Source organism: Leucoraja erinacea, chromosome 17 (assembly GCF_028641065.1).
Source record: "Leucoraja erinacea ecotype New England chromosome 17, Leri_hhj_1, whole genome shotgun sequence".
NCBI classification, from domain to species: Eukaryota; Metazoa; Chordata; class Chondrichthyes; order Rajiformes; family Rajidae; genus Leucoraja; species Leucoraja erinaceus.
In genome coordinates, this window is record NC_073393.1 from 1742524 (window position 1) to 1857969 (window position 115446).

At 41.6% G+C, this 115446-nt stretch overlaps 2 protein-coding genes across 2 annotated transcripts; one reads left to right on the forward strand and one right to left on the reverse strand.

Annotated features, from left to right (window-relative positions):
• The first annotated feature begins 461 nt into the window (after nucleotides 1-461).
• On the forward strand, nucleotides 462-78953 carry tdrd12 (tudor domain containing 12). The gene is made up of 41 exons (XM_055649080.1): nucleotides 462-605; nucleotides 2698-2753; nucleotides 4752-4916; nucleotides 8609-8745; nucleotides 10866-10985; nucleotides 12889-12944; nucleotides 16310-16395; nucleotides 20359-20557; nucleotides 22293-22627; nucleotides 24517-24626; nucleotides 25292-25376; nucleotides 25570-25683; nucleotides 29470-29652; nucleotides 31405-31561; nucleotides 32412-32539; nucleotides 33331-33522; nucleotides 34623-34751; nucleotides 36039-36150; nucleotides 38756-38895; nucleotides 41308-41510; nucleotides 42649-42751; nucleotides 44041-44255; nucleotides 45076-45286; nucleotides 46394-46486; nucleotides 48884-49056; nucleotides 50497-50622; nucleotides 50746-50865; nucleotides 51837-51978; nucleotides 55955-56090; nucleotides 56835-57044; nucleotides 60050-60233; nucleotides 62304-62362; nucleotides 62478-62670; nucleotides 65250-65325; nucleotides 68623-68720; nucleotides 70574-70698; nucleotides 71595-71649; nucleotides 71755-71868; nucleotides 71947-72100; nucleotides 75193-75265; nucleotides 76721-78953. The coding sequence occupies exons 2-41, from the start codon at nucleotides 2730-2732 to the stop codon at nucleotides 76816-76818; spliced, it is 5433 nt and encodes a 1810-aa protein (XP_055505055.1). The 5' UTR covers nucleotides 462-605; nucleotides 2698-2729; the 3' UTR covers nucleotides 76819-78953.
• A 192-nt stretch (nucleotides 78954-79145) lies between these two features.
• On the reverse strand, nucleotides 79146-110545 carry slc7a9 (solute carrier family 7 member 9). Its single transcript, XM_055648354.1, has 13 exons — nucleotides 110388-110545; nucleotides 108976-109138; nucleotides 104333-104480; nucleotides 100880-101122; nucleotides 98280-98405; nucleotides 95655-95754; nucleotides 93601-93645; nucleotides 91990-92113; nucleotides 87673-87776; nucleotides 84733-84829; nucleotides 83681-83830; nucleotides 82629-82803; nucleotides 79146-81019 (listed from the first exon to the last, which is right to left on the reverse strand). Exons 2-13 carry the CDS (start codon nucleotides 109096-109098, stop codon nucleotides 80958-80960), a joined length of 1497 nt encoding a protein of 498 aa, XP_055504329.1. The 5' UTR covers nucleotides 109099-109138; nucleotides 110388-110545; the 3' UTR covers nucleotides 79146-80957.
• Nucleotides 110546-115446: the final 4901 nt, after the last annotated feature.

The following is a 115446-nucleotide window of genomic DNA, read 5'->3' on the forward strand; positions in this document are numbered from 1 at the left end:
GACTGAAACCAAGGGTTGGAAGTAGTTATCATTACGGATGAATCACAACAAACCTGCCACTGTCTTAGCGCTTCACCCCACTGACACTGCGCGAGGCCTGGAGCCCGGGACGGACACACACGGACACGGACACGGACACTCACTGCGACACCCGGGACGGACACGGACGCGGAGGACACTCACTGCCCGACACACGGACACGGACACGGACACACGGACACTCACTGCGCGAGGCCTGGAGCCCGACACGGACACGGACACTCACTGCGCGAGGCCTGGAGCCCGACACGGACACGGACACTCACTGCGCGAGGGGAGGGCGGGACGGACACGGACACACGGACACTCACTGCGCGAGGCCTGGAGCCCGACACGGACACGGACACTCACTGCGCGAGGGGAGGGCGGGAGAGGACGAGGGAGAGGGAGCCTCGCAGCGGCGCATGCGCCGGGAGCGCGTGCAGCGGGGCGGTTACCGCCTGAACCAACAACCGGTCTGTACCGGTCACTCAGCGCTGCCCGTCCCGGCGTGTCCCGGTCTGTACCGGTCTGTACCGGCGTGTACTGGTCTATACCGACCGGCCACCGACTGCGCCGGTTGTCAGGTGGGTGTCGGATGAAGGTTACACAAAAAAGCTGGAGAAACTCAGCGGGTGCAGCAGCATCTATGGAGCGAAGGAAATAGGCGACGTTTCGGGCCGAAACCCTTCTTCAGGGTGTCGGATGAAGACGCGACGTTGCCGGTGAACGGGACAACGAGATGAACCGTAGTGTCCATGCTGTCTGGGGCGGAGGAGCTGCCGTCGTGTAAAGGCGGGGCCGGTGTACAGGGGGTGCGGTGTACAGAGGAGCCCGGTGTACAGGGGGGCCCGGTGTACAGACAGCCCGGTGTACAGGGGGTCCGGTGTACAGGGGTCCCGGTGTACAGAAGAGCCCGGTGTACAGGGGAGCCCGGTGTACAGGGGGTCCGGTGTCCAGACGGCCCGGTGTACAGACGGCCCGGTGTACAGGGGGTCCGGTGTACAGACAGCCCGGTGTACAGAGGGGCCCGGTGTACAGGGGGGCCCGGTGTACAGGGGGTCCGGTGTACAGACAGCCCGGTGTACAGAGGGGCCCGGTGTACAGGGGGGCCCGGTGTACAGACAGCCCGGTGTACAGGGGGTCCGGTGTACAGGGGAGCCCGGTGTACAGGGGGTCCGGTGTACAGGGGTCCCGGTGTACAGAAGAGCCCGGTGTACAGGGGAGCCCGGTGTACATGGGGGGGGGGGGGGGGGGGGGGGGGGGGGGGGGGGCGGTGTATGTTTCTCCACTGTGACAGTTGGATCTTAACTAATACTGCAAGCACACACAATACAATGATGATGGCAGCCCACTGATCTTCTAAGACTAAAAGTTGCTCTTCCAGTTAAAGTCATTGTGCCACATTATTTACAAAAAAAACATGCTGGAAATGCTCAACACGCATCATCTGTGCAGGTAGAACCAGGTGAAGGTTTCAGTTCAATGACCCTTCAGATTTCCACCACCTGGAGCTTTGATTTTCATATACCACACTACTTTTCTTATTTGTTTAGTATACAGTAGGTAAATGTATTTACATGCGTGCAATTACAATACACAATGCAATTACAGATTAAATTGCAACACCATTCTTATCACATTTTAATTAGGATCAACAAGAAACAAATAAACGAACTGAAAGATTATATTGCAGCGAGGAGTCAGCATTCTGAAGTGTAGATCACTATCATCTATTGTTGTTGAAAGGAGACTTCCAAGCAAATAAATCCATTTGCAAGACATTAATCATTTAAGTGCTCTTGTCGATGTTCCCCTTTATAATAAGGATCTATGCTCCTCCACTCACTGTGCGAAATGACTGAACAACTAGAACCTTCTGAGGCACATTTTTCAATTCAATATCCTATTTACTTAAATTTTGCATAATATCATAAAGAAACATGATTGTGAAGTTATTCCCCAAACTATTATACAATTTTTAGAAGTGCCACTTTCTGAATCTTTGTTGAAAATGCTGGTGCAAATGCAGGGTTTCTTCGCTCAGTCTGAAGAAGAGTCCTAACCTGAAACATCGCCAGTATTTTCCCTCCACAGATGTTGCGTAACCCACCGAGTTCCTCCAGCAATTTTTACTCTAGATTCCATCATCTTTTTGTCTTCATGGTTTATTTCTGTTTTCACCTGAGACATGCACATTCCTATATCACAATGGAAACTAAACACAAGGAAGCATTGTAAGTCTACAGAGAATGGCAATAATTTAGCTTGAACAACGCACTGCTGAGATTTTTGAGTGAAGCAATGAACTCAAATTTTAATTTGGCTTCTAAATTCTAAATTATGGGTCTCTTCTGATGAGGTGCAGAACTGCTGCAAGGCAGAATATGGCAGGAATAAGATCTGGTCAGTGCTTAGCAGATTCAAATCCCATTTCAAAAAATACCTTGTCAGCTAATTGGAAGTGTTCTATAGATCATAAATTGAATCCCCTTAGTCCGGTTTGTTTTGGCATTTAATATAAAGAAAAATAACTGCCTCGTGTCTCTTGCATCGCGGCCTGTTTCTTCACTGACAACTGCACTATCAGAGAGCTATTTCACTTACCCTGTTTAATTGTTTTTCTAACATTTTTAAGAGAGAAAATGTAATAAACTGATTTTTGTTTTCTCAAAACAGGATTACTGAGAATTTGTACTGTTAAACAGAAGATGATACAAATTGTCATTATAAAGGTAACCAGAAAAATTGTGTATATTTTATTAATTCCTTCTTTTTATGAAAATTTAGATTTAATTTTGGTTCAATGGATCAGACTGAAATTAATTTTAGAATTGAATTTTCAACCTGCCATAGATGCTGGAACAGATTAATCATTCAACCCATGTATACATATTGGTGTGCCAAAATTGCAACCTACGATTGTCTTTTGATAACTGAATAGTTTTTACGAGTTAAGTAATAAATACAGAATATAAATATATGGGAATCATTGTTATGATGTTGATATATTTCAGGCACGTGCCGTGAGTAATTAGTCAGGGTATTCAGTCAGTATCTTTGGTCAGTCAGGCTTAAAAAAAAATCTTGAAAACTGTGCATGCGCAGATTGTTCTCTCGACTTTTATAAAGTAATTTGTTTTCTAAAGTATTTAAAAACATATAGCTCAAAGAAATGTACTTACCACATTCTATTTGTTGAAATACAACAGCATATCCACTCTTTCCTGTTGTACCAAGCTGTTTTAAATGTTCTAATTATTTTTGTTCCTTTGCACTGTTGAAGTTCTTTAAGTTCCGGTGTTTGTCTGCCATTTTTTATTATTTTGGTCTCTTCCTCATAAGATTGCTTAGAGAAACTCTTAAGATAGTCACTATCCATCTTTGAAAAACCCGCCAAGTGCGCTGCGCAGCACATGCACGCAGTCCACAGTGTAAAGGCAGAATTTCAGCTGCCTTTTTCGACCGTTGCCACTGATGACTTGAAACAGTGTCGACGGCACGTGAGTAGCACATACTTCCGTGTGCTAAATGTACTGTGGATGAAAGGCACGAGAGAATTATGCCTACCTAAGAGATCGCATAATTCTCTCGTGCCTTTCATCGATCTCTTAGGTAAGCATAATTCTCCCATGCCTTTACTATTTATATTTAATAATTACCATTTTATAATTTTATTCAGGGTAGGCAGTGCCTCCCTTGCCTACCCTGACAGCACGTGCCTGATATATTTCTATTATTTCTAATAACTAATGCACTGCCTTAGCTAATTTATTTGTCAAACAAGCACCCCAGGCACAAAACCTTGCCATTGAGGTGCTTATTTTGAGTAATTGTACTTGCTTAACCACAAACCTCAATCTTAAATGCGGTGGGCAAATTCATTTAATGTTTGGAAATTATTTGTGTATCAATATCATAATTCCCTATTTATATTCCTGATGGTACACATCTCTGATAATAAAGTTGATGCAAGGATGTAACTGGAATAATTAGGCTCAGCGATAATTATTCCTTTATGATGTTTGAATGTAGGGAAAATTGTTGTTAATGCAGTTGTAACCATTGTTTTAACCATTTGCTGTAGACTAATGACGTGAGATTTCCATCCCCTTTATTTCTCCAGTGTTTTCTGTTTAACAATAATAATTCTAAAATAATTGTAAACATTTCATCCCTGTCTATGGACACCTCCTCTCCCCCCCTCTCTCTACTCGAATAAAAACAGAGAGAAGTGGTAGGAGCTATTAAACAACATTTTCTTATTTCTCTTTGAATCCTCACAGTTTTGAATAAGCTTTCACGATGTAGAACCTCATCAAATGCATACTGGAATAGTAGATATTCTATGAAAAATAATCAGCCCAATATAGGCAGAATTTCACCAACTCCTCAATTGCTGAAAACATTTTAAAAGTATATTCATCTTTACTCCCTAAATTCACTTTTTTATAATTCTACAATCTCATAAAATAGGTATATGGAGTGACAGCACTCAACATCGATTGTGATCTCTGCTCAACAAAAGCAAATAATTTTGCTAAATTGAACTGTTCAAATGAAGAAGTATATACGTTGGTCCTAAATTACTTAATCTACTGGTGAGAGAAGAGTGTACGATTGTGATGTACACCCAAAGGCAGTTTGTTTTGATTAACTCAATTTCTTTTGTTTGAAGTTGATAACTTCCACCACACACTTGATGTTAAAATACAAACTTTGTGTGTGCTTAGGTGGAGGATTCTGGCTGTTTCTGGGGGAGAATACCACATGGCTTCAGTGATCTGGCTGAAAATGAAAATCAGTATGAAAGATTAGAAGTAAAGATGAACCAGCTGTACCATAGGAGCCATGAGGAATTAGAAGAAATTAAACTTCCTGTTCTAGAACAAGGCCAGGTAATAATTAATTACATGAAAACTTCAGGAAATGAAATCCACATTATTCCCGCTTTCATTCCTACTTCCCGATGGTGTGGGGCCCAGGTGTCTGTGGGCCTGGCTGTTATGCCATTCCTCGAGGTAGTACTCTTCTGCAGCAGACCAGAGGGCCGCACCTGAAATGCTCAGGCCTTTTGACAGTCTGGACCTTTGATCTGCTGGAGGCTTCTGATTGGAAAGATTTAAATGCTTACATTTTTTAGAAGATTTCTCAGACTCTATAAGGCAGCTGATTTGTAAAGAGTACACCTTGACTTTTCAAATTCTTGTATTCTAACCAGCGAAAGTTAGAACCTGTTGCATTGCTTCTTAGTCTGGTGATATAACATATGAAATACTTTAATGTTTAATTGTGTTTATAATTAAATAAAATTCTGGTCTCGTTTTAATTCCAACAATTTAAATATGTAGCTATTTGAGTCATAGTCATCCCTGCTGACCACTTTTTGTATCTGAGCTTGTTCCATTTGCCTTACATTTGGCCCGTATTCCTCTTAACGCTTTCCTTTCCATCCACCTGTCTGAAAGATCACTATTGCACCCACCTCTACAGCTTGCCTGTTACCACTACCCCCTGTGTGAAAAAAATTCCACTCGGGTTTCTTTTAAATCTTTCCCCAGTCAAGTTAAACATAAGCCCCCTAGTTCTGGACTTGCAGTGGCTTGCAAAAGTATTCATACCCCTTGAACTTTTCCACATTTTGTCACGTTACAACCACAAACGTAAATGTATTTTATTGGGATTTTATGTGATAGACCAACACAAAGTGGCGCATAATTGTGAAGTGGAAGGAAAATAATACATAGTTTTCAATTTTTTTTTACAAATAAAAAACTGAAAAGTGTGGCGTGCAAAAGTATTCAGCCCCCTTTACTCTGATACCCCTAAATAAAATCCAGCGCAACCAATTGCCTTCAGAAGTCACCTAATTAGTAAATAGAGTCCACTTGCGTGTAATCTAATCTCAGTATAAATACAGCTGTTCTGTGAAGGCCTCAGAGGTTTGTTAGAGAACATTAGTGAACAAACAGCACCATGAAGCCCAAGGAACACACCAGACAGGTCAGGGATAAAGTTGTGGAGAAGTTTAAAGCAGGGTTAGGTTATAAAAAAATATCCCAAGCTTTGAACATCTCACGGAGCACTGTTCAATCCATCTTCCGAAAATGGAAAGAGTATGGCACAACTGCAAACCTACCAAGACATGGCCGTCCACCTAAACTGACATAGAACCATAGAAATTAGGTGCAGGAGTAGGCCATTCGGCCCTTCGAGCCTGCACCGCCATTTAATATGATCATGGCTGATCATCCAACTCAGTATCCCGTACCTGCCTTCTCTCCATACCCTCTGATCCCCTTGGCCACAAGGGCCACATCAAACTCCCTCTTAAATATAGCGCCGGGCAAGGAGAGCATTGATCAGAGAAGCAGCCAAGAGGCCCATGGTAACTCTGGAGGAGCTGCAGAGATCCACAGATCAGGTGGGAGAATCTGTCCCCAGGACAACTATTAGTCGTGCACTCCACAAATCGGGCCTTTATGGAAGAGTGGCAAGAAGAAAGCCATTGTTGGAAAAAAAAAGCCATAAGAAGTCCCATTTGCAGTTTGCTACAAGCCATGTGGGGGACACAGCAAACATGTGGAGGAAGGTGCTCTGGTCAGATGAGACCAAAATTTAAGTTTTTGGCCTAAATGCAAAACGCTATTTGTGGTGGACAACTAACACTGCACATCACCCTGAACACACCATCCCCACTGTGAAACATGGTGGTGGCAGCATCATGCTGTGGGGATGCTTTTCTTCAGCAGGGACAGGGAAGCTGGTCAGAGTTGATGGGAAGATGGATGGAGCCAAATACAGGGCAATCTTGGAAGAAAACCTGTTAGAGTCTGCAAAAGACTTGAGGCTGGGGCGGAGGTTCACCTTCTAGCAGGACAACGACCCTAAACATACAGCTACAATGGAATGGTTTAGATCAAAGCATATTCATGTGTTAGAATGGCCCAGTCAAAGTCCAGACCTAAATCCAATTGAAAATCTCTGGCAAGACTTGAAAATTGGTGTTCACAGACGCTCTACATCCAATCTGACTGAGCTTGATCTATTTTGCAAAGAAGAATGGGCAAAAAATTCAGTCTCTAGATGTGCAAAGCTGGTAGAGACATACCCCAAAAGACTTGCAGCTGCAATTGCAGCTAAAGGTGGTTCTACAAAGTATTGACTCGGGGGGGGCTGAATACTGTTGCACGCCACACTTTCCAGTTTTTTATTTGTATAAAAATTTGAAAACCATGTATCATTTTCCTTCCACTTCACAATTATGCACCACTTTGTGTTGGTCTATCACATTAAAATCCCAATAAAATACATTTACGTTTGTGGTTGTAACGTGACAAAATATGGAAAAGTTCAAGGGGTATGAAAACTTTTGCAAGCCACTGTATCTCCCCTAAGGAAAAGACTGACCATTGATCTTACCAATGATTTTGCATACCTCTCTTCAGCCTTCAGGCTTCTCTGTTCCAGGAGAAAATGTCCCTGTCTATGCAGCATCTGCTTATCACAGAAGTCCCCGAGTCCTGATAATATCCTGTAAATCAATTTGTTATACGATAATTTTCCCGAACAGTCTGTGACCCATCGCGCTGTGGCCAAAGCACTATGTTTAAAGCCCATAGCCCTGTGGCGGTAGCGCTATATTTAGATCCCATAGCGCTGCAGCCAACAGCTCTTTGCTTAAATTCCCACGCGTTAAGCTGACAGCGCTCTGTTTAAACCTTTGGGTGCCAAACCTGCAGCGCTGTGTGTATTACTTTTACATGCCAAGTCTGTAGCACTGTATGTATTGATTTATGTGCAAATCTGTAGCGCTGTGTATAGCTCTATGCGGCAGTCTGCAGCTGAATGTCCTTTGTTCCCGAGGGCTTTCTGGGATGCGTTGGTTATAGTTTGAATTTGGGAGCAGCGCTATTGGCCAGGACTTACCGGCGGTTATTTTAAAACCTGATTTCTTACCTGTATAAAGGCAGGCGTCAGTAAGCCAGAAGTTAGTTTTTATGTATGAGAGGGGTTCACCGACGGGCAGAATCCTGATCAGCGCCGCGGATGGAGGCAGAGCGAGAGACGTGTGCCGTTGTAAAACGAACTCCGCGCATACTAAGACAAGTATTATTTTTGCTCTCTCTCTTGCCAATAAATCTGATGTGTTCATGTACAAGAGGGGTTCACCAATGGCCTGAGTCACGATCAGCGCTGAGGACGGAGGCAGAGACAGAGAGAGGGGTGTGCTGTTGTAAAACGACCCTGCGCATACTGAGACAAGTAGTGTTTTTTGTCCTCTCTTGCCAATAAATCTGATTTGTAACTAAACGGACAAATTAGCCTTTTTCTGTTCTACTAGTCAGATCCATGAACCTGTTCCCTTGTAACATTATTCTACACCTTTTCCGGCTTAATGACATCCTTCATTTCCAGAATTTCTACCAATACTCCAAATGTGGTCTCACCAACTTCTTGTACAACTGTAGCATGGAGTCCCAACTCCTGCACTCAATCCCCCTACTGATGAAGGGATTGGTAGGATCTAAACAATGTAATGGTCTTCATATCTCATGCGATTGGTTAATGATTGTGTGTTTTGTTGCAGATCTGTGCTATTTATTGCCATGAACTCCGTTGCTGGTGCAGGGCAGTTCTGGAATCTCTTGTACCAAGTGGAAGCAGTTACCTTGCAGAATGTTTCCTAGTTGACCATGCAAAGCACATTTTGGTGAAGGCAAAAGAGTAAGGATTTAACTCTGCCTCCATCACGGAGTTACCAACAGTTCTACTTTAGAAGTATAAATTAAAAATAGTCTCTGCCGTTGTCAATTAGCATTGTGTTTCCTTGAGATCACAGTTGAAAATGTGGAATTGAGGGAAGGGAGTAGTGGAGGGGTGATCTCTAAAGATTACAGGATGCCCTTGAAGCTTTAGTAACATATAATATAGTTACAAGTTTGCAAATAAGGTAAACATAAATAAAATAAACTATACCTGCACATTGGAGGTAAGACAGTTAGCTTTCCATGGCAATCCCTGGAACCTCCTAAGAGAACCCTTTGATATCACCAACACTTATGAGGAAGCACATGTTCTACAGAGTGAGCAAGTGGGGCTTTCATTTTTTTTCTGTAAAGGCTTACATATACTCTCTGCATGTGCTATTGTATGTTCACTTGTGACATATTGCTGGGTGGAACATTTAGGCTATCAGTTTACCATAAAGGACTGCAGCATTAGGCAACAGCTTAATTTTTACATTCCATTTAAATCAATTTTAGATGTCAAAATAGTGGAGAAACAACTGCAGCAGATATAAATGTATTCTATTTGATGGGAAGTATGCAAAAATTATAATTGATGGTATATGTCTATAAAGACATATTAGTAGTATATGTCTCTCTACTAATATATTGTAGAGAGACATATTAAACTATTTTTATTGCTGGATGACCATGGTAGATGTTTGTAAAATGGGTAATGGTTGGCATCATGTGATATAAAAACTTTTCAGCACAGAGTATAATTATTATGAATGAACTCTACCTGCAAGCAATCAAAGCTTTCAGATATGAATTAAGTAAACACTTGAGGGAGACACAACAGAGACTGCAGATGCTGGAGTTCAGGGCACAAAACAAGCTGCTAGAGGGACTCCGTGGGTCAGGCAGCATCTGCAAGAAAATGGATGATTGAGACCCTTTGGTCAAAAAAGGTAAAGGGGAGGTAGGTAGTATAAAGAGGTGAGGGGTTGACCAAAGGCTGGCAAGTGATAGAGGTGGATCCAGGTGAGGAAGGGTTGTTTGATAGATAGGGGAGAGAAGCATGGAGATGGTGACAGAACTGGGATGTGTTAGATTTCTTGTTTTCAAGAGAGAGTTAGATTTAGCTCTTAGGGCTAAGGGAATCAGGGATATGGGGAAAAAGCCGGAACAGGGTACTGATTTTAGATGATGATCATATTGAATGGCGGTGCTGGCTCGAAGGGACGAATGGCCTACTCTTGCACCTATTTTCTATGTGATAAAAGGCTGCAAATGATGGAATATGATAAGGAAGGTGAGGTGGGCAGATGGGGAATGGGGTGAGGGGAGCGTGTGGTTGATGGGTACGTGGAATGGGTAACAAGAAACTTGGTGAAAGGGTGTTTGCGGCAAAGAAACACAGACAAGGCAGGAGACCTGTGTGAAAAGGGGGCAGAGAGGGATCAAGGGGAAACGCTTGCCTAAAATTAAGAGAATTTCATGTAAATGGTGTTTGGTTTGCTTGTAGACTACTGAGAAACCTGAGGAAAATAATTTGTAGAGTTACGCTGAAAGAATGGTGGAATGCAATTGATTAGTCTACAAGCAATCAGCATGCACCTGTGGCCACTATCTGTGTTTGTAGAAATTGGATCTTTTAATTTTTGCTTAATTAGATCAAAATACGCTCTAGGAAATATATTTGGATGTTTTGGACTAAACGAAAGAGATACGTTCTGAATATTGATTATCCTAAAACCCAGTTTCCAGCAAATCTGCATCAGTGGGGTCATACTTTTCTTTTAGCTATGTCTTTATTTGAGACTCTCCTACAAGTGAAAACACCTCAACACTGTCAGAACAACAGCCTTTCAAATGTCCATATTATTATAACCAGTTAGTTCTGAACTTTGAGAAGAAGTAAAGATTAAGATCGTCCACAATTCTATGCTTTTCCTTAGATGTAGTAAATAAATGCATACATTTATGATAATTATTTTCTTTGATAAGCAAATCCTCTTTAAAAACACCATTGGTCTTGCTTTAAATGATCGTGTATGTGTTGTGTTTTTGTTTCCCATCGTTACGATTACCATGAGGTTCAATGTTTCTCTTTAGTGTTCGAAGGGCAGTTGATACTTTTTGGAAGTTACCATATCGAGCAAAAAAGTTCAATTTATTTGGCATACAGCCAATGACATTGAATTTTAATGTTTGCGAGGAGAAAGCAATTATTGGGTAAGTGTGAATGTTCCAAAATGTTCATTGCACTTTTGTCTGAAACTTTGATAATGTCGGCAAATCTGATTTCATGTGTACATGTCTGGCAGGAATAAGGAAATCAGTTAATTAATCCCTTTCACCCTTTTTGTAAAGACAGTTGCTCATCACTATTTGAAGATGATCATAGCCCATATATATGTTTTTTAGAGATGCAGCATGTGCTGGCCCACCAAAGCCATCTGACTATCGATCACCCACTCACACTAGTTCTATGTTATTTCACTTTCTCATTTGTTTTTTCAGTGTAAATCGAATTTCACTGTACCTCTACCAATAAACTGACCTTGAAACCTTGTTCTCCACACACTAGGGCAATTTTACAAACGCCCAATTAATCTACAAACCTGTACGGCTTTGGGATGTGGGATGAAGCCTGAGCACCTGGTTTTAGGGACCACAGTGATATAGCTGGTAGAACTGCTGCCTCACAGCGCCTCAGTTTGTTCTTGATATTGGGTGCTGTCTGTGTGGAGTTTGCACGTTCTCCTTGTGACCGCGTGGAGAAACAACGGAGAAAATAAAAGGAAAAATGCAGCCATGCTGAAGATTAAGTATAATAGAAAATAGGTGCAGATTTGGTCCTTCGAGCCTGCACCGCCATTCATTGTGATCATGGCTGATCATCCACAATCAGTAACCCGTGCCTGCCTTCTTCCCATATCCCTTGATTCCGCTAGCCCCTAGTGCTCTATCTAACTCTCTTTTAAATTAATCCAGTGAATTGGCCTCTACTGCCTTCTGTGACAGAGAATTCCACAAATTCACAACTCTGGGTGAAAATGATAATTATAATGAAAATAATCAAAATTATTCTGAAGCAAGATAAATCAAATCAGTATTGGTAAAGAAGAAACATCTGTTGAGCTGGGCATTCGGTGATGTCCCCCAGATATGCTCATTAACTCCAACATCTACAGTTTCCTAGTGATGTGAGGATGGTCAGAAAGTAATGTGTCAGATAGAAATTGAGTGTTAACAACATCAGCAGCTAGATGTGTGTGAGAGTAGAGGAGAAGGAAGTGTGGATGTAGTCAAGAATTATTGAAAGTTAAAAGTGCAATTCTGAAGGAAGATAGAGTCTGAGAGTGATACATTGTGGAAACAGACCCTTTGGCCCAACTTACCCACACCGGCCAACATGTCCCAGCTACACTAGTCACACTTGCCAGCATTTGGTCCACGTCCCTCCAAGCCTGTCCTATCCATGGTTCCTGCCTCAACTACCTGCCCTATCAGCTTGTTCCATACATCCACCACCCTTTGTGTGAAAAAGGTGTATGATTTAAAATCTTTGACATCAGCCAAATGGGGTGGAACCCTTTAATGCCAAAGCAAGCTACTACCATGTGGGAAATCTTGGAACTTATGTATGCAACAATGTGTGAGCGAGCATTGTGTATTATGGAACCAGTGTCTTCTATGTGTGATATGTGATGGGACTTAGTCTTGCATGTGAAGAGAGCATAACAATAAGAAAACTGAAGGAAGCGGGAGTAATGTTTTTTGCAGGATTTAGCCCATGAATTGAATTATTTGTGTTTACAAGATTATCAAATAATTAGCACTTGTCAGGGACTTGTATGGTAATGATTTACCATGTCACTTCAAGACAGAGTTCCTATTGCTGACTATATGTCAAATTAGAATAATTTTATTTTGCGTTATTTGAATTTTTTCAATTATCTTTACTTTTATACTAAAACGTTTTTATAATCCATTTCACATGTTCCTTCTGAAATCTATCATTCTCTGTATACAAAAAGCTATGTAGGCAACTTGATTAAATTGGCTATTTTCTCTCAAAACCTTTTATACTCTGCCCTCTATTTTATAAATTCTTTTTTTCCTAACTTTGCAGTCCAGCAAAAAGATGGGATAGCGCTGCAATACAGTATTTCCAAAAATTGTCTCAAGGTATGTGTTTTTTGTTTGTTTATTAATATGCAAGTTTGGTATTCTGATAAACGCAAGGAATCATGGGATTTGTCAAATGTCATTCAGGCGAAAAAAGCTAATGCAGCGCTGTATAAACTGTATGAAGTGTTAACTATTCTACCAAGGAATTAATCTAGAATTCTCTAGAAACAAAATAGTTTCCTTTCTTGTCCTGCTGTTCACACACTGCGTACACAGTCCCAGTTCTAGTTCAGTTCATTCATCTGCAATTATGAGATATTCAAAAAGTTAAAGAACTTATTATTTTCATTTAATCCTTAATGTGTTTGCTACTGGAATAAGAAAATATTACTTGTGTTTGAAACATTTTCTTATCTTTATTCATAATTTATGTGTAAAAATATATTTAATCTGGGGCGGGCAGCGATTGTATCAGTGTGATGTGGGCTGGTGCTTTACCTACAGGCGGTGTGAGTGTTCCGTTAAGGCAGGGGTCGGCAACCTACGACCCACGGGACGGATCCGCCCCGTAACCCGAAATCATCCGGCCCGCAGGCGTATTTCTTTAGTGACTAGAATGTTGTTCTTGCCTTCAGTGGGACCTTGCCCAGAGTTCTCCCAGTGCTCGGGCAAGGCAGCTGTCCGGGACGGTTTTGACTTGGATGGTTTTACATTGTGAAGTTCACTGTGCCTGAGTTATTGATCAGAGTGAACACCCGCTCCTGTGGACACGTTTCACTGTGGAGTCTATCACAGACAGATTCCACCGCCTGTTGGCCAATAATTGGATCGATCTCCAGTACCAGTGGCCGCGGATCTATCAGCGTGTGTTCTTTCCGAACTGAACTCACTGTGGAATTAATCCATTAACTGAGCCACTCTGCTGCCGGATCCTAAGTTGTCCCTGCCTTCTCTCTGGAATCCTCCTCGTCCCCGTCAGAGGCCGAGTTCCCAGAGTCCTGGTTAAACGCTGCCGGTCACGGTTAAGTCAGCGAAACCGGCTCCATCAGAGACTGCGGGCAGGATTAACGAAGGAAAGGACCATTACCGCCTTTCTTCATTCCACCATAAGCGAGTTCGGTATTCCGAAAAATGCAAGGAATCATGGGATTTGTCAAAGGTTACTTGCAATAAACACCCCCAGCAACTGTGCCACCGCATGCACACAGACCCGCACCCATCCGCCAAACCGCCACTGGACTGTTCTCCCCCCAGCGCCCCATCCCCGTCCGAGAGCGGCCGGAGATGCCCGGCGACCCTGGACCAACGGGACACCAGCCCGCCGCAGCGGCGGCTCAGGCCCACAACCAGCACAGAGAAGAAGCGCCAACTCCAGCCTAACTCTGCCCGTCTCGCTGGGCCAACCGACAGCCCTGGACTGACGGGACACCAGCCCGGAGCAGTGGAGCTAGCGCTTCTGCTCCGCGCCGGCTACAAGCCTGGGTCGCCACCGCAACGGGCCGGCACCCCGCCAGTCCAGGGCCTCCGGTCAACCTGGCGGAACAGGTGGAGCCGAGCCGGCTGCCAGCCCGGGCCGGTGCCCCGCCTGCCCAGGGCCACCCTGGACATCCCCAGCCGCCCCCGGACAGGGACGGCCCAGCAGCAACTCAACAGCGCCTACAGCGCCGGAGACCCAGGCCCGATCCTGACCACAGACGAAACGCAGGTCAGCACCCATGCAGCAGCACAGACACAGAGAATGTTTATCGCGAGTGACCCTTGACCTGGGTCAATAACCAAACTCGCTTATTGTAACGGGTGGCTGTTTGTGAGGTGTGTGAAAGAGAGAGAGTGGAGGAGTGTGGGGCAAGATTTAATTTCCAACAGCATGTAAATGATGGACCCACAAGGGTTGACCCTGCAAGGGCAGTAGCAAGAGCGAGAGTCTGTTTCTACAGTTTGTTTCTTTTCAGCTGAGTTAAAAAAAGAAATCACAAACTTCCTGAATGATCACCGCACTTCCTGCCAATGTTCTACATACTGCCATTGATAAAATTACATTACTATACCTCAAAGAGTGAACAAATCCAAATATATCACAGAAAACTGTAAAGGTTTGTTTGCCGAAGTTCTTACCAGGCACACCAATAACTGCAATGAGTGTATAACTGTTATACCAGTGTCTCAAACTAACTGCTATGTTTAATAGACATAATATTGCTTAAAGCAAAGTTATGTCTACTGAAATAGCAGTTAGATTGAGATGCTGGTATAACAGTTATACGCTCCGAAGCATAAAGCGATAAAACACCGAAGCAAAAAGCAATAAAACCAACAAAATCATCGTAGTTTAGTACAAATGAACCATAAATACACCTAGTTAATAGTTTTGAAAACAGTATTTTCTTACCTCGAAGGAGCAAAACTGGAAAATACGGATGAAAGGCAGGTCTGTATACAGGCAGCAGCTCAGCTGTTTATCGCGAATGGTCTATGACCTGGGTATGCGCAGTTGAAATACCGAACTTGCTTATTCAAAACTATTAAAACAAGAGATCCTTAACAGAGAGCACACATTCTAATTGAGTACTTAACCTAATGTTGGTGATCCAGGCAAACAAACTTTGATTTAAACAGAACCGTACAGGAACACGTTTCCCTGCATATTCATATGGCTATCTAATAGCTTCTTAAATGCCACTATCTTATGTGCTTCCACCACCGAGCAGTGCGATCCAGACACCCACCAATCTCTATTTTTTAAAAATTGCCCCGAATATTTCCTTTAAACTTTTTCTCACCGACCATATAGCTATGCTCTCTAGGTCTGACTATCTATGTCTCTCCGAATGTTAAATACTTCCATCAGGCATCCCCTCAATTTCCAGCCTCCAGAGAAAATAATCCAAGAATATCCAACCTCTACTTATAGCTCATATCCTCAGATCTAGGCAGCATTCTAGTAATGTGAAGGAACTGCAGATGCTGGTTTACACTGAAGATTAATGGTTTATACTGAAGTTATATGGTTATACTGAAGATAGACACAAAATGCTGGAGTAACTGGACAGGTCAGGTAGCATCTCTGGAGAAAAGGAATAGGTGACGTTTCAGGTCGAAACCCTTCTGCTGCCTGACCCGCTGAGTTACTCCAGCATTTTGTGTCTATCTTCAGCATTCTAGTAAACCTCTTCCGCACCCACTGCAAAACCTCCATATCCCTGCTGTAAGGGGGTGATCAGAACTGCGGACAATACTTCTATTTGTAATATTTGCAAGCCTATTTGTAATATTTGCAAGCCTATTTGTAATCCTAAATTTTATTTTTATAAATTAACTTGACTTCACTGCTTTAGTCCATCATACAATATGCAGAATTTTGAAACTGTGACTGTTGTGGGAGTTTTATGATATGATTTCCTTTATTGTGTCTGTAACAACAGAATCTCAGACTGCTGAAGCAAAATTAAAAGATTTTGCTGGGGATACCATTGCAGTTCAACTATATCTCACTCTGAAAGATGAAAAGGTAACTGTAAATTAGTACAACTGGATACAGATTATACAAGTGAATATGGATTAAAACTATTACCTTTACTTAAACATTTCTACTTATTTTGGACAAGCTTTCATTGTTGGTATCCCATTTTAATAACATTTTGCACTGTTCTATAAATGCTGACATTCTATCATTCTTAAGGCAATGGTCCCAGCTGTTTATATCAGACCACTGGTACACAAACTACCTGCATTGTTTTGTAGGCTCTGGAAGGTAGTTGATATTTAAGCAATTGATCTGAAAAATAAAAACAGAAAATGCTTGGATTTGCTGAATAAGTGAAGTAGTATTTGTGCAGAGGAACAGTTAATATTTTAGGTTTCAACCTGTAAACAGAACTTAATCTGAAAGTGCAGATATAGAGAAGTATCAAATAGCATTTGTAACAAGTGCAAGTTGCATTCAATGATAAATTATCCCTGTTGATTATCTCAATCTCAATAGGATTTTCATTGCCAAATTCTCTATTCTTAGAGATCTTTGAGATTGAAATTGAGCAAGATTTCAAAAATGTTGAAGATATTACTCAGTAACTGGGTCTCACTTCCTGACTGACCAAAGCTTTTCCAGGATGTATGATTCTTTTGGAATAGTTTTCTTTTGTCTGTGCAGTTCTAGCAGCTCTCAATAAAACAGGGTGGCGCCAACGCAGTGACTGCCTCGCCAGCAGCTGTTAGTCCTTTCACCCTTTTTGTTATTTTTAGTGCGTCTAAATGTATGTTTTAATGTTTCTTAGTATGTCTTATGTGGGGGGGAACGCGGAAACCGTTTTTCAGTTGCTTTACCTGGATGGAGATGCGTTCTTTCAGGATTGCTTTCCTACCGGATGGAGGTGCGTCACAGCACTGAATTTCATTTCGGAGTCGGCATCCTTGTCGCGCCATTGGAGGTCTGTCGCTGACTCGGTAGAGCTGTGGTCTAAGTGGCGGGGATTCGGAAAGGCCTGGGATCTTTTGCCGAGGCGCTGAGCTGTTTTTTTAACATTGGAAGCTGCTGCTCGGTAGGAAGCCGACGTCGGCGCTGAGTTTTTCCTCCGATCATCCTGGCATCCTGGCGAGAGGGCCTGTACATCGGGTCATCCGTAGCGGCGACTGTGGAGGGTTCAAAGGCCCCGACCACGGGTGAACAAAGAGGAACATGACTGAACTTTATTGCCTTCCATCACAGTGTGAAGCGTTGATTCCCCTGTGGTGGATGTTTATATTAAACACTATTGTGTACTGTGTTCTCTTTATTCATATGGCTGTATGGTAACTCAAATTTCACTTTATCAATTGGTGCATGTGACAATAAATGTGAACTTGAGCTTGAACTAAAACGAACACTATGCAAGATAAAACAACCTGCTTGATTAGAACACTAGCCGCCATTTTGAACATCAATAGACAATAGGTGCAGGAGTAGGCAATTTGGCCCTTCGAGCCAGCACCGCCATTCAATGTGATCATGGCTGATCATCCCCAATCAGTACCCCGTTCCTGCCTTCTCTCCATATCCCCTGACTCCGCTATTTTTAAGAGCCCTATCTAGCTCTCTTTTGAAAGCATCCAGAGTACCTGCCTCCACTGCCCTCTGAGGCAGAGAATTCCACAGACTCACAACTCTCTGTGAGAACAAGTGTTTCCTCGTCTCCGTTCTAAATGGCTTACTCCTTATTCTTAAACTGTGGCCCCTGGTTCTGGACTCCCCCAACATCGGGAACATGTTTCCTGCCTCTAGCATGTCCAAACCCTTAACAATCTTATATGTTATCTCTTTTCATCCTTCTAAATTCCAGAGTGTACAAGCTCAGCCGCTCCATTCTCTCAGCATATGACAGTCCCGCCATCCCAGGAATTACCCTTGTAAACCTACGCTGCTCTCCCTCAATCGCAAGAATGTCCTTCCTCAAATTAGGGGACCAAAACTGCATACAATACTCCAGGTGTGGTCTCACTAAAGTCCTGTACAACTGCAGAAGGACCTCTTTGCTCCTATACTCGACTCCTTGCTATAAAGGCCAACATGCCATTCACTTTCTTCACTGCCTGCTGTACCTGCATGCTTACTTTCATAGACTGATGAACAAGGACCCCCAGATCCCGTTGTACTTCCCCTTTTCCCAACTTAACGCCATTTAGACCTGCCTTCCTGTTTTTGCTACCAAAGTGGATAACCTCACATTTATCCACATTAAACTTCATCTGCCATGCATCTGCCCACTCCCCCAACCTGCCCAAGTCACCCTGCATTCTCATAGCATCCTCCTCACAGTTCACACTGCCACCCAGCTTTGTGTCATCTGCAAATTTGCTAATGTTACTTTGAATCCATTCATCTAAATCATTGATGTATATTGTAAATAGCTGCGGTCCCAGCACCGAGCATTGCGGTACCCCACTAGTCACTGCCTGCCATTCTGAAAGGGACCCGTTAATCCCTGCTCTTTGTTTCCTGTCTGCCAACCTATTTTCTATCCATGTCAGCATTCTACCCCCAATACCATGTGCCCTAATTTTGCCCACTAATCTCCTATGTGGAACCTTATCAAATGCTTTCTGAAAGTCCAGCTATACTACATCCACTGTCTCTCCCTTGTCCATTTTCCTAGTTACATCCTCAAAAAATTCCAGAAGATTAGTCAAGCATGATTTCCCCTTCGTAAATCCATGCTGACTCGGACCGATCCTGTTACTGCTATCCAAATGTGCGGATATTTCATCTTTTATAATTGACTCCAGCATCTTCCCCACCACCGATGTCAGGCTAACTGGTCTATAATTCCCTGTTTTCTCTCTCCCGCCTTTCTTAAAAAGTGGAATAACATTAGCTACCCACCAATCCACAGGAACTGATCCTCAGTCTATAGAGCATTGGAAAATGATCACCAATGCATCCACAATTTCTAGAGCCACTTCCTTACGTACCCTGGGATGCAGACTATCAGGCCCTGGGGATTTATCAGCCTTCAGTCCCATCAGTCTATCCAACACTATTTCCTGCCTAATGTGGATTTCCTTCAGTTCCTCCGTCACCCCAGATCCGCTGGCCACTACTATATCAGGAAGATTGTTTGTGTCCTCCTTAGTGAAGACAGATCCAAAGTACCTGTTCAACTCATCTGCCAATTCCTTGTTCCCCATAATAAATTCACATTTGGTCTTAACTAATGTTTTCCTCTTCACATACCTAAAGAAGTGTTTACTATTCCCCTTAATATTCTTGGCTGGCTTACTTTCGTACCTCATCTTTTCTCCCCGTTTTGTCTTTTTGGTTATCTTCTGTTGCTCTTTAAACATTACCCAATCCTCTTGCTACCCGCTCATCCTTGCTACGTTGTACTTCTCTTTTATTTTTATACTGTCCCTGACGTCCCTTGTCAGCCACAGTCGCCCCTTACTCCCCTTGGAATCTTTCTTCCTCTTTCCAATGTATTGATCCTGCACCTTCTGTATTATTCCAAGAAATACCTGCCATTGTTGTTCCACAGTCATCCCTGCTAGGGTATCATTTCAGTCAACTTTGGCCAGCTCCTCCCTCATGGCCCCATAGTCCCCTTTATTCAACTGTAACACTGACACCTCCGATCTACCCTGCTCCCTCTCTAATTGTAGATTAAACGTGACCATATTATGGTCACTACCTCCTAATGCCTCCCCATAAACCTCAACCATTGATTTCTTTGTGTCTGATGTGAACATATAATTACATTATTCACCTAAGTCACTCTGATAGAGCTTCTTAAATTTACACCATTATAAAAGTACGAGAGAAACAGTTGCAAAGTCTGAGCATTTGTAAATTACCAGGCAATGGAAACTATTTTGGAAATATCATTGTTAACATTTTTTTTTTGCTGGGTGAAATCATGGAGCTTACTGTATAAAAGAACTGGGTGTGCCAAAATTCTTGAACACTAGCTTTTTTTGACAACATAAAATTTCCTTTCTGTAGGTGTGTTTGAATGATGATTTAGTGGCAAAAATGTTTGCGCATTACATTTCACCAAAGAAGCAAAATCTATCAGAAAGCCAGACATCGTCAGAATTGTGCAGGAAGAAAGAAACACCAGTGAAAAACAATGTTGATTATAAAACGTTAGCCCTTTGGTCTGAAATTCTGGAAGGGTCTACAATAGAGGAACAAAGTCAAGGTAGGAACTGCCGTTTGATGACTTAATCATGTTTTTCGTGATTTCTGGAATGGGAACATACATTTTTTAATAGTTTTAAAATTGAAATTTAAGGTATTTCTAGGATATCGCATTTTCTTCATCAGTCACTTGGTACCTGGACCTCAAGTGTAATTGTTTCTGTATGACCTGCTTGGTAACTGGTATGATACGGGGCCAGTATGAGGCATTAATTTATGGATTGTATGTTCTTGTTTTAATACTTTATGTGGTAATCTCTCTTATTTTACTTTTAATAATAATAACACATTTTATTTGTATAGCGCTTTTCAAGGACTCAAAGTTGTTTTACATGTTGAGTCAAGAACAAAACAAAATAGAGCAGTAAGACAGAGATGCAAAGGGGAGGGGGACATGGGACTAAGGATATGCAGAGGTGAAGAGATGAGTCTTGAGGCGGGACTGGAAGATGGTGAGGGACTCAGAAGTTCGGATCAATTGTGGGAGGGAGTTCCAGAGCCTGGGAGCTGCCCTGGAGAAGGCTCTGTCTCCAAAAGTGCAGAGGTTGGATTTCAGAATGGAGAGACCGGCTGAAATGGACCTGAGGGACCGTGAGGGTTGGTAGGGGGAGAGGAGGTCAGTGAGATAAGGGGGGGCCAAGTGGTTGAGGGCTTTGTAGGTGAGGACCAGGATTTTGTAGATGATCCGGTGGGAAATGGGAAGCCAGTGAAGTTCTTTGTGGACTGGGGTGATGTGGTGCCAGGATTTGATGTGGGTAATGAGTCGGGCGGCTGCATTCTGGACCAGTTGGTGTCGGTTGATGTTGCTGGAATTAATGCCAAAGAGAAGAGAGTTACAGTAGTCCAGTCGGGAGGAGATGAAGGCATGGATGAGTCTTTCAGCAGCGGGGGAGAGGGTCTGATTTTGGCAATGTTGCGGAGGTGAAAAAATGATGTTTTGACAACATGGCGGATGTGAGGCTCAAGGGAGAGGGTTGAATTAAAGATCACGCCAAGGTTGCGGGCCTGAGGAGATGGGGAGACAGTGGTGCCGTCAATAGTAAGAGTGGGGTTGTTAATTTTGGTAAGTGTTGATTTGGAGCCAATGAGGAGAAATTCTGTTTTGTTACTGTTTAATTTAAGGAAGTTGAGTTGCATCCAAGATTTGATGGCTGACAGGCAGGAGTTGATATGGGAGAGAGGGGGGTGGTGGGGGGACTTGGTGCTGAGATAGATCTGGGTGTCATCAGCATAGCAATGGAAGTCCAGTTTGAAGTGACGGAGTATATGACCAAGGGGGAGGATGTAGATGATGAAGAGGAGGGGACCGAGAACAGCCTTGGGGAACGCCTTGAGTGACAGTGGCTGTAGCAGGGGTGTGGATATGGAGAGAGATGAAGTGGGATCGGTTGGAAAGGTAGGAACGGAGCCAGCTGAGTTCAGAACCTTCAATGTCAAGGTCTTTAAGTCTGGTAAGCAGGATGTTATGGTTCACGGTATCGAAGGCTGCACTCGGGTCGTTTCGGGTTGAGACTTTTGTCCATATAGGGCAATTATTTTCCATCATCTGAACTAGGTTGAGTGACAGCATTGATATATATACTGTATGTCAACAGAGAATCTGTAGTAATGGAGTTATAGTCAAATGCTCTCAAATGGATGTGAACTCTCGAACAAACGCTCATGACAAGATTTACCATCACCAAATAATTCTATATTCACAGTAACCCTTATTTGTTTCCTAAATTTTTCTACAGGTTTTTCAGGCCAGGAATCAGATGTTCAATGTCAACAAGGCCAAGAAAGAAGTATATCTTGTGAACACATGAGTAAACAAACCAGTAAGACACCCTCATTGTCGCATCACCCAACATCAGCAGAGCCTCTCCAAGCAATCTTCCTATCAGAAATGCATTCAGATGAGAAGATGAGGTATGTGATATACCGTATGAATAAGTTCCTAGGTCCTAGGAGCAGATTTAGGCCATTTGACCCATTGTGTCTACTCCGCCATTCAGTCATGGCTGATCTTTCCCTCTCAACCCTGTTCTCCTGCTTTCTCCCTGTAACCTTTGACACCCTCACTAATCAAGTCAATCTGCTTTAAAAATATCCAAAGATTTGGCCTGAATTCTACAGACACATCACTCTTTGGAAATTCCTCTCCTTTCTAAAGATACATCCTCTTATTCTGAGGCTGTGGCCTCTGGTCCTAGACTCACCTACTAGTGAAGACATCCTTCTTCCATGTCCACTCTTATCAGGCCTTTCATTATTTGGTAAGTTTTAATGAGTCTCCCCAATTCAATTCAGCTTTCCTTTCTTGAAAATAAACATTATACAAGTCTGAAGAAGGGTCGCAACCCGAAACGTCGCCCATTCCTTCTCTCCCGAGATGCTGCCTGTCCCGCGAGTTACTCCAGCATTTTGTGTCTACCTTCGATTTTAACCAGCATCTGTAGCTTTTTCATACACATTATACGTTAAATTTATTCAAGTTAAATGCTGCAAGAAGTATTCAGTATACATTTCCTGTGCCACTTTCTCTTGTATTTAGAGTCAGTCATACAGCATGGAAACAGGCCCCATGCGGACCAAGATTCCCCATCTACGATTGTCCCGCCTACCCAGGTTTGGCCCTTATCCTCCAAACCTTTCTTATCCATGTACCTGTTCAAACGTCCCAAGATTTCTTCTTAGTAAATTTCCTTCAATATCCACCTGCCTAACTGCTAACAAGTCCATCTTGAATTTGTCTCTTTCCCTTACGAACAGTGTCTTTCATTTGTAGTAATCATAGTATGAATTTTGATGGACCTGCTGCCAAATATTCTAATTATCTAATTTTTACCATCACTGAACAGAAAAAATATTTTTTTTAAATTTAGAATTGACCTCTGTAATGACATGCATAAAGATGGGATGGCATCCACGACAATGCAGCCAAGTAATGAAATACCAGTTTCTACAAGTTAAGTATTCATTATTGTAAAATTGTTGAGAATCTTGAGCATAAATTGAGTTCATTGTAAGAACACACTTTTGTTTGCGTTTTACTTTGTCATTGTCTGGAACTGTAGTTTTCCCTTCAGCCACTTCCTACTGTACACGAGTTTGGTGTCATTTATGTACAGAATTATATGATTTATTGCATAGCATGCAAAACAAAGTTTTTCACTGCATCGATGCACGTGACAATAAAAAACCTAAACCTTAAAATGGTCCATGAGATTTATCTGCTGAATAACTGAATGGTGTCAGTTTAGTAAAAGGGGAAGTACAACGAGACCTGGGTGCCCTAGTACATCAGTTACTGAAAGTAAGCATGCAGGCAGTGAATAAAGTTAATGGCCTGTTGGCCATCATAATGAGAGGATTTGAGTGTAGGAGGAGCAAAGAGGTCCTTCTGCAGTTGTGCAGGGCCCTGGTGAGACCACACCTGGAGTATTGACTGCAGTTTTGGTCTCCTAATTTGAGGAAGGACATTGCTATTGAGGGAGTGCAGCGTCGGTACATTAAGTTAATTCCCAGGATGGTGGGACTGTCATATGATGAAAGAATGGAATGACTGGGCTTATATGCACTGGAAGTTGGAAGGATGAGAGGGTATCTTAGAGAAATATTACATTATTAATGGATTGGACGCGCTAGATGCAGGAAACATGTTCCTGATGTTGGCGGAGTCCAGAACCAGGGGCCACGGTTTAAGAATAACGGGCCATATAGAACTGAGATGAAGAAAAACCTTTTCACCCAGAGAGTTGTCAATTTGTGGAATTCTCTGCCTCAGAATTCAAAGAAATATGAATAGAGTTCTTTGGGCTAGCGGATTCAGGGGATATGGGGAGAAGGCAAGAATGGGGTATTGTTTGTGGATGATCAGCCATGATCACATTGAATGGCGGTGCTGGTTCGAAGGGTCAAATGGCCTACTCGCGCACCTATTTTGTATGTATCTATTTATCTGTGTGTATCTCCCAGCAATTTTCTCTCTTGCCTCTAGTGGAAAATCTCACCAGACCCTGGAGGCTTATCCTCCTTAATGCTCTTCACGTTCCCATCACCACCTCCTACTTGATCTCAAAATGCCGGTATAATAGTTCACACCACATTAATCTCACCATTCTCCATGTCCATCTTGGTGAATACCGATGCAAACTACTTATTTAGTACCTGACCTACATTCTCTGACCAAGCATAAATTCCCTCTTTTATCCATGAGTGGTCCTACCATCTCATGTTCATAAGTTATAGGAGCAGAATTAGGCCATTTGGCCCATCAAGTCTACACTCCACCATTCAATCATGGCCGATCTATCTTTCCCTCTCAACCCCAATACCCTGTCTTCTCCCCATAACCCCTGATCAAAATTGCATAGAAATTTAATGGGAGGATATTGTAAATTCTCATTTTTTCTACATTTAATTGTAATTTAAAAAATCAAATATGAGGGAGCAAAAGTAAAAATATTGACATACATTGTTGGAGCGAAGGAAATAGGTGACGTTTCGGGTTGAGACCCTTCTTCAGACTTCTTCAGTCTGAAGAAGGGTCTCGACCCGAAACGTCGCCTATGTGCTTTGCTCCATAGATGCTGCCTCACCCGCTGAGTTTCTCCAGCATTTTTGTCTACCTTCGATTTTCCAGCACCTTCAGTTCTTTCTTAGACATACATTGTTAATTTTTTTTCCTCTTCAAAATCTCTGGCTAATTTCAATGCATTGCATATTATTTATATGTTGTTCCCATTATCAGCATGTATGTAATTGCTTTACACAGACTCTTACAGTTTCTAAACCCAGATCCATTCAACACAAAAAGAGTACTTCATCCACAACAGGTAACTTTCTAGAATAACAAATTATCTGTATTCACTTAAGTAATTTTATTTAATTAAATTGATGGAGATTGTTTGGCAAACAGATTTCATGTGATATACCCACATGTTTTCTGTGTTGAAGATGTTATTGAATATTTTACTTCAGAGTTATGTCTGAGTAAAACCCTGCTCTTATTCGATGTTCTGTTTTCAGCCATCTTTGAAAATAGCCTTTGACCGATGGAGTAGCGTCCTGGTGCATGCAGTTAACAAACTGACTCCATGTAGCAGCATGGAATTTGCACCAATTTCTCTGGATTTAAAAAAGGTAATCTTCTTTTGCAGTCCTAAATACATTTTTTTTAAATAGCTTCCTGTAACTGATATGTATTGTATAGATCTTCGCCAGCTTATGTACGCTCAAGTTGTACATAGCCTGTACATGTTTTTTAGTCTTTGGAAGAATGGTGCGATGGATTTGCCAGCAGCTGCAGGGGAAACTCAGTCTCTAGCCACAATTTCAGAGTTGCAAACTGTTCGGGTTACGAACTGCTCTCGGGAGAGGAACCCTCATGTGACTCTGAAGGGTGGTGAATCTCTGTCTCTGCCACAGTAGTTGAGGCATTCATTGTAAAAGTATTAACCCAGAAGGGGATCAGGGCCACACACATACACCAGCTAATGATCAGCCATGATCATATTGAATGGCCCCATCGTGGCCTACTCCAATTTCATGTCTCTACATTATTGCTTTGGAAGAATGGTACGATTTTTGCCGCTGCACATCAAGCCACATTTCAGAGTTGCAAACTGTTCGTCAACTGCTCTCGGGATGATGTGACTCTGAAGGGGTAGTGTAAAATATACACACTTAATTTTTTTTGAACGATGTAATTCTTTGGCAATCAGGATGTTGGGTGTAAAAATAATTTATAATTCAACAATAGGTTTAGACTACTTTCAAATTATCGGAAATTGGAGCTGCTTTGTCAACATGGCCAAATTTCAGAATTTTTTGTTGCTCATTGACTGCCCACAGACTACAGGCAATGTTGGATTGTTTATCATGCCAGACCACTTCAAATACCGTTTCTACTAATATGCGCTACATAACATTGTTCAATCCTGCTTCCACCTTGTCGACTGATGCTGAAATGTTTTTTGTATCTGTGGGGTATCTTTTTCACACAAAAGGTGGTGGAAGTATGGAACAAGCTGCCAGAGGAGGTAGTTGAGGCTGGGACATTTAAGAAACAGTTAGATAGTCACATGGATAAGACAGGTTTGTAGGGAAACGGGTCAAACGCGGCCATCTGGACACGTTGACTAGTGTGGGCAAGTTGGGCCGAAGTGACTGTTTCCACGCGCTGTATCACTCTGACTCTCTATTTGTCCAAATGTCTTTGATAATTGAGAACAAATGTACTCATTCATCACTCTACTTGGTTTCTAAGCAGCCACATCCATGATTTTAAAATAGGCCTCCTGTTCATTCTCCTTATGCGCTGCTCAACTTTTGACAGAAGAGTCTTCAGTATACTTAAGATTCTCCCCCCAAGCTCATCTGCCTCTCCATCATTGTCCCCAACTTTAGTTCTAAAAGTGCAACTTTAGTTCATTTTTTTAACTTTCCCAAATCTCATGTGAAATTATTATCATTAAACATCAGCATAAATTTCTCATGGATTAATTATATCATGATTCAAGGAGATATATTTGTTTTTGAATATACAATTTTCACCTGCAATTTACGCCAATTGTCAAAAATAATTAGAATATACCTTTGGCAAACAAATTTCATTAAAGTCATAGAGTGATACAGTGTGGAAACAGGCCCTTCGGCCCAACTCACCCACACCGGCCAACAATGTCCCAGCTACTCTCGTCCCACTTGCCTGCGCTTGGTCCATATCCCTCCAAATCTGTCCTATCCATGTACCTGTCTAACTGTTTCTTAAACGATGGGATAGTCCCAGCCTCAACTACGTCCTCTGGTAGCTTGTTCCATACACCTAACACCCATTGTGTGAAAAAGTAACCCCCTTGGATTCCTAATAAATCTTTTCCCCTTCACCTTGAACCTATGTCCTCTGGTTCTCAATTCCCCTACCCTTAGCAAAAGACTCTGTGCATCTACCCGATCTATTCCTCTCATGAATTTGTACATAAGATCTCCCCTCATTCTCCTGTGCTCCATGGAATAGAGACCCAGCCTACTCAACATCTCCCTATAGCTCACACCCTCTAGTCCTGGCAACATCCTCGTAAATCTTTTCTGAACCTTTTCAAGCTTGACAATATCTTTCCTATAACATGGTGCTCAGAAATGAACACAATATCCTAAATGCGGTCTCACCACGTCTTATACAACTGCAACATGACTTTCCAACTTCTATACGCAATACTCTGACTGATGAAGGCGAAAATGTCAAAAGCCCTTTTGACCACCTTATGTATCTGCGATTCGACCTTCAAGGAACCATGCAACTGTACTCCTAGATCCCTCTGCTCTACAACACTACCCAAGAAGCCTGCCATTTACTGTGTTGGTCCTGCCCTTGTTCGACGTCCCAAAACGCAACACCTCGCACTTCTCTGTATTAAATTCCATCAACCATTCCTCCGCCCACCTGGCCAATCGATCTAGATCCTGCTGCAATCAATAGACAATAGGTGCAGGAGGCCATTGGGCACTTAGAGCCAGCACCGCCATTCAATGTGATCATGGATGATCATCCCCAATCAGTACCCTGTTCCTGCCTTCTCCCCATATCCCCTGACTCTGCTATTTTAAAGAGCTCTATCTAGCTCCCTCTTGAAAGCATCCAGAGAACCCGCCTCCACCGCCCTCTGAGGCAGAGAAATCCACACTCACCACTCTCTGTGAGAAAAAATGTTTCCTCATCTCCGTTCTAAATGGCTTACTCCTTATTCTTAAATGTGGCCCCTAGTTCTGGACTTACCCAACATCAGGAACATGTTTCCTGCCTCCAGCGTGTCCAAACAATTAACAACCTTATATGTTTCAATGAGATTCCCTAAAAATTCCAGAAGATTAGTCAAGCATGATTTCCCCATCGTAAATCCTTGCTGACTCGGACCGATCCTGTTACTGCTATCCAAATATGCGTCTATTTCATCTTTTATAATTGACTCCAGCATCTTCCCCACCACCAATGTCAGGCTAACTGGTCTATAATTCCCTGTTTTCTCTCTCCCGCCTTTCTTAAAAAGTAGGATAACATTAGCTACCCTCTAATCCAAAGGAACTGATCCTGAGTCTATAGGATATTGGAAAATTATCACCAATGCATCCACGATTTATAGAGCCACTTCCTTAAGTACCCTGGGATGCAGACCACCAGGCCCTGGGGATTTATCAGCCTTCAGTCCCATCAGTCTATCCAACACCATTTCCTGCCTAATGTGGATTTCCTTCAGTTCCTCCGTCACCCCAGATCCTCTGGCCACTACTATATCAGGAAGATTGTTTGTGTCCTCCTTAGTGAAGACAGATCCAAAGTACCTGTTCAACTCATCTGCCATTTCCTTGTTCCCCATAATAAATTCACCTTTTTTCCGTTTTCAATGTTCCAACTTTGGTCTTAACTAATTTTTTCCTCTTCACATACCTAAATAAGCTTTTATTATCCTGCTTATAATTGTTACCAATCATCTTCACTATCTGCAAAACCACTAACTTTTGCATCATCAGCAAACTTGCTAGTCTTGCCCTGTATGTTCTCATCCAAATCATTGATGTAGATGACCAACAGTTACGGGCCCAGCACTGAACCCTGAGGCACACCACTAGTCACGGGCCTCCAGTCCGAGAAGCAACCTTCCACCATCACCCTCTGCTTCCTTCCATGGAGCCAATTTGCTATCCATTCAGCTATCTCTCCTTGGATCCCATGCGGTCTAACCTTCCAGAGCAGCCTACCATGCGGAACCTTGTCGAATTATCAAAAGCATTTTATTATTATTACATTGTAAAGCAGAATGCAACTTTTTAAATAACAGTTGTAATCTTTTTTTAGTTAGTGTTAATATGTTTCCCTTTAAATACTGAATGTTGTTCCTTTACATGTTACTTGATGCGTTTTATCTGAAGGAACTGTGTAAGAAAAATATTAGTCCCGATGTTGTGCAATCGTACTGCTGGCCAGCCATCAGCCGCGGTTGTGATTTAGTTGCAGTATCACGTCAAGGAGATGATCCTCTTTTATACATCCCTCCATTGTTGACATTTCTGCAGTTTCCATCCGTGTACAGTTTCCAACCCAAGCGGAATTTGGTAAGGAGCTCTGTAGATCTTGTTTCTGTTCTTATTTTGATGGGAAGCACAAACTTTAACATGTAAATCGCAACCAAAAATATTGATTAATTCTTACAGTGCACTACAAAATGTAATATAAACTATGAACATCTTATAATTATAGCATCTGTTATTTAGCAGGATTAATACAGATTGCTGTCCTTGCTTCTACCCTCCTACATATTTCTATGCAGATCTAAAAAATGATTCATTTTCAGAACTAAATACTGAAAATTCGTGTAATACTCAGTAGGTCAAGCAGCATTTGTGATGAGTGTAGCAGAACTAACATTTCAAGTTATTCAGTCCATCAGAAGTAGAAATTGTTGAAGATAGTAAAGTTACCAGATGTTGGGTGTGATTTGAATGCTGGGAATGTGAGTTTTTTGCAACTCCATTTTAAATAACTCTAATCTTGTTTCCCCTTATTTTACAAGATTGGTCAAAGGTTGCCAGTTATTTAAATATCCCCACAGTTACAGTTCCTAGAATGTGTCATTAAAAAAAATGAGTTTCATTCTTCTGAAATACTTGTTCTGGACCAGACAGATGACCATAGAAACATAGGAAATAGGTGCAGGAGGAGGCCATTCGGCCCTTCGAGCCAGCACCGCCATTCATTGTGATAATGGCTGATTGTCCCCACTCAATAACCCATGCCTGCCATCTCCCCATATCCCTTGATTCCAATAGCCCCTAGAGTTCTATCTACCTCTCTCTTAAATCCATCCAGTGATTTGGCCTCCACTGCCCTCTGTGGCAGGGAATTCCACTAATTCACAACTCTGGGTGAAAAAGTTTTTTCTCACCTCAGTCTTAAATCGCCTTCTAAGACTGTGACCCCTGGTTCTGGACTTGTCCAACATTGGGAACGTTTTTCCTGCATCTAGCTTGTCCAGTCCTTTTATAAATTTTATATGTTTCTATAAGAATCCCCCTCATCCTTCTAAACTCCAGTTAATACAAGCCTAGTCATCTTCTCAACTTTATACAAAGACCTTCATTTTGCATCCAGTAAATATCTTTTGATTATTTTTTACAAAATAAAATAAGGTGATAATATGAACAAATATTAACAAATGTTTCAATTACTCCATCTAATGCTTGTTTCATCCCCAAGGCTAGTGAGTGATCATTAACCAATTTACACCCAGTTTATGATTTTATAAACTCGCACCTTGCACATCATGGTTACATACCTGGGGTCATCTCTATTCATTTTGCTCCAGGTCCTCCCTGGAGTGTGACATGTTGCTGTATCTGTGGTAAGACCAGGCTTACCTCTACAGATTTTGGCATCCCTTTCCCCTCAACACTTTGACCTTATCATAACTATTATATCCACGTCTCAGTGTTGTCGGTGAATAATCAGTCATTATTGCAGGTGTTTACTGGAACGCTCACCAGTAAACTACTCTGGACATTTGAAAGTGCAGGCAAGCAAAAGATCGCCACAGACATTTAGAGGAAAGGTAAGTTAACCTGTACATCGGACTTGTTTTGGAGGTGTCCAGAGAATTCTTGGTATCTGTGGGGAGTTTGTTAATGCAATGGTTTTGTTGTGAACCTCACTATTAATTTTATGATTCCTCCCCAAGACAGTAGGCAAATAAATTAGACTTAATAGCTAGAGTAAAACAACAATCTAGTGTTTTCCGAATTAAAAAAAAAATTAAATGTATGCATATAATATGAACTGATCAACTTGTATTTGTTTCATTTGAATAATAGCCATCAGCAATAATTGTGTGCCCTGGACAAAAGAAGGCCCATTTTGTATGCCAAGTATTAAGCGACTTGACAAAGTTTTCACAACGGTTTAATCTATCTCTGGTATTGGTTGGACAAGATCCAGAAGAAAGTAAGAAAATAAAGCTTGTCAAAGGATGTAAGTATTTAATTTGTAAGTGCTGGTAGACCTGTTTCTTCTTGCTTAGAAAAGAATAGCATATGGAATTTAATGTCCTCTGTCCAGGAGGAGGCCATTCGGCCCTTCGAGCGAGCACCGCCATTCATTGTGACCATGGCTGATTGTCCCCAATCAATAACCCGTGCCTGCCTTCTCCCCATATCCCTTGATTCCACTAGCCCCCAGAGCCCTATATAACTCTCTCTTAAATCCATCCAGTGATTTGGCCTCCACTGCCCTCTGTGGCAGGAAATTCCACAAATTCACAACTCTCTGGGTGAAAAAGTTTTTTCTCACCTCAGTCTTAAATGGCCTCCCCTTTATTCTGAGACTGTGGCCCCTGGTTCTGGACTCACCCAACATTGGGAACATATTTCCTGCATCTAGCTTGTCCAGTCCTTTTATAATTTTATATGTTTCTATAAGATGCCCCCTCATCCTTCTGAACTCCAGTGAATACATGCCTAGTCTTTTCAATCTTTCCTCATATGACAGTCCTGCCATCCCAGGGATCAATCTTGTGAACCTTGATGCCCTTCCTCAGTTTATCCTGATAATTCATGTTTATTGTTAACATAATATTGTATTTTCTTGAATTTACAGTATTTTCCCCAACTGTTTAAACATTGATTTTTTGTAGTATTTTCAAAAAAACGTTTTTTGTATAGAGTTTAGTTTAAAAATGGAAAAAGCTGTTTAAATGACAAGATTACATTTACATTCATTGTTGATACTATGTTTTAGTGAATATAATTTTCCAGCAGCATTTCCTTGTGAATACAATAGTTAATGTCTAATTTACAACTGAAATATATAAATTAAATTGCAGGTGATGTAGTTGTTACCACTCCACACAGTCTTGTACGGGTCCTCAAAACACACTGCCTGTTTTTCATCAGACTTGGTCATTTAGTATTGGACACAGTTGATGTGCTATTCGATAAAGCAATGGATGAAGTGAGTAGAGTCACAATTTTAACAAGGATCCATGTGTTGAAATGATTGATAGAACAATACCTTGGGCTTTTTGTAAACAAAAGGCTTGTATCTGGAATCTAAAACCGTCCTTTGGCATACAAACGATAAATAGGTCATAAAAGGAGAGTTATGATTATATGAGAACCGCAACGATTATCATTGCAAGGAAGCGGAGGGAACGCCTGAAATACATATGATTTATTTGTTTCTGTACTGATCAAGGAAGAGGGTGCTATGAAAATCTCAGTGACGGGGAGATAGTAAAGAGCATAGATGAGGTGAAAATCCTTTCTTATTATTTCGGATGTGGGTATTGCTGCCAACACCAATATTTTTACGTTTCAGCTTTGTATATGGATTTGTAAACATTACACATTGCAGCCATAGTGCGATAGTGGTGGAGAATGTATGCTTAGGGAAATAGAAGGGTGCTAATCAAGCCAGCTGTTCTCGTTTGCGTCAAACTGCTTGCATTGTTGGGGATGGACTCATTATACAAGTGGGTTGATCCTTGCAGATGGTGAAAAGATTCAGTTGGGGTCTTGTGTTAGAGATGATTTTTTTTTTTAATGAAAGTCTCAAAGTTCTGTTCCTGTGCTCCTGTTCCAGTAAGGAAGCTACATATTGTCAATGGTAATAATCTATGAAGCTCAAACTGAAATACATTTTGAAATGTAATAATTGCTAATAATTAATACTGCTTCAGGCCGAAACAAAAATAAGCACCATTTCATAATAGAATAATTGTACTGATTAACTTTGAATCATAGGTGACTACTATCTTGCAATGCTTCAGGGAGGCTACTAATGTCCCAGAAAGACTGTCAACTCCACAACAGCTCATAGCTGTTGGAAAGCAGTGGAGAAAAGAAATGGACATTTTGGTTAAGGAAAGTCACGGTGATCCTTATGTTGTTATAGCAGCCATGGAAGAAGCTGCACTTTATGGAAACGTACATCAGGTTCGTACCAGAGAAACATATTCAGAATGGTTTGCCTCACTGTTGACAAATTATTTTTTTTCAAAATTTTGGTCTCTGATATCGTAAGTTCTATATTATTCTGTTTTGTACTCCAACATGTTAAGGAGCAAACAAGAAAATAAAGTGTGCTTTTATTGAAACTTTAGAAAATATAAAAAATGCGACATAATATCTCAGCAGGGCCAGAATTAATATTGTTGTTGGGGTTTTGGTTGTGCTAGGGTAGAGTTGGTCGTGCTAGGGTGGAGTTGTTCGTGCTAGGGTGGGTTTGGTCGTGCTAGGGTGGAGTTGGTCGTGCTAGGGTGGAGTTGGTCGTGCTAGGGTGGAGCTGGTCGTGCTAGCTGGTCGTGCTAGGGTGGAGCTGGTCGTGCTAGGGTGGAGCTGGTCGTGGTCGTGCTAGGGTGCGTTGGAGCTGGTCGTGCTAGGGTGGAGTTGGTCGTGCTAGGGTGGGTTTGGTCGTGCTAGGGTGGGTTTGGTCGTGCTAGGGTGGAGTTGGTCCTCTTGCGTTTTTTTCTATGAGTTTTTGTTATATTATTTATTATGATTACATATCCTGTTGTGCTGCAGCAAGTAAGAATTTCATTGCTCTATCTGGGACACATGACAATAAAACACTCTTGATAAGGTGGAAGATCAGTTCATGAATATGTTCCGGAACGTATTCCCTCTCTCCATCTCCCTCTTTTTCTCTCCCTCTCATGGGAGATGTTTTGAACTATCTTTAATTGGACTTTGTCTTTCACTAAATGTTATCTTTCACTAATCTGTGCACTGTGGACGGTTTGATTGTAACCTTACAATCTTCTTCGACCGGATAGAATGCAAACAAAAGCATTTCACTGTACCTTGGTACAAGTGACAATAATAAACTAAACTAAACTCTCTTTTGCTCTTTTTCTTTCCCTTCCCCCTCTTGAGAATTAGGAGTGTTGTGGAAGTGGATGTGCCCAGTACTGCTTGCAGTTCATGAATTTCATCAAAAGATGTTTTTATTTGTAAGGTTTTCTGTAGCAATTGAAAATAATATATTTGGGAATTTTATTTGCAATAAATGTTTCTTGATCATGTTTCTACATTAGATAGTGCAGCTTTGTCTAGACCATGAGAAAACATCGCAGTTATTGACCATATTGGACTTCACCTCTGAGGTTGTACAGAAGACTGTAATTCTTGCTAATTGTGCTGAGGAAGTGGATCATCTGTGTAAAGTAAGTAATCATGGTTACAATACATTTTGAGACGTTCACAAGAATAAAACAATCAATTTATATGCAATTGCCACATCAAAAATAATGTGCATCTTCGCCTGGCACGGACTGATAGTTGTTTAATAATTCAAAATTGCACACATTCTTTTGTTGCATCCAAAAACTTGCATCAGAACTTTCTTTTCTGCTTTCCCTGTGCTCAGCAGTAGAGGAATTTTCAATACAGCTGTAAATTCTGTCAGCTATGTTCCCGCACCAACACCAACCAGGTGTCCCAATTCTAGCCTCATCCCAATTCACAAACTCACTTTATGTCAACCAGTGCTCTTTGTTCCATTTCTTCTATTTCACGCTTTCTCTTGACTGTTAATACTCTACTGCAGTATATAGTGATTAACTTACTTTCTTTCGAATGGCAAAGTGCTCTTTTCCCAACCCATCAATCTTAATGTTTGGCGTCAATGAAGAGAGCAGGGGGTGGTGGGGGGAGGCCTTGCTGTTCACTGTGAAGATTGTGCCATGGTTTGACACCCCAAGTTGCAACACCTCACACTTACCTGCATTGAACTTTAACCATTCCTCAGCCACCTTGCCCAGCTTCCCAAGATCCTATTGTAATTTTTGATAGCCAACTTTGTTACCTATGATACCACCCACTTAATGCCTTGCTGAAATTTATTTATAATTTTTCTGAACTTGAGGTTCTAGATCTTGAGAACTAAAACAGATTCTTGACCTGAAAGGTCACCCATTCTCTCCAGAGATGCTGCCTGTCCTGCTGAATTACTCAACCATTTTGTGTCTATTTTCTCTCTGCAATAAGGCTGATTTGTACCTCGTCACTTTATATCTTTTTCATGCATTTGTTTAACCATCACCTATCCCATATAAGGAGGAACCAGATGGAATGAGCATAAACTATTTGGATCAAATTGTCTTTTACTGTAACATGTTCATTACAATTCAAGTTTATTTCTTTTCCATTCAATTGCATTCTATTTTGGTCTTTTTTGATCATCTTTGACTGACTGCAAAATGTGGATTTTTGCATTTTTCAATATAATCATACCATTTTAATGAATCTTGAGACATGTATCTTGCTGAAATACATTTGATACAAAATAAATTATTTCATTTGTAGGCGTTTGAAATTTGTGCAGGTTAAATACTGAATTACTTTATCGGAAATATTTACACCTGAGTGAATTTCTGGGCCACTCCATAACTCAGATACCCCTGGGCTTAAAAATAGTGTTTACTTGAATTCCTTTTGGTCATAAATTCTAGGCTTTGGACAGCAATTCAAATTTCTGCATCAAAGCCCATGAAGGAAGAAGCTGGAGCCAAATAATGGAACAGTGGAATAATAAATTCAGCCCTGGCACACATGTAATATTAGGTATGTATTTTAATGTTTTCAAAATGTGCCGAGAATATATTCAATTTAAGTATGTTCATTAATGAAAATCGTTTTTACAAGTTGAAAGAAAAACAATGTTTTTTATAAAAAATATTTAAAAAAAAAGAATGGATGGCCCAGATTGGTCATTGCTATGTCCTGCAAGTTTAAAAAGATAATCCATTTACGAAAACAAATAAAATGTTGAATTATTACGTTGTTGCAATATTCCATCCAGTTAACCTTTACATTTAAATGATCATTACTTTTTTTGTTCGATACTTGATACCATGGAAGTGTATTGTACACAGTCACAACATGGAAATGGTTTGGTTTGTTGTTATTTTCATGTGCACAGAGATTAAGTGGAAACACCTTTGCATACTACCGAAGCAAATCAAACTTTGAGAGCATCAGGTGATGCAAAAGTGAAAGTAAACAGCATGCAGAATATAGTGTCTGGCACAGCAAGTGCAGATTGTATTAAGTGCAATGGATGCAATGAAATAAATTGGAAGATTAGGAATTTATCCTTGGCATATGAGCAGTCCATTCACGAGTCTGATAACAGTGGGGATGAAGCTGTTCTTGAATCTGGTACATACTTTCAAACCATTGTAATTTTCTGCCCAATGGGAGAGGAGAGAAGAAAATGATTGTGGTGTGAGTGGTCCTTGATAATGTTGGCTGCCTTCTTCAGGAAGTGCAAAGTGAAGGGGGAAAGGGGAAAGCGACAGGGAGGCTGGTTTGTGTATTGGGCTGGGCTGCATTCACATTTCTGCAATTTCATGTCTTACAAAGATGATAGGTTACGATAAAATGCTTTTGATGCTGTGTATGTGTTAGAGTCACTGGAGACATGATAAATATCCATAAGGGGTTGTCCCACTTACGTGTCCTTGGCACGCAAATTATGCGACCATGTGGTTGCGTTGAGCCGCGACGGACCATCGAAGGTCGCGCTTAATTTCATGTGTACACACAGCCGTCTGGATCGCATGACGTCATTTGAAGATGGACACAAAGCTGGAGTAACTCAGTGGGACCGGCAGCATCTCTGGAGAGACGGAATGGGTGACGTTTCGTGTCGAGATTCTTCTTCAGTCTGAAAAGAAGGGTCTTGACCTGAAACGTCACCCATTGCTTCTCTCCAGAGATGCTGCCGGTCCCGCTGAGTTACTCCTGCATTTTGTGTCCATCTTCAATTTTCTTGGCCCCGCTCTGGGAGTAGGAGTGGGGGTGGATCCGGATCTGCAACGGCCGTGAACCCCAGGCCGAGCTCGGCGATCGTTTGCCTGCTTCTGCTGCCGTTGGAGATAGAAACATAGAAATTAGGTGCAGGAGTAGGCCATTCGGCCCTTCGAGCCTGCACCGCCATTCAATATGATCATGGCTGATCATCCAACTCAGTATCCCGTACCTGCCTTCTCTCCATACCCCCTGATCCCCTTAGCCACAAGGGCCACAACTAACTCCCTCTTAAATATAGCCAATGAACTGGCCTCAACTACCCTCTGTGGCAGAGAGTTCCAGAGATGAGGCATTGCGTCGCGCCAGGGTCTTGGGCCTGTCCCACTTTGGCCGTCAGTTCTGCGAAGATTTGGCCATTGGCGAGCGAAGATTTTGTTCGCTACAAAAAGTTCGGAGCCCCGCGCGATGTCACGCACAACTACATGCCCCTCCGCGCTTCTCAGTGGGACCGTCCCCGCGCTGCCCTACGATGCCTGTGTGCCTCAACGCGACCACGAGGTCGCGTAATTTGCATGCCAAGGACAACGTAAGTGGGACAGGCCCTTTAGCCTCCTGAACAAGTAATGCAGTTGGTACAGGAAAGAACTGCACATGCTGGTTTAAATCGAAGGTAGACACAAAGTGCTGGAGTAACTCAGCGGGACAGGCATCATCTCTGGAGAGAAGGAATGGGTGACATTTCGGGTCAAGACCCTTCAGATTTATCAGTCTGAAGAAGGGTCTCGACCCGAAACATCACCCATTCCTTCTCTCCAGAGATGCTGCCTGTCCCGTTGATTTACTCCAGCATTTTTTGTATCTTAATGCAGTTGGTATGTTTTCTTTGAAGTACTGTCAATGTGGTTTTACAAGGAATAAATGTCGGTGATATATATGCTTAAGAACTTGAAGCTTAAGCACCATTGATGTAGATTGAGGCATATAGTCCACCACACTTCCTGAGGTGGATGAGTAGGTCCTCATTTTGCTGACATTGAGGGGGCAGTTGATGTCCTGACATTGTGCTAATAAGCTCCCTATCCCTTTCCTGTATTTCATCTTGTCATTTTTCAACTACTTCAGTGGTGTCATCGAAGGGCAACAATGTTGAAATTATTGCAGAGGATGTTTGTCACCTATCTTTTGTCATGAAATTGAGGATCCAGTTACATAGAAGGTTTCTGAGTCCAAGTTCCAGGAATGTGAGATATGTTTGGTTTGTCATTGTTGTTTTGCCACAATATTAATTGTCCAAACATTTTGCAGGTCATATTTGTTGTATTCAAAAGAAAACCTTTTCATAATAATACCCCATACATTTTCCAGTACATTCATAAATCTTGAATATTGTTTTAAACACTTATTTTCTTAACAGTCACAACAGATGAGTGCCTCCAAGCGCTGGGAATTACAGATGCCACCAATGTAATCCATTATAGTTTTCCTTCATCTCAGGAAATATTTGGAGCTCGCCTGTGTTGCATGGTTGACAATTTTAAGAACCTGATTATAGAGGTATTGTTAATTTTAAGGAAAATGCAATTACATTTGCAATTTTACAGGACAAGATAATTTGTTCACTACTACTACTGTTATAATTTTTGTTGCTAGCTCTAGAATATGTGTTGACGTTGTAAAGAGCTACACGTTACCACATGTATTTACAATATTCAGTCCCAACGTTTTAGTGTGCTGTATTACTAGAATGATTAAATTCCACCTTATTTCCTATTCAATTCATGTTAATCGTAATTTGGTATTTTGCTGGCTTGCACATTTGTGTCAAATGGCCGTTTTAATTGGATCTCCAGATTGCTAACCATTTTAACTCCTCTTCCAATCTCATACTGACCTTTCTGTCCTGGACCTCCTCCATTGCCAAAGTAAGGCCACATGCAAACTGGAGAAACAACACTTCATATTCCGCTTGGATAGCTTACAACCTAACGGTATGAACATTAAATTACCGTATTTCCCGGCAATGAAGACGCACCCCCATTTTGAGTTGCTAAATTTTGAAAAAAGGCTGGCAGGACAGGATCAAGGGTTTGATTTAGTCCACGAGTCAGCAACCTTTTTTGCATAGGGGCCAGGACCCATGTTTGTGAGCGGATGGCGGGCCACATCTATCACCATAGTTAATAACTGGAGGTAATAATACTAACTAAATTTGTAATTTGTAATAATACATACTAATAATACATAAATTAGTAATATTACATACTAATAATACTTAGTTTTCACATGTTTTTCAATTAGTTTTCTGCAGTTTCCAGATCGCCTGCGTGCCCTGGGACTGGCTGCAGTTCCCAGATCCCTTGTGTCCCCGGGACTAGCTAATTCCCAGGTCGCCTGCAAGCACCGGGACTGGCTGTAGTTCTGCTGTCCAGTCCCGGCGGCCACTCGCAGCCACCCGAGCTACTGAATGAGTTGCTGGAATGATCCCCGACATCCTCCTTCTCAACGCTCCTGCCCTCCCCGCAACTTTACCCCTGGCGGCCCAGCCATGCTGATCCGGGCCAGACTCCCCACTTGCTGTGAAAGGAACTCTTCCCCCCCCCCCCCCCCCCCCAGCATAGCTGTCTTTTTACAGCCGCTGTGCTGAGGGATAACCAAGTCTGTTTTTCTTGGCTAACAATCCAACCTTCGGCCTCCAAGACGCAGGTAAATTTTTGGGCCTTATTTTAGGGTAAAAAATAGTGTCTTCATTGCCGGGAAATACGGTATCCAATTTTGTATAACTAACCTCCAAACATCCCTTCCATTTTTGCTTCCTTTCTTCCTCGTGTCCCTCCTGGATGCTAACCCATATCTCCCCTTTCCCTCCCCCATCCCCTTCCACCAAAATTCAATCCCCGGCTTCATAATGTGTACCACTTTTATCCTTATCTCCTCTTCCCACACATTTTATCTTTTTATCTCTTGCCTTTGTTCAACCATCTGCCAATCAAACCCACCCTCACCTGTATCCACCTGTTATTTGCCAGATTTGTCCTCACTCCACTTCTCTTCCAGCTTTCTTCCCCTCCCCCCACCAGTCGGTCTGCAGAAGAGTTCCAACCCGAAACGTCACCTATCCATGTAAAAGTTCACTTAAGAAGATAGACAAGGTACAAATTCTTAAGACCATACAAAGCTTTAATTTAACGTCTGACGGATGTGGACCTAGAGACCCAGAGGCAACAGTTTTACATCTGAATCTCCAGCAGCACACACAAAGAAATAGCAGAAAACCCGAGTTTATATACGTACAGATATAAAACCAATTGCATGATGTAATGTACAAAAACCATCAGCCACCTCCATATATGGAGTTGTTTTTCACTCTGCCAAAAGCCAGTCATCCCATTGGCATCCTCTGGCCCCTTCTTATCTGATTAACCTCTTCAACTTACATTAAAAAAACCTTGTAAGAGAGCTGTGAACTATTCAACTCAAGTTAAAAAAAAACCCTTGTCACGATGGGAGTTGTCCAAATCCTATCATGCATTACAATTGGCTTTTTACAACAGGAAAGCTTAAATATGACAACAATCAATTAATAACTAACTCTTTCATCCATGTTGTCCAGAGATGCTTCCTGACCTGCTGAGTTACTCCAGCATTGTCTTTTTTTTGTAAACCAGCAGCTGCAGTTGGATCTTTGTCCTCAGCGAAATGAGGAATTTACTGAAATTAGCTTGAAAGGTTCACAGGAGGTTAAAATGGATGCAATCATGGTTATTTTGGTAGCTAATTTTGGTTTTATTATTTTGAGGAAGTAATTTGAGGGATTGATGTGAATTTGATAAATTTAATTTCAAATTTCAAATATTGTCTTGTGCATTTTGTTTGTTTGGTGTTGCCTTGCAGCTAAAGATATGTTTAGAACCTTTATCAAATTAGATTCTTCCTATTATGATATAAAAATATTCTTTTTAATACTAGGAATCAACTCTTCGAACTCAGTCAATTATTATAATGAGTGACAAAAATGCGCCTCAAATAGTCTCCTTTCTTCAGTACCTAGAAAGAACAGAAGCCAAAATCCCTACTGAATTGTATAAGTTTATTTCTAACTTGAATGACAAAGATGACAATTGCTATGACAAATCTATATGTAAATACCTTAAAGCGTATGGAATCTGCAGGTAAGAAATTTATTTAACAATGATTTGCTTTGTCAATTTAAGGCAAGTTGAGAGAAATATCTTGGTAACTACAATGATGAGGCTTTACCATCATTTGCTGGAGAGAAATACCACAAGATGTCCATTATATTCTGGAAAAGATGAATTCATGATTGGTTAACATTAGATGCTTTTGCTCTGGGTCACATGAAACACCAAAAATATTTTGATTTATTTATAACATCCATTAGAGAAACTGTTCACTTGATCAGGGATGTTTCATATAATTAACTTGGGTTTGATACCTGACAGTGGAATATCAAATTTCAAGTTACGCATAGGTGTAATCCACTCATATTTGAATTGAGACGTTTACAACAGGTCAAAGCATTAATGCTCTTCTTGCGTATGGCATGCACAGCCTAAAGTTGTAGGACAACTTGTTCTATTTGATCTTATTTGATTGTGCACGCCAGGTTGATTGCATTCGTTGAAAGAGGGCGGACCACGTGAAGGTTGCAGTCTCCCACCCCAGCATTAATGATGATGTGTGTTGTATGTGCAAACGACAATTATATGACCTTGAAAATGATTCAAATAGATTAGCTAGTGTTGTACATGCAATTATTTCTAAAATCCAGAGTGTATAGGAACAAATATAAATGATATTTTTGATGTTTAGTACATTTTCCAATGTTCGGTACTATGGTCCATTGTTAAAAGTGCTATATTTTCATTCAGGATGGAAAATGAATGAACGTGCCTTGATTTAAAATAAATGGGGTCATAAAAAGCTTGAAGACTTTTTGTGAGTGCATTCTCCATATCAGCATGGTATTCTTAAACTACATGTTGATACTTGTGTAGTTGCACTTTTAGGCTCCATAAACTACACCTATTGGAAACAACTTGATTTTGGTATCACAAAGGAGATTAACTCTAAATTTGGGAGATTTACAATAAGCAATTCAAAGTGTTTGTATTAAAGTAACTGCAAAGACCTTTAATTTTCTTTAAATAATTTCCCGGCATACATGCTTGAGCTGTGTAAACGATATACATCGCTGAGATTGTTAGTTCTTTGATACTTTCATATTTTATAATCCGTATCAGATGGACAAGATTCTGTGAAAGTTTTACTCTAATGTGTCCATTTCAGAGATATTAAAACTTGTGCAAGTCGTCATAAAATTCACCCAAATATGGACAAACCACGGCGCCTTTCAAATAAAAAGTGTTTGCCGTCTCGAGGATACGTTGAGGTAAGCTTGCTAACGATTTATTTTTGTGCCTTAGTTTGCGAACAGGATTTCAACAGCATTCCCTCATTCAGCTTTCTCTTTTAGAAATTAATAGATAGAAATTAATAGTCACTCAATAGATGCTGCCTCACCTGCTGAGTTTCTCCAGCATAATGTTACGGGTGATAACTAACTTGCACAGTAGCTTCAGTTAATCCCGTTGAAAGCTAATATTTTATAATTTACATGCATGCAACCTAACTCTGATGTTGAATTAATGTGGGTTTTTTTAATGTGAAGATGACATTTTCATGTATCAACAGAGTTTTGAATTTTAAAAGTTCATGATTTTGGTTTTATCCCATAATTGTTTTCTGGCAAATTTGCTAATATTTTCTTAAATTACAATAATGTCTGCAACTGAAAAGTACTTTGTAGACTATACCATTTTTGAGTGGGCTGAGCTGCCAAACCTCCCCTTTTTACTGCAATTTTTGTCTTTCATCCTTTTGGTCCCCGAGAAGCAATTGTTATTTGTTAGCAGGTAAATGTTCTCATAGATTATATTGGTACCTAATAGTTGTAAATAAATCTCACATTACTGGCTTCTCTTTGGAGGTCATCATTAATGCAAAAGATCTGTTTGTTGCTATGCTGTAATATTTGATGGACATTGTAATAAGGATGAGTTTATAATTATACTAGACCAACTGGGACCCGTTGGATCCCTTCACACGGGAGGCCTGGTACCCCAATGCAATATTCCACCAATCAACCATAGCCCCCAGGGGAGGCCTGGTCCCCCAACGCAATATTCCACCACTCACCTGTTTCCCCAATGCAGCCCATTCCCCCAACACAATATTCCACCACTCACCCGTTCCCCCAATGCAACCCGTTCCCCCAACACAATATTCCACCACTGCGCAGGGGCTGCTCATTTCACCTTATTCAAATTACAGTGTATTGTGACTTTAAAACATTGAATCTCCCTCCATGCTGCCAGGAACATTCTTGATACTTGCTGGAAGGACTGAATGTTCCTCGATTGCAACTTGGGCAAGCAAGGACTTTAGCTGCTTAACTTGTTTTAAACTTGAATTTCTAATGTTAAAAATTATGAATAACTTGGGAAATATAACATCAATCTAAATGAAACTAGACACAGTGACCACCACGGGACATCGTGTGTCATTTTGGCGTTCCAGGATCACATGAATATGCATTGATGGATGGATGTTTTAGTAATATATAGATAGAGTATATGGTAATAAAATAATATACTCATATTAGAATTGAATCTTCTCTAGATAATTCCGACTTGGGTCAGTGATGCTTCTATTTATTATGGCCGAATAATCCATCACCGAAATAAATGGGAAAATCCTCCAGTCTCATTGGAAGATGATTATCTGACCCTTCTAAAAGATATGGCTGAATACTACATGGACGAGAATCACCAGAAACCGGTAGAGCAATTGAAACTATTTGCTCTGTATGCACTTCAAGAAAAAATGTATTGCAGGTAAGGTGGGATTTTTCAAGAACGATATTTCAGGGATGTGTTGCACTTCTAGGATCTATTTGGGTGAAAAAATAGACCCTAACCCTAACCCTAACCCAAGTGGGACCTCGTTCCCCCAACGCAATATTCTGGTCTGGAGCCGCAGGAGGGGGAGGGAGGAGCGTGGCTCCGGGCCCAGTCTGTGTCTGTGTCCAGCGTGCTTTTATCGAAGACAGTGAGTTTTTTTTAATGTAAATGAGATCCCATTGTGATGTCATAGCTGTAACTGCCACAGCACTTGAAGTTATTGGTCTCAAAGTGGGGTTTTGTAAAGTTAAAAATGTGAACAACTTGTAAAATATAACATCAATCTGAACAAAAGTTTGATACAACACACCACAGGACAATGGTGAGCAAGGTGGTGCAAAAATTGTAGCGCTATCGTGTACCGTTTTGGCATAATTCAGATCACAGGCTATGAATCACAGAGAGACAGACTAACAAACAACATGAGAGTTTTATATATGTATCAAAGGAAGGGGGACCCGTTGGGATCCGTCCCCTCAATGCACGGGGGAGGGGGGAAAGAGGCCCTGGGGGGGGTGATGAAAGATAGGCCGCGGGGGGGGGGGGGGGGGGAGGGAGCCCGAGGGGAAAGGGAGGGGAGGGGGGGGGAAAGAGGGGGGGGAGGAGAGGGTGGTGGAGGAGGGGGGAAAGGAGGAGAGGAGAAAGGGAGCGGGAAGTGGAGGAAGGGAGCGGGCAGCGGTGCGCGCATCAACCAAAATCTGATTGAAGTTTTCTGAACATTTACTTTCTATTGATTTATGTATTGTGTTATAAGGGTGCAATTAATGGCATTACCACCCCAAGATCAAAGTACAATTCTCAGTAATGCAGAAGTGAAATATATCGACAGTGGTCAAACTGGACGTGTGATGCAAAAACAGCTGCTTGAACTCCCAGCTAAGTTCCAGCTTCTACCGGCACAGATTGTTGAATTTATCGTCTCTAAGGTGAAACCTATTGACCATGAAAAGGATTGGAATCCACAGGTAAAGTAAATGGTTTTAAGTTTGGGGAACTGCATATTAAGCCCTCAGATTTCACTAGATGTTTAGACACCTTGTTTTCACTAGATGTTCAAACTGAGTAATCATGAAATCCTGCTCGGAATGTGAATGTACCTCTTGATGTTTCGTACAGTGGAATGGTGCAACATGGTTTAATAACGACAGGTAGACACAAAATGTTGGAGTAACTCAGCGGGTGATGTTGCATTTCTGGAGAGACGGAATGGGTGACGTTTCAGGTCGAGACCCTTCTTCAGACAGGTCTCTCTGAACTTGAAATCATTCATCCCACTAAAATCTCTAAAAATATATTTTATTTGCTGAGTAATGGGAAAAGGCATTAATCCCACAGATCTGTAGGAGTCATTACCTGTACATGGATTGTCTTGTTTTGCTGCTTCAAGCAAGCTGTAAGGGAACATTACCACATATGAAAAGGCAAAAAATATTTTTTTTTCATAATGTTAATAGTGATACTGGATTTATGACACAATCATTGTTTATGAATTGAAGAATCATTTACAATAAGAATTGTAATACATTTGCAGAAAACTGTTGGCAGAATACATTTGCAAATTGATTTTTCTACTGATCTGTCACCAAAAGGCATTTCACTCTGAAGGTAGCAGAGATTGAAAGGATGAAACTTCCCATTTCCAACATCAAGCTGTTTTGCATTTCTCATGATATCCATGTTGCATCTATCATTATGTAACTATGTACGTCATGAGAACAAGGAACATGATTGCACCCCATTGTATGTGGCAGTAAACTCATCTGAACTTGATAGTTAAATTACCTGGTATCAATGCAAAAATATATTACATCTTCCAGCACATTTTGACTTTTAGCACTGTTATCCATTGTTTAGAATCAATTAAAATTTAACAACCCTCCCCCACCCTTTTTTCCGAATACAGAAAACCATGCAGTTATTTTTGGTAAATATGAAATTAAGGAATTAACTTGTTCAAGGATTAACACTGAATATTTGAGTTACGTCTCTTATAAGTAAACAGTTTGTTGCACATTTGAAGTCTACAGGGGCAGAGATTAGTTTTCACATAGATTTTTGTTTGATTTAAACAGGTATCCAGATTTATTAAGCAAAAAATCAGCAATAAATCACTTGAAGCTAAAATTGTCCTTGCTCTTGGTAATACTCTATGGCTACACCCTGTAGTAAGTATGATAAATTAATTGTGTTGTTCCAGATATGTTAATGATGTGGATGCTAAGCAGCCAGAATTTTCTTTTCGACAAACTTAATTAAAAATTATATAGATTTGTACAAAATTGTTAGATCTGTCAACTGACTAAATCAATATTGTAGCAATCTATAATGCAATTCTAAGTGAAATGAAGTCAAATGAGGATTTCTTCTTCCAACATTCTACAAATTCTAATGTCCCTGTAGATTGGAAGGTAGTAAGGTCACCCTACTAATTAAGAAAGGGAGCAACCACCAGCCAGTTAGAACAAACAGAACTGGGGGTAATATTCTGACATCGACTGAGAAATGATTTTCGTAGAGTGGAAATAAACTGATGGTTGACAAGTTGGGAATAGCAGGTTTTACTTCAGAAATTGGTGCTTCGACCTCAACTATTCTCAATGTATATCAGTGATTTAACTGAGGGGTCAAATGTTGCTGATGTTACCAAACAAGTTGGAACTGTGAGTATGGAGGAAGATGGATAAAGATTTCAAAAAGCTATAAACAGGGAATAGCCAGAACTTGGCAAATGGGAAATATAATGTGAAAAAACACAAAGGCATCTATTTAAGAATAATATTTGTTAAATCATGAGTGATTTGGTGGTATTGTTGTTCAAAAGAAATGAAGTATTTTTTAACAAGACACTGCAGGCCAATATGTATGTGTATCAAACAGTTATGATGACAAATGGTAAGTTAGCCTTTATTATTTCAGTCATTTCATGGTTCACCTTGCGTTATCCATTCTAGTGAAGACATGTCACCACTTCCCTATACATTCATTATATCCACTGGTGAGGTATAATGGCTTGATCAATTTGCCAATCCAAAAATTGCAACTTTTATTCACCTGAGTGAACATGGGAGTTGGCATACAGGAAAATCACTATTTGAAGCACAAGCAGATTCATCGTTTTCACTGGATCAAACTACTGAAACTTACTCGCCAATGCATTATGAGCATTCACCAGTTAGGTTGCAGCATGAACGATATAGGCTTGTCACCGTGTTTGTATGAATATCAAGGCAATACATTTAAAATCTCCTACTTGATATTTTTATTTAAAAGCAATGCTAGTAATGAGTATGTTTAAGAAGGAACTGCAGATGCTGGAAAATTGAAGGTAGACAAAAGTGCTGGAGAAACTCAGCGGGTGCGGCAGCATCTATAGAGCGAAGAAAATAGGCAACGTTTCGGGCCGAAACCCTTCTTCAGACTGATGTAAGATGGGGGGGCGGGAAGAAGAAATGAAGAGGAGGAGCCAGAGGGCTGAGGGGGAGCTGAGAAGGGGAGGAGACAATGAGGGCTACCAGAAATTGGAGAAGTAATGTTCATACCGCTGGGGTATAAACTGCCCAAGCGAAGTATGAGGTGCTGCTCCTCCAATTTCCGGTGGTGCTCACTCTGGCCATGGAGGAGGCCCAGGACAGAAAGGTCGGATTTGGAATGGGAGGGGGAGTTGAAGTGCTGAGCCAGAGGGAGACCAGGTTGGTTAATGCGGACCGAGCGGAGGTGTTCGGCGAAACGACCGCCAAGCCTACGCTTGGTCTCATCGATGTAGAGCAGCTGACATCTAGAGCAGCGGATGCAATAGATGAGATTGGAGGAGGTGCAGGTGAACCTCTGTCGCACCTGGAATGACTGCTTGGGTCCTTGAATGTAGTCGAGGGGGGAGGTAAAGCGACAAGTATTTCTTGCGGCTCCAAGGGAAAGTGCCCGAGGAGGGGGTGGGAAGGGAAGAATTGACCAGGGAGTTATGGAGGGAGCGGTCTTTGCGGAAAACAGACGGGGGGAGATGGGAAGATGTGGCGAGTGGTGGGGTCACGTTGGAGGTGGCGAAAATGACGGAGGACTAGTTGTTGTATGTGACAGCTAGTAGGGTGGAAGGTGAGGACTAGGGGGACTCTGCCCTTGTTACGAGTGGGGGGGGATGGGGAGAGAGAGCAGTGTAACGGGGCACTGAAGAAACCCTGGTGAGAGCCTCATCTATAGTAGGGGAGGGGAACCCCCGTTCTCTGAAGAATGAGGACATTTCAGATGTCTACCTAGTAATGAGTATATTTTGACTACTCCTGCTTCTTAAAAATCACAATGATAAATACTTACTTCATACGCATTATCTTTGTGGAAAACTTAGGAGACGAGTGTTTGACAAATGCATGAATGTTTTATTTGTACAGATTTGTTAAATGTGATCAGTGTAACAGGTAAACGTTACTTTATGCTTTATCATGGAAAAGATGATTGAATTGAATTGCATTGAATTTCCTTTATTGTCATATTTTAACTTGGTATCAAAATGAAACAGTACACCGGAAGATGTCTTGGCATGAATTTTGTTGATTCTGTTTCTTATTTAGGTACACCTGTCTAAATTACCTGATTTGAAAACCACAATATTAGACTATAACATACGCTCAGAAATCATGAATTCCGGATTTGGAGCTGACAATGTGAGGCATATTGAAAGGGTGCAGGCTCTCTGCAGGGAAGCTGGCTTTGATGTACCAGACGAGGATTCTTCCCAAGAGGAGTAAGTGATTTGGGATTTATCAACTAAATAATTGCAATTATCAACTTTGAAACTAATTCCAATCCTTCAGTTTGTCACCGTTATTCGATCTTCATTGAACTTCTTCCAACGTTTGCAGTTTCAAATGCAATTATGTGCTGGATTGAATCTGATACCCTGGGACATCGGATGGCTCACATTCAGCAAAATATGTTTAGATTTACCAAAATTTAAGCTAATAAGCATTTTATCTATCATTTTGTTATAGAATGTGTACAGTGAACAGTCCATTTCTGGCCTTATTCTCTGTTGTTTACTTGATTTTTATTAATTTGGTGGGCTTGGTCTGATAAGAAGGTAAGGGCTGGGAAGGGGCAGAGGATACCTTGGATGGGCCAGTGGTTGGGATCATGGACTGAGATGCAATGTGAAGAAATTATGGTTGCCTGGAATACTAAAGGATTGGATCAGATTATCTCCCCAGAAGAGCGAACATAGAATATGAGCAATAAATATATATACGTACACACAGTCGTCATAGTGCAAAGGAGTGTCCGGGGTGGGGGGGGGGGGGGCGGGGGTGGGGGGGGGGGGGGGGGTGGAACTGGCAATCACCGAGGTACAGAGTTCTCATTGGAAAAAGCTTATCCACGTCAACTCTGTTTATCCCTCTCATAATTTTAAAGACCTCTATCAAGTCTCCCCTTAACCTTCTGCGCTCCAAAGAATAAAGGCCTAACTTGTTTAACCTTTCTCAGTAACTTAGTTGCTGAAACCCAGGCAACATTCTAGTAAATCTCCTCTGTACTCTCTCTATTTTGTTGACATCTTTCCTATAATTTGGCGACCAAAATTGTACACCATACTCCAGAATTGGCCTCACCGATGCCTTGTACAATTTTAACATCACATCCCAACTTTTATACTCAATGCTCTGATTTATAAAGGCCAGCACACCAAAAGCTTTCTTTACCACCCTATCTACATGAGATTCCAGATGGAAGATGAGGCATTCTTCCCCAAGCTCACGCCGGTCTCATTGGGTACAGCGCAGTACCGGAGGCAACAGACCAATGGGTCACTGTGGGTGTGAGTTGGAGAATTAATATGGGAGACATCAGGCAGCACAGGGTCGCTTCTGCAGACTCAACATGAGTATTCTGCAAAACAAATGGTTTCAACAATCTAGAGAGAACCACATTGTGAATTCAGAATGCTGTACACTAGATTGGAAGAAGTGCACATGTATTACTGCTTCACCTAAGATAGACTCACTGGCTCCCTGGACAGTGGGACGTATTATCTCTCTGTTCCAAACCAAAGAGTATTTTCAGCACTTTTTTTATTTTACATTTCCAGCTTAGCCAAATATCAAAGAAATATAAAAAAAATTTAAAAGGGCATTAGCAGTCATATTATTTAAATCCAAACTGTATGGAAATGTTCTCATTTACTTTCTAGGTTATCTTATGGTAAAGATTTAGAATGTGCCATTCTTGAGAATGATGGAAATTATCATTCAGTTATTATCTCTGAATTTTATACTCCAGAGTGCTTCTATTTGCAGGCCATAGCAAATCAGGAAAAGTGAGTAAACCATATTGTGTTTTTGCACATTCATAAAGAATTCCTAGAATTGTGATATCTGTATTTAGGAATACTCTTTCTGAAATTGAACTAATGACTAGAGTTACTTTTCTCCGTTATCAGACTGCGTGCTTTGGAGGATGAAATTAACCAACAAGCTACAGAAAAGCAAGATCATATTCAAAGTAGTTACGTGCCAATTGTTGGTGACATTTGCTTGGCATTCTGTACAACAAAGAAAAGGTAACAAGCAGACAATTTTATAAACCTTCCTGTAGCTTTTTTTGCAATGCCAGATTGATGAATGGATCTAAGGTTCATTCTCATTCCTCAACCCTCACAGTACAAGTAGTGTATACCCCTCACAGTACACAAGTAGTGTATACCCCCCACAGTACACATGTAGTGTATACCCCCCACAGTACACATGTAGTGTATACCCCCCACAGTACACATGTAGTGTATACCCTCACAGTACAAGTAGTGTATACCCCTCACAGTACATGTAATGTATACCCCCCACAGTACACATGTAGTGTATACCCCTCACAGTACACATGTAGTGTATACCCCTCACAGTACACATGTAGTGTATACCCCTCACAGTACACATGTAGTGTATACCCCTCACAGTACACATGTAATGTATACCCCCCACAGTACACATGTAGTGTATACCCCCCACAGTACACATGTAGTGTATACCCCCCACAGTGTAGTATATTCCCCCCACAGTACACATGTAGTGTATACCCCCCACAGTACACATGTAGTGTATACCCTCACAGTACCCATGTAGTATATTCCCCCCACAGTACACATGTAGTGTATACCCCTCACAGTACACATGTAGTGTATACCCCCCACAGTACACATGTAGTGTATACCCCCCACAGTACACATGTAGTGTATACCCCTCACAGTACACATGTAGTGTATACCCCTCACAGTACACATGTAGTGTATACCCCTCACAGTACACATGTAGTGTATACCCCCCACAGTACACATGTAGTGTATACCCCTCACAGTACACATGTAGTGTATACCCCCCACAGTACACATACTTGCCTCCGCTGTCTAAAATCTAGAATATTTTGTGAAAGAACTACATTGAATGTAAATACAGAAAGTGAATACTTATAATAATTGTAAATTAGCAGTGCCTTGTACTGTGTTTAGAAAACTAACAATCAAGACTTCTTTAATTCAAGGTGGCGTCGAGTGAAAATCATGTCTGCTGACTATTTTAACAACAACTGCCATGTATTATTTGTGGATTTTGGGTCATACAGCTGGATTTCTATGAACAAAATTCAACCTTTAATGAAAGCTGCCCTTGCACTTCCTTTTCAGGTCAGTTCGACTGTTAATTACGGTACTTTGTTATGAAAATTATGTAACATTATGGGGGACCCCTACCACCCCAGCAACAGACTGTTCCAGCTGCTACCGTCAGGCAAACGCCTCCGCTGTCATGCTGTGAAAACAGAGAGGATGAGACGGAGTTTCTTCCCACAGGCCATCAGGACTGTAAACGACAGGCCATCAGTACAAACAACCAAATTATTCATTATTTTAAAATTAATCACATTTAAAATTAGTGAAAACAATAATTTTTATTATGTCCACCTGTAAGCATCAAATCATTACAAATAGTTTGAATGTAATCAAATTATCTGGCACAACTTCCACATGTTAATCTTTGTGGATTCATTTATCATAGGGTAGAGAAGTTGTTGTGGGAAGCAAGGGAGGAAATTACTGGTACACGGCTATTCCTTGAAATTCCATTTCAAGCAGGGTGCAAAACCACCAAATACAAGTGCAGTTTCTTACCACTTCAAGCAGGGTGCAAGGCCACCAAATTCAATGCAGTTTCATACCATTTCAAGCAGGGTGCAAGGCCGCTAATGACAGCGAGTCGTGACATCTCCCTCCTCCATCTTGCAGACTGAGCCACACCCGCACTTCTGGGTTTTATAGTCCCCCCCTACCAGAAGGCCGTGGCCTTCATGGCGTGATTGACAGGAGAGAGAATCTCAACATTTTTTAAACACTAATAACTCTTTTATTTTTCATCGATGGGAAAAATCCTCGGCACCTGATGAGCGGAGGGGGACTCCGAGTTAGATGGCCAAAAAATCACAGCCATCTTAGCGTTTTTTCTAAAATCAATATAAAGCGCAAACAGGAAGTGGTCAAGATTAGACTTTTAATTATATAGAAGGCAAGGCAACTTTAATTAGGCAAGGCAACTTTAATTAGGCAACACAGCTTTAGCATCTCCAAACCAAAGACAACACAGCTTTAGCATTTCCAAACCAAAGGCAACACAGCTTCAGCATTTCCAAACTATATTTTCAAACCACATTAAGGGAACTGACAGATCAGTAAAACCACTCACAGTTTAGTACACATGTGTTCAGTGTTATTCACAGCTCAGACTGAGAGACGTGACCCACTCGCTCCCCCATCTTGCAGAGACTGACTGAGGCACTCAACGCTTCTGGGTTTTATAGTCCCTCTGGAAGGGGCGTGGCCTTCAGGAGAGAGAATCTGAACATTTTTAAAACACTAATAACTTATTATTCATCGATGGGAAAAATCCTCTTGCCCTGTGCAGCGGAGAGGGACTCTGTGTAAGATGGCCAAAAATCACAGCCGCAAGTGACAGCGTTTTTTCTAAAATCAATATACAGAACGACAGGAAGTGGTCAAGATCAGACTTTTAGTAATATAGATATATAAACATGTTTAAAGATAAGAGAAGTAAGGAAGATCACTAAGGAAGACACAAACAATCTCCCAGATATACTAGGGGACAGAGGACCTAGGGTGACGGAGGAACTGAAGGAAATTCATATATCGGGAAATGGTGTTGGGTAGACTGATGGGACTGAAGGCTCATAAATCCCCAGGGCCTGATGGTCTGCTTCCTAGGGTACTCAAGGTGGCTCTAGAAATTGTGGACGCATTGGTGATCATTTTCTAATGTTCTAGATCAGTTCCTGTGGATTGGAGGTTGCTAATGTTATCCCACTTTTTAAGAAAGAAGTTAGAGAGGAAAGCCAGAGAGAGAAGACCAGTTAGCCTGACATCAGTGGTGGGGAAGATGCTGGAGTCAATTATTAAAGATATAATAGCGGCACATTTGGATAGCAGTAACAGGATCGGTCCAAGTCAGCATGGATGTACGAAGGGGAAATCATGCTTGACTAAGCTTCTGGAATTTTTTGAGAATGTAACAAGTAAAATGAACAAGGTAGAGCAGGTGGATGTAGTGTACCTGGACTTTCAGAAAGCATTTGTTAAGGTCCCACACAGTGGGCAAAATTAGAGCACGTGGTATTGGGGTTAGGGTATTGACATGGATAAAAAATTGGTTGGCAGACAGGAAACAGAGTAGGGATTAACAGGTTCCTTTCAAAATGTCAGGCAGTGTCTAGGCTCAGTGCTGGGACCACAGTTATTTACAATATACATCAATGATTCAGATGTAAGAATTAAATGTAACATCAACAAATTTGCAGATGACACAAAGCTGGGTGGGAGTATGAACTGTGAAGAGGATGCTACGAGGATGCAGGGTGACTTGGACAGGTTGAGTGAGTGGGCATATGCATGGCAGATGCAGTATAATGTAGAGGTTCTACCATCAGTCTGAAGAAGGGTTTCGGCCCGAAACGTCGCCTATTTCCTTCGTTCCATAGATGCTGCTGCACCCGCTGAGTTTCTCCAGTATTTTTGTGTACCTTCGATCTTCCAGCATCTGCAGTTTCCTTCTTGAATAAACAACATAATGTAGAGGGTATCCACTTTGATGGCAAGAACAGGAAGGCAGATTATTATCTGAATGGTGTCGGGTTAGGAAAATGGGAAGTACAACGAGACATGGGCGTCCTTGTACATCATTCACTGAAAGTAAACATGCAGGGTACAGTAGGCAATGAAGAAAGCTAATGGCATGTTGGCCTTCATAACGAGAGGAGTTGAGTATAGGAGCAAAGATGTCCATCCGCAGTTGTACAGGGCCCTGGTGAGACCACACGTGGAGTATTGTGTGCAGTTTTGGTACCCTATTTTGAGGAAGAGCATTCTTGCTGTTGAGGGAGTGCAGCATAGGTTCACGAGGTTAATTCTCGCGATGGCGGGACTGTCATATGATGAAAGAATGGAACGACTGAGCTTGTATGCACTGGAATTTAGAAGTATGAGAGGGGATCTTATAGAAACATATAAAATTATTAATGGATTGGACACGCTGGATGCAGGAAACAAGTTCCCGATGTTGGTCCAGAACCAGGGGCCACAGTTTAAGAATAATGGGTAGGCCATTTAGAACTGAGATGAGGAAAAACATTTTCACCCAGAGAATTGTGAATTTGTGGAATTCTCTGTCTCAGAAGGCAGTGGAGGCCGGTTCACTGGATGCATTCAAAAGAGTTAGATGGAGCTCTTAGGGCTAGAGGAATCAAGGGATATGGGGAGAAGGCAGGAACGGGGTACTGCTTGTGGATGATCAGCCATGATCACATTAAATGGCGGTGCTGGCTCGTAGACCTATTGTCTATGTATGTATCTATGTAAACATAACAAAAGGTATGCTTTTGTTATGGAAGGAATGCTTTGCCCTTTTTTATGGATGGAATGCTTTGCAATTTTTTGATGTAAATTTTACAAAAATCCAACTTGTACAAGCACATTTAAAACCAGTTAACTATACCGTATGTTTATGCATTAAGAAATGATGTGATTAAACTGGGGAAAGATCAAAAGATACTTGCAAAGATGTTGCCTGGACTGGAAAATTACAGCTATGAGGAAAGATAGGATGAACTAGGGTTGTTTTCTTCGGCATGAGGGGAGACTTGATAAAATGTATGACACTTGTGAGGTCAAGATAAAGTGGATAGGCACGACATAGAGGGGAGAACACCAAAGAGCAGAGATTTAAGGTAACCTTGCAGAATTAGAGGAGAGAAAGGGAAAAACCTTTCCACACAAACAATAAGAGCTTTCCACTCAATGCTTGAAAAGGTGGCTGAAACAGAATGTCTTGTCACATTTAAAAAGGGCTTGGATGTGTACTTGGAAGAGTGATGAGCTGCAGGGAGATTCATTTATGGCTGGATTAGATTGGGTAAATTTTCAGAACAGTAAAAGACACGTCATGCCAATTGTTGCCAGGGGTTCCCTCGATCATTTGTTACCATTCTTTTCATTGTTTTAGCTTGAGTGAAGTACTGATTCATTCATTTAACTATTTCCTTTAGATCTCTCAAATGATTGTTAATTATTATGTACTTCATTATCATGGCATTTATTGCAGGCTATCTGCTGTTCGCTATTTGGTGTAGAACGTGTGGGGAAAAACTGGAATCCAGAGATTAAAGAGTTGATATGGACTACTTTTCAAACCAAGGAACTCCAAGCTAAAGTTATAGAACAAAGTAGAAATGAATCAAGTGAGTTGTATTAGAATGATAGTTCTGTTATTATTCAGAATTATAATAGGCCAGACATTATTATTGTTGAAACCATGACTTGAGTTCACTGCTAAATTTGGTATTTGAAGATAGGAGGGTTATTTATTTTGAGTGATTTATTTTCTGAAAATTAACCTGAAATTTTCTGAAATTTAATACACTATATCCTGGATTTGAGTGTTTTAAATGGCTTTTCATGACCAAAATGTTAAGTCTGGATTAGGAAACATTCTATTCAATGATTTCTCTTTTTCTGGAAGAAAATTACAGATAACAATATGACTCAAAATTCCAAGTAACCATTGTCATTTTTTGAATAGTAAACTTTATGCATGCTAAATATTGTACAGAATTTGAAAGTTTAGTTTTTGTTCCACTCAGTGCTGAATCAATTCTTAGAATTAACTGATATTTATGAATTGGCTATGTATGAGATTGACGAACTGAGTGACTCAGCAGTCAGGCAGCATCCCTGGAGATGCTATCTGACCTACTTTGTCACTCCAGCACTTTGTGGCTTTTTTAATACACAAAGCTTGGTGTGTATGAAATTCCTTGGCTACCTTTTGGCATTGTTGCAGATTAAATGAGAACATTTCTACTAACATACCAACATAAATGCATCACCAACAATTCCTTGATTATCCTGCAAGTCTGAGAAACAAAACAAAGCATAACAAAACAATATTTGTCTTGTGTTTTTGTGTTTATTTTCCATTGTAGCTAATTCTGAATACTACCATGTCGATTTGCAAGATCCAACTAATGGATGCTTCATAACACTGTCAGAATGCATTATATCAAGAGGATGTGGACGAGGGACTCCTGCAGCTATGAATCAATTGTTTCCAGAAAAAGCACTAGAAAATGGCCAAAGGAACTCCATTCTTTGCCTTTGTTCATCCTTGTATGCGCTTTTGGGAGATGAGCATTGTAAGTGCCTACATGATTATTTTTAAAATAGTAAATTGTACTGGCGGGTTGTTTTAAATCTAAATTTCAGTTTTGACTATAAATTTTTATTGAAATTTCTGAAACCTCAAAAATATAATATACCATATATTAGTGGGAAAGCAACTTCAGGTTGCCTTAGTGCATTCGGCCTCTGAAACCCACAACTACCCACTGTTGCTATTAAACTCAACAGTATTCTGGCCAAGGGGGCAGGAGGTGGCAAGTCCAAGGTGGTCCATGTAACGTGGGGTTGATTTTCAGATGAGTCGGGTGGGGAGAGAAAGATGGAAATGATTGTAAAGGCAAGTGATGTGGTGAAGACGGGCTGGAATGATGGAATGTGATAAGAAAAGGTGAGTGAAATGGCAAAGTGCGGAGCACAGAATATAACATTACATGCTCGAGCATGACAGATACAGGGAAGGTGCACTTTTTCAAGTTTCACTATGCAGGTGTCATTTGCAAATTTGTAAATCGGGAGTTGGAACAGAATGTGGCTGCACAGTTGTGAATGTATATGGAGTAAAGTAAAGGACTGAGAACACATCCTTGTGGGACATTGGTATTGAGAGTTACTGTGCCATCCATAATGTTTGGGACAAAGACCCGTCATTTATTTATTCACCTCTACAATTTGAGATTTGTAATAGAAAAAAAATCACATGTGGTTAAAGTATACATTGTCAGATTTTAATAAAGGCCATTTTTATACATTTTGGATTCACCATGTAGAAATTACAGCAGTGTTTATACATAGTCCCCCCATTTCAGGGCACTATAATGTTTGAGACACAGCAATGTCATGTAAATGAAAGTGGTCATGTTTAGTATTTTGTTGCATATCCTTTGCACGCAATGACTGCTTGAAGTCTGCGATTCATGGACATCACCTGGATGTCTTCTCTGGTGACATCCTCTGCCAGGCCTGGATTGCAGCCATCCTTTAGCTTATGCTTGTTTTGGGGGCTAGTCCCCTTCAGTTTTCTCTTCAGCATATAAAAGGCATGCTCAATTGGGTTCAAATCGGGTGATTGACTTGGCCGCTCAAGAATTGACCATTTTTAGCTTAGAAAAACTCCTTTGTTGCTTTAACAGTATGTTTGGGATCATTGCTGTAGAATGGACCGCCGGCCAATGGGATTTGAGGCATTTGTTTGAACTTGAGCAGATAGGATGTGTCTATACACTTCAGAATTCATTATGCTACTACCATCAGCAGTTGTATCATCAATGAAGATAAGTGAGCCAGCAGCCATACATGCCCAGGCCATAACACCCCTACCACCGTGTTTCACAGATGAGGTGGTATGCTTTGGATCTGGGGCAGTTCATTCTCTCCTCCATACTTTGCTCTTGCCATCACTCTGATATAAGTTAATATTGGTCTCATCTGTCCCCAAGACCCTTTTCCAGAACTGTGGTTGATCTTTTAAGTACTTCTTGGCAAACTGTAACCCGGCCATCCTATTTTTGTGGCTAACCAGTGGTTTGCATCTTGCAGTGTAGCCTTTGTATTTCTGTTCGTGAAGTCTTCTGTGGACAGTGGTCATTGACAAATCCACTCCTGAAGAGTGTTTCTGATCTGTCAGAAAGGTGTTTGAGGATTTTTCTTATAGAGAGAATTATTCTGTCATCATCTGTGGAGGTCTTCCTTGGCCTGCCAGTCCCTTTGCGATTAGTAAGCTCACCAGTGCTCTCTTTCTGCTAAATGATCTTGCAAACAATTGATTTTGGTAAGCCTAAGGTTTGGCTGATGTCTCTAACAGTTTTATTCTTGTCCCTCTGTCTCATAATGGCTTCTTTGACTTTCATTGGCACAACTTTGCTCCTCATGTTGATAAACAAGAATAAAAGTTTCCAAAGATAATAGAAAGACTGGAGGAAAGACTAGGTGCTGAGAGCTCTTTTATACCGGCATAAAGGAGGCAATTAAACACACCTGAGCAATTACAAACACCTGTGACGCCATGTGTCCCAAACATTATGGTGCCCTGAAATGGGTGGACTATAAACACTGCTGTAATTTCTACACTGTGAAACCAAAATGTATAAAAATGGCCTTTAATAAAACCTGACAATGTGCACTTTAACCACATGTGATTTTTTTCTACTTCAAATCTCAAATTGTGGTGTACAGAGGCAAATAAATAAATAAATGATGGGTCTTTGTCCCAAACATTATGGAGGGCACTCATGGTGGAGGATGTCTTGTCACTTATCCTCACTGATTGGGATCTGTGGGTCAGGGAATCAGGCAGAGCGGGTTGTTGAGGCTTTGATCCAGGCGTCTGTAGATGAGTTTAGTTTACACATTTACATAACATGTTTTGTGAAGAAATGCCTGCCAACACGACACAAATCATGGTTTTAATGTGAAGTTATTCCTGCTTGTTGAGGACTTCCACCAGAGGAAACAGTTTATCTCCATTTATGTACATGATAAATTTTAATCACTTGAAATTCTTCAGTTTAATCATTGCTAATCTTCTATAGTTGAGTGAATTTAAAAAAAAAAGACTGTTTAGTGCAACCTAGCATTTCATTTTGATCCTTTTACCATTGATCTTTGTAACAGCCCTTCCTAGTCTAATATACAGTATACACTTGAGGTACATTGCACAGATCTGAGCATAGTGCTCTAGATGGAGTTTGTCGAGACTTCCATGTATCTGGCATAAGGACCGGTTTCCACACTGTATCACTCTGTGACAATGTTTTTTACCCCTTGGGTCAAAATCTGGTATTCAGGTAGTTTTTTAATTTATATTTTGAACTTCAACCATTCAATTTTGTCAAGATTGCAGCAGTTTTTAGGTTCGATGACAGGTAGATAACAAATTGATGAAGTTCTGTTCATCACAAAGATGGCTTGCTTAGAATTAGTTCTGTTAATTCTGCATACCATGTTTTATAAAAATATAAATGAATCACTTTATCTAATAAAATGCAATTTGTGCATATTTCTAATCATTTTTATTTTAAAGCATCTTCTTTAAGAATCTCATTAGTGGAAGAACTGAAAAACTTGGTACTGCACCATCCTGCTGAGGGTTTATCCGAATCTGGTTGTTTGCGCTACTTATGCAGATTGCTGCGGTTCCTATCTACTCCAAAAGAACAAGCTGATGTAATCGTCGCAATGACTCATAAGGCCAAGACGCAAGTACAGTAAGTGTCATAGTATATAAGATGCAAGTACAGTAATACTCGTATATAAGATGTAAGTATGGTAAGATTTGGAGTATATAAGATGCAAGTACGGTAAGACTCATGTGTATTTCAATCTCTCTCGGCAATACCAAGTTTTCCGTTTGAAGAACGTGGATACATGTAATCATATTCTGACTTTTTATTTTGGTTGAACTTTTATTTTGAACACTTATTTAAATATCTCAGCTGTGAAGAAAATCATGGTGAATGAAAAAACACTTTTTAAGGAATTTTTGAAATGTGCTAAAGAGATGGTGCAGTTGCAGGATAAAATATTCTCTAATGTAGTTGTGATTCCAAAATCTGTTGCCAGGCTACCAACAGTAATAAAGGCACTGCACGATATTTACATATGTATTTACTGTTGCTAATGAATTCTGGTAGAAAACGTGGCCCAAAAACTTAGTTGGTAAACATTTTTTAAAAGCAACAAAACCCCAAATTTCCTGCTTTCCCCATTGTAGGGCTTTATGGGCCTGTCCCACTTAGGCAAGTGCAGGAGACTCTGCACCCGCCACATGTTGTTCGCTGGTGGTCTCTGGTGAGTCTCCTTCATGGTTGCGAGGAGTTCCTGCATTCTGGGAACTAGTCATGGTCTCAGTATGGTCGCCGCAAATGTTTCAACATGTTGAAAATTGGTCGCCATGGAGATAATCGATAATCCTGTGGTCGTAGGTGCAGTTGTAGTGGGATCGCCATGTAGTTGTAGGTAGTCGTAAGTAGTTTTAGCTAATCGCCTTTGCTGACCGGACATTTTCATTGGCTCATTGGGGGAAAAAAACGTAAGCAGGAGTTTTCAGAACCAAGGATAACCGACTGGTAATGTTAAATGTCTGCCGAACTTCACAGCTGTGTATCTCTGGCTTATTAAAAGTTGTCTGGCGTTTTAAAAGTTGTCTCCACTCCTTTTTCCAACGCCCCCCCCCCCCCCACCCCTTCCCCCCTCCCCCCCTCTTTTAAAGGACTTACCGTACACTGTGCTAGCCGTCTTAATTGCAGCGCCAACCTTTTTCCTGTTCATCGCGGTATATAATAATCATAATAATAATAAACTTTATTACATACTCGATGTATGTCTGTATCACCTTGGCTTTGCACCGTGATAATTTTTTAGGCAGTGCTCCCCCGTTTGCCCTGGCCCCCGCCTTTGCGATGTGTTTGTGTGTGTGTGTGTGTTCCACTCTGACAGTCACCGTTCCAGTTCCCGGTTTTTCAGCCAACTGCCAGCAACTTGACAGTCGCCGGCAGTCCGCTGAAAAGTTGCCTAAATGGGACAGGCCCATTACCCAAGTATTGACTCTTCATATCAATTCAGGCTAAAAAAAAACAGGCCAGGATGGAGAGTATCACATCTGAACCAAAATCTGAGCTTCAATTTTTAAAACGTTAAATCAGTTTATTAGAATCAAAAGGCGAAATTGTTTTCTACTTTGGCACTTTGCTTTGAAGTTGTTTTGTGCTGTTTAATCAATAGAATTGTGGTTTCAACACTATTAAGAGGAACCAATTTTAAATGAATGAGTAAAAGTATAGTATACACCACAGGTAAGAGGACTAGCAGACAATTTACACATGGTATTTTTACAGTTCTGTTCTTTAATTGACCTCTAGGTGAAGTATTCTTTCCACTATAATGCAGGCTAATGACTACTATTGGTAAAATGTAATCATTAAATTAACAGTACCATTAATCTGGAAATATCTCAACCTGGATGAGAGAGCATAGTGACAAGTGGCAACATGACTTTCACATCCTTTTCTAAACAAATATAGACTTGAAATGAGTAATCTGAAAATATGAGTTGCTCGCTAACAGTCCTAAGGAGACAAATAAACTTTCTGAGGTAGTGTGGTAGGGATACCAGGAGATCTACAAACTCCAATTTCACTCATTATACAACCCAATTCTCAGCTATTTTAATGATAACACTGGGTTTTATAGATGTACCTGCTTTGAAACAAAACTTTATGACTAAGCAATTTGAATTGTACGCTTAGTGTTTACTTTTCAATTCATTTTTATACTAGAGATTACAATGAAATCAACGAAGAAAGAGGAATTTATGTACTTGTGAGCCTACTTCAGGGTGAGAATTAATTCAGTTTTGCTTTTACGATCAAAATAGAGTTTTAACTATCTCACAGAATTTTGTTCAGTATTATAATTTGTTTTCATAATTACTCAAATTCTTTTCATTTTAGGTACAGCTAATTCAGAGCTACAAGAAAGTGTATGTATTGCACTTGGGATCCTTGGCAAAAGTAGTGACCTGTACTCATCTTTTACTGATGCCAATGCATTAAAGCTTCTTTGCGATTTATTGAAGATGCCAGTGAAAAATAACATCTGGCAAGCTGTTATAGAAGCTTTAGCTGAGCTTCTGTCATCCAACAGGTAAAATGGATTGACAATGTATCTTCCTTATAAAAGTGATGATACACGTGAAAGAAAACTCATAAAACCATAAAATGGATGAAATTAAGATTCACATCGTAAGGAAGATAATTCTTGCAAAATCTCAGGAGGTGAGGTTGGAGAGGTAAAGATTGGGTTGGAAATTGACAAGGGGACTCTTAAAACTTGCTTTGCTTAAAGTAAACAGGGTATCTGGTCTAGATGAGATGTATCCAGGTAGGATGTCTAAAGGATTGCCATAATCTTTCAGTAGCCCCAAGATATACAAGAAATACCAGAGGACATGAAATAGCAAAAGAAACACCATTGTTCAAACAGATAAAAGTGCCTGCCAGATACTTACACGTCGGTCAGCATACCTATGTCACGCAAGCTTTGAATACTAAACTCAGGGGAAAATGTTTGTGTATAGGGAGAGGTTTGAATGGATAAAGATCCAACACAGATTTGCAGAGGTGAACATTTTTTGAGTAAGTTGACTGGATTTATTTTTAATGCAGTAGCAGAGGAGTTGATGGAAGGAATGTAGATTTTTACAAAATATTTAACACAGTCCAACACAAATGGCAGGTAGCAAAATTAGACATAGAATTAGAATCATTAACATAGTGGAACGGAAAATGGTTTACAAGCAGAAAGCAGAGAATACTGGTAAAGGATTGTTTCTCCTGAGTGGAGTGTGCCAGGCTGACGTACTTCCTTTGGGTCAGTCTTGAGCATACTATTTTTTAATATGTCGTACTTAGGACAGCAAGGTAACATTTTCAGATTTTCCTGATGATGCAAACTTAGAAGGATGATGAACAGTGAGAAGGAAAGTGATGGACCTCAAAAGGTCACAGGCTGGGGGATGGGCAAATGGAATGTAATGGTGACAAGTTAAAGCAACTTTCTACTTTTGTAGAAAGGACAGCCAATTTAGGCACCGTCGGAGAATTGCAAGAACAAAGAAATCTAGTTAAATGTTTTGCATTTAAGGCAAGTGAAAAGCTAAACAACTTCTAAGATTAGTTTTGGTTGTAGAAGTAGAATCCGATCTCTCCACTGATGTTAATGCAGCTCCCACACACAGAAGTTTATAGAATCACGAGGATCATGGAAAAGGTTGATGATCACAGTGTAGGGGACTCGAGTGGGTGTGTGGTTAAGGGGAGAGAGCAAAGATGTAGAAGGGACCTGAGAGTGACAAATGCTTTCACGTGTGAGCTACCAAAATAAGTGGTAGAGATGGGAACAATTATCATATTTAAAAGATGCTTGGACAGGTACGTAACCACAGTGCCCTCCATAATGTTTGGGACAAAGACCCATCATTTATTTATTTGCCTCCGAACTACACAATTTGAGATTTGTAATTTAAAAAATTACATGGTTAAAGTGCACATTGTCAGATTTTAATAAAGCCCATTTTTATACACTTTGGTTTCACCATGTAGAAATTACAGCAGTGTTTATAAATTGGAGGAACGGCACCTCATATTTTGCTTGTGTAGTTTCAATTTCAGGTAGTCCTTGCTTTTTCCTTCCTTCCCATTCCCAGCTCTCCCATAAGCCTACTGTCTCCGTCTATTCCTTTATTTTTCCAACCCGTCCCCCCCCCGCCCGCCCCGACATCTGTCTGAAGAAGGGTTTTGACCCGAAACGTAGCCTATTCCTTCTCTCCATAGATGCTGCCTCACCCACTGAGTTTCTCCACCATTTGATGATGTTCCAAACAGTTGATTTTGGTTAGCCTAAGGTTTGGCTGATGTCTCTGACAGTTTTATTCTTGTTTCTCACTCATAATGGCTTCTTTGACTTTCATTGGTACAACTTTGGTCCTCATGTTGATAAACAGCAATAACAGTTTTCAAAGATGAAATGGAAAGACTAGGTGCTGAGAGCTCTCTTATACCTGCATTAAAGAGGCAATTAAACACACCTGAGCAATTACAAACACCTGTGATGCCATATGTCCCAAACATTATGGTGCCCTGAAATGGGGGGGGGGGGGCTATGTATAAACACAGCTGTAATTTTACATGGTGAAACCAAAATGTATAAAAATGGCAGTTACTAAAATCTGACAATGTGCACTTTAACCACATGTGATTTTTTTTTTCTATTACAAATCTCAAATTGTGGAGTACAGAGGCAAATAAATAAATGATGGGTCTTTGTCCCAAACATTATGGAGGAAACTATTTTGTGTGGAATATATGAAAGGTGCAGACATGAGTGACTAATTCAGTTAGGCATGGTCGAGTTTCCATGCTGTACAGCTCTGACTTTAATTCCACTCAGCACCTCGTGTCATTGACTGTTCCTCTGCTAAAAGTAATCTAGCACTCTCTCACTGTCCCTAAGTAATCCCTCTATCCCAGTGAACTGTGTCAGTGACTGTATCTCCACTGAATAGATAGTAACTTGGAGGTACCATTCAGCTACAATTCTACAGATGAAAATCAGCAATATCTTTGTCCTTTTTCAACCAACCTTGCTGACGTGCTGGTTTCATAATTTGTGAAGTTGAAACCACCATAAATTTGTGGAAAGATTAAATCCAATGTCTGCTTCAGGTTTTGTGAGGAAGTTGAAAATCAACAGATTGTCAGCCACCTTTGTGCAAAGATTCATCAATCATCAGAAGATAAGGTAAAATGAATAACTGATTTCAACTGGTAACTTAGATATAATCAGAAAACATTGGTAAAATCCAAAATGCTTCCAAGGGTGAGGGAGTCTAATTATACTTATCAGGGAAGTTACTGTTGTTCTCCTGAGAACAGAAGTAGATGAAGAGACACAGTATATAAAGAGAAAGAATCAACCAGAGGATTGAGAATAAAGGTGTGGGAAAAAAACTACAAATGACATAAGGAAAAACATTTCATGGAATTAGTGGTTAGGACCTGGAATAAACTGCCACAAGGAGCACTAGAGGCAGATTCAACAGTAAACTGGATAAGTGGAGAGCTCTTCAGCCCAACTTCCCCATGCTGACCCATCTATGCTAGTTCTACCTGCCTGCATTTGCCCCACATCCCTCTAAACCTTTCCAATCCGTGTACCTGTCTAAATGTTTTTTAAATGTTGTTATAGTACTTGCCTCAGCTACCTCTTTTGGCAGCTCGTTACACCTTTGCTATCTACAAAACCACCCACTTTAATGTAATCTGCAAACGTACTAATCACACATTCTACTTTAGACAGTAGGTGCAGGAATAGGCCATTCGGTCCCTCGAACCAGCACCGCCATTTAATGTGATCATGGCTGATCATCCACAATCAGTACCCCGTTCCTGCCTTCTCCCCGTATCCCATGACTCTGTTATCTTTAAGAGCTCTGTCTAGCTCTCTCTTGAAAACATCCAGAGAACCAGCCTCCACAGCCCTCTGAGGCAAAGAATTCCATAGACTCACAACTCTCTGTGTGAAAAAGTTTTTCCTCATCTCTGTTCTAAATAGTTTACCCCTTATTATTAAACTGGTCACTGGTTCTAGATTCCCCCAACATCGGGAACATGTTTCCTGCCTCTAGCATGTCCAAACCCTTAATAATCTTATATGTTTCAATAAGATAACCTCTCATCCTTCTAAATTCCAGAGTATACAAGCTCAGCCGCTCCATTCTATCAACATAAGACAATCCCGTCATCCCGGGTATTAACCTAGTGAACCTACGCTGCACTCCCTCAATAGCAAGAATGTCCTTCCTCAAATTGGAAGACCAAAACTGCACTCAATACTCCAGGTGTGGTCTCACTAGGGCCCTGAATGATTTCTTATCCAAATCCTTGATATAAACCACAAACAACAATGGGCCCAGCACCAATCCCTAAGGTGCACCACTACTCACAGACCTTCAGTTTGAAAAACAACCTTCCACCATCACCCTCTGCTTCCTTCCATGATCCAATTCTCTGTTTGGTCAGCCAACTCTCCCTAGTTCCCATGCAATCCAACCTTCCAGAGCAGCCAACCATGTGAAACCATGCTGCACAGCGGTGCAGTGGTAGAGTTGCTGCATTATAACGCTTACAGCCCCGGAGAGCCAGGTTCGATTCCAACTATGGGGGCTGTCTGTACGGAGTTTATACGTTCACCCGGAACCACATGGGTTTTCTCCGAGATCTTCGATTTCCACCCACATTCCAAAGACGTTCAGGTATGGACGTTAATTGGCTTGGTGTATGTGTAAATTGTCCCTGGTGTGTGTAGGATAGTGTTATTGTGCGTGGATCACCGGTCGGTGAGGGCTCGCTGGGACCCGAAGTGCCTGTTTCCACGCTGTATCTTTAAACTAAACTAAATTCCTAGCTGATGTTCATATAGACAATGTCTACAGCTTTGCCTTCATCAATCTTTTTGGTTACATCTTCTAAAAAATCAGTCAGATTCGTAAGGCACTGTCTCCAAAGTACAAAACCATGCTGACTCCCTAATCAGTTCCTGTCTACCTAAATGCATATATATCTTATCCCTCAGAATACTCTCGAGTAACTTGCCTACCACAGATGTTCAGCTCACTAACATATAGTTCCAAGGCTTTTCCTTGCAGTCCTTCTTAAATAGAGCCACAACATTGGCCCGCCTCCAGTCTACCGGCACCTCACCCTTGTTTAATAATGATTCATATATCTTTGCCTTGTGCCTGCAGTTTCTTCTCTAGTTTCTCACAGCGTCCTCAGGTATATCTGATCTGGCCCGGGAGATTTATCTAGAGGTTAGGAATGGGAATAGCTGGATTGCTCTTGCATGCAGCCAGCATAGACTTAATGGGTAAAGTGGCCTCCTCCCATGCTGTAACCTTTCTGTGATTATGATTTTTGAAAATTACTTGTGTAACATGTTTTTGTGATGGAAATTGATAATTAGCTCAGGGAGTTATGTGCAAATCTACTTGGATGAATAGTCCAATTGCTAATAGTCGTGTTTAATAGGGCAATAGGTGCAGGAGTGGGCCATCTGGCACCGAGCCAGCACCGCCATTAAATATGATCATGGCTGATCATCTAAAATCAGTACCTCAATCAATATCTCATGATGTGGCTTATTGGATGCATTATTTTTAATGCTAAGATTCCAGTTTTCTCATGTCCCTGAATCAAATCAGGGAGAATATACGATATACCTAGAATTTAGGAGATTGAGAGGGGATCTTATAGAAACTTACAAAATTCTTAAGGGGTTGGACAGGCAAGATGCAGGAAGATTGTTCCCGATGTTAGGGAAGTCCAGGACAAGGGGTCACAGCTTAAGGATAAGGGGGAAATCCTTTAAAACCGAGATGAGAAGAACTTTTTTCACACAGAGAGTGGTGAATCTCTGCAACTCTCTGCCACAGACGGTAGTTGAGGCCAGTTCATTGACTATATTTAAGAGGGAGTTAGATGTGGCCCTTGTGGCTAAGGGGATCAGGGGGTATGTAGAGAAGGCAGGTACGGGATACTGAGTTGGATGATCAGCCATGATCATATTGAATGGCGGTGCAGGCTCGAAGGGCCGAATGGCCTACTCCTGCACCTAATTTCTATGTTTCTATAATATTTATTTAAAATGTCCTTAAAATTCGAAAAATATAAATAATTAGGCTGACAAGCACTCTGTATGGGATTGACAATAAGATCATAAAATTAGGTCCCACAAGCATCAGTGAGAGATGCATGATCGGATAATTGTTGTTTTAGTGTTAACTGGGTGTTTGGGTTAATGTTAACTGAGGGTTAAACAATGGGAGAACTCCTCCTGTCCATCTTCAATTTGTGGAATCTTGTACCTACATCAGCAAAGTGTCACACAGGTCTCGGTTTAATGTCCCTTCAGTGTAATATACTTCACATTTAATATCACTTCTGAACTCCACTGAATAGTACTGATGAACATTTACATTGAAGTGAAGACACCATGCTGATGTGAATGTAAATCTTTTTTAAATGTTTTCTTTGAAAGGTTTTGGAAAACATCCTAAGGGTTCTGTGTCACCTCACTGGAAGAGCTGAGAGTATGAATTTAATGTTAGCAAATGGACTTGAATTAACTATCGACAGGTTGGTATTGTTGCACCATTTGTAAAATGCATTTGTGTTTTGCGTTATGCAGTAGTTAAAACAGGTTTTAGAACCAATGTAGAAAAAGATCGACACAAAATGTTGGAGTATTGAAATGTTGAAATCAATAGATGATATTTCAAGTTCAAGTGAGTTTATTGTCATGGGTCCCTGTATAGGACAATTAAATTCTTGCTTTGCTTCAGCCCACAGAACATATTAGGCATTTACTACAAAACAGATAAGTGTGTCCATATACCATGATATAAATATATGCACACATGAATAAATAAACTGATAAAGTGCAAATAACAGAAAATGGTTATTAATAATCAGTGTTTTGTCCGAGCCAGGTTTAATAGCCTGATGGCTGTGGGGAAGTAGCTATTCCTGAACCTGGTTGTTGCAGTCTTCAGGCTCCTGTACTTTCTACCCGAAGGTAGCAGGGAGATGAGTGTGTGGCCAGGATGGTGTGGGCCAGGATGGTGGCACTGGCTTAACAGCTGCGGCCCACCTGCAGTCCGTCTGTTTTTTTTTCTTTCTTTTTGTTCCTTTGTCATGTTTTAGTTAATTTTGTTTTATTAAGCTGTGTGTGGGTGGGGTGGGAGAAACATGTTTTGGTCTCTTCCTTCGGGGGGGAGTGCCAGCGGCAGCGGAGACCTGACTCGGCCCCGGACCTGTGGCGACGGCAGCGGAGACCCGACTCAGCTGTGGCGGCGGCGGGGGCAGCGGCAGCGGAGACCCGACTCGGCCCCGGACGCTGTGGCGACGGCGGCAACAGCGGCAGCAGAGACCTGACTCGGCCTCGGACCTGTGGCGACGGCAGCGGAGACCTGACTCGGCCTCGGACCTGTGGCGACGGCAGCGGAGACCCGACTCAGCCCCGGACCTGTGGCGAGGCAGCGGAGACCTGACTCGGCCTCGGACCTGTGGCGACGGCAGCGACCACCAGCGGAGTTTGAACCGGCCCGTTCGCGGAGCACGGTTGAGCCGCGGGGTTTACCATCACCCGGTGGGGTCACAACATCTGGAGCCTGGATCGCCTCGGCGCAGAGGAAGAACAAAGAGGGAAGAGACAGAGACTTTAAGATTTTGCCTTCCACCACAGTGAGGAGGTGTTTGGTGAACTCACTGTGGTGGATGTTAAATTTGTGTTGATTGTGTGTTTTTGTCATTTTTTTAATTATATGTATGACTGCAGGGAAAGGTCTGAATGACAATAAACGCATCTAATCTAATCTAATCTTTGATGATACTGCCTTTTTGAGGCAGCAACTGCGATAAATCCCCTCGATGGAAGGAAGGTCAGAGCCGATGATGGACGGGCAGTGTTTACTACTTTTTGTAGTCTTTTCCTCTCCAGGGCGCTCACATTGCCGAACCAAGCCACAATGCAACCGGTCAGCATGCTCTCTACTGTGCACCTGTAGAAGTTAGAGAGAGTCTTCCTTGACAAACCGACTCTCCGTAATCTTCTCAGGAAGTAGAGGCTCTGATGTGCTTTCTTGATAATTGCATTGGTGTTCTCTGACCAGGAAAGATCTTCAGAGATGTGCACGCCCAGGGATTTGAAGCTCTTGACCCTTTCAACCATATAAATGGGGCTGTGGGTCCCCCTCCTACTCCTTCAGATTGGGACCCTTCAGTCTGAAGAAGGGTCCCAACCCGAAACGTCACATCCATTTTATCTTGCAATGCTGCTTAACCAGCTGAGTTGATCCAGTATTTTGTGTCTATCTTTGGTATAAACCAGCACCTGGAGTTGCTTTTTATAACATGTAGAGGAAACATCTCAGTTTTTGATGCTATACTGAACTTTCACAGTTTAATTTACTATTTTTTCTTGACTTTAGGTTGTTATTGAGCACATCTAGCAAAAGTATTTTATATAAGGTTGCAAATAAAATGAAGTTTTCACTGACCAGTTTGCAAAATGTTCACCTACAAAATGATGCAGTCTATTGTGAAGGAAATAATGGTATGGTTGACCTATTTATACTTAATATTTGTTATGGAATGGAAATTGTTTTATATACCTGAAGTTAGCGTGTATTGAAACGATTCTCAGCTGCAATGTCTTTTGGAGTTGCATGAAATCTATACTAGTTTTTGAGGATTGCTTCATCACCGTGGTGACAGATAAACCACTTTTGTTCCCATTTCATCTCTTCAGCAACGGGTTCTATTTAAAAATAACTTCAAATGTACATCAGTTTTCAAGTAGTCTTTTTAGTGACCATACTTCCAATAGTAGACAGAGTGCAGGAGTACCTCAACGGGTCTCTTGAGAGGCTGCCTCTGTAATCCTTTGTTCCTACTCACTTTCAATAGTGACTGAAAAGATGTACATAAACATATCTACATAATATTTGCTGCATGTTTGCTTGTGAAACTATCTGTTCTGATGTCTGTCTCATCATATCATAGTGTATGATGAAAGGGCAGCATAAATTGCATCAAATGGAGACATTAAGATTCAAGGTCAATAAGGGCATTTATAGCTTCATTGAAATTATGTAATTTATTGAAAAGCTTTTTGGCTGAATCTAAACAATCAATTATCTGGAAAAGGAAAACAATGATTTTGCTCTTTGAGTGTTGCATGCTTGGCCCAACATCTGTTGTATGCCGTATTCTCCAGAGTTAGAAACGGGTTCTTGGCATTGGTCTGAAGATGTCGTACAAACCAGGTGTTTATTTCATTTGGAAACATCAGCATTGCACTGTGTTCTACTCAATGATTTCTTGCCAAATGTTATTGGAATTCATCCATTTAACTACATCCTTAAAATAGAATTGCCAAGTGAATGTATGTGTTTTTTAAGCATTCTACAATTAGTGCATATTTTGTGATTCATTCTGTTCTGATCACAGATATCATGGATATTCCCAGAGAGAAATCAAGTCAGTCTACAGTGGATCATAAAAGGTTATGCATTCTGATAATTACTCATAATCTGTGACTGAGTCATGCAACAAGGTTATATGATTCAAACCTTCATTCCTTTAACTGACATCTTTCATATTTCTACAGCTTTCACCCTGAAATAAAGTGGCATCAGAAGGATGATCATCTTGTGCTGAATGTAAAGTTGCAAAATGTGACACGACACTCATGCAGATTTGATCATTGCAAAGTGATATTCAGGTGTGTAGAATATGTATTTCCTACAAAATATATTACAATATTTCATCAATTGATCTGACATTTCTTATTCAAACGCAGTGCCTCTGTTGATGCCAAATTATACGTGGCAGATTTGGAACTTCAAGGCAGTATTTTAGAGGGAAAGTGCTCATGTATCATAAAAAACGCAGAGCCTGTCATTATGCTGTTTAAAGAAGAGAGAGGTGCCTGGAGCAGTTTGCTGAAACTCAAGGTAATAATGCAATATTTTTTTCTGGCACTCTAAACACTTGGATAGTTATATGAAATGAACCTTGAAATACTTTGCAAAATCTAAACTGAAGATCAAGTGTAACAAAAATAGTCTTGAATCTAATTTATTTTAAAATTATACATGATCCGTGGTTTGAAATTTGACATAATTGATGCTCACCAAGCAACTCTCCTTTTCCCCATTATCACTTTACTTAATCGCCCATTGCAGTAGAGGAATAGGCCTATCTGCCCACTCTGTCCATGTTGCCTATCAGGTATCTGTTTATATTCATTCCATTTCCCTTCCATTGATGATTCCACTGGCAACAGATGCTCACTCATTTTGTCGCCTCCTGCTGGCCAGCGACCATAACGGCTGCTGGCGCCCGCATCTCGCCTCAAAGACGCCATTTAAAAACAGCCGCACTGCTGATTCCTGAGCCGCTTGAGTTGGAGGACCACGTCTCCCGTGGGGGCTACGGGTAGGGAACGGCTGCGTTGGGGGAGCAGACCCAACGGGTCTGCACTTGGTCTAGTCACTTTTAAACATTTTACCCTTTACTCTAAATCCATGCCCTCTAGTTTTAGATACCTCTGCAGTGAAGAAAAGTCCAGTGAAGTCCTCTCCCCCAAGAAAAAAAAAACCTTGTTTATCCAATCTTAACTCATAACTGGGCCTGTACTCGCTGGAATTTAGAAGGTTAAGTGGGGACCTCATTGAAACTTACAAAATAAAGAAAGGCGTAGATAGAATGGATGTGGAAAGGACATTTCCACTGGTGGGAGAGTCTAGGACCAGAGGCCGTAGCCTCAGAATTAAAGGGTACTTTTTTAGAAAGAAGGCGAGGAGGAACTTCTTTAGTCAGAGGGTCGTTAATCTGTGGAACTCATTGCCACAGAGGGCTCTGGAGGCCAAGTCAGTGGATATTTTTAAAGCAGAGATAGACAAATTCTTGATTAGAATGGGTGTCAAGGGTTATGGGGAGAAGGCTGGAAAATGGGATTAGAAGGCAGAGATCAGTCATTATTGAATGGTGAAGTAGACTCGATGGGCCGAACAGCCTAATTCTACTCTCCAAGCAAAGCTCTCTTGGTGAATCTCTTCTCCACAAAAAACTGGAGTAACTCAGCGGGACATGCAGCATCTCTGGAGAGAAGGAATGGGTGACGTTTCACAGAGTGCTCGAGTAACTCAGCGGGACAGGCAGCATCACCGGAGATAGGGAATGGGTAACATTTCGGGTCGAGACTCTTCTTCAGACTGGGTTCTGCATCTTATCTTTTCTGAAGTTATACTATAACCTCCCTGTTTTTAAATTCCATGCCCTGGCTAATGAATGCAAATATCCCATACACCATCTTAACCACCTTATTGTGCTGCCACCTTCTTTAATCTTGTTCACTACTGATGTTTTTCCCCTCCAATCTGCTGTCAAGATTTTGTTTTTCAGTTCATCTGTACAGTTTCTGTCTTGTTGAAGGCCTTCAGTCCTCTCCCTGCTGTATGATTCTCTTAATTTTTATCCAGCCCTTGATATCCCTTACTTGCTGTATACCTTACAACCTTATGGGAACACATTGGCCCCGAACTCTGTTGAATGATCCCCACTTGCCTGATGTAGACTTACCTGCACGTGGCTGTTCCCATTAGCTTAGTTGGTTCCAGTATAATGATATTGAATTGGCTTTCCTTCATTTCCCAGGCCATTCCTATCCCTTTCCATAACTTCCTTGAAACCTAGAGAGTTGTGGTCACTACCTATAAAGTGCTCTCCCTCAAACGTAACTGCTAAAAGGCATAGGTGGCATTTCGAGTCGAGACCCCTCTTCAGACTGAATCGATGATCTGGGCAAAGATCCTCGTAACAATGAAAATATACTTGAATGTATAATTGAAAAGCCATGTCGTACTGGCTATTGGATATGATGGAGCTTGGTTATGATGGATAGGATAAGTGCTTCCTTTGTCTATTTATAATGAACCAAATAGTTTATTTCAATATTATAAATGTTCTTGAATCTGAATGCACAAAACGCTACTTGCAACTGTTCATTATCACTAAAAGGTATCTTACTCCAAGTAGAGCTGGGAATGTTAAATTATGTCCCTGGCTGCAGGCTATTGACAAAGATGGGAAGAGGGAAATGTTTAGGTGCCTTGGTGACAGGACTGAACAAAGAAACAGTTACAAAACTGGAGAGGGATGATGTAACTGAGGGGCCACAGACAAAGCCCATGCTTGGAATTCAGGCCAAGCACCTTCATGCTACAGGGTGTATCCTCAGCCACCAAATGGCTAGAAGGAAAGCTAGAAGCATCCTTACCAACTGCATCACAGTATGGTATGGCAACTGCTCTGTCTCCGACCGGAAGGCATTGCAGAGGGTGGCGAAACGTGCCCAACGCATCACCCGTTCCTCGCTCCCCTCCATTGAGTCTGCTCATACCAATCGCCGTCTGCGGAGGGCCCTCAGCATCGCCCAGGACTGCTCCCACCCCAACCATGGACTGTTTACCCTCCTACCATCCGGGAGGCGCTATAGGTCTCTCCCGTTGCCGAACCAGCAGGTCGAGGAACAGCTTCTTTCCGGCGGCTGTCACTCTACTCAACAACGTACCTCGGTGACTGCCAATCACCACCCCCCCCCCCCCGGACACTTATTATTTATTCAAATCGTTTGCTATGTCGCTCTTCCAGGGAGATGCTAAATGCATTTCGTTGTCTCTGTACTGTACACTGACAATGACAATTAAAATTGAATCTGAAAGACTGAAGAAAGCAAGATGTCACTTTAACCTTTATGGGCAACTAATTGCATTCCTTGGGTATTCAAGCAATGAATTTCACCGTGACTTGTCACATGTGGCAATAAAACATTCCTTCACTCATTCACCAGGTGTTGCAAGAACAACAAAGTAGTGATATTAGGAGACTTTATCATTACTTAGGATAACTTTGTAACAGTACGAGTTGTATGTATTGAGCATCCTGTCTTCTCTCCAAAGATGCCACGGTGAGGGAATGGTTTCCAATACATATTGGTCATTAACCCTGTAACTGAAGAGTTTGTATTGCAATTGTCTTTCAGAATCCAAATGTTACTTTTGATTTCAACTATTTTGAGGAAATGCCAGATGATGGAACTCTTCCAATTTTCAATGGTAAGGTCCTTTCATCCTAGAGTTACATCTTATTTCAGTGGGTATGCCAAACCAGTTCAATGAGGACAATGTATTCCAGCACAATGATTAGCATTTTAAACCTGCAGTATTTCATTTGCTCGTGGTCACTAGCTGATCAATACAAGAACCGCATTACTGCTGTAAGTGGCTGGACCACAAAATGAATTGACTTTGGATCATTATCCCCAGTTTTATTGTTGAAATGTTTAAAAGTTGAGATAAACAAAATATTTCTGATATGATGCATTCAATTATTAATACCAGTAAGCATGGGTAAACATATGATGAGCATTTGATGGCACTGGGCCTGTACTCGCTGGAATTTGAAGGATGAGGGTGAACTTCATTGAAGCTTACAAATAGTGAAAAGCCTGGATAGAGTGGATGTGGAGAGTTTCCTATAGTGAGAGAGTCTAGGACCAGAGGGTACAACCTCAGAATAAAATGGCGTACTTTTAGAATGGCGATGAGGAGTTTCTTTAGTCAGAGGGTGGTGAATCTGGAATTCAAGGCTGTGGAGGCTAAGCCATTGGGTATTTTTAAGGTGGAGATTGACAGATTCTTGATTACTCAGTAGTGTCAGGGGTTATGGTGAGAAGGCAGGAGAATGGGGTTGAGAGGGAAATATAGATCCAGCATGCTTGAATGGCAGAGTAGACTCGGTGGGGCAAATGAACTAATTCTGCTCTGACAATTTATGAACCATGCCCAACCTCCTTCCTTTGATTTTGAAAAGGAGAAAGTGCATGCAGCACTGGAGTAACAGTGGGCCACAAAGCAACTCTGGAGAACATGGATAGGTGACATTTCAGGTCGAATCAGAAGAAGGGTCCTGACTCGAAACATCACCTGTTCATGTTCTCCTGAGATGCTACCTGATCCTCTGAATTAGTCCAGAACGTTGTGTCCCTTTTTGTAAACCAACATCTGCAGGTCCCTATGTCATCATGTAAATCTACCCGCTGTTTCGCAGCACCAGCCTCATTACTGGCATAATAATACTAGATAAAGTTGTGCTGAACTTTCTTTGCATTTTGTGACATTTGATTTGAGAAACAGTTGGTTCTCTCTGTGGACCATGCATATAGTTACACTGACTGCCCATGGAGCATTGAGTCTGGAAGGAATATGAGTGGGCCTGTCTAAAGAGAATGGTCCTTGTCCGTGAGTTAAGAAGTGAACATTGCTTTTCAATACCTGACCTAGTACCTCATCGTTCATTGCACCATATCCAGTAGTGCGAGCGCTCTTACACTCAGTAACAGACCATACAGATTCAGATACTGTAGGAGAAATAAATTGCCTTTGGATCATTATCCACAGTTTTTATTGAAATGTTTTAAAAGTTGAGACAAACAAAATATTGCAGATGTGATGCATTCAAATATTGACAATCATACATTAGCATGTTGTTTTTACTTTTTTTTTGGATAGACATGAGAAGTAAAGGACATCCATTGGTGCTAGAACCCATTGTCGATGAATGGAATAGTTTGACAAATTATTATGACAGCTCCGAAGAAGATTATTGAAAATTCTGGTATATTAAAAAAGTTTAAGGTCTTAGTTATTCAAATGGCAGTCACTTCAGTAAAGGATTTTGTACCTGGGGTGTTCTTTGGATTTCAGATGTAATTTCTAAATAGTATTTTCTATAAATATAATAAAGTGTAAATTGGTTTTATGTGTCCTTTATATTTCAAGGGGCATTCAATGGTTAACATTAGATTTAATGTAAAGATTGTCTTATAAACATAATTGTCTCTCCAAAGACACAAAGTGCTGGAATAACACAGCAGGTTGTGCAGCCTCTCTAGAGAGGCTGATGTTTTAAGTCGAGGCCCTTCTTCAGACTGATTGTAGAAGGGGGAAAGAAAGCTGGAAGATAGGAGGATACAGATAAGGGGGAGTAATGATAGGTGGCTGGCTGGTCAGAGGACAGTTGTGAGCAAAAGGAGGAAGGAGTTCATGTCAGAAGTGATAGGAGTAGAATTAGGCCATTTGGCCCATCAAGTCTACTCTGCCATTCAAACATTCTGATCTATCTCTCCATTCTCCTGCCTTCTCTCTAGAACCCCTGACATCAATACTAATCAAGAATGTATCTATCTCTGCCTTAGAAATATCCATTGACTTGGTCTGACTGACTTCTGTGGCAAAGAAGTCCACAGATTCACCACCCTCTGACTAAAGAAAAGTTCTTTAATGCTGAGGCTGTGACCTCTAGTCCTAGACTCTCCCACCAGTGGAAACATCCTCTCTGCATCCACTCCATCCAGGCATTTCACTATTCGATTTTGATACGTTTCAACACCCCCTCATTTTTCTAAACTCCAGCGAGTACAGGCCCAGTGGGTCAAAGGTTCATCATACGTTAACCCACGCATTAAACCATATAACCATATAACAATTACAGCACAGAAACAGGCCATCTCGGCCCTACAAGTCCATGCCGAACAAATTTTGTTCCCCTTAGTCCCACCTGCCTGCACTCGTACCATAACCCTCCATTCCCTTCTCATCCATATGCCTATCCAATTTATTTTTAAATGACACCAATGAACCTGCCTCCACCACTTCCACTGGGAGCTCATTCCACACCGCCACCACTCTCTGCGTAAAGAGTTCCCCCTCATATTACCCCTAAACTTCTGTCCCTTCTGTCCATTCCTGGGATCATTCTTGTAAACCTCCTCTGGACCCTCTCCAGAGCCACCACATCCTTGCTCAGATACAGTGCCCAAAATTGCTCAATGTTCCAAATGCAGCCTGACCAGCGCCTTCCCTGTTTTTGTATTCTAGCCCTCTTGCAATAAACGCTAGCATTCCGTTTGCCTTTGCAGCAAGTTTCAAATTTTTAACCTGGAAGGAGGAATGGACCTGGAAGGGGGAACATGGGTGTAAGTCCAGTGGTGGGTGGTTGGGGGAGGAGGGGTTTAATGTTGTATTCTCCCTCCTGCAATCATTCTGAACAAGGGCCCTGACCCAAAAGGCCACCTATTCATGCTGCCCAGAGATGCTGCCTGACCTGCTGAGTTACTCCAGCACTTTGCCTCTTGTGTTATAAACCAGCAGCTGCAGATCTTTGTTATTTAATCCGTTTATTATTTAATTAATTAGCCCCTAATTACTTCTCCACATCAGTGGATCTTCAGGAAACAAATTGCAGGAATTCTAATTCAAAGCCCTATGTTTAATGACGGAATCAATTTTTGTTTAAAGTCTCAAAATTCTGAAGATTGCAGGTTGATCAAGCATCTCTCTGCCAACGGCTGAAACTAACAGTAGGGGGCAGTAGAGGGTACTTTGCGAAGTTCCACATAATGGTATGAACAGTGCCTTCAAACTCAGGACTGTGCAGCAAAGATCCTATAGCGAGCAAGATAGTCCACTCGACGAAAAAGGTGTAGTACTGTCATGGGCAGATTCATAGGCAATCTTCAGCCCCATTTCCGTAACCGGCTTCCGTCTCCACCATAGCGGAGCAAAGATACTAGTGCGGAGACAGAGGCCGGTTACGGAAACATCCTCGTCAAAATCTTCTCATTTTCTTTCTGCCTCTCTGCCACAATAAAAAGCAAAAAGATGCCTATGTTCCTTCCACAGTGTGTGGGGAGTCTGGCCCGGATCAGCACGGCTGGGACGCCAGTGTATAGTTATGGGGGGGTTGCAATGTATTTTTATGTAATGTTGTCCCTTGTCTGTGTCTTGAGTCTGAAATAAAGTTATCCTATGTAAAAATCTGGAGAAATATGTGTGTGTGTGTGTGTTATATGATTATATACATCTATATTACATTAATATACGTGTGTTCTTTCCTACACAATCTAATCAGTTGTATGGTCGCTGAATAAAACCATCCTTAAGTTATACATCATTTTTTAATCTTGCTCAAAACAAATTTTATTTTGTTAAATACTTCATTTAGATTACCCCACCATTACATACAGATCTCATTCCACTCTTTGGCTATTGGGAAAACCAGGTCCATTTTATTGTTGAAAAACAATTCCATAGACACAAAAAAATCATTAAGGAACATTCCAAGAGTAGAGCAACTGGAATCTTCATATTGCTATTATTTTACCAAATACTGCAGTTGTGAACAGTGTGATTAGATGAATTACAGAGTGCAAGTGCAATACAAAAATCAACTCAAACACAGCACATGAGCCATTAAAAAAAGAAAAGTTTTTAAAAAAACATTAAAAAAGACAATGAACAGAATCCTAATTTGTTAACATATTAATCTTTAACAAAATTTAACAGAATTATGAATCTAACCCTATATCACACACACGAACTGTTCCCCCACAATGCCGAGAGGGATTTACAAAGTCGGGTCGGGTTACTGAAATGTTACTGAAATGGACGGAAAAAGGGCCCACGTTCTGCTCCGTTGCGTACTACACGTCAGCCCATTGCATTTAGCAGGAGTGGTCTATCTTGCTCCGCTATAGGATCTTTGATATGCAGTGTCTGTAATTATTGTAGTTAAATATAGGCTCCAGATATTAGTCTGAATGTTTAACGTTTTGAATTTAATTTTAAGATTAAACTCAACAGAGATAAACATCATTGGGAAAATTAAGTCGTAGAGACATGTGCCTAAAACTATTTGATGGGATACATTGGGATATAGATGAACTGCAGAAATGGGCAGAATAATGGTAGATGGAGTTTAATCCATGTGAGGTGTTGCACTTTGGGAGGTCAAATGTCTGGGGAAAATATGCAATTAATGGCATGAGCTTCAACAGCATTAATGTAAAGAGGGATTGTGGAGTCCAAGTCCATAACTCCCTGAAAGTGGCAACATAAATAGATAGAGTGTTAAAGAATTGATATGGTATCCTTGCTTTCAAAGATCAGGGCTCTATAGGATTTTGGTTGGGTTACATTTGGAGTATTAGGTGCCATTCTGGTCACGCCATTACAGGAAGGATGTGGAGGCGTTGGAAAGGGTGCAGAGGTTTACCAGAATGATGCCTGGATTAGGAGGTAGTGGATGGAAAAATCAAGTACTAGAGGGCAAAGCTTTACGGTGAGTGGTACAGTTTAAAGGAGATGTGCGGGGCAACTTTGATTTACACAGAGGGTGGTGTGTGCCAGGAACACAAAGCCAAGGGGGGTGATGGGGGTAGATACGATAGTGGCATTGAATAGACATTTGGATAGGCACACGGATATGCAAAAAATGGAGGGGGATATGGATTCGGCTCGTACGAGTAAAAAGTAACAATTTTTTTCATCACGAGTATTTTTTTACTTGTGGACATTTTTCACAGTGTTGAAAAAACGTCACGAGTTTACCGGATTCCCGAGTATCTACCATTACTCTACGAGCTGAGATATCCACGAACTCCTACGGACCACTATGGACATTCACCGAGTTCAAATCAGAGGAAAACTCGGGAGAACTCTTGAATTACCTCGTACAGTGGGACAGGCCCTTTAAGCTCTCAGACTTGGGTAGCATTGGTTAAACAGCTGCAGAGATGTTAATAATATCCAAAACTGTTCACCAGAATAAATTATTGAATAGTCACCAATTTGTCTGAAAATAGTGTCTCAATGGCACTAAATGTATTTTACATTGTAATCTGCCTCATTCATTCCATCAACGATAATGAGGTAGAGAGAGGTACATTAAGCAATAAGAACAATATTTTTACTTTTCAGTTTCTGTTGGTCCCACCTCCAGGAACAACTGTAGATGCATGGTAATCGGCCCTGGAAATACAACTAAATTATTATCTCCAACTTCAATGATCTTGACAATATTATACAAAGATATTTTATAGTTTTCTATTTTACATCAGTCTAATTAATCTGAGATATTGTGATATTTGCTGAAATTCATCTAAATTTATTTTTAACAAATGCCCTTTTGAGAATCAAACAAAGTTCATTATTTTAATCTAAGATTCTCTCTGGTTAATTCAAGTTCTTAAGTAACATGTCAGTTTTTGTCCAACAGGTTTCACATGAGAATTTGAATCTGGGCTCTCCTTATATAAATTCAAAACAACATTGAATGAGATTTACAACCAGGAAACAGTTTAATAACATAATGCCAAGGAATTCTGTCTTAATTCATGTTTATACTATTGTCAAATAATTCTTGTAATTTGAAAAAACAACTATTTGAACTAATGAATACTTTATTGTTAGATGTGACAAATCACAATGAAATTCCTTGCTTGCATACTCAAGGTATGCAAATAGTTGTCCATAAAGGGCACCTGCAAATTTGAAAACACAATAGCATTGATATTCCTAGGATTTAGCTTTAATTCTGCTCAGAAAATGGCAAGATTGCCATAGCCATTTAGCATGGAAACAGGTGATTCAGCCTAACTTGTCCACACGAACCAAGATGCTCCAACTGAGCAATTCCCATTTGGCAGAGTCACCTTATCCCCAGCATGATATTATACACCTCTACAAGATGACCCCTCAGTCTCCTACACTCCAAGGCTAAAAGCCCTAACCTCTCCCTAAAAGCTCAGACCCTCGAGGTCTGGCAACATCCTCGTAAATCTCTGAACGCTTTGCAACTTAAGAGTGATCAGCACGGTGATCAAAACTGAGCACAATACTCAAGTGCAGCCTCACAACTTTTCGTACAACTGTAACATACTTCTATACTCAATTTCCTGACTGGTCCAATGTGCCAAAAGTCTTCTTCACCGAACTGAGAAAAATATTCTGACTATGCCTCTCATAATTTTGTATAGGTCTCCCTGCAACCTCTAGAGTTCCATAGAAAATAATCCAATTCTCTCTAAACACTCCATTAGCTAATACCCATGCACTTTGACAGAGGAAGATATCAAACTTGTTTTTACAATTGCATATCTAGTTTCGAGGCAGGAAGAGACAACTCAGCTTCACCATTGAGTAAGGTCACAGTTATCTGATGTCAACTTGCATACCTGCCTATCTGCTAGAATATTGCACACCTTTATTAAGTATTATGCCTTAAAAATATTCAACAATGTTGCTCCATCACCCTAAGGAAAATAGTTCCAAAGACTCATGCACTTCCGTTTCATCTCATGTGTCTTAAAAGGATGACCCCTGATGTAGTGTCCTCCTGGTCAATATCCTTGTACGAGAAAACTCCCTCTCCAACCCATCACGACCTCTCTCTTCTAAATGTCAGCAATTACAGGCTTAGCCTGCCCAAATCCGTCATTAGATAAATCATCCATTCCAGGCATCACTCGGGTAAGCCTTGGCAGAACTGTTGCCATTGCAGTGATATCGTCTCACAAATAAGCAGAACAGTACTGTGCACGTGACTACGGGTCTTAAGCAATTAATTTTTACTACTTACTTATTATTCTGCTAATCCAGTTGAAGCGAAAATGAACGAACAGGACGTAAAATATTAGTCCTCCCACAATGAATAATGTACAGTATAGGTATGCCCAGTCTGGGGAGCCAATGATTGGAGCAAGAACCAAGTAAACTGCAATAACAGTTACAATGCATGGAAAAATGATGGGAATCTGAAACACAAACACACAGTGAGACTTTAGTGGTTCAAACCTGAAAGATGTAGGCATACCTTCCTCTCAACATGCTCAATTTCAGATGAGGGTGTCATTGGTTCACATCTATGTACTTTCCCATTGTCTTGGTGAGTTTTATACTTTATCTCCTTCCAGCTACATTCCACAATCAAAGGCCAGAGTGTTTAGCTACAAGTTGGCTAATCATAGTTTAAAAACTGAGCATCCACAGATATACTGTTAACACAGAACCGACCGAAAACAAGCAGCGCTGTTGTGAACAGTCTAAAAACCTAATGAGAAAGCTTCCATTATAATTTATTTCATGAACAGGTTGATTGCTTGGATCTAATTAAACAAAGTTGTATAGTCAAGCGAAAGCCTACAAGATGTTTAGTTGGTTAGTTCTACGTCAATGACGGCCATCGCCACCTCAACTCTGCCGTGGTGCTTGTGTAAGCCACAAGAGAGTTGGTGAGACAATTTAAAAAAAATCCTAAAACAAGATCATCAAATGTCAGATATGAAACAACCTATTTCCATATGCACTGACGTGGATAATAACAAATCAGAATGGCAAACTTCTGTAGATGCTTCAAATATGAAACAAAAACACAACCTCTGGGTGGGCTATCCATGATTGTCAAGGATGAATTAACATTTCAGTGCACTAATCTTTCTTCAGGACTGAAATATTAACTCCTCTTCCACAAATGGTGACATTTTAGTTTACTCTTTTACTAATGTAAATTTCTTAAAGAAAAATGTATTTTGTGATCCCTAAAATTCAACAGGTTTGCTGAAAATGAATGCAAATCTTAATGACCAATTGGTCCACGTCATTGAAAGGAAAGAAATGTCATTTACATCTAACCTTAACAGGTCTTCGCAGATTTTTTCTTGTAAATCTCATAACGATTAACGAGAATGTAGTCAGTCCATAAAAAATCCAGGAAGCAAAGCTGAAGTAATTTATAAGAGTGTTGATATCTCCTGGAATTATGTAGATAATAGCTAGAAAGCCCTGTGAAACAGAGTGTAGTGTTAAATAATTTACAGTGAAAAAACATTAATTAGATTTACATTTAGTGTAGTACTAGCCTTTTTTGATGAAGTTTACATAATTATAACACCATTTGATAGATACTGCAGGTGATGCACAGGATATGGATAAAACATTGACAAACTAACAAAAGCAGCACATGGTTATAGACAGTGCCCTCCAAAATGTTTGGGACAAAGACCCGTCATTTATTTATTTGCCTCTGTACTCCACAATTTGAGATTTGTAAAAGAAAAAGTCACATGTGGTTAAAGTGCACATTGTCAATTGTCATTTTTATACATTTTGGTTTCACCATGTAGAAATTACTGCTGTGTTTATACATAGTCCCCCCCATTTCAGGGCACCATCATGTTTGGGACTCATGGCTTCACAGGTGTTTGTAATTGCTCAGGTATGTTTAAATGCCTCCTTAATGCAGGTATAAGAGAGCTCTCAGCACCTAGTCTTTCCTCCAGTCTTTTCCATCACCTTTGGAAACTTTTATTGCTGTTTATCAATCAGGACCAAAGTTGTGCCAATGAAAGTCAAAGATGCCATTATGAGACTGAGAAACAAGAATAAAACTGTTGGAGACATCAGCCAAACCTTAGGCTTACCAAAATCAACAGTTTGCAACATAATTAAGAAGAAAGAGAGCACTGGTGAGCTTACTAATCGCAAAGGGACTGGCAGGCCAAGGAAGACCTCCACAGAAGAATTCTCTCTATAATAAAGAAAAACCCCCAAACACCTGTGTGACAGATCAGAAACACTCTTCAGGAGTCAGGTGTGGATTTGTCAACGACCACTGTCCACAGAAGATTGCATGACAGCAGCATTATCACGTTTTGTAATTGTAAATAAAAACATGAATTTCTTACATTAAATATGAGAGCTGGTGAGGGTGTTAAACGTCTGATGTTGATATATGACAATAACTTAACCATATGACCCTCACGGGCTGTCACATAAGTCAGCCTGTTAAGAAAAGTAAAGTCAAAACAGACCTCCACAGTTACGTCAAGTTTGTCTGCAGCTAACTTCAATGTTCTAAAGTAAGTTTAAAAGAAAATATTCCGCTCAGAAAAGAAGACATGAAACTGGTGTGAAAATGTTCTAAATTAGTTGATGTGGTGGTTGCTGGGGGTAGGGCCGCAGAGAAGTGAATCTTTGCCCAATGTTGGGAAACTAAGATCAAAGGAATGGCCATACTAAATATGCCATCATTCCTGGGCATCAAGGTGTGGTCTCCCTGGAGCAGAGAATGCCAAAAGGTAACACGGTTGAGGTATATAAAATTATGAGGGTATAGACAGGGTGGATTACAATATTTTCCCTTCATCAAAGATAGATAAAACTAGAGGACATAGGTCAACGGAGAGGTGGGCGGGCGGGCGGGGGAATAGAGATTTAGAGGGGTTATAAATCCAGAAAGTGCCATGATGTACACTGCCACAGAGACTGACTGAGCCTGTGCTGCTGACATTTCACAAGTGTCTACACGAACACCCAAATCACTTAGACATTCCCAAAATCCATCCTCAGATTGTCTGAAAGAGTAACTGGAAATGGTTGAAATAGACATAGGAAAAAAATGAGTGATTAAGTAGTGTGTTAGTTTGAGTTGATAATGGGGAAAGCTGGTCATGAGGGGTGTAATACATTTGTCACAGGATGCTGCTTTTTTTTTAATGACAGACGAGGTATTTTTTTTTAATGACAAAGAGTAGGGATTAACGGGTCGGTGCTGGGACCGCAGCTATTTACAATATACATCAATGATTTAGATGAAGGGATTCAAAGTAACATTAGCAAATTTGCAGATGACACAAAGCTGGGTGAACTGTGAGGAGGATGCTATGAGAATGCAGGGCGACTTGGACAGGTTGGGGGAGTGGGCAGATGCGTGGCAGATGAAGTTTAATGCGGATAAATGTGAGGTTATCCACTTTGGTAGCAAAAACAGGAATGCAGATTACTATCTAAATGGCATCAAGTTGGGAAATGGGGAAGTACAACGGGATCTGGGGGTCCTTGTACATCAGTCTATGAAAGTAAGCATGCAGGTACAGCAGGCAGTGAAGAAAGCAAATAGTATGTTGGCCTTTATAACAAGAGGAATCTAATATAGGAGCAAAGAGGTCCTTCTGCAGTTGTACTGTGCCCTAGTGAGACCACACCTGGAGTATTATGTGCAGTTTTGGTTCCCTAATTTGAGGAAGGACATTCTTGCTATTGAGGGAGTGCAGCGTAGGTTTACAAGGGTAATTCCCGGGATGATGGGACTGTCATATGCTGAGAGAATGGAGCAGCTGGGCTTGTACACTCTGGAGTTTAGAAGGATGAGAGGGGATCTCATTGAAACATTTAAGATTGTTAAGGGTTTGGACACGCTAGAGGCAGGAAACATTTTCCCGATGTTGGGGGAGTCCAGAACCAGGGGCCACAGTTTAGGAATAAGGAATAAGGCATTTAGAACGGAGACGAGGAAACACTTTTTCTCACAAAGAGTGGTGAGTCTGTGGAATTCTCTGCCTCAGAGGGTGGTGGAGGCAGGTTCTCTGGATATTTTCAAGAGAGAGTTAGATAGGGCTCTTAAAGATGGCGGAGTCAGGGGATATGGGGAGAAGGCAGGAACGAGGTACTGATTGGGGATGCACAAAAATGCTGGAGAAACTCAGTGGGTGCAGCAGCATCTATGGAGCGAAGGAGATAGGTAACATTTCGGGCCGAAACCCTTCTTCAGACTGAGATTTTCCAGCATCTGCAGTTCCTTCTTGAACACTGATTGGGGATGATCAGCGATGATCACATTGAATGGCGGTGCTGGCTCGAAGGGCTGAATGGCCTACTCCTGCACCTATTGTCTATTGCCTTAATTCATGGCCCGAACCCGTGTCACAATTGCAGATCTTTTCCCAGAAACTCACAGAGTCTCCAATATTGGTGTACATAGTTCTGCTGGCCACTGAATCTGAATGATAAGCAGGTTCTTTAACAAACCAGCTACCAAAATATCTATCTTTGAACAATCTATGTTATCATTGGCATTCATCACAGACCTGCACAACACAGAAACAAATGACATTTCAATCAATCTGTGTGTCGGAAGCCCAGCCTGGAGCACAGAAATAGTTCATGAAGGATTATTTCCTAATGCTAAAATCAGTTTGGGGAATTTTCCAAGTCTCATTTGATAGTCTGGGCCAGACTAGGCAGTTAAACAGAGATCTGCCATTTACTAAATATTCCAATCAGAAATAGACAAGAACCACATGATATTGATGTGGTTGATAATTGATTTATTTATCAATACGAAAGGAACGGCAGTGGTAAGAGACTGGAGCATGTGGACATGCAGTAATTGGCAGGGGGAGGGTGGGACAGGACATGTTTGGGGTAATCCAGAATGAATATAGAGTGGAAATCATTGCTGCTTGGTGTGTGAAATGGGAGTAGGAATTGGACCAGTTATCTGGGAGGAAGAGGAGAAAACACTACTGATGCGAGGGCAGAGAGACTTGCTCACAACCATCGATTACTTAAACAATGCAGAAGTATTTCTGCTCCTCTTGGGTTATAGAAAATGGCATAAAAAGTATGTACCTGCTCTCAAGTCCAAGAGTTGTGGGTGTTTGTCGACAAAGAAAACTCAGCAAGACAGTGTTGAATTAAACTCTCTACTGAAATATTGACAATATGCAGCATTTATATCACAGTCCTACTTTTTGAGATGCTAGTTCATAAACAGTGTTTGCATTAGTAGATGACTTGTTCAGACACACGTTCAGAGAATATACTGTTGTAAAAGAACTCTTTACCTGCCGGCTGTGAAACAGGAACCATTTGCAGCCCCTAAGGTAGAAAATACGACAAAAAGTGGAACTACCCAAGAGACGGGAGTGAGGATTCGATCTCCAAAAGTCTGTGCAATAAATAAAAATGATAACCAACAAAACAGAATGTTTCAGACATATTTATATTCATAATATTCATATTCATAGTGTAGATGAAATATGAGCAGAAATATTTTTCCAGAGTCAAGCAGGAAGAGAGCAGTTTGGATTTTAGAATGCAAGCATCAGAACCTTCCAGTTTCAGTTTTAGAAACATAGAAAATAGGTGCAGGAGGAGGCCATTCAGCCCCTTCGAACCAGCACCGCCATTCAATATGATCATGGCCGATCATCCAGAATCAGTACCCCGTTCCTGCTTTCTCCCCATATCCCTTGATTCTGTTAGCCCTAAAAACTAAATCTAACTCTCTCTTGAAAACATCCAGTGAATTGGCCTCCGCTGCCTTTTGTGGCAGAGAATTACACAGGTTCACAACTCTCTGGGTGAAAAAAGTTTTTTTCTCATCTCAGTCCCTAAATGGCCCACCCTTTATTCTTAAACAGTGACCCCTGGTTCTGGATTCCCCCAACATCGGGAACATTTTTCCTGCATCTAGCCTGTCCAATCCCTTACTAATTTTATTCATGTTTATTTTGTTTTATTTAATTAATGAAATAATCTTTTTAAATAGCAATTTTACCATCTCTATTTTTATCATTTGTCCCATTACAACACCCTTGTGTTTTGCACTCACATCATTTAATCAGTTTTATATTTAATTCCATCACAAATATTTCGTTCTGAACCTTGCTTCACCTGCGTGTCACATCTCATAGACTTCCCAGTTCCAATGGAAGGTCAAATGTCTGAAACATTCATTCTGTTCCACTCCCCATTTGAAGTGCTGGGGTTTCCAGTATTTTTAACTTTCATCCATGATATACGACTTCACTGGCACCATTATCTCTCTGATGTATGAGTGGATAAGGCAGTGTAGGTACTGGATGAATTAAAAATAGATGAAGATGTGGCATTTAAAGGGCTGGCCGCCAACCAAATGGGACAATATCCAAGCTCAGATGAAATGCATCTTACACTGATGAGGGAAGAATTGGTAGAAATCGCAGAGGTTCTGGTAACAATTTCCTCAAATGAAGATGGGCTAGAGGACAGGAGGATTCTAAATGTTAGATGATTTTTGAATGGGATTAACCACCATTAACCATCCAATCAGCCGAATGGAAGGAAACTTCCACAGAAACATCCAGGCACAACAGCAACTCAACAATGGCCGCTGCACCGGAGACCCGGGCCTGACCCCAACCACGGACCAAACACAAACCTCCACACAATGCAGCGCCACAGCTGCCGAGAATGTTTATAGCAAGTGACCTATGACCTGTGCATGCGCAGTCAGAATACCGAACTCACTTATTCCCTGTTCACATGAGGGGAAACATTGAGCCTTTATTATGGGAGAATTTGATTTCAGGGTAAGCCTTATTGCAATTGTATTGGTGAGACTGCACCTAGAATATAGTGTACAACAGTGGTCTCTTTACCCAAGAAAACATATGCCATTGTTTACTTGCAGAGAAGATTCATTAGAATGGTTTGAGGATTGGCGGATTTAGGAATGAGAGGCAATCTCATAAAAACATGACATTCTTAAAGAGCTTCTCAGACCAGGTTAATTATTAATTATTAGATTCATTAGATTGCAGATGAATGAATGGATGTTGTCCCTGAATGAGGAGTCTGTCAATCCATGGTCAGTCTGCTCAAGACCACGATGGGAAGATAATCCTTCATCAGATGATGATGAATCTTTGGGTTTCTATTAAGAGCCTGTCCCACTAGCATGCAATTGCATGCGTCTAGTGTGACCACACATGGTGGCTTGAGGCGTAGGGCCGCCCGCGCGGGGCCGGTCCCACTTCCAACCGCGGAGGCGTCATACTCACCAATCAGCTGGGCAGGAGGCGGGCCGACTGAATTTGGACGTCGCACGGCGTCGGGCGGTGACATCATCACGCAACGTCACGCACTAGGCATACGCCCGTCAAGATGCTACGTACGGCCTCAATACGCCTGCGGGCCAACAGGCCTTTGGCAAGCGGAATTTTCGGACAGTGCAGGATTTTCAGAGCCCCGCGCAATGTCGGGACCAGCCCTACCCAACTCCATACGCCTCCGCGGTTCAAAGTGGGACCGGTGCCGTACGCCTCAAGCGACCACGTTTGGTCGCGCTAGACGCATGCAATCGCATGCTGGTGGGAGAGGCCCTTTACTGTATGGAGTTGAGTTGCTTCTTATTCTTCTTGCATGCGACGTGCACAGCCTGAAGGTGTACGACAACTTGTTCTATTTAATCTTATTTGATTGTGCACGCCGGGTTGATTGCATTCGTCGAAGCAGGGCGGACCACGTGAAGGTTGCAATCTCCCACCCCTGGTTCAGTTGCTGAGTACAATTAAGACAGACCTCAATATTTGTTTGGATATCAAATCCATCAAGGGACATGTTCAATAGACCCAGGCCACGCTCTCATTTTGCCACTACATTGGGAAGAAGGTGCAGGAATCTGACAATGGTGACCACCAGGTGGAACACCTTCATCCCAACAATGACCAGGCTCTTGAACACCAGAGAATGCTAACTAAACAGGTAGACAAAAGTGCTGGAGAAATTCAGCTGGTGCAGCAGCATCTATGGAGTGAGGGAAATAGTCAACGTTTCGGGCCGAAACCCCTTGGGTTTCGGCCCGAAACGTTGCCCATTTCCCAAGGGTTTCGACCGGAAACTTTGCCTATTTCCTTCGGTCCATAGAAAGAAACATAGACAATAGGTGCAGGAGTAGAGGCCATTCGGCCCTTCGTGCCTGCACCACCATTCAATATGATCATGGCTGATCATCCAACTCAGTATCCTGTACCCGCCTTCTCTCCATACCCCCTGTTCCCTTTAGCCACAAGGGCCACATCTAACTCCCTCTTAAATATAGCCAATGAACTGGCCTCAACTACCTTCTGTGGCAGAGAATTCCACAGATTTACCACTCTCTGTGTAAAAAAATGATTTTCTCATCTCGGTCCTAAAAGATTTTCCCCTTATCCTTAAATTGTGACCCCTAGTTCTGGGATGCTGCTGCACCTGCTGAGTTTCTCCAGCACTTTTCTCTACCTTCGATTTTCCAGCATCTGCAGTTCCTTCTTAAACACGCTAACTAAACAATAATCTGCCAACTGTTTTGGTTGCACTAAGGACTTGGGGCTTTTAGCAATAATATTTGGGGTTTTCAATTCATTGCATTTTTTTTAATTTAGCATCTTATCTGTGAGTATTGTGTTTCATACTTCCATTGTCAGTACATCTGACAATTAAACACTGTTGACTCTTAGACCCTTGAGGAGAAAGGCCAATCTTAATCTTATTGAATGTGAGCCAGCACAGAGGGTTGCCAAACTATTCTCATGTCCTTATGTTCTCTACAATGTTCTTTATCTTATGAAACTTCCTTCAATAGCAGATTGAAGGTCGCAGGGAGCACCATTTGCTTTCTCAACGGCCGTCCTATTAGTTGGAACAATGCCTTGTGTCAGGTTGCAGACTGGCATATTATACGCAGAGCTAATAGGCCAAAAACAATTAGGAGCAGTGCACTGTGTGTATGAGAATTTAAATACAATAAATGGCAATTAACAATGTTTTATACATCTATAAAATGCTATGGAGTCTTTCAACTAGTCTTAAGGGGTTGGACAGGCTAGATGCAGGAAGATAGTTCCCGATGTTGGGGAAGTCCAGAACAAGGGGTCACACAGTTTAAGGATAAGGGGGAAATCTTTTAGGACCGAGATGAGGAAAACTTTTTTCACACAGAGAGTGGTGAATCTGTGGAATTCTCTGCCACAGAAGGTAGTTGAGGCCACACAGAGAGTGGTGAATCTGTGGGACTCTCTGCCACAGAAGGTAGTTGAGGCCACACAAATGGTGGTGAATCTGTGGGACTCTCTGCCACATAAGATAGTTGAGGCCAGTTCATTGACTATATTTAAAAAGGAGTTAGATGTGGCCCTTGTGGCTAAAGGGATCAGGGGGCATGGAGAGAAGGCAGGTACAGGATACTGAGTTGGATGATCAGCCATGATCATATTGAATGGGGTGCAGGCTCGAAGGGCCAAATGGCCTACTCCTGCACCTATTGTCTATGTATCTATGTAAATAATACCTGAAAAAATGTCTGGGAAGAATTTCCAAATAGAATTTGAAGCTGGGCAAACAATTAAAGTAACACTTACCACAGCCACGGCAGAAGATTGCAGTAATTCAGTGGGAGTCATTGCAGCGAAATAGGCGATGTTCACCAGGACGTAACAAAAAGTAACGAGAGGAATACCGATGATGATGGCAAGTGGTAGATCCCTGCCAAATATATTAGTTCTCATTAGAATCAGTGTGAACATCAACCATTTAGTTTAGGAAAGAACTGCAGATTCTGGTTTAAATTGAAGGTAGACACAAAATGCTGGAGTAACTCAGCAGGACAGGCAGCATCTCTGGAGAGAGGGAATGGGTGACGTTTTGGGTCGAGACCCTTCTTCAGACTGATGTCAGGGGAGTGGGCGGGACAGAGATAGAATTTAGTCTGAGACAGTAAGACTGGTGGGAGAACTGGGAAGGGGGAGGGGATGGAGAGAGAGAGGGACAGCAAGGGCTATCTGAAGTTAGAAAAGTCAATATTCATACCGCTGGGGTGTAAACTACCCAAGCAAAGTATGAGGTGCTGTCCCTCCAATTTGCGCTGGGCCTCACTCTGACAATGTAGGAGGCCCAGGACAGAAAGGCCAGATTGGGAATGGGAGGGGGGAGTTAAAGTGCTGAGCAACCGGGAGATAAGAGAAGTTTAGGTGGACTGAGCAGAGGTGTTCAGCAAAACGATCGCCGGGCCTGTGCTTTGTCACGCCGATGTCGAGACGTTGACACCTCTGCTTCACTGCAAAGACTGTCGTGGTCCTTGGATGGAGTTGAGGGGGGGGAGGTATAGGGACAGGTGTTGCATCTTCTGCAGTTACAGGGGGAAGTACCTGGGGAGGGGGTGGTTTGGGTGGGAAGGGACAAGTTGACCAGGGAGTTGCAGAGGGAACGGTCTCTGTGAAAAGCAGAAAGGGGTGGAGATGGGAAAATCCCACTACTGGCCACATCTTCCCATCTCCACCCCTTTCTGCAGAGACCCTATAGACCCAACTCCCCCTCCCATTCCCAGTCTGACCTTTCTGTCCTGGGCCTCCTTCATTGTCAGAGTGAGGCCCAGCACCTCATGTTTTATTTGGGAAGCTTACACCCCAGCGGTATGAACATTGACTTCTCTAACTTCAAATAGCCCTTGCTTTTCCTCTCCCACCATCCTCTCCCCCTTGCCAGTTCTCCCACCAGTCTGACCGTCTCCAACCCTATAATTTAGTTTAGTTCAGAGAAACAGGCCCTTCGGCCCACTGAGTCCGCCCCGACTTGTGATCCAGGCACATTAACACTATCCTACACACACTAGGGACAATTTACACATACACCAAGCCAACTACCCTTCACCCCTGTACGTCTACAGTGTGGGAGGAAACCGTAGATCTCGGAGAAAACCCACGCGGTCACGGGGAGAACGTACAAACTCCGTACAGAAGCGCCCGTAGTCGGGATCGAACCCGGTTCTCCGGCGCTGCAAGCAGTGTAAGGCAGCAACTGTACCGGTGTGTCACTGTGGCCGACCATGCAAATTATTTTAATCGGCCTGTCCCGCTGATTTACTCCAGCATTTTGAGTCTACCTTCGGTTTAAACCAGCATCTACAGTTCTTTCCACCATATAAATATGAGGTCTAACATTTGAATTGTTTTAGTTGCAAAATGTGATCTTACCTGTAAGGATTCTTCAGTTCCTCTGTGATAAAGTTGAGTTGATTCCTAGGTGCAAGTAAAACATTAATAATACAACATTAATCCAAACTAGCTTCCTGTTTTAGATTGTTAAAATATTTTTGAAGTGCTTGCTATAGTTTAAAGACCAACGCATCATGAATCGATAGCAGTATTCATTAATGAAAAGCTGTAATTTATTTTATTGTACTATGAGTTTTATCTTTGTTTTGGCTCATATCCATTGTTCCATGCTTCCTCCTTTTTCCTGACCACCTCAGTTTCACTCATTATCCAAGCATCTTTAATCGGACCAACCTTGCCCTTCACTCTGACAGGGACATGCATGCCCATAACGCTTGATATCACTTTTAAAAGCATCACAGTTACTAGACCCATAAACAACCCACTCTCATCAAATTTGGTGAGTTCCTGCCTAACACGTCAAAGTTGGCCTTGCCCCAATTCAGTAACTTGTGGCTCCATCCTGCCTTTATCCTCAACTATTTTAAGACTAGTGGTCGCTGGTCCCAAAAGCTGACCCATGGACACCAGTCACTTGCTCTTCCTAAGAGTAGATCGAGCTTTGTCCTCCCCTTGTGGTAATCTTCACGTATTGCCCCGAGGAAACATATCTGAACACATTTGCAAATTCCACCCTAACGAAGCTCTTGGCTCTAAGCCAGTCCCAGTCTATATTGGAGCGCGTCTCCAGCTATAAATTCCTCGGAGTACATATCTAGGAGGATTTGTCCTGGTCCCTCAACACCTCCAAGCTGATCAAAAAGGCACAGCAGCGCCTTTACTTCCTGAGGAGGCTCAAGAAAGCCCACCTGTCCCCCCAGATCCTGACCAACTTTTACCGCTGTACCATAGAGAGTATCCTGACCACCTGCTTCACGGTATGGTACAGCAGTTGCACTGCTGCGGACAGGAAGGCACTACAACGGGTGGTGAAAACCGCGCAGCACATCATCAGTGCCCCGCTCTCTGCCATGGATGCCCTCCACCGAAAACGGTGTCTGAGACGGGCCGGGAAGATCATCAAAGACCCCTCACACCCCAACCATGGACTGTTTGCCCTCCTCCCATCAGGGAGGCGGTACAGGAGCCTTAGGTCACGTACTAGTAGGATGAGGAACAGCTTCTACAACAATACAATTACACTGCTGAACTCGGAGTCCCGCCGATAGATTTCTCTGGTCCCTCCGTCCACATTGTTTAATTATTCTGTATTTCTTGATTATTCTGTATCTTCTCTCTTTCTATATATTTTTCTTTATGTACAACTACTACGGACTGACGCAAAACTGCATTTCGTTGTACTCATACTTGTATTTGTGGAGATGACATTAAAGTTGAATTGAATTGAATTGAATTGAATTGAATTGAATTGAATTGAATTGAATATTGGGAAAGTTAAACTCCCCAACTACGACCACTTTATTCATCTTGCAGGTGTCTGTAATCTCCCACCATATTCATTCTTCTAATTCCTGTTGATGATTTGGGGGCCGATAGCACATTCCCAACAAGGTTTGATTTCTCTGTTCCATACAGTCACACTGGACAAACCATCAGTAATGCCATCTTAGATTACTGTCGTGACATTCTCCTTAATCACTCATTTTTTACCCCACACCTCTGCCTCTCCTGTAGCTTTGTACCCTGGATCATTAAGCTCAGTCCTGTCCACCTCTTAGCCAGATTGCACAAGAAGCTCCATCTACACTAGTCCCACCTGCCCGTGTTTGGTCTATATACCTCTAAACCTGTTCTATCCAAGTGTCTTTTAAATGTTGTGACATCACCTGCCTCAACTACCTCCTGCGGCAGCTCTTTGTGTACACTCACCGACCACTCATGGAAAGTTTGCCCCTCAGCTTCATATTAAATGTTTCCCCTCTCATCTTAAGTCATCAGCCTACAGAAAGACAAAGCTGCCTTGTGAGCCTGGTACAGCCATGCTTACTGCTATCTCTTAATGTATCTACCCAATTATCTATTGAGTTAATTATGCAACCAAATGGACAAATGTAGCAACGGAAGTGGCTTACCACCCATCATACGCCCACATTCCATTATAAAATGCCAAACCAATCGAACCAAAGGAGGTCTGAGATCCAGCAAACGAATTTTCAAAGTTCTGTGTATTTCCTGCAAAGATTAACATTGCCAGATTTTAAACGATTGCTTCAAGCTTTGAAATTTACGGAATCATTATTAATGTTACATGAAACTTTTATGAAAAGGCGGTAACGGCCAACCGTTGTCACCTGCACAGAATAACCAGGGTGGCCAATGGATCCAATCTGTTTGCAACATCGACCAGGTCTTATTTGCTCATTTGAGAGGAAATTAAAAACGTTGTACTTACTCTTGGATCAGAGCAGACACTTGGTTTCCATGCCAACATTATGCCTTCAAACATTGCTACAATTAATTCTTGAGAATTTACATTATGGTTGAAGTGCACTCAAATTAATTTGTCTTTAATTATGTAGTAATTTGAGATATTTCTTTTATTCTCCACTTGAAAAGTGTACACCCGTTAAATCTAAATAATTTGATCAAAGATTGAAAATGTTTTACTAAATCCTTTTGGTCAAGAATAGAAGCTGAGAAAATTAACCAAAACAGTATAAAAGTCAAACTATAGAGACATTACATACAAAGGCAGCAAGGCAAATCTGTGTCTATTTTTCTGATAATATTTAAGTAAGTTCGTTTATTGGCCAAGTATTCACATACAAGGAATTTGCCTTGGTGCTCCGCCCACAAGTAACAACATGATGAAAACTACACAGCTTCAGTGCCTTCAATATTATACGATTTAGATAATATCTATAACTGCTTAAATCAAACCCGTGGAAATCCCCAAAGCTCCATTCTTGAATGTTGTATTCTAGACTATTCTCAAATGCTGTATTGTAATTCTAGAGTATTCTAGCATATTGTGTTCCAGAATATTCTAGAATCCAATGTGACTGATGACATGTGGCCAGGAGCACAATAAACCCTGAGCATCTGACTCAGACAGATGGAGGCACCTGCAGCAAATTAGACGGAATGTCTACAGGGGGAGACAGACACGGTGTCTGTGGGAGAAGGAACTGCGGGTGCTGGTTTAAACCAAAGAGAGATACAAAATGCTGGAATAACTCAGCGGGACGAGCAGCAACTCTGGAGAGAAGGAATGGATGATGTTTCGGGTCTTTATAAGTTTATAAGTTAGGTCTTTATTCTCTGGAGCGCAGAAGGTTAAGGGCGGACCTGATAGAGGTCTTTAAAATGATGAGAGGGATAGACAGAGTTGATGTGGACAAGCTTTTCCCTTTGAGAATAGGGAAGATTCAAACAAGAGGACATGACTTCAGAATTAAGGGACAGAAGTTTAGGGGTAATATGAGGGGGAACTTCTTTACGCAGAGAGTGGTGGCGGTGTGGAATGAGCTCCCAGTGGAAGTGGTGGAGGCAGGTTCATTGGTATCATTTAAAAATAAATTGGATAGGCATATGGATGAGAAGGGAATGGAGGGTTATGGTACGAGTGCAGGCAGGTGGGACTAAGGGGAAAAAAAAATTTGTTTGGCATGGACTTGTAGGGCCGAGATGGCCTGTTTCCGTGCTGTAATTGTTATATGGTTATATGGGTCGACACCTTGCTTCAGTGATGTCTGTGATAGTTCAGACGGGATGTCTACAGTAGGACAGACAGGACGTCTCGATGGGATAGACGGGAACGGATTACAACACAAAGTGCTGCAAGTTGGCAATGGTTGGGCAGCATCTGTGATGGGGATGGACAGGCAACGTTTCAGATCAGCACCTTTCAGACTGGTTGAGGAGGGAGGAAGCTGGAAGATGCGATTGGTGATGGGATCAGGTTGAAGTGTAGAGATGTGTGGAATCATTCTCTTTAATTGGAAGAAAGTGTGTGCGTGTTTGCTAATGCAGTCCTGGTTTGTTGATCAAAAGAGAAACAGTTTTCTCAACCAAATAGATTAAAAATAAATGATTTTGGCCATTAGTTACATTGGAAGAACAGACATTCACTTGAAACGACTGCATTTAAAGGAATGATAATGATCTCCCTCTGAATGATATTCATTTACTTTAGAATCTTCTAGATCGCAATTTTGTTCCGAAGGTATAAAACGTCATAAGGTCATAAGTAATAGCAGTAGAATTAGACCATTCGGCCCATCACGTTTACTCTACCATTCAATCATGGCTGATCTATCTCTCCCTCCTAACCCATTGTCCTGCCGTCTCCACATAACCTCGGAGACTCTTACTAATCAAAAATCTATCTATCTCTGCTTTAAAAATATCCACTGACTTGGCCTCCACAGCCTTCTGTGGGAAGGAATTCCACAGATTCACTGCCCTCTGACTAAAGACATTTCTCCTCAACTTCCTACAATTCTACAACTCAGATAATTGCTTACAAATAGAAATAATAATTAACTTCAAGGGCCGGGCTTGCTTTGCAAATCCAGTAAAGTCATTATTTAACTAAACATCAACTGACACTTCCTGCTATGTTGACTCTGGATAAGGGCTTTGCGGATACCACTGATGTTCACTTTAAAACATAGCGATAGCTCAAACAATCCCCGTGAAACAGAACATTCCTATCCTAGTACATCATTCATTGCTGCATCTCCTCTACCTCTCACCTTGTGCCAGCAGGACAATTCCAGCCACAATGATGACAGCAACAATCAGAAGTTTGGCCACGGTGAGGAAGTTCTGGACGTAACTAGCTAACTTCACACTCAGCGAATTCACCAGGGTGATAAAAACTGCAAAAGGAAAAACATATAAACATATAAAACATAAAATCAATGATCATAAAATGATCACATTTTTATTGGCATCTTTAAATTAGCAATTACCGGTACAATTCAAGATTAAAGATTCAAGATAGATTTAATTGTCACGTGTGCTTGATGGCACAGTGAAATGAATTTCCATACAGCCATACAATAAAAATCAACAGGACACAACACACTATAGGGTTTGACATAAAACATCCCCACACAGCAGAATCAAAGTTCCCCACTGTGTGGGAAGGCACCAAAGTCAGTCTTCTTCCTCCACTATTCCCCGTGGTCAGGGCCTCCCCAAGCCCTCCGCAGTTGCCGCTACGGGCGGCCCGATGTTCAGGACCACACGCCGGGGTGTTTAAAGTCCGACGTCGGGGCTGCGGGACGTCCTCAGCGGTGTGGACACAGAGTCGGCCCCCTCCTACCGGAGTCGGCGGCTTCCAAAGTCCGCAGGCCGCGCCGGGTGGAGACTGCTGCTGGAGACCCTCTACAAGGCGCCCCAGAACTCCACGATGCCGTTCAGCGCCGCCCGCGTTGGAAGCTCTCCGCACCAGAGCTCATGATGTTGGAGCAACGGCCCAACGCTCCGGAGCTCCAACGGTGACCCAGGTAGGCATCGCCCGCTCCGCGGTGAATCCAGCGCTGTGCCGCCGCTGTAGCAGCCCTGGTCCGGTTCCCGGTCCCCGGCAGGAAAGGCCGCTCCAATCCAGCTGGTAGGCCGCGAGGTGGGGGGCGAGGACGCGACTCGGAGAAATAGTCGCGTCCCCGCCAGGAAGAGACTGAGAAACGGTTTCCCTCCTTACCCTGCCCCCCTCCCCCACATTGAGAAGTTAAAGTTTCCCCCAACACAACACTTTGGACCAACTAAAAATAATAAAAAAGACAGAAATATCAGACAGGCTGTAGGCAGAGGCTGCTGCCAGTGCAGCGCCCCAGCGACCTCCAATGCGAGAATAGTTATCATAAAACAGGATTCTAGAACTGCTTTCACAAAGTTGTCAGAATGAAACAGCATGGAGCCCCACACGTGTTAGCTGGTGTAGCAAGTTTAAACAATGTGCATCCATCTCTCTCCATCTGTTCAGCACACGTCACTTCATCAGATTGGTTACAAGCCTACACCTGTGCAACTGCACCAACAGCTTCAGGTCTGATCACTAACTCACACGACAACGGGAAGTTATGTGAAATGAGGATCAGACGCGGAGAGATGAGCAGGCAGCGGGTGCAAGGCGGGCAGAACACGTCGAGATCTGCACCAGGCTCCAGTAGCAACTCCTTCAACTCTTAATACAAACTGAAATTAATCATCAATTAATGTTAATGATGTTAGAACATTGACCAGAACAACACAGGAACAGGCACAATGTCTGCACCACTTATAACCATACAGCATCTCTGTAACCAAGATGCTCCATCGACACCCATTTGCCCACATTTGATCCATATCCATCTATTCCTTTTCATGTAGACAAAAATGCTGGAGAAACTCAGCGGGTGCAGCAGCATCTATGGAGCGCAGGAAATAGGCAACGTCTCGGGCCGAAACATTGCCTATTTCCTTCGCTCCATAGATGCTGTTGCACCTGCTGAGTTTCTCCAGCATTTTTGTCTATCTTCGATTTTCCAGCATCTGCAGTTCCTTCTTAAACACTGTTCCTTTTCATGTACCTGCCCAGGAGTCTTTTAAATGGTGCTATTGTACGACCTCCTCTGGCAACTTGTTCTATGGACCCACCACCCTCTGTATGAAAAAGTTGTGCCTCCAGTGTCTGTTAAATCTTGCCCCTCCCGCCTTAAACCCATGTCCTCTGGTTTTTGATTCCCCCTCCCTGGGTAAAAAGATTCTGTACATTCACCTTATTTATTCTCCTCATGATTGTATACAGATCTACGATCACCCCCCCCCCCCCCCCCCCCCCCCCCCCCCCCCCCAGTCTCCTGCACGCAAAGAATAAAGTCCCTATAGGTCAGGCACTAGAGTCCTGGCAACATCCTTGTAAATCTTCTCTGCACAATAACATCCTTCCTATGGCAGAGTAACCAAAACTGAACACAGTTTTCCGAATGTGTTCTCACCAACGTCTTGTACCTTGTACAACTGCAACATCATGTCCCCAACTTCTATACTCAATATGTGTAAGAAGGAACTGCAGAAGCATTGGGTAAATATCTCACACACTGAATTTCATTTCAAAGAGTAGAGCAACTATGATGTGCTTTAAGATGTTAGACTGTCTGACATACAAAGTCATGCAAACTGTCGGGAAATCAGTTACAGATGATTTTAAACTTTTAATTTTCGCTCCAACGCCATGTTAAATGTGAAACACTTGAGCTATTCTGTGTTTGGAACTTGCTCTTCAAACTGAAACATTACTTTCAGAAATCATATTTGGTAAAGCACCAATAGATATGTTTATTTAAAAGATTCCTTTGTGGGAACTTACTAATAGCAACAGCAGCGAGTAATTTGACAGCAATCTGTGGTGGTACACAGCCTGGATAGAACGGAGTTGCTGCATATTCGGCAAAACTCAGACAAATTATAGCAAACGACGAGGGCTTGACAACAATTATACTCATCCAGGAGTACAAGAATGCAGGAACTGGGCCAAAGGCTTCGAGGAGATATGAATATTCCCCCCCTGATTGAGTGATCATGGTGCCCAGGTCGACATAGCATAGAGCACCTAGAAAAAAGGGAAAATACCATCATAATATGCATTTCATGATGTTATATCTACAAGTCCTCTCATATAATCCTATTGTGGACTCCAGGTAAATTGATACTATTCACCAAAAAGCTCGAAGGGCCGAATGGCCTACTCCTGCACCTATTTTCTATGTTTCTATGTTTCTTGTCTCAAATAAAGGGTCAGCTTTTCAGAATTAAGATAAGAAAACATTTCTTCCCACCCAGAGGATGTGAACCTTGGGAATTCTTTGCTCAACAGGCCGAGGAGACTCAGAGATGGGGCACTTTCAAACAGAATGATAGAATTTTGAATATTAATGGAATCAAGGGAATGGGGTTATTCAGGACATAATCTACTAGGATAGAGAACAGGGGGAAAGGGGCTGAAAACTCTGTAGTGTATACGATTTACAAAGTGCTCTGCAATTGCCTACCTACAAAAATTTGACAGCATCTTCCAACCTTAGGCTCTCTACCATCAAGAATGAAAAGACCTTATGATGATCAGGAACACATCATCAAATTACACATCACGAATGCAAATTATTTCATTGCAAAAATTTGAGTAAGGATGGAGGTTCTAGCATGTAGGGTCTTTTCTCTACCTGAAGGGTTTCGGCCCGAAATCGAGGAAGGACATATTTCCTTAGAGGGATAGAGACTGCTGCACCAGACCCCTGGGATGGCAGGACTGTCTTATGAGCATTTTTGTGTACCTGTCAGAATTATTATTCAAACGCATAGTTTACCACGTAATATACAGGCTATTAAGATTGTGGTTTAATATCAATAGCTTTTTCATCAAGGACACAATTTAAAACCGAGATGAAACAGAATGTGGAAAACCGCTCACAAGAGGGAAGATGGGCCCTTGTGGCTAAGGGAATCAGGGGATATGGATTTACAGAGTGGTGAATCTCTCTCTCAGCCATGCTTCTATAACCCATATTAACCTATATCAACCATTCTAGATTAATAGGAAGACACACTGGAAAATATAATTGAATTTCCAGCAATTTGACATGGAAGTGTGTCACATTGTTTATATTTGCTTAAGTGCCACCTGAATCTACTGTTCTCTTTATATTTCTAAACTAAAATGCATAATATTAATGCATAAGTCATTGAAAGTAGGAATGCAGGTGCAGCAGGCAGTGAAGAAAGCAAATGGTATGTTAGCATTCATAGCAAAAGGATTTGAGTATAGGAGCAGGCAGGTTCTACTGCAGTTGTACAGGGTCTTGGTGAGACTACACCTGGAGTATTGCGTACAGTTTTGGTCTCCTAATCTGAGGAAAGACATTCTTGCCATAGAGGGAGTACAGAGAAGGTTCACCAGACTGATTCCTGGCTGATCATCCAACTAGTATCCCATTCCTGCCTTCTCTCCATACCGCCTGTCCAACCCCTTAAGAATTTTGTAAGTTTCTATAAGAAGAAAGACTGGATAGACTCGGCTTGTACACAGTGGAATTCAGAAGACTGAGGGGGGATCTTATAGAAACTTACAAAATTCTTAAGGGGTTGGACAGGCTAGATGCAGGAAGATTATTCCCGATGTTGAGGAAGTCCAGAACAAGGGGTCACAGTTTAAGGATAAGGGGGAAGACTTTTAGGACCGAGATGAGGAAATTATTTTTTACACCGAGAGTGGTGAATCTGTGGAATTCTCTGCCACAGAAGGTAGTTGAGGCCAGTTCATTGGCTATATTTAAGAGGGAGTTAGATGCGGCCCTTGTGGCTAAAGGGATCAGGGGGTATGGAGAGAAGGCAGGAATGGGATACTGAGTTGGATGATCAGCCATGATCATATCAAATGGCAGTGCAGGCTCGAAGGGCCGAATGGCCTACTCCTGCACCTATTTTCGATGTTTCTATGTTTCTATTAATTGTATTTACACTCGATTCTGGGAATACAACTTTAAGCCAATTTACAATGTCATGCACATTTGTTCAATTATGACTAAAAGCAAGAAACCAGTGATGAAGTTTCAATGTTTTACAATGACACAGGGAGGAAAGAACTCTTATTTTGTTTGAGAGTTATCTTGTACTTAGATTGGTTAAAAGGGACAAAACTCTTAGGAAATAGGCAACGTTTCGGGACAAAACCCTTGGAAATTTCCTTCGCTCCATAGATGCTGCTGCACCCGCTGAGTTTCTCCAGCATTTTTGTCTACCTTCAGCTTTATAGGTCTTTGGTTAAGCCGCATTTGAACTATTGTCTGCAGTTCTAGTTGTCCCATTACATGATACATTTGGAGACTTGAGAGGATGCAGGGAAGGTTTGCCAGAATGATTCCTAAATTAGGGTATTAGCTACAAGGAGAGGCTGGAGAGGCTTGGATTATTTTCTCAGGAACACCAGAGGTTGAAGGAAGACCTGACAGACGTATATGCAATTATGATGAGGCATAGATGGGATAGATGGACAGAACAATTTCCTCCTGCATGGAAATATCAAATATTTGAGGGCATTGATTTGCGAATGATCAGCCATGATCACATTGAATGGCGGTGCTGGCTCGAAGGGCCGAATGGCCTACCTATTGTCCATTATGGCGACGGGGGCAAACTTTAAAGGAGATGTACACAGACGGTGGTGATGTCAATAGTGGGAGCAGATATGATAGTGGCATTTAAGAGACATTTTGATAGGCATATGGATATGTCGGGGTATGGAATACGTACAGGCCTTTCCTGACGTCCACTGAGCGAGGGCTATATGTATACATGTATGTAGTTTGTTTGTTTATACTATTCTTATAACAAATGTAAAGCACTTTGGCCAACGAGAGTTGTTTTTTAAATGTGCTATATAAATAAATGTGACTTGACTTAGCAAGAGATGATCTTGGCATCATGTTCGGCAAAGACATTGTGGGTCACAAGGCCTATTTTTTATATTAGTACTTTCCACGTGCTTTGTCATTTTCTTCAGCTGTTGGGCTACAACTATTATTTTGTCATTGAAAAACATGACGAAAAGATTTTTCACCCAAAGTGAAGTGGGAGCTTGGAACTAATTTCCTGCATGAAAACTGTCACAATATTAAACAAATACCTGAATTATCACACAAGGGCTTATTCCTAGAAGGCGAGGGAGGAAAGATTGAGTTTCTATTTTGAATGTCACGGACACAATGGTCTCCTTTACCATTGATGTCGTCATTCAAACACATATATTCTAAATGCAGCAGCTTACCCATTGTTGCCAGGACACCACAAGCTGTCCAGGTAATCAAACATGGTCCGACTGCTCCAGTATTGGATAAAACAGATTTGGGTGATATAAAAATTCCTGAGCCAATCATGGTCCCCACAATGAGACTGATACCGCTGGCCAGCCCAACCTTCGTGTGGAGAAAATAGAGAGAAAAATGTTTTAACAAAGGATAAGAAAACAAAGCCATTAGCCCATTTTATAGACAATAGACAATAGGTGCAGGAGTAGGCCATTTGGCCCTTCGAGCCAGCACCGCCATTCAATGTAATCATGGCTGATCATCCCTAATCTGTACCCCATTCCTGCCTTCTCCCCATATCCCGACTCCGCTGTTTTTAAAAGCCCTATCTAGCTCTCTCTTGAAAGTATCCAGAGAACCGGCCTCCACCGCCCTCTGAGGCAGAGAATTCCACAGACTCACAACTCTCTGTGAGAAAAAGTGTTTCCTCGTCTCCGTTCTAAATGGCTTACCCCTTATTCCTAAACTGTGGCCCCTGGTTCTGGACTCCCCCAGAAGTGTACAAGCCCAGCTGCTCCATTGTCTCAGCATATGACAGTCCCGCCATCCCGGGAATTAACCTTGTAAACCTACGCTGCACTCTCTCAATAGCAAGAATGTCCTTCCTCAAATTAGAGGACCAAAATTGCACACAATACTCCAGGTGTGGTCTCACTAGGGCTCTGTACAACTGCAGAAGGACCTCTTTGCTCCTATACTCAACTCCTCTTGTTATAAAGGCCAACATGCCACTCACTTTCTTCACTGCCTGCCGTACCTGCATGCTCCACACATTTTTGTCCACACTTTATACATTAGTAAAGCTGAGCTACTCCTTGTTGGCTCTGAATCTACACTCTCAAAACCCAATATCTGTTAATTCCCCGTTGCTGAAACCATCATACCAGTCTCCACACAAGTTAAGAGCCTTGGTGTTATTTTGGACAGTACCCTTTCTTTCTCCAGTCATATAAACAATGTCTCCCAGATTGCCTTTTTCCATCTACGAAACATCTCCAGACCACGCCCTGCTTTAACACAACACTCCACGGAAGTTCTAGTCAATGCTTTGGTCACCTCACGCACTGACAACTGCAATGCGATCCAGACCAGGCATCCCCAACAAACGTATTCTTCGACTTCAACTCATCCAGAATTCTGCAGCATGGATTATCACAAGATCATGACTAGTCCACTGATCATGTCACAAAGGAATAAAATTGTATTATTAACATTTAAAGCACTTCATAATCTTTCCCCAGTTTATCTCACAGACCTCCTTCAGACTGACACCCCCTCCCACTCCCTGCGGCCTTCATCACCAGGTCTACTGGCACGGCCACCCATCCACCTCAGCACAATGGGTGCCAGGGCCTTATTCCACGCTGCCTAAACTGTGGAATTCACTAACCCCCTCACATCCACACACTGGACTCCAGGACAGAATTCAAAACCGCTCTTAACACCTCTCCTTTTAAACTAACTTGCTCATTTTAACTGCAACAACTGCATCTTATTTTATATCAATCTTAACTCGTTGTGCTGTGCTTTGTTGCTTATTGTATGTTTCTTACTGATATTATGTGATGTAAGGTGACCTTGTCTTGACAGACACCATTAAATAAAACATATTATTATTATACAGGTATTACATTGAAGTTCCTCCAAATACTTACATTGTCACGGAATACACAGTGAGTATAAAATAATAAAGAACATGTGAATTGTATTTTCTTACCCCAAATTATAAAACCAAGGAACAAATACAAACATTGAGAACAATGTACTCTTGTAGTCGACTGATTTTATAATCTGCATGCTTTGTCATTTAAAGTAAATATCTAAATTAGATTGTGTTTAATATATTTCTATCCAACCCGCAAGCCACTGAGATATCTTTCTCACACTTCCTCAGTGTGGCATAATATGGCAATTTTTGAAATTATTCTCTCTCAACCATAAATTACTTATTTTTGTAATATTTTAATTATTCTCTCTCAACCATAAATTACTTAATCAAAACAAAGAGAATACAGCCCAAGAGACAGTCGATCCAAGTCTCCAATCTAGAAATACCATTTGACAACTACATTTTGGTTATGTCTTTACCAAACAATCTAGCTAAGCTGTGATTTTGTTATATATCCATCCACTACATAAATGTTACGTAACAAGGCAATACGGGGAGAAAAGATGAGGTACGAAGGTAAGCTAGCCAAGAATATAAAGGAGGATAGTAAAAGCTTCTTTAGGTATGTAAAGAGGAAATAATTAGTGGAGACCAAAATAGGACACTTGAAGACCGAAAAGGGTGAATTTATTTTGGGAAACAAGGAAATGGCAGATGAGTTGAACAGGTACTTTGGATCCGTCTTCACTAAGGAGAACACAAACAATCTCCCTGACGTACTAGTGGCCAGAGGATCTGGGGTGACGGAGGAACTGATGGAAATTCTCATTAGGCAGGAAATGGTGTTGGGTAGACTGATGGGACTGAAGGCTGATGTCTATTCCCTCCAGATATGCTGCCTGATTCATTGAGTTCCTTCAGCGCTTTGAGTTTTGCTCAAGATTCCAGCATCTGCAGTTTTTGTCTCCCCATCAATGCATGAAGGTGGCCTGTACACAGAAAGCCGCAATGTTCTCCACAGATGCTGCCTGACCCGCTGAGTTACTCCAGCACTCTGAAACGTCACCTATCCATGTTCTCTACAGATGCTGCCTGACCCCCTGAGTTACTCCAGCACTCTGTGAAACGTCACCTATCCATGTTCTCCACAGATGCTGCCTGACCCCCTGAGTTACTCCAGCACTCTGTGAAACGTCACCTATCCATGTTCTCCACAGATGCTGCCTGTCCCGCTGAGTTTCTCCAGCACTATGTGAAACGTCACCTATCCATGTTCTCCACAGATGCTGCCTGACCCGCTGAGTTTCTCCAGCACTCTGTGAAACGTCACCTATCCATGTTCTCCACAGATGCTGCCTGACCCGCTGAGTTTTTCCAGCATCTATGGAGCGAAGGAATAGGCGACGTTTCAGGTCGAGACCCTTCCGGGTCTCGACCCGAAACGTCACCTATTCCTTCATCAGTCAGAAGACGGGTCTGAACCCGAAACATCACCTATTCCTTCGCTCCATAGATGCTGCCTCACCCGCTGAGTTACTCCAGCACTCTGTGTCCTTTTTTGTGTGGAGTAAGGCTTTTTTCCCCACAAAGAGTTGTAGGAGTCTGGAAACCACTGCATGAGGGTTAAGGGTTACTGCATTAGGGGTGGCGGTGAAGGCAGATATGATGATGGCGTAAGAAGATTTTAGACGGACATATGAATTTTCAAGGAGTAGAGAGATATGGAGCATATGCAGGCAGATGTGATTAGTTTTAGTAGACATCATGTTTGGCACATACATTGTGGGCTGAAGGGCCTGTTACTGTGCTCTGCTGTTCTGTGCATTGGACAGTTCCCATGTCAGGTTTATCGTTATCTTTAGAAACATAGAAATTAGGTGCAGGAGTAGGCCATTCAGCCCTTCGAGCCTGCACCGCCATTCAATATGATCATGGCTGATCATCCAACTCAGTATCCCGTACCTGCCTTCTCTCCATACCCCTGATCCCCTTAGCCACAAGGGCCACATCTAACTCCCTCTTAAATATAGCCAATGAACTGTGGCCTCAACTACCCTCTGTGGCAGAGAGTTCCAGAGATTCACCACTCTCTGTGTGAAAAAAGTTTTTCTCATCTCGGTTTTAAGGGATTTCCCCCTTATCCTTAAGCTGTGACCCCTTGTCCTGGACTTCCCCAACATTGGGAACAATCTTCCTGCATCTAGCCTGTCCATCCCCTTAAGAATTTTGTAAGTTTCTATAAGATCCTCTCTCAATCTCCTAAATTCCAGAGAGTATAAACCAAGTCTATCCAGTCTTTGCTTTCCAATGAACTAAAAAGAACCGAATAAAAATGGTAAGGCAGAAAGAACAAGATTCAGATTCAGATTCAATTTTAATTGTCATTGTCAGTGTACAGTACAGAGACAACGAAATGCATTTAGCATCTCCCTGGAAGAGCGACATAGCAAACGATATCGATTTGGGGAGAACCCACAAAATGGGTTTTGAGCTGACTACGGAAACTAATATTTTTGAATGAGAAGCTTGTGAAAGAAATCCCATTTGGATTAGAACCTTTACAGAGGGTAATCTCAGAGCAAAACTGGTAAAGAATATGAATATCGAAAATATGTTTTTCACAAATACAGCCATTAAGACAGTCTTTTGATGTAACAAAGGGGGATAAAATAGTTTGATTTATTCAACCTACAACTGGATGCCATGGCAATTTCCTGCATTGATAGTTAGTTAAACTGAACATTAGATCTAGTGTATCTGTACTGAAATGAGCTGGAAATTGATCGATGCACAGAAAGTAACCAATTTAAAATATGGCATATTAAAAAAAAAAAAATCATATTTTATCTTCTTCAGAGAATCAACATTGCCCCTGATCTCGAAACTTCTTCATATAGTTTTGATTCACTTTAAAAAATTAATTTTGCATTTAGTCGCACAAAGTTTTTAAACTCAAGACACTTCCCCGAGTATTGCTGGCAATCCCATACTTGCCTGTTTCTGTAAAGCCACATTTTTGGGTTCATTCTGTTTGTCATGTAACTCTGTTTCGATTGTTTCTATGTTCCCATTCCCCTTTGTATCAATCTTTCTCTCGGTCACGTTCATCTCATCCATTGTCGCTGGTTTGTCAGCTCTGGAATAATTGCTGGTGAGCCTGTAGGGTTACATGTCTGCCAGTTATTAGGAAGCAACCAACAATGAAAGATCATAGCTTGCAGAGGCACTGGTGTATGTTTATATTGCATAGAAAGGATCGTCTGCAGGCCACAGTTTGGGGCTTAATGCTAATTACTGGAATGCGAGACAGTGCTTTCATTTTGGCATTTCAGGAAAAGACAACATCACTGGATCAAACAACATATTTTCTGAAAACTTGAACCTTCTACCTGAAGTAGTCAGTGGAGGTCATCAAAGACTCTAGCTGTTAATTACAATTGCAACAAAACCAATAGGAAATAGAAATTTACTACAATGATAAAAATCACATATTTTTCCTGGATTACAACAGAGTTTTCCCTTCAGACAGGGAAATAACAAATTCCATGACAAATCATATGTTTGACCAGATAATTTGTATTATTAATGAGGCTAAGATTTATAAGCTGTGAACAAAGAGCAGGAAGATCCCACAGAAACCTAAATCAGAAGATCCCAAGTCTTGGGTCTGTGTGAAGAAGGGTCTTGACCCGAAACGTCACCCATTCCTTCTCTCCAGAGATGCTGCCTGTCCCGCTGAGTTACTCCAGCATTTTGTGTCTATCTTCGATTTAAACTAGTTCCTTTCCACACAGGAAGATCTCACGTTGTTTTAAAGATCCCGTTAAACTTCAACATTTTGGAAAATATCAGAACATTACTCCACTAGTCATTTTATAGACTATCATTCTGCAAATTGACAAAGTAAATTTCAATTTGAAATCTAACTAATGCAGCAGCCACACTGGTGGCATCGATAGAACACAAGATAGAGGCACCATGTACACGATGTCTTTACATTTACAATGAGAAATGGAAATACAGGTACTTTCAAAGTGAATCCTACAATTAAGACAATTGGAAGTACCCCTGCTAAATATTATCATCTTTAAAAAGCTTTCATCTCATTTAACAAAAAAAGCATCATGTTGTTATTAAGCATAACTTTATGGAGAATGTGAACCCTATCTAGTATTCCATCATCTATGTTATGTTGCTAAACTGAAACACAATACCTAGATTGTACAACACAAACTTGGTCCAATACCAGTTCCACCATACAGGCGTTTAAAAAAAGTTGGTACCAACAAGTTAAAACAGATTTTCCTTAGAAATTGGTGGTTACTGTGGTTAAACTCAGTCACAAGTCTTATTATCTACTTTAAATAACTATTGCTTCTAAGGAGACTTAAAATGACACAACCCACCTTTGTAGCAGTATTCAGCAGTTTCGATGAAATGCAAGAAGAATTGTGCTCGGAGATCAGTTTTTCTGATTGTAAAAGCTGCAACAGTTTGCCAACTGAGCTGTCAGTGAGAGATTCTGAAACATTCTTCTGTAATAGTTCATTCCTGCTGACTTGGTTTTCTGAATGCACTTTGCTGGTCGAGGAGAACATATAAAGTAATGATTAATCAAAACAGTACACTGTATCACCGTCATTAAGATTTTTATTATTTTGTTCAAAATCAAGGGCGAAGAGCAAAGCTTCCTTTAATGGCTGATAAGTTAATGTGTTTTATTTGCATACAGTTTTACAAGTTCTGCTTTTCAATTCTTAACGCTGTTATGGTGAGAGACTACTTTAATAAGTTATGAAGTTAACTATTTAGGAAAATGGGAAACTGAATTCCAAATTCATAATGGTTCACAAATGAGTTGAGAGTGTCAGATCCAACTGCCCCACATTCACCAGGTAAGGTATATACAGTGTCCTCCATAATGTTTGGGACAAAGACCCATCATTTATTTGTTTAAGAGGGAACTGCAGATGCTGGAGAATCGAAGGTTACACAGAAAAGCTGGAGAAACTCAGCGGGTGCAGCAGCATCTATGGAGCGAAGGAAATAGGCAACGTTTCGGGCCGAAACCCTTGGTTTCGGCCCGAAACGTTGCCTATTTCCTTCGCTCCATAGATGCTGCTGCACCCGCTGAGTTTCTCCAGCTTTTTTGTGTACCCATCATTTATTTATTTGCCTCTGTACTCCACAATTTGAGAGTACAAAAAAAAAATCACATGTGGTTAAAGTGCACATTGTCAGATTTTAATAAAGGCCATTTTTATACCTTTTGGTTTCACCATGTGGAAATTACAGCAGTGTTTATACACAGTCCCCCCATTTCAGGGCACCATAATGTTTGGGACACAACAATGTCAAGTCAATGAGTAGTCATGTTTAGCATTTAGTTGCAGATCCTTTGCATGCAATGGCTGCTTGAAGTCTGTGATTCATGGACATCACCAGTTGCTGGGTGTCTTCTCTGGTGATGCTCTGCCAGGCCTGTATTGCAGCCATCTTTAGCTTATGCTTGTTTTGGGGGCTAGTCCCCTTCAGTTTTCTCTTCGGCATATAAAAGGCATGCTCAATTGGGTTCACATCGGGTGATTGACTTGGCCACTCAAGAATTGACCACTTTTGAGCTTTGAAAAACTCCTTTGTTGCTTTAGCAGTATGTTTGGGATCGTTGTCTTGCTGCAGAATGAACTGCTGGCCAATGAGTTTTGAGGCATTTGTTTGAACTTGAACTAGGATGTGTCTATACACTTCAGAATTCATTATGCTACTACCATCAGAAGTTGTATCATCAATGAAGATAAGTGAGCCAGTACCTTCAGCAGCCATACATGCCCAGGCCATAACATCCCCACCACAGTGTTTCACAGATGAGGTGGTATGCTTTGGATCTTGGGTAGTTCCTTCTCTCCTCCATACTTTGCTCTTGCCATCACTCTGATATAAGTTAATCTTCATCTCATCTGTCCACAAGACCTTTTTCCAGACTGTGGTTGCTCTTTTAAGTACTTGTAACCTGGCCATCCTATTTTTGCGGCTAACCAGTGGTTTGCATCTTGCAGTGTAGCCTCTGTATTTCTGTTCATGACGTCTTCTGGGGATAGTGGTCATTGTCAAAACCACACCTTGATAAACAGCAATAAAGGTTGTTTTTTCTTCATTATAGAGATAATTCTTCCGTCATCAGCTGTGGAGGTCTTCCTTGGCCTGCCAGTCCTTTTGCGATTAGTAAGCTCACCAATGCTCTCTTTCTGCTAAATGATGTTCCAAACAGTTGATTTTGGTAAGCCTAAGGGTTGGCTGATGTCCCTAACAGTTTTATTCTTGTTTCTCAGTCTCATAATGGCTTCTTTAACTTTCATTGGCACAACTTTGATCCTCATGTTGATAAACAGCAATAAAAGTTTCCAAAGGTGATGGAAATACTGGAGGAAAGACTAGGAACTAAGAGCTCTCTTAGACCTGCATTAAGAAGGCAATTAAACACACCTGAGCAATTACAAATGCATGTGAAGCTATGTGTCCCAAACATTATGGTGCCCTGAAATGGGGGGGGGGACTATGTATAAACACAGCAGTAATTTCTACATGACTTAGTTCCTCGCACACTGTCGAGTGCATTGGGCAGCAAGCTTTTGCCATTCTGTTTGGTTACATACGATGTCTTCCACCCTCGTTAGGTTTGTGTCCCGGGCTTCCAAATCCTTCTGCAATGTTCGCCTCCATGTGTGTTTTGGTCGGCCTCTTTTCCTTCTTCCGTTAGGTTGCCAGGTCATTGCTATCTTAGGTGCAAGTTTTGGTGACATTGCGAGTACATGTCCTGCAGATTTCATCCTGCGTCCATCTATGTCCTGGCTGAGTGGCTTTGTTGCAGTTTCCCGGTAGATCTCCTCGTTTGTGGTGTGGTCCAGAACACAGCACATTCCCTGGGACTGAGAGCAACGTGATCCCTCTACAGTTTCAAGTCACTAGGATCTCCTTTCTTTGGCAATTCCATTATCACACCTTTCCTCCAGGTTTTTCTTCCCAGCATGTATTACACAGCTTTGTGAGTTTCCCCTCCGCTCGTTAGTAGTTCTGCTGGATTATGGTCGAGGCCTGCTGCTTGGTTATTTTTCAGATTCTACACGGTGAAACCAAAATGTATAAAAATAGCCTTCAATAAAACCTGACAATGTGCACTTTAACCACATGTGATTATTTCTATTACACATCTCAAATTGTGGGGTAGAGGCAAATAAACAAATGATGAATGAATGAGTTTATTGGCCAAGTGTTCACATTCAATCACATATGATCAGCCATGATCACATTGAAAGGCGGTGCTGGCTCGAAGGGCTGAATGGCCTACTCGTGCACCTATTGTCTACAAGGAATTTGCCTTGGTGCTCCGTCTGCAATGATGGATCTTTGTCCCAAACATTACGGAGGGCCCTGTAAATCCCCCATATATCTGCTGACATTGTAGGAAGCGGGGTGAGATATTTAAATAATTGTTAAGACACAGATGAGGTGTGGTTTGACTGGACGGTGGCTATTGTGGCTTAATGTCTTTACCAACGTTGCAAGGAAATGCCTGCAAATTATAGACCAGTAATGCCCCTGTTCCCACTTAGGAAACCTCTGGAGACTTTGTGCCCACCCAAGGTTTCCGTGCGGTTCCCGGAGGTTGCAGGTGGTTGCAGGTAGTGGAAGCAGGTAGGGAGACTGACAAAAACCCCCGGGAACCGCACGGAAACCTTGGGTGGGGCGCAAAGTCTCCAGAGGTTTCCGTTCAGGTTTCCTAAGTGGGACAGGGGCATAAGCTTAACATCTGTGGTAGGCAAGTTACTGGAGAGGATTCTGAGGGATAAGATATATATGCTTTTGGATAGACAAGGGCTGATTAAAGATAGTCAGTGTTGTTTTATACATGGTACATTGTGTCTCACTATTGTGGTTGCAGAAGTTGGGATCTTCTGCTACAGCGGTACCAGACGTTGGTGAGGCTGCCAGCAGAGTATTATGTTGCTTTGGTCAACCTGCGATGGTCAACCTGAGGTTTAGTGGCCAAAGGACTTTACTCTGTGTTCAGCTCCATTTTGAATAACAATGACTGAGGCTCCATCAGAGAATGCCAAAGATTCACCTCCCAGTGAGCAAAGAAACATCTTACCTCATTCCTGAAATGAAGATCAGAGAAAGCTTTATGAAAATAAAACGTCAAGGATTTTATATCCAACATCAAAGAACAAGGGACATTGGGAGAAAGCAGGAACGAGGTACTGATTTTGGATGATCAGCCATGATCATTCATATTGAATGATGGTGCTGGCTCGATAGGCCAGATGGCCTACTCCTGCACCTATTTTCTATATTTCTATGACAATGGGTAATCACAGAGGACTACACATGATCTGCACACTCTATCCAGTCTAAAGAACTGGACTTCAGGCTCATCCGACCCGTAACGTCACCCATTCCTTCTATCCAGAGATGTTGCCTATCACGCTGAGTTACTCTATCTTTCATCAAAATGCAATGCCGGACCCCAACATCATCGGATGGCGCCGTGCGACAGCCTCGCCAGCAGTTTGTCCGTCATCTGAATCCAAAATTTTAATAATAAAATGTTTAAATCCCCACATTATTTTATTACCAAGTAATTGAGAAATAAATAACTGTGGAACAAAGTTTGTATCTACGGGTGCAATTGACTCAAATCTGACTCCTTGGTGATCTAAATTCCTCAAGTAATCAACTAGAAAGTCAGGTATCTGAAAATAGAGAAATGATTAACCACAACAGATGCATTTTCTGCAGCGGTTCCAGAGACCTGCCTCATTTTATTGCAAACTTGATTTTATGTGCACAGAAACCTCATCATACAATCAATTTAATCAGATAACAAATCTAATTTGCTGCCTTGAGGTTAACAAGCATTGATAACAGCGTTTATTGGAAGCAGTGCAAAGATTGTTGAGTAATACTGTTTATCACTTAGTGACCTGCAGCTGAGTTTTAAAATGAGTTCCTCAAACAGTCAGCTTCAAAATCATGCTGCGAAGGCAGACTTTGGAAATGGAGAAAGGATAAATCATAGATACTGCTTTAAGGACAATTTATCTTACAATCACATAACCGTGCAGAGATATACAGTATACTCTCATCTATTATGGGGGGGAGATGAGGGGGGGGGGCAGGGAGGGGGGGGGGGGCAGAGAGGAGGGGGGGGGGAGAGAGGAGGAGGGGGGGGGGGGGGAGAGAGAGGAGGGGGGGGGGGGGGGGGGGGGGGGGGGGGAAGGGGGGGCGGAGAGGGAGGGGGAAAGGGAGGGGGAGGAGAGAGGGAGGGGGGGGGGAGAGGGGGGGGGGGAGGGGGGGGAGAGGGGGGGGGGGGGGGGGAGGGGGGGGGGGGGAGGGGGGAGGGAGAGGGGGAGGGGGAGGGGGAGGGAGGGGGGGGGGGGGGGGGGGGGGGGGGTGGGGGAGAGGGGG

Excerpts from the sequence above, each read along its gene's own strand:
- slc7a9 (XM_055648354.1), bottom strand. The coding sequence starts at position 109,098 with ATGGATGAGATGAACGTGACCGAGAGAAAGATTGATACAAAGGGGAAT. Across the intron at positions 101,123-104,332 it reads TGGTGTCCTGGCAACAATGG|GTGCTCTATGCTATGTCGAC; the intron begins GTAAGCTGCTGC and ends CCTTTTTTCTAG. Across the intron at positions 98,406-100,879 it reads ACTCGCTGCTGTTGCTATTA|TTTTTATCACCCTGGTGAAT; the intron begins GTAAGTTCCCAC and ends TTCCTTTTGCAG.
- tdrd12 (XM_055649080.1), top strand. The coding sequence starts at position 2,730 with ATGATACAAATTGTCATTATAAAG. Across the intron at positions 29,653-31,404 it reads TCCAACCCAAGCGGAATTTG|CCATCAGCAATAATTGTGTG; the intron begins GTAAGGAGCTCT and ends TTTGAATAATAG. Across the intron at positions 46,487-48,883 it reads CTCTATGGCTACACCCTGTA|GTACACCTGTCTAAATTACC; the intron begins GTAAGTATGATA and ends TTTCTTATTTAG.